The sequence below is a fragment of the Loxodonta africana genome, chromosome 6 (assembly GCF_030014295.1).
Source record: "Loxodonta africana isolate mLoxAfr1 chromosome 6, mLoxAfr1.hap2, whole genome shotgun sequence".
Taxonomy (NCBI): domain Eukaryota; kingdom Metazoa; phylum Chordata; class Mammalia; order Proboscidea; family Elephantidae; genus Loxodonta; species Loxodonta africana.
The window spans coordinates 9,771,530-9,915,122 of NC_087347.1; the positions used below are offsets into that span (position 1 = coordinate 9,771,530).

The window sequence follows — 143,593 nt, forward strand, 5'->3', positions numbered from 1 at the left end:
GTTGGTCCCTCCTGGGTCAAAGGTCCACTCTGCTCTGGTCAGCTGTGGCCAGCAGGCTGGCAGCTGTGACACTCAGGGTCCCCCGCCCTCCAGGAGTAAGTGTAGAGAGAACTTTCTAAGGAGGGGTTCAGGAACAGGAGGAGGATGGCTACCCCGTGGTCCAAATCCTAGTTCCCTAGCGCCATTTTTCAACATCTGGTTGGGACCAAGACTTCCCACCAGGGATGCAAGGACCCCCTTCGTTCCTTCACCAGTACGGGTCTTTTCATTTTCAGCAGTCTTTTCTACAGTCCCTTGAATAAGACAAACAAACGAAAAGCCGAACCAATTGCCATCAAGTCAGTTTCGACTCGCAGCAATCCCGCGTGTGCAGAGTGGAACTGCCCAATCGGGTTTTCAAGGCTGTGACCTTTCAGAGGCAGATCTCCAGGCCTTGCTTCTGAGGGGCTTCTGGGTGGGTTTGAACCGACAACCTTTTGTCTAGTAGCTAAGCGCTTACCCCAGGAACTCCTTCCTCTTGAATACAGGTTGATGCAATTCCTACACGCAAATGGCCCCACTGCTAAAACTCAACAAAGACCCAGTGTTGGGCATGCAGCTTCCTGCATATAAAAATCCGTTAGTTTATGGAAATGACACTCCCCAGTTCTGTGTAGTGTCTGTTTCACACTGGCTGGGAGTTCTGAAATCCTGGCCCGTCTCCCTCTGGCTGGGACCAGCAGACTTTGGCCCGTGGGTGGGCGGGGGGAGCTTGCCAAAGGCGGAGGCTGCTGAGGCCGGGGCCTCAGCTGCCACCCTATACCACAGCAGGGAGACCTGAAAGAGGGTCAGGCTCCCTGTAATTAGGTAAAAGTTCTCTTAGTAACGAGGGAGACGCGGCAGCAGCAAGCTTCCACTTCACTCTAAGAAAATAGGTTGAGCCCTCTCCGCCCCCATGAAGCTGTGACTGATGTGCCCAGAGGGGGCGTGACTCTCGGCACCCACCACCAGCCAGTCCCTGGAGACAAGGCATAGATTTCGCTCACTGGGACAGAGCTGAGGCAGAGGCTCTGACAGACCCTGGAAATCATTCTTTCAAACTCTATACCTGATTTTTCCATGGAGCATTATATAGTTTTATGGAAACCCTGGTGGTGTAGTGGTTAAGTGCTACAGCTGCTAGCCAAAAGGTCGGCAGTTCAAATCCACCAGGTGCTCTTTGGAAACTCTATGGGGCAGTTCTACTGTGTCCTACAGGGTCGCTATGAGTCGGAATCGTCTCGGCGGCATTGGGTTTGGTTTGGTACTATATACTTTTATAATCTTTGATTCTTTATGCCCAGAGCATTATATACTGTTACAATCTTTGATTCTTTATACGCCAAACGTAAGGACAATTTAAACAAGTGAATTAGTGGTAAAGAGTCAAAGAGCAGCCAGGGAGTAACATTAAACCATAATCTTGTTTAGCCCTTCAACCATTGCTGCACGGTTGAAAGAAGGTTCCAGAAAGGTAAGAGAGGCCAGAGGAGAGGTATGTTTGTATTTGGGATGAGAGGGATGCTTTCCCAAGGTCTGGAGCGAGGGGCCATGTCTGTCCCATGAGCCGTGGCCTAGCGCAGTGTTGGACACAGAGCTGGCTCCATGCCCCAGTAGATGGAGCCCACCGAGGTCACAACTGACCAGTTCAACCTCATGCCGACCTCATTCCATGAGTGAGGTGTGTATCATTATTCTTCAGATGGAAAGCTGAGATTCAAGGGGGATGTTACTTGGTGATGACCTGAGTGTCTGCGCCCCTGCTACAGAGAGTCAAAAGTTGGGCATTCTTTTGTTCTTGGCCAAAAGGTTTTATGAACACAATCTAAACGTGGCCTCAACAGACACAAAGTGTTGATTGAAGCCAATCAACTGCCTAATGAAAACCAGAGAGAAGAGCTGTTGATCAACAGGTCTAAAACTAAGGTTGCCATTTTTGACAACCCTGTTTCCGGGGTTATAGATGCCATTTCCAGAGAATGGCCTGCCCAATTCAACTACCTTGGTGGGCAGTTCACAAGAAGTTTATCTTGGAGGGGACACCGGGAAGTGAGTAATGTTTCCTAAAGCAAGACATTCTATGGATGTTTTACTGTGGAGCTGCGGGGTGGGTTGGAAGCCAAAAGAATCTAGTCTCACCTACAAGGAATTTTCCAGACTACAGAGTTCAGGGCCTTGTCACACAGAATGGAACTTTGTGGTTCCATCACCTGTAATCTACCCATGGGCTAGAGTGGACTCAACACAGTTGTCTTTTCTTTATGAGGGATCAACTTGGCCCTATGGAGGGATACTGTCGTGGGTTGAATTGTGTCCCAAAAAATATGTGTGAACTTGGGCAGGCCATGATTCCCAGTATTGTGTGATTGTCCTCCATTTTGTGATTGATGTCATTTTCCTGTGTGTTGTAAATCCTAATCTCTGTCTGTGGTTAACGAGGTAAGATTAGATTATGTTAGAGAGGATTAGGGTGGGATGCAACACCCTTACTCAGGTCACAGCCTTGATCCTACCTAAGGGGAGTGTCCCTGGGGTGTGGCCTGCATCACCATTTATCTTACAAGAGATGAAAGGAGAGTGAAGGGAGCAGAGAGATGGGGACCTCATACAGCCCAAAAAGAAGCGCCAGGAGAGGAGCGAGTCCTTTGGACCTGGGGTCCCTGAGCTGAGCAGCTCCTAGACCAGGGAAGATTGATGACAAGGACCTTCCCCCAGATGTGACAGAGAGAGAAAACCTTTTCCAGGAGCCAGCACCCTGAATTCAGAATTCTAGCCTCCTAGACTGTGAAGGAAGAACTCTCTGTTTGTCAAAGCCGTCCACTTGTGGTATTTCTGTTATCGCAGTACTAGATAATGAAGACAGGTACTATCCCCTCTCATTTTTCTTAAAAATGCCAGCCCTTCTCAACCCCGTTGTTACTCAGAGTCAGCAGTTAACCGGCAATCCAGATGTACCACCTCGAAAAACTCAGCCTCCAAATAACCCCCACCAAGCATTAATCTAACTCTCCACTGAGGGGAAGAGGGGCATCCACCCTTCCTTCCAAAAACCTCCCCTGGAGCAGGCAGAAGACATGGGCTGTGTCACTCTTTTGCTTGGTTGTGCTTTTGTAGAATGCCATCAGCCTTTGTTGAGGGAACCACAGAGAAAGGGTCTGAAGAAAACTGTTTCTAAGTGTGTGCAAATCTTGTAGTTCCCGGAGAAAGATCTCTCTACCAAAAGGAGAGAACTGGGGTCCCTGGGTACCTGCTTCACCATCCTGGGACACTCTCTGTTATGGATAGTATTGTGTCCCCCTCAAAAGTTATGCTGAAGTCTTAACCCCTCTACCTGTAAATATGACTCTGTTTAGAAATAGGGGGTTTGTTTTGTTATGTTAATGAGGCCATACCAGCGTGGGGTGAATCCTAAACCTAACCCCTTCTGAGTGATGTCTTATAAAAAGAGCAGGATACACACACACACACACACACACGCACTGGGAAGAGACCAAGTGAGAAGCTACCTACAAGCCAAGGAACTCCTGGGGCTACTGGCAAGGAAGGACCCTCCCCCCAGAGCCAATGCCCTGATTTGGACTTCTAGCCTCCAAAACTGTGAGACAGTAAATCCCTGTTCTTCAAAGCACCCACTTGTGGTATTTTTGTTACAGCAGCAGTAGGAGATGAAGACACTCTCTAAAATGTACTCTGCTGAGACCCACTTCAGCCTTACTGAGTCCACATATCTGGGCATGGGGCCCAGAAATTCATATATTCAACAAGCTCTTAGAACTTTGAGGATCACTGCACTGCAGCCCTTTCGTGGGAATCCATCCTGGCTTAGGACCAGCGTGGCAATTTATCCCAGGGGGTGAGCGCTCAGCCTTTCCCATTGAGTGTGATGTCAGCTGTGGATTTTTAGTAGATGCCCTTTATCAGGTTGAGGAAGTCCTCTTCTATTCCTAGCCTGCTGAGTGTTTTTATCATGAAAGGGTGTTGAATCTTCTCAGGTGCTTTTTCAGTGTCTGTTGAGATAGTTGTGTGGTTGGTGTCCTTTATCCTATTGATCTGGGGCATTCCATTCATTGATTTTGAGGTGTTAAATGAAGTGTGCAGCCCTGGGACATGGTGTGCCGTCGAGCTGATTCCGACTCACAGCAACCCTGTATGACAGAGTAGAACTGCCCCATAGGGCTTCCTAGGCTGTGATCTTCATGGGAGCAAATCACCAGGTCTTTCCTCCTGTGGGGCCACTGGTGGGTTTGAACCACTGACCTTTTGGTTAACAGCTGAACACTTAACCAATACACCACCAGGGCTCCTTTGGGTGAATGTAATGAGACATAAAACAAATACGGTATCAGGAGGAAAGATGAAACCATCACGATTTATAGGCGATATGCTTTGTATGCCTAGTAAGCCCAAAAGAACCGATTGAAACTATCGAGCTTACAGAATTCAGCTCAGGGCCAGAATAGGGTATGTTCACTACACATCAACCATGACATGTCGGAAAGTAGAGAGATTGCGGTCATAGCAGTAACAAAATCAGAACGTATAGGACAACCTTATCAATAAATAGATATGACACACAAAAAAGAAAAACTTGAGAGATGAAACAAGGCCCAAACCTCAACAAACAGGTTAGTAACCCTGAGAGGAGGACTCCCGGTGCTGAGGCGAAGGCCTCAGGTTTCCTGTCTGTTTGCGGCCTCGCTGTACTCTTGATCATGATGCGTTTTCCTTCCAGCCTTCCTGTTTGAAGTTTTTACTGGGGATTGGTATTTGATTTTGTCAACGACCTAGTAATGTGCTATATGGTATTAAGGCTTCCTAGTGATTGTGAAATTGCCTCAGTTTTATTTAAATCACTCAGAGAACATTTTAATGAGGTAATTAAAACACCTATTTGACAGCATGTTCTTGTTTCTGTCTACCGCTTATTGAAAAGTCTCCATTTGGGGAGGTATAAACATAAAACAGCTTTTTCTCCCCCCACAGATTCTCCTAGTTTTCCTCTGTCCAGATTCCCCTTCCACTGGCTAGCAGGGCCCCCAGGGGCTTCTTGGCCAGATTCCATTACCGCCCTGTCTCCTTTGGCTTTTAGAACCGTTGCACTTCGTCTTTTTGTCCTATTCGTTTTCTCTCAAAAGATTTATCTATTTAACTTTTGAATAGGAGCCCTGGTGGCGCAGTGGATAAGAGCTCAGCTGCTAACTAAAAGGTTGCTGGTTTGAATCCACCAGTTGCTCCTTGGAAACCCTATGGGACAGTTCTACTCTGTCCCATAGGGTTGCTATGAGTTGGCGGGGAGGGTCATATAACTCACAGCAACAACGCATGGTAGAACAAGGGCGGCTCCCAAGTCCGGAGCCTGGGTTCAAAGAAGAAGGATTTTCCCTCTGTCTTCTCCACGTTTTCCACCCACCCCACCTCGTGTCCTTGTAAAAGGCAGACATGTCCTCAAGGAGGGGCACACATACACCTGCCTGTACCTTTCCTGTCCTCCCTCCCTTCACCTGCCCTGCCCTTCCCCCATCATGGCTTCCATTGGCCTCAGACCCAGAGAAGACACTCCCCAGACCTGGCCAAAGCACGAGGCAGTGCTGGGCAGAGCTCGCACAGGTGACTCCCCATCACACACCTGCTAAGGATGCTGTGGTCCTGTTCCTCCAGTACTCCCTGGAGGCTGCTCTGCAGACAGCCGACATCCCATGGAAGCCTCTTAGAAATGCAGACTCTCGGGCCCCACTCCAGACCTCCTGAGCCAGAATCTGCATTTAACAAGAACCCAAGTGATTCTAGCACACTGAAGTCCGAGAAGCGCTGGCATGGGAGACAGCTCCCTCACCCTGTTCCCCCCACCCAGCAGCTGGCTTGGGTTGACACAGCTTGGGCCTGCAGCCAGCTCCCACCCTGCCCTCCTTGCCGTCTTCTCCCCACATGTCCTGACCTCCCCCTCAGCCAATGACTCATGCGGAGAAGCTCCCTGGTCCTCAGCCCAGTGCCCGGAGGTCTACCAGCCACTCCTGGCTCATGTACCGAAGCCACATAGCCATGCCGAAGGAGCAGGACTAGGCCCTTGCTCCTGACTCTGACTCAGCTAGCCTGCCGTCTGCAAATATTTACAACAGCAGCTTTTGGCCACGTCATGCAGGTCTCAGGCCCCCCTCCAAATGAGTGAATCGTCACCACACCAGTCACGGGCTGTGTGACTTCAGGCAAGTTACTGGAGCTTTCGTAGCCAAAGCTTCCTCGAGGATAAAACGGGGACGGTTATCGTGTCTAACCCACCAAGAGGTCGTGAGGCTAAGGGCATCCATCTATCCGCCCACTGCTGTGAACAACATGTGCTTACGGAGTACCTGTGGGCGCCTGGCACTTTCTTGGCAGCAGCTAACAAAACAGAGCAGGGCTGCCCTCAGGGACCTTACTAAGGAGGGAATGTGGACAGACATGGAAGTAGGAAGTACAGACAATGCCAGGAAGTGCTCGGTGAATATTTGCTGAGTGGATGAATGAATGAACACTGTACAAATATGCCTCCACCATAAGTCACATTGCCTCCTCTGTGCACTCCCAGGTAGAAATTCTGAAGCCACACCTAGAACAGAAAGACACGGGCTGGACGTTCCCAGGGATCTGAGGAACCAGTAGAAGACTGGGGCTGGAGAGGGAGCTGCTGGGCTTTCCAGCAGGTAATGAGTAGAGAAGAACTGAAGTTGTTATAAAAATATCTCTGACTTAGGCAATTATTGAGGCAGAATCAGAGTTGTTTTTCAGATAGTTCCACAAATCTTCGTGTGTGTGTGTGTGTGTGCGTGTGTGTGTGGTCTTGTTCTTGTTAAGTGACTTCAAGTTGATTCCAATTCACAGGGACCCCATGGGGCAGAGCAGAACTGCCCCATAGGGTTTTCTTGGCTGTAACCTTTATGGGAGCAGAGGGAAGGGGTCTTTCTCCCGCAGAGCTGCTGGGTGGGTTCAAACCACCGGCCTTAATCAAGTGCTTAACTGTGGCATCACCAGGGCTCCTTTTGTGCATGGTCTTAAAGATGGTAAGATTTTGAAACACATTTTCTCAGGGTCCCAGACCTTCCTCATTTAAAAAAAAACACTAGGAGTAGCTGGAGGGCAGTCCCATGGATCACGACCACGCACACCCCACTGAGGGCTCCCTGAGCCTCCCTTGGACCACAGATTTTGAGAGCTAGAAGGAATTGTAAGAACACCCCCTCGGGCTTCATGGGCAGGAAGCTGAGGTCCTGACCTGACCAATGTTAAGCTGGTGATGAAAGGCATCAGGACATGGAGATTCGGACCCAGGCCCCCTGACTCCCAGCCCAGCGCCCTTTGCGATACATCGTACAGGCCCCCACGGGTTACAGCATGCACAGTAAAAGCCGGTGGTCAGCGCTGATACATCCAACAACGCGGCTAAACCCCAGCTGCATCGTGCTAAGTGAAAGGGAAAGAGGGCAGGGATAGCCCAGTGGCAGAACTTCCACCTTCCGTGCGGGAGCACAGGGTTCAACGCCCGGCCAACGCACCTCATGTGCGGCCACCACCCATCCGTCAGAGGAGGCTTGTGTGGTGCTATGATGCCGAACAGGTTTCAGTGGTGCTTCTACACAAAGACAGACTAGGAAGAAAGGCCTGGCAATCTACTTCTGAAAATTCCACCAGTGAAAACTCTACGGATCAAAGGATCCAGTCCACAGCTGGTCATGGGGATGGCATGGGACCGGGCAGCATTTTGTTCTGTTGTGCATGGGCTCACCGTGAGTTGGCAGCTAGCACCAACAAAGTGAGAGGAACTAGACTGCAAAGGCTGTCCACTACACGGCTACATTCACAGGCCAGCCAGGGAAAGGCAAAGCAGAGGGAGTGAATACAGGGGCTGGGGCAAGGGAGGCGCTGACTCCGGCAGGGCACAAGGGAGCTTTTTGGGGCGATGAAACTGTTTTGTGTCTTGACCGTGGTGGTGATTACATGGGCTCTATTGTCAACACTCATAAAACAGTACACTTCAAAGGGTAAATCTTATTGTACATAAATTAAATCTCAATTTTTAATGTAGCTTTAAATAACGATGATAATGATAATAATAATAACCTTGAATGCAAAAAAAAAAAAAAAAAGTCCGTGTTCAGGACCATGGTGTGGAGGCCTTTGAGATCCACCATCGTCAGGGTAGCAAGCATGCCCTACCGGTAACGGTCAATCTGGCTGCAAGCAAGGATTTCCGAATGCAAACTTTCCTCCTGGTGGTTCAATGTCCCCAAAGCCAGTGTGTTGTCACCCCCAACCTGGCTTCGGTACGATGTCACTGACTGGCAGTGGCATTGATCTGCCCAGTCCTTCTGGCTTACAACCAGCCAGTGGGACAGCTGGCTCCCTCATCCCCTCCGCCCACCATGAGTCACTGGCTCCTCCTGCCTTCCTCTTGCATCTGCCGCTCTCCTTGCCCTAGCCACCACCCTGGTCTAGGTGCTGGCCCGTCACCCCTGTGAAACACCTGCACTCAGAATGGTCTCTGGCCTTCTGGCCCCGGCACCCCCTGGCCAACCTGCCCAGAGCACCACTCAGAACCTGCCACCTCCATGCTCACAGTCTTCAAGGGTGTCCTGCCACCAACAGGACACGGAGAAAGACTGGCTCCAACACACTGCTAATTCCTACATCATCCCTCCCCCTCCCAGGGACCCTTGCCCACTGGCTGTTCCCAAATCCCACTCCAAGCTGAGAACAGCCTCAGTACAAGAGAAAGAAGGGAGAAGATATCAGGGTAGGTGGGAGCCACCGAATACTAAACTCTCAGTGGCCTCTCCAGCCTCTGTCTAAATGCCTGAGTGACAGGGAATTCCCTACCCTGTCTTTGGATGCTCTTAAATCCTAAACCTCTGCCTTATACTGAGCTCAATCCATCTACCTGTGGTCTTCCACCCACTCCTACCCTTGTCTCAAGAGAACAGATGTCTTGCCCTGCTGACTCTCCTCTTCCAGCCTTCCTTTACTTCCCCAAGGAACTGGGTTCCCACCAGAGTCCCCAGGACGGGGGATGGTTTGCTCATTTGGCCAGGATAGGAACCTCGCTCGCTCTCTCTCCTTCGATTGCATGGTCTAAGAACAATTCTACTCATGCTGTAACCACATCTCCTTGATGGCTCAGGTTGAAGTTACTGTGAGTGAGAGCCACCCTGTCCTGCACTCAGGCCATGGGTCCCTTGCCACATTTATAGGAGCATCGCCCTCACAGGAACCCCTAGAGAGGTGTCACATTCATTATCCAGCACCTTCATGTGACCCTTGGGTACCATGCTTTCTGCTCTGGCCATCTGAAATGGTACCATTACTCACCAAGGAGTATTATCAAGCTGATGGGACCACACTGATCCCAGAGTGAACACTCCAGCTTTTATGGATCAGGAGACGGAAGTCAGGACGAGGCAGGGTGTGCCAGGATCACGCAGCTGACCGTGGCCATGAAGGAGCTCTCTAGGCCCCCACCAGCTGCCCCAAGGCAGCCCCTTTCCTGAGCACGCCTTGCCCCTAAATACCTAATGCTTCGTTTCTTCTTGGCTGATCATGTATGGACAAGATTGTTAATAGAATATACCCAAGCATGCAGGCGGGTAGAAAGGAAGTGATATTCCAAGGCAAACCTTCTGAATCCATGTCATAGAAAGCTGGGTCTAGGAATCAGACGGGTCTAGTCCCCAAATGCCCCCCTACCCAGAAAGCCTTAATTCTTCCTTTGGATGAGCAAGGACATTCTCTGCCTGTTATCCTCTTGACTGTTCTAATTGACCAACTGCCCTGAGGTCGATGGTGTGGGGCTGGACTGGGGTGGGGACAGAAGAAGGGGTTGGGGACCTCACCCATAGGGAACTCCAAAAATAGGGGCTTGGGGTATTGGGCAGCATGTCTGGCTGTAAGAAGAGGGGTGCAGTGGGAAGGGGCTGTCCTCCAGCTTAGCCGCCCATTCTCCCTATTTTATAAAAGGACGCAGACAAATGAGGTGGTTTGTAAGCTTTCCTGAGTCTCTGACCCCTTTAAGAACATGTCAGAAGCTTCAAGGCTGTCACCCGGAAAAGTATGTATGCACATATACACACTGCTTTTGTGTACAGTTTATGTACCCCTGCGGCCTCCCCAGAATCCAAAGACCTCCCATCTTGAACCCTCAGATAGGTGGGAACCACCAGGAGCTCCTAGTTTGTCTGCTCTGTCTAGCATGCCATCCTCCCAGCTGATGACACCCACCAAGGATCTGTGCAGTCCCTCACCCCCCTGAGAGCCCCCACCATGAAAGAGATCCATGTTGGGAGGGAATTGGGGTTTCCCTGAGCAATCCTAGCTTATTCCTATTGTACCTCCTTTCCCTATGGAAAGTTTTCTGGTTCAAATGATATGTTATCTCGTCACCCTAGAGAGAGGTAACCGTTCCATTCCCCCACCCACTGGGGTAGCTATGGGGCCAGGGGCTGTCTTAGTTTCCTGTGTTGCGGGCTACACATAGTGAGCGGCTTTAAAGGACAGAAGTTTTTCATCTCACGGTTCTGGAGAGCAGAAGTCCAGATCAGGGCATCGGCCATGTTGATTCCTTCTGGAAGCCCTAAGGGAGAGCCTATCCATGCAGCTTTCTCCTAGCTTTGATGGCTCCCAGCAGTCCTTGGCATTCCTTGCCTTGTCTCCATGTCTGTCCCTATTGGCCATTGACTGCCAGTTGTTCTTTCTTTGTCTATCTGTATCTGTTCTCCTCTTTTATAAGACACCCTTCAGATGGGATTAGGACCCACCTTACTCCAGTAGGAAACCCTGATGGTGTAGTGGTTAAGAGCTATGGCTGCTAACCAAAAGGTCGGCAGTTTGAATCCACTTGGAAACTCTCCTGGGGTACTTCTACTCTGTTCTGTAGGGTCGCTGTGAGTAGGAATTGTTGACGGCAGTGGGTTTCTTGTTTTTACTCCAGTATGACCTCATGTTACCCTAACTGGTAACATCTTGAAGACCGTATTTCCAAACAAGGTCACATTCACAGCTACTGGAGGTTAGGATTTCAAGATATCCTTTTTGAGGGGTGTGGGGGTACACAAAGGAGCCCGGGGAGCACAATTGTTAAGCACTTGGCTGCTAACCAAAAGGTCGGTGGTTCAAACCTACCAGTGAACCCATGGGAGAAAAGCCTAGCAATCTGCTCCTGTAAAGATTATAGCCCAGGAAACCCTATGCGGGCAGTTCTACTCTGTCATAGAGGGTCGCTATGACTCGAAATTGGCTCAACAGCACACAACAATAGGGGGACACAAGTCAACCCATAATGGGGGCGTCGTTACCTCTACTGCTGCCATACAACATCCCATTGGAGAGACCACTAATCCAGCAGCCAGGCTTGGCCATCAGTTGACGGCAAGAAGTTTGTCCTTGCCAAGTTCAAGTTTTCCCATTTCTAAATTTCTGTTGTGGGACCTTTCGTTTGCTGGCAGCCCCTTTCCACTCTTCCCACGGCTCTTCCTCCAAGTGTTCGTACATCTACACTTCCCTTGTACTGGTTTCCTGGAGTACCCCTCACTATTTTTGCTGCTCTTTTTCTCTTGAATTATTCACAAAATGTTTACTTGAAAGCTACTTCTCTGAGCCACATTAAGCATTCTCCCCCCAAAACGCCTCCTACAAATATAATAAACAAACCTCAATTATAAAAATGACACATGAATGTGTTCAAATTGCAGTGGTTAAACAGTAATTTTCATTGACAAAGACGTGATTGCCAGAACCTGTAGATTCTTCCAGATTTCATCAAGTCACAATGGGAGTTATCGTGAAGGGAGTACTTAGTCCAATGGCTCTAACCGAAAATTCTATTCCTTCTCTTCTAAGGCCCTCAAAGCCCAGCGAAGCTTGGGGAGGTTACCGACCTCCAGTCATTCTGTTGAGAAACAGTTGGACTGATTGCCATGGAGACCAAGGCATCTGAAGATCCAGAAAAGCCCTGGAAGAAATCAGTGCGCCATTCATGGGAAAATGATGAGCCAGTCAAGGAGAGACCTGAGCTACCCTGGAAAGAGGAGACACACCATGCTGACCAGGAGACCCCAGAACCCCACCGCCAAATCCCAATTCAGAGAAACTCCATCTTCAACCGCGCCATCAGACACAGAAGCAAAACCAAGACCCGAGATAACTCCGAAAAGAACACTGGCCACCACCAGGCAGGTCAGTACCAGGGACAGCAGTCACGGCTGTGCCTTTAGGTCCTTTGGAGCCATCAGGGCTGAATATATCACACCAGCTACAGTTGAGTGGACTCCAGCTCATGTGTGTCAGAGTAAAACTGTGCACCATAGGGTTTTCAATGGCTGCCTTTTTGGAAGTAGATTGCCAAGCCTTTCTTCCAAGGCACCTCTAAGTGGACTCGAACCACCAACCTTTGGGTTAGCAGCCAAGCGTGTTAACCTTTTACACCACTCAGGGACTCCGTCAGGGCTAAAGGGTCCTAATTAAATGAAAGGAGAATAATAGGTGTTGAAGATTACGAAAAACCAAAACCCGTTGCCATCGAGTTGATTCCGACTCATAGTGACCCTACAGGACTGAGTAGAACTGCCCCATAGGGTTTCCAAAGAGCAGCTGGTGGATTCAAACTGCTGACCTTTTGGTTGGCAGCTGAGCTCTTAACCACTGCGCCACCAGGGCTCCTGAAAATTACCAAGGGCAGATCTAAAAAGGTAGAAATTTTTGAAGCCTTTTTCTAAGGAATTCAAATTCCCCCAAAACGATGACGTGGATGCTTCAGGAGAAAGCTCCATGTGGTCTCTCCTCCTCCAGCAGGATAGCTCAGGCTTACTCACATGGCAGCAGCCTTCTAAGGCAGCACGAGCCGAAGCTGCCAGGCCTCTTGAGGGCTCCTCTCAGAACTTGCACAATGTCACTTCTACCACATTTTATTGGTCAAAGCAGCTCACAGGGCCAGTACAGATGAACGGGGATGGGGACATTGACTCCACTACTTGATGCAAGTGGCTGCAAAGAATTTGTGGTTGTTCATTGTCAATCACAAATGCTAATAATTTTTTTTTCAAGTATTTTTTTTTACGGTGCTAAGCAAGAGAAACACAATGAAATACTGTAGTCATGGAAGCTGGGTGATTGGTACATTCTATTACTCACTTAACCTTTGTGTATATTTGAAATTTTTCATAAATTAAAAGTTGAACACACACACTTACACACACAAAAAGTTGTAGTACTTGACCTTGAGGAATTCACAATATTGCAGTCATGTACTACTACTGCATTTAAAGAGCCCTAGTGACACAATGGTTGAGCGCTCAGCTGCTAACCAAAAGGTTGGTGGTTCAAATGCACCCAATTGCACCGTGAAAGAAAGACCTGGCGATATGCTCCTGTAAAGACTACAGCCTAGAAAATTCTATGGAGCAGTTCTACTCTGTCACATGGGGTCACTGTGAGTCAGAATCGACTCCACAGCACCTAACATCAACAACACTATTGCTGCAAGCCACGTGTCGAGGTTCACAACAGCAACAAAGACAAAGAGCTAGATCCTTCTGGTGGGGTTAGGGAAAACCTCCCCCAAAGGTGATGTTTTAGTTGAGTCTTAAAGGAAGGTAAAGACATGGCCAGAGAGAGAACAGGAGCTAACTTGGCCGATCATTTCTAGGTACTCAGTGACATTTCATGGGTGTCCTTTGTCGTCGTTGTTGTTGTTAGGTGCCGTCGAGTCTATTCGGACTCATAGCAACCCTAGGTACAACAGAACAAGATGTCGCCCAGTCCTGCATCATCCTCACAGTTGTCACTATGTTTGAGCCCATTGTTGTAGCCACTGTGTCAATCCATTTCACTGAGGGCCTTTCTCTTTATTACTGACCCTCTACCAAGCATGATGTCCTTCTCCAGGGACTGGTCCCTTCTAATAACACATCCAAAGTACATGAGACGAAGTCTCGCCATCCTCACTTCTAAGGAACACGCTGGCTGTACTTCCTCCAAGACAGATTTGCTCGTTCTTCTGGTACTCCATGATATATTCAATATGGGTGTCCATACCATACCCATTTTACAGATTTTTTTTTTAAAAGCTGAGGCCCACATATATTGCATCCCTTACCCCAGTTCACACAGCTGGGGAGTGATGCAACTTAGACTGGAGTTCAGAACCATTTAGTCCCAACGCCTGTGCAGATGGAGAAGAGATTAGGCCAGCACTGTCTGAAAGAAACACAACGCAGGCCACATACGTCACCTAAAATTTCCCAGGGGACACGTTAAAAACGTAAAAAGAGATGGGTAAAATGGATTTTCATAATGGATTTTATTTAGCCCAATACATCCAAAATATAATCATTTCATCACACAATTAATAACATAAAATTATTAATGAGATATTCTACATTCTCTTTTTTTTTGTACTGTCTTTGAGATCTGTTGACTATTTTGTACTTACAGCCCATCTCAGTCTGAACTCTAAGCTTCCATCGGCAACCCTCGGTCTATATTTAAAAAAAAAAAAAAAATTTTTTTTTTTTTTAGATTGCATAAAATATACGATCAGAAAAGTAGATTTACGTACCCAAATCGCTCCAAAGAGACTTAAAAGCTTTCCAATAACTGGATTGAGTGTCACTTTTTAAATTTAAATTAACCGAAGTTAAATAAAATGAAAAATTCCGTTCCCCGGCCCCACCAGCCACGTTTCAAGTGCTCAACAGCTGCAGGAGGCTTCCATAACGAACAGCACAATATTCCCCAAAAACCAAACTCACGGCCGTCCAGTTGGTTCCGACTCACAGCAATCCCGCAGGACAGCGTAGAACTGCCCCCATAGGGTCTCCTATGCTAATATCTTTCTGAAAGCAGACTACCACGTGCTTCTCCTGTGGAGCAGCTGGTAGGTTCGAACCGCCGACCTTTCAGCCAAGGCTTAACTACTGTGTCCCCAGGTCTCCTTAGCTCAGGGTTAGAGCGTTGTAAACTGAGGGAAAAGCAGGTGCAGCTGCCTGGGGTGGAGTGAGGGTTTGTGCTTTCTGGGCAATGAAAAGGTGGGCGTGGGGCTGTGTCAGGGATGAGGCTGTGGAGGGAATCAGCTGATAGGAAAGAGCTTATGGCCTCCCAGCGGAGCCGAGAATGCTGATATCAGGGTAGACTAGAAGGGGGGTCACCTCATTTCCTGCCGACCCCAACAATGCCATTTATGTCCAGACCATAAATATTTCATCAGACTTACAACTTTAATTTTTTAACAGACTTCATTTTCTAGAGCAGTTTCAGGTTTACAGAAAATTGTGCAGAAAGTAGAAGTTCCCATACTCGCCTGCACATGGCTCCTCCCATGGTTCACATCTTACATTCGGGTGGTAATTTGTTACAATGTTACAATCACTAACAAGGACTCCCTGGGTGGTGCAAACAGTTAACACACTCAGCTGCTAACCAAAATGTTGGAGGTACAAATGCACCCATACTCATTTTACAGATTAAAAAAAAAAAAAAAAGACAACTGAGGTGCCTCGGAAGAAAGGCCTGGCCATCTACATCTGAAAAATCAGCCATTGAAAATCCCATGGAGCACACAGCTCTACTCTGACTCACATGGGTTTGCCAGGAGTCAGAGGCGACTTGACGGCAACCTGTTTTTATTATCAATTAAAGTCCATAGTTTACATTAAAGATCATTCTTTGTGCCTTCCAGGACTATGGGCTTTGACAACACATAATGTCACGTGCCCACCATTACAGTATCACGCAGAACAGCTTCACAGCCCTAAAAATGCCCTGTGGTCCACCTGTTCATCCTTCCTCCCTTCCGCTTGCCCCTGTCAACCGCTTACAATGCTGTTTTAAAAGTGACTCCCTTGTTTTGCCTCCCTGGAGTGAACGCCCCAAGACTGCCCAACGGGTATTCATTCAAAGTCCAAGGAGAAAACGCTCGGCTCAGCTCTGCCTTGCTGTGTGCAAGAGAGGACGGGAGACGCAGACAACACGGGCCGCCTGGTCAGCAGGTTTCCTGGCTCAGCACCTAGGAACAAAGAAAGCTCATGCCCTGGCCTCTGGATTTGTGTTTGGGGTCTGGGAGAAGGTGGAAGGCATTCCCATGTCATCTAATAGGGATCTGGAAATAAGGCAAAAAATTATGGGGTGCCCTCTCAAAGTTACACTGGAGATTGACCACCATCCCCACCTACCGGACCTGAGGTTCTAGGGGAGGGGAACCTTGACTTATTCACTATTAATAGGACCTGGACATCGTAAAGTTAGATGTTAAAGGACAGATAAGTTGCAAACAATTTGTCCAGCAGAAAAGATAGCGTCGATGGGTAGGGTTTTCCTGCCCTCTAGGACATTACCCAGGTTTGTTTCTAAATTTGTCATCTTATTTCCAACATGCTCTGTTTCCCTCAGTGGTGCATGGATGGGAGCCCTGGTGGCACAGTGGTTAAGCGTTTGGCTGCTAACCAAAAGGTTGACAGTTCAAACCCACCAGCCGCACCTTGGAAGTCTTACGGGGCGGTTCTACTCCGTCCTGTAGGGTCACTATGAGTCCGAATTGACTTGATAGCAATGGGTTTGGTTTTTTGTTTTGTTTTGTTTTCATGTGTGTATGCATGTGTATGTACACCAACGTGTACAAGTATGTGAAATTTCTCCTATCACAATTATGATTTCCATAGAAAATACCACCCCAAGTCACCAAATACAGCACAACCCCCCCCCACAAAAAAAAAAAACTAGTTACTGTCTAGTTGACTCGGACTCATGGTGACCTCACGTGCGTCAGAGTAGAACTGTGCGCCATAGGGTTTTCAGTGGCTGCTTTTTCCGAAGTAGGTCATCAGGTTTTTCTTCTGAGGTGCCTCTGGGTGGACTTGACCCACCAACCTTTAAATTAGCAGCCAAGCTCGTTAACCATTGGCACCACCCACAGACTCCAAATATAGCACAAAAAAAACGTTGCCATCAAGTTAATTCAGACTCATCCGACAGAGTAGAGCTGCCCCATGGGGTTTCCAAGAAGTGCCTGGTGAATTTTAACTGCCGACCTTTTTGGTTAGCAGTCAGGCTCTTAACTAGTGCACCACCAGGGCTCCTAAATATAGCACAAAACAAAACAAAACAAAACAAAAACAAACCCATTGCCCTTGAGTCGTTTCCAACTCATAGCGACCCTATAGGACAGAGCTGAACTGCCCCATAGGATTTCCAAGGAGCGCCTGGTGGATTTGAGCTGCTGGCCTTTTTGGTTAGCAGCCGAGCTCTTAACCACTACGCCACCCAAAACCAAACCCAGTGCTGTCAAGTCGATTCCGACTCATAGTGACCCTATAGGATAGAGTACAACTGCCCCATAGAGCTTCCAAGCAGCACCTGGCAGATTCGAACTGCCAACCTTTTTGGTTAGCAGCCGTAGCACTTAACCACTATGCCACCAGGGTTTCCACTACGCCACCAGGGTTTCCAAATAGAGCACAAGGTGTGGCAAATTCTCCTTCGGGGACATGAGATAAGGGACATCCTCCTCAGTTCCCCCCTTTCCTTCCCAGGGCCACATCTATTACTGTCCCAGTTATAGACACTTGCCTGCAAAGGGGGAGATACAAATTTTCTAACTCACTGCATTTCTTCAATGTCACAGGTTCACTAGAAAATGGAAAATCTGCAAACGAGCCCCTGGCCTTGAAAGTCCCCCAGAGCAGAACGCCGCCCTGGAGGATACCAACGCAGACAGACCCGGCAGCCCAGAAAACGAGGTAAGAGACAGCAAATCAGGAGGGAGGGCCAGCTCCTGAAGAGACTAACAGGGGCCTGTGCTGCAAGTCCTGACGGGCCCACAAGGCTGTTTTGAGTTTTATAAAAAAAAAAAAACAAACTTAACTTTTAGTTGTTCGTATTAAAAAACAAGCAAAAAAACTCCACGATTTCTTTTTAAAAACGTAACATGTGTTCTAAAAAAATAAAGTCTGTTTAAACTTTAAATATAAGCAAATAACCGCTTCTTACTTTTCTGCTAGAAAAAAATGGAAATTTTAGACTTTACATGTAAGTGAGAAAAAGAAGAAATCCCTGTGACGCCACACCTGGAGATGAAATAATATATTGTCGTCATCAGCGGGTTTCAAATCTACTTTTTCTATATGTTTTATGCATGTTTTCTTTTCATAAAATGGGATCTTACTGTATGTCCTGTCTTGAACCTACTTAACGTTGTTGTTGTTGTTGTAAAGTGCCATCGAGTTGATTCCGACTCATGGTGACCCCATGTGTTCAGAGCAGAACTGCCCGAGAGGGTTTCCTAGGCTGTAATCTTTACGGGATCCGAGCACCAGATTTTTTCTCCCACGGTTGGAACTGCTGACCTTTCAGTTAGCAGCCAAGCCCTTAACCACTGCACCACCAGGGCTCCTTAGTTGCTTAGTAGTATTTCACGAGCACCTGTAGAGTAGAACTGCCACACAGGATTTTCAAGGAGTGGCTGGTGGATTCGAACTGCCAATCTTTTGGTTAGTAGCCATAGCTCTTAACCACTGTACCACCAGGGCTCCAAAATTTATCAATTTTTTTCTTTTATTTTTTGTGCTTTTTCATCCTATCTAAGAAATGTTTGCCTACTTCAAGGCCAGGAAAACACTCCCTATTTCCTTCCAAGAGCTTTATAGTCTCAGCTTTTGCGTTTAGGCCTACAACTTCTGTGGATGGCCAGTTGTTCAAATACCGTTACACTAAAAGGCTTCTGTTCCAGGGCTGCCAATCCTCCGTGGAACCCAGACTTCCTGGAGCCACTGAGGCTGCTGAAGCCCTGAAACTATTGCCCTCAGCTGATCTTAAAAGTTAAACCTTAAACCAACTATCCCCTGATCTTAATAATAAGGTACACCTGCTTTCGGCATCGTGCTCTTTTAAAGAATTATCTATGTGACATGAGATGGAACGGACAGCGGCAACTCACAAGGTTGAGTGGGAAGCTTAGAGGGCAGTGAGTTTAAGAGAAGGGTGGTGGAATAATGTGGAAAAAGATAGTGAGAATGGTAGTACAATGTGGAGAATGTAACCAATGTCGCTGAATTATACATGCAGAAATTGTTGAAATGGTGTATCTTTGGCTGGGTATACTTTCACCAAAATAAAAAATAAAATTTTTTTAAAGGGCCTCTGTTCCCCCACTGAATTACACGGGTGTTTTTGCTGAAAGCCACTGACTACAGCTATGTGGGTCTATTTCTGGACTTTCTCTTCTGTTTCATTGGTCTGTTTAATCTCTCCTGTGTCGATACCATATCATCTGAAACGTAGCTTTATGGTGAGTCTCAAAATCTGGTAGTGTAAGCCCTCCCACCTTGTTCTTTTTTCAGATTGTCTTGGCTATTTTAAGCGCTTTGCATTTCCACACGCATTTTAGAATCTGCTTGTCAATTTCTACAAGGAAGGGTCTGCTAGGATTTCAACTGAGTTTGCAGTGTCACTATAGGTAAGCTCGGGGGTCACTGACATCTTAAAATAAACATACTCAATCTATGAGTATGTTATAAAAAAAAAAAGCTCTCCATTTATTTGGGAAATCTTTAAATATGTTCAGCAAGGTTTTGTAGTTTTTAGCAGAGCGATCTCACACAGATGTTCATTAAGTGTATTCCCAAGTATTTCATAAGGGCGCTGCTATTTTGTATGGTGGAGCTTTATAATTTCAAGTTCCGATTGTTCCTGGCTCGTAGTACAGTATATAGAAACCATTCATTTCTGCATGTTGACCTGGTGTCCTGTGACCTTGGTAACTTCACTTATTAATTATCATAGATTGTTTATAGATCCCTTCAGAATTTCTAGGCACACTATCTGGGAACAAAAGCAGTTTTATTTCTTCCTTTCTAATCTTCACGCCTTCTGTTTTCTTTTCTGGTCTTATTGCATTGGCTAGGACTTCCATTACGATGTCGAGTAGAAGTGATAAGAGTGGGTTTCCTTGTCTTATTCCCTGGTCAAGGCTGCTTTGGTTGCAAAGATCAGAAGCCTATTCAAATTTGTCCAAGTAAAAGGCAGGTGGGGAGAGAGGTATTGTACAGCTGCTGGAATCCTAAAGGATCCAGGTATGAGAGACGAAGCCCAGCTTCACAGGAACGGAAAGCCCCCCTCTCCTTTCTCACAGTTGTGGGCCCACTTCTCTTTGTTTCTGTCTGCGGACTGCTCTGTTGTCCTGACTTTCTCCTCGGACAACTTCTCATGACCCAAAATGGTATCCACAGCCTCCATGACCTTCCACCTTGACTCTCCATAACTAATGGTGACTTCCTTTTGTGTAAATCGACAGGCCTTTCTTCCAAGGAGCCTCTGGGTGGACTCCAGCCTCCAGCTTTTCAGTTAGCACTCAAGTGCATTCACTGTTTGCATCACTCAGGGCCTCCTCTTTGAAGGTGTTGTTGTTAGGTGCTGTCCAGTCGGCTCCGTCTCATAGCGACCCGGTGGACAACAGAACAGAACACTGCCCGGTCCTGCGCCATCCTCGTGATTGCTGTTATGCTTGAGCCCATTGTTGCAGTCACTGGGTCAATCCATCTCATTGAGGGTCTTCCTCTTTTTTCCTGACCCTTTTCTCTACCAAGCATGACATCCTTCTTCAAAGATTGATCCCTCCTGATAACATGTCCAAAGTATGTGAGATATGGTCTCATCATCTTTGCTTCTAAGGAGCATTCTGGTTGTGCTTCCTCCAAGACAGATTTGTTCATTCCTTTGGCAGTCCGTGGTATATCCAGTATTCTTCTCCAACACCATAATTCAAAGGCATCAATTCTTCTTCTGTCTTCCTTATTCATTGTCCACCTTTCACATGAACGTGAGGCTGTTGAAAACACCATGCTTGGGTCAGGTGCACCTCAGTCTTTAAAGTGACACCTTTGCTTTTTAACTTTTTAATATCTTTGAAGATATTATCTGTTAAGTCATATCAATTAGGGTGGGTTCTAGTTCTAACCCCTTCTGAAGCCTCTCAAAGCCCTCAGAAGGAACCGATACTGCTGAGGCCTTGATTGGACTTTCAGCCTCCAAGACTGAGAAATAAATTCCTGTTCTTCAAAGCACCCAGTTTGTGGTGTTTGGTTATGGCTTCCCTAGGAGACTCAGACCCTGGATGAAGTCTCCCTGTAGCCAGGGCAGGAAGGAGGGTCTCTGAGGGGTTGCCTCCTGCTGCCTTGTGGAGAGAACCCATGTTCCACCTCCCCCAGTAAGACAGGAGACCAAGCACCCTCAGCAATAAAAATGCAAACGAAGCATCAGAAAGTAATGTCCTCTTTGGGGTCCCTCCACTTGGACCCTAGCTGAGGCCTGGCACTGCCCACCCAGTCCTGTGAGCCGTCACCGAAGGACAGTCGAAGGCTCTCGGGCCACTTGGACATGGAGACTGAAGAAAGGTTTGAATTTCTATTTCTGAAATTTTTCTATTTTTACACTGTCTCAGAACAAATATAACTGACTTCTGCTTCACACCTTCTGCAGCTAATTTCATAGACTTTTGACAGTGATACCATATTTTCAGCAGTTAGAAGCTTTTCTTCTCCTTTGGGAATTGAAAGGGCATATTCCCCTGCCTTCCCACAACACCTTGTTGGCACGGGCCGGGGGCAGGTGGCCATTTCAGGTGTGGTACCTGAAACGGCTGTAGCCTTCAGCTCTGCCTCTCCTGGCCCAAGTCAGACCCGCTGGTCAGACCTCAGAGGCCCAGGGCACCGCGAGGAATTCAGATCTTATGGACAGAGGGCCTCTTGTACCTTTTGACGCCTATGACCTTTAAGATAATAATAAAGATAAAAGGCTTTAGTGGGCTGACTGGGAAACATGGCTCTTACCTTTACCTACTCAACAATTATGTCTTTAGTGTTCTAAACTGTTGACATCTTGTCCCCTGCCAAATTGTTCATTTAAGTTTATTTTGCCTTGTTTTGGTTATTCTAGCCAATTTTATCTTTTTTCCTTTTCTATTTTAAGCTTTCATGCTTTGCCCTTTTATTTCCTATTTTCCTTGTATTTTAATCACCTTTTAAAGGTTTTCCTACTGTTTTAGCTTTGTAATTATTACCTCTGTTAAAAACCAGAGCTTCTGGCTTTGTTGAAATGTTAAATCTTTTATTTGTCTTTATTTTGCTTTTATCTTAAAAAGTTGTTGAGTCCGTTCCAACTCATAGCCACCCCATGTGTGTCAAGGTAGAACTGTGCTCCGTATGGTTTTCAATGGCTGATTTTTTTGGAAGTAGGTCACGAGGCCTTTCTTCTGAGACACCTCTGGGTGAACTTGAACCTCCAATCTTTCGGTTCATCTAGGGACTCCGGTTTTTATCTTACTATTTAAATTTCCAAGCTTCAAAACCTGCCCTGACCTCAGGAGGCCCAGGTCCACCAACAGGCAAGAGAGCAGAGAGGTTCAGAGATGCCAGAAGTCATGCAGTTTCGGGTGAATGAATCCCTTATTCTCCCCGGGACTCAGTTACATCAGACTCAAAGGAGGAAAGCTGTGAGTAGGCCAGCAGAGAACACACGCAAGCGCGGGCAGGTCCCACCACGCAAGCTCTGTAGGTGCAGCTGTGCTCAGGGGAGTGGCCGTGTCCTCAGTGCTGAGCCGGGGAACCAGTGAGTCAGCAACTTACTATCCAAGGGCGGGGGCGGAGGGGGGGAGTTATTTTTACTGTACTTATAACTTCTGAGATTTCTTTCAAAATGTGAAAAAAAAAAACTTTCTTTAAAAAGTGTCTTGCAGGGGAATAGACTGTGGGGGCTGGGTCCAGACTCCCTCGCTTGACCCTTCCTCCACTATCTACTAGCCGTGGCCTTAGGCAAGTCACTTAAAGTTCCTGCTCCTCAGTTTACTCATCTTCAATTGGGGACAATAACACTACCCAACTCGTAGAAGCATTAGGATGGAAAAAATAAGTTAATATCTGTGAGCACTGAGACTAAGGACCGGTACTGTGACTGTGGAGCCCCGGTGGTACAGTGGTTAAGAGCTCTGGCTGCTAACTAAAAGGTCGGCAATTCAAATCCACCAGCTGCTCCTTGGAAACCCTATGGGCCAGTTCTAGCCTGTCCTATAGGTCGCTGAGTCGGGATCGACCCAGCCAGACCCAACAACAGCAGCAACACTGTTACTATATCTTGATGTGCTGAAAGCATTCCCACCCCAGGGCCTCTGCACTGGCTTCTCCTGATCCCACTGCTGTTGCTTGGATAGCTTCTATCAGGGCTTCAAACCAGTCTGCCCCTGTTCGAACCCCTGCTGAGAGTTTGCATTTCTAACAAGTTCCCAGGAAGTTATACGTAAGAGTCACCTGGGGATCCTGTTAAAATGTAGATTCTGATTCAGTATATCCGGGGTGGAAATGCAAATTCTGAGCAGGGGACTTAGAAATGCAAATTCTCAGCAGAAGTTCGAACCTGAGAGAACTGGTTGGAAGTCCTGGTTTCTATTCATACTTCAGATCTCACTTAGCTTCTTCCAGGTAATCTTCCCTAACCCACCACCCCTCCCTTATGTCTCTCAGGAAGCCCCAGGATTCATTAGAAACCTCTCTTGAGCTCCCATGGCACCCCGTTATATCCCCATGATATAGACTGATTTATAATACCCAGGTGACTTACCTGTCTCTTCTATTAGACAATAACCGACTTGAGGATTAGACTAGTGTCGAGCCTAATAAAGCTGATGAATGAATGAATGCATGAATGAATGACCTGTATGCATGCCCCCTCTGCCATATAGGATAGAACAGCAAGTACCCATCTTTAAGAGTTTGATTCCAGGGCTCAACTCTAAGATGGCGCCATTCACACTGTAGTCTATGTAAAAGTCCCCTGGAGTTGGACAGTGCACAGCCTGAACTGCTGGACAGAGCAGCCCTGACCGCGAATGAACACTTGCCTCCATAGACATCCGTTCTGTTATCTACATAGCGACAGGAAGAATGCATAGTTTTTGTGGTTATCTGTTCTAAAACACAAATCATTACTTTTGGCAGATGCTTTCTTTTTTTTGTTGCCTGCAAACTTGAAAAATCGATTCATGTGTGCAATCATACATTTAGCAAATATTTATTGAATACCACCATGATTGCAAGTTCTGGCTTCTATCAGAAAACGTCTTATTTGGGGATTTAAGGGGACACTTAGCCACCACTTCCCCTGGCACCTCCCTGGGAAGCCCCAGTGCCCAGAACCAATGTTCCCCGAGCCCAGTGATGAGAATTAGTTGTGACCCCTGATGGATTCTTGCTTGGAAATGTTTTCAGGCCCCAATATCCTCAGCCAGGCTCCAAGGAGGGAATCCGGGGCCTTGCCGGCATGTCCTGGAGCAAACCCATACCTACTTTTCTAAGGAAGGTCCTGGATCTAGGTAGATGACTTCTGGAACCCACTAAACACCCACCACATGGGGCGAAAGGAGGGTGCTGAGAATTTTTCCTTGAAGGACACATATCGGATGTTCGCTGGCTTTATTTTTACCCCGTACCAACAGCCATCTCCAACTCCGACTCATGGCGGCCCTACGTGTGTCAGACCAAGAACTGTGTTCCACAGGGTTTGCAATGGCTGCTTTGTCAGAAGTAGATCCAAGGAGCCTCTGGGTGGACTTGAACCACCACCCTTTTGGTTAGCAGCCGAGTGGGTTACCCATTTGTACCACTCAGGGACTGCTTTATTATTTTCTTAAAAATTTTATGTATTTATTATTTGTTTATTTTATCACCAGGCAGAGCGCCTACCTCCCCTTCCTTGCCTGGGCTGTGAGCCCCACCCTGACTCTCACACAGGCCTGGGCGAGGGTGCTTTGAAGGCCTGGCAGTCCATCCATTTTCCATAATCCGCGGTTCATCCCTGGGTTGCACCCTCCCCAGACTGTGTGCTCGCACCATGTCGCCACCACATACCTTCCCTTCCCCACCCCACTCCAGCAGCAAAGCCCCTGACAAGCTGCCTTTGATGTCGGCCCCTGGCTTACATGAAGAGACGCTACAAAAAAAAAAAAAACTCAAAATTCCCTGTTACCTCGTCACCAACAATGCTATTGAGCATGTTATCCTTCACACAGACTGAGAATGCTTGGGAGAAAAGACTTGTTTCTCTCATGAGCAAGGAACTGCAATTCCATTGCATGTGAGGAGGGGGAGAAAGGAGGGAGCGACGTGGCTCTCAGCTCCCGGGGTCCCCAACTGCAGCTGGGCATGAGAGGAAGTGTCAAACTCCCAGCTTCCTCTTCCGCCCGACATGGGTAATCGCAGCTGTTGGCCTCCTGAATCCTGACATTGCCAGTCAGACAACTGTAAAACCTCCAAATTACGACCTTGACTCTGCAGTGTTGGATAATATCATGGTTTATATGGTTTATTTTGGCCAGGTTTAATTACTGGGCCGGGATCCAGGTCTTCCCAGGTTGCAACAACACGTGTCTGCAGAGAGAAAGCTGTCACGCCTCACACTGGGGAGAGATAAGAACCCGTGTGTGAGCAAGAGGAACGTGATGGCTGGAGTTGGGCTCAAAGTCAAATGACAGGTGACAGGTGGTTCATTCTACAAAGAAGTCCCTGGGTAGTACGAACGGTGAATGTGCTTGGCTGCTAACTGAACGTTTGGAGGTTCAGGTCCACTCAGAGGTATCTCAGAAGGAAGGCCTAGAGGTCTGCTTTCAAAAACTCAGCCATCGAAAACACTACTGGGCATAGCTCTACTGTGACAGGCATGGGGACACCATGAGTTGAAGCTGACTTGATGGCAATTGGTACTGTCATTCTACAGAAACAGTCTGTTTTATCTAAAATGGCCACAGGAAGTGCCTGGGACAATGCAAACATGGAAGGCCTTGTGCAGTTGGTCGGAGGACAGCTCGTGGCTCCACCAGGGAGGGCTAAAGGGACAGCAGCTTTGGTGAAAAGGTTCCAATGTCTTTGGTCACTTTGGAGTATGCTTGGGCAGGCACTACATTCAGCAAATGGAGCAGTGGCATTGATTGTCTTCATAAGTTTTCTGCCAAAAAGCGGAAGGAGTGTGTGGTAAGAATCCTCCCAGACGGCCCCCAATGACCCCACCACTTGGTATCACTCCCACGTATAACCCTCTCCTGTTGAGCATGGGCTGGGCCTAGTGACCACATAGTGGATGTAATGGTGGGTGAATCAAAGGCATAGTTCTCTCCCTCTCTTGGATTACTTTCTCTGGGGAGCCGGCCGCCTTGTTGTGAGGACACTCAAGCAACCCAAAGAGAGGCCCACGTGGCAAGGAACTGAGGCCTCCTGCCCACAACCATGTAAATGAGCTTAGAAGTAGAACTTCCATCCCTGGCCAGTAGCTTGAGCTTCTGGCTCATGAGATTCCCTGGGCCAGAACCATCAGCCGCCTGACCTCTGGAAGTATGTACAAGAATAAATGCTACTGTAAACTGCCAAGTCTTGGGGTCATTTGTTATACAGCAAGAGGTAACTAATACAGAATGGGAGGGAGACCCTTGGTGAGATGGAGTGACACTATAGCTGCAACGATGGGCTCGAAAAATGCCAGAGATTTTGAGGATGATACAGGACTAGGCAATGTTTATTTCTGTTGTACATAAGGTCACCATGAATCAGAGTTGATTCAACAAAAGTTATTTCTCTCTCTCTACATAATCAGGAGCTCTGGTGACAAGGTAGTGAAGAGCTCAGCTTCCAGCCAAAAGGTCAGCAGTTTGAATCCACCAGCCATTCCTTGGAAACCCTGTGAGGCAGCTCTCCTCTGTCCTTAGGGTCACAATGAGTCAGAATTGACTCAACAGCAACGGATTTGGGTTGTTTTTTTTTGGGGGGGGGGGGGTTGACATAATCACAACACCATTATCACACCTAAGAAGATTAACAATCATTCCATAATATATCTAATATTCAGGCTACATTCAAATTTCCCCAACTGTTCTCAAAATGCCTTGCATAGCTGGAGTTTGTGAATCAAGATCTAATCAATTTTCCAGTACTACATTTATTTGTTTGCTGTCTTTCATCCATTACCATCAAGTTCATTCTGACTCATAACAACCCTACAAGATGGAGTAGAATTGCCCGATAGGGTTTCCAAAGCTGTAATCTTTAGGGAAGCAGACTGCCACATCTTTTTCCCGTGGAGAGGCTGGTAGGTTAGAACCTCTGACCTCTTAGTTAGCAGCTGAGCACTTAACCACTGTGCCACCATGGAGATGCCTGTAATCTAAAACAGCCTACCCATTTTTTCTTTCATGGCTGACTGAAAATCCTGGCTTCTTATCTTATAGAATGTCCCCCATTGTAGACTGACTATCTGACGGCTTCTTCCTATAGAGTTTTAACTTATTCCTTCACTCCCTGTATTTTCTTTAAACTAGAAGTTAGATCTAGATGCTTGAGTAGGTTCCGGTGAAACATTTTTAGCAAGAGTGCATCCAGGTGATGTTGTGTGTGCTTCAAATTGCATCTCATCAGGAGACATCTCTTGCCAGCTTGGCTCACTATTCCCAATGCCAAACTTGATCACTTGGTTAATTTGAAGGTTGGCAGATGCCGCCGAAGTAAAAACAAATTTTTTCCTTTTGTTAACTAAGCTATCTGTAGAGTGATAGTTTGAGACCATTTTAATATCTTCTTTCCTATAAGCCTTTCACCCAACAGCTTTTGACATCCAGTAACGATCCTTGATTGAATCTAATATTAAGTGGGGAATTTTTAAAATGGGAGATATTCTACTATTCCTTCTATTTATATTAGTTGATTTTCTTTTGTGAAGACCTCCATCCTTTGTTTTTGATTGGACATATTTTGCTTTGAGTATCACTGGACTCATTAGGAGTCTCTGGATGGAGCAAACAGTTAAGCACTCAACTACTAACAGAAAGGCTGGCTGTTCAAACCCCCACAGTGGCACCTCAGAAGAAGGTCTGGGTATCCACTTCTGAAAAGTTACAACCTTGAAAATCCTATGGAGCACAGTTTGGCTCCGAAACACTTGAGTCACCAGGAGTTGGAACTGACTCGACAGCAGTTGGTTTATGGGCTCTTGCTTTGGTTTCTTTTCTTTTAGTTGTATGTGTTTTAATCCATTACTATCACTACTACTCTTTTTGATACTCAAATTGTTCCAAATTCAGCAAGTGGGAGCCCTTTCCCGCTGGCTATGTCCCTTTGATATATCCCCTTCAGTCTTTGATTACTTCCTTGCTTTCTGACACAGCAAGATGTTTCCAGGCTCGACTGATGCTTTCTATATACCAGGTCTGGAATCAGCTATTTCTCCAAGGAACCCTCGTTCGTTTTAGTGGAGAATGGTACTTAGAAACCAAGATGTAGGTGCTCTGTGTGCTCATTACTACTGGCAGGTCATTTCTTTTAGGACTTTTCAGTGAATGAGCTAGACAATATGTTGATGTTTGTGTACGTGTGTGTCTACATAAACCAAAAAAATCCGTTGCCATCGAGTCAATTTCGATTCGTAGTGACCATATAGGACCGAGTAGAACTGCCCCATAGGGTTTTTAAGAAGCATCTGGTGGATCCGAACTACCAACCTTTTGATTAGCAGTCAAGCTCTTAACCGCTGCACCACCAGGCACGTTCTTCCTCATTTTCCCCATTCCATATTTTGATCTCCCTTTTCCAACAGTGAGGACCCTGATTCTCAACATCAGTATATTGTAGGCTATTGCTCCATTCTACAAATACAAACAAAAGAATTTTAAAATCACTATACCTGTACCATAATCACAACAAATCTATCAAGTAGTTTAAGAGTTTTTTGCCTTTTTTTTTTTTTAGTTCTAGAATAAATCTCAGTAAGGGTATAAAGACAGGGTACTATGTTCAAAAGTTACTTGACTTAACCTACTTTTCTATGTGGCTATGCTATCAACTTGATAACCACTTAGGTTCTTTTGTTTCTGTTTATTTTCAATTCTAAAAAATATTTTCCATACTTTTAGATTTTCTTTTGTTATTTGGATATATATAACACACCTACACGGTTTATAAGTCAAAACTAGATAGAAAGGTACACTCAGAAAAATCTCACCCTTCACCTAACTCTGGAAGTAACCATCTTCATTAACTTCTCTTTTTTCCTCTCTGCATTTCTTTTTTGGGGAAAAAAAAGTGTTCGTATAACTGTATGACGTATCACGAAGGTAACATACTTTCATACCTTGCTTTGTTTTCACTGCACATTGGAAATCATATCAGTTCAGAGAAACCTCATTCTCATTTCTACAGCCGCACAATACTCCACTATGCATTGTCTGGCTATGTTAAAAAAGAAAACCAAACCCGTTGCCCTAGAGTCAAATTCCAACTCATCTCAACTCAATAGGACAGAGAAGAACTGCCCTCGTAGGGTTTCCAAGGTTGTAAATCCTTACAAAGCAGATTGCCCCATCTTTCTCCCGCAAAGTGGCCAGCGGGTTCGAACCACCACCATTTCCGTTAGCAGCTGAGCACTTTAACCACTGTGCCACCAGGGCTCCTGTATGGTTATACCATAGTTTTTTCAAGCAGTCTCCTTTGGATGGGCATTTAGGTCATTTCCAATAATTTTCTTTTAAAGATAGAGTAACCTGTGCATATCTCTTTCCATATTGGAGGGTTTGCCTTCAGGGTGAATTCCTAGAAGCAGATTGCCAGGTCAAACGATAAATGCATACGTAGCTCCATTATTTTATTGTCAACTCCCTTCCACATGAGGTCGGAGGATTCGGCTCTCCCATCAGCACTGTCTGAGAGTGTCTCTTCCCCCTGAAGGTTTTAAGTTCTGTGATAACAATGCATTTGGATCCAGAAACTTGTAGAGCACTCTGTCTTTAAGACAAAAGGGCAATCTGGAGCCACAGCAGGTGGGGCCCTAAAGCTGAAGGCCAGTGGCTTAAGGAGGGGACATAACATATTCCAAGGTGTGCTCAACGGGAAGGCGTTTTTCCATTCTGTCCTGTGATTTCTCTGACTCACGCCTGCTGAGAAGGCTTGCCTCTCTCCTGGTAAGAATCCATCACTTCTTAGTGAAAACACTCAGCTGATGACAGATTAGAGTCTCTTTCTTTTTTAAGAGCACAGTGCAAATTTCAAATGGAAGTGTGCATTTCTGGTGAGCTAAAGACCCCCCTCTAAGACCCCCGCAAAAGACCCCTGACTGTTAGGAAGGGAGGGGAGACCTAAAGAGGACCATCTTTCTACCCTGAGCCTAGACAGAGAAACAGGGCCCAGAGATCCCGCTGACTCTGTGACAGATAAAAAGCCACTCTGAGGGCTTAGCGACATGTTAGAAAGAGCAATAACTTAACGTGCAATCTTCACTGCATGGGGGAAAAAAAAAAAAAAAGAGCCGTGGGTTTAAAATTAGGAAATGAAGCATCAACCATCAACTGGTCGGCTCGGGGGAGGGGGAGAAACAGAAGGGAAATGTCCCCTCCTTTCCGGTAAACAGGTTTTTCCAGGAAATGATGGCACTTGAGCTTTACAGTGCACTCATTTTTCAGGGAGTTGCATTTAGTGGGTGAAAAGAAAAGAGCTTATAAGATGTTCCTATGGCTGTAATGTGAGGGTGGTTCAGTGGTAAAACTCTCGCCTTCCATGCAGGAGGCCGGGGTTCGATTCCTGGCCACCGTACCTCATGCACAGCCAACCACTCACCTGGCAGTGGAGACTTGGCGCAGTGGTTAAAGCAATCGACAGCTAACCAAAAGGTCAGCACTTCGAAACCACCAGCAGTTCTGTAGGAGAAAGATGTGGCAGTCTGCTTCAGTTGAGATTTACAGCCTTGGAAACCTTATGGGGTTGCTATGAGTCGGAATCCACTGGAGGACAGTGGGGGGTAGGATGCTGAACAGGTTTCAATAGAGCTTGCACACTAAGGTGGCCTGGGAAGAAAGCCCTGATGATCTGCTTCCAAAAATCAATCACTGGGGGGGGGGGGAGGGGGGGCGGCGGGGGAACAGCCTGTGCGTCAGAAGGAGCCCTGGTGGCACAGTGGTTAAAAAGCTCAGATGCTAATCAGAAGGAGTTCAAATCCATCAGCCACTCCTTGGAAACTCTATGAGGCAGTTCTATAGCTTGATTTGGTTTATGGTTATATGTCACAAAGGTGAGACCTGCAACCAATCATGAGGACGGTGCAGGACCAACTCCCGGCAGCTAACAGCAACAATTTTCAGAGAGACAGTAGTGTTGCTATGAGTCAGAATCAACTTGACAGCACACAATAATAACAAGCAAGACGAACGATACCAAAAGAATGTCAATTTTCCAACTCTGCCTCCATTCAGCAAATATGTCCTGAGCCTCAAAGATATACAGAGCATTCCACCAAGCACATGGAAGGGGATGAAATCAATCAGACTCAGTGATCTCTCCAGTCCAGCAAGAGAGATCTTTGAGTCTCAAAAAAGGGATTGGAGCCTTCAGAGAAGTCCAGGTGAGGCGCTACAGGAGAACCTTGTAGTGAGTGAAGGTAGCCAGCAGCAGCATGGGGGGCTGCGTGGAGGGGGCGGCATCTGAGTGAGTGCAGGTCAAGGAGACCTGCCTTTGACGACTCCTTGGGTGGTGCCATGGCTTCAGCAGAGCGGAGGAAGCATCTTGGTTGGAAGTCGTGCGTTGGATTTGTGGTAGAAGAAGAGGAATTTCTGGAAAGGAGGCTATTTTTATAACCAGGCAGATTAGACTATCAGGTAAGTGCTTTCATTTTAGTGAGGTCAGGAATTAATTTACTGTCAACTCTGAATGTGCGATACTTCAGAAACTGAAGAGCTTTTTCAAAGCTAGATTTAAATCATAAGTTGAGGTTCCCCCCCACCGCCAGTAAATCTGGAGACTGCAAAACAGCCCCCCCCCTTTTTCAAGTTGCATCAGCCTCCCCTACGGTTACATGAGCACTTTAAACTCTTGCTCTAAATCTATGCAGGAGAAAGGAATTGACGTTGTTTCTTAAAGTAACTTTTTTCTTTATTACGTAAGTGACACATTTAATGTAGAAAAAAATTTTAAACACATGAGTAAAAATGGGAAAATCCCCTTGGAATCCAACCAGCCAGATATAAGTACTGCAAGACGTTTTTAGTGATCACTCTTCCAGTCTTTTTCAAAGCATTAACGTGTGCTTAAAATTCCACAGAGCAATCTACTTATAAACAAAGTAAGATCATGCTGCCATCCAGCTTGGGTATCTGCCTTTTTACTTGATGTATTACAGACGTCTTTCCAGATTATTAAAGATTCTTATCAATCATGCTTAATAGTACTTAATATTCCATTTGGGGCCCTGGCGGTGCAGTAGTTAAGAGCTCTGCTGCTAACCAAAAGGCCAGCAGTTCCAATCCACCAGCCGCTCCTTGCAAATCCTATGGGGCAGTTCTACTCTGTCCTATAGGGTCGCTCTGAGTCAGAATCAACTCGACAGCAATGGGTTTGGTTTTCTTTGGTTTAGTGTTCCATTTATGTATAGATTCCATCCATGTGTTGTAATTTAAATAGTCAGTCTTCTACTATTGGGCAAATGTTTTACTATTGTAAATAGCACTATAATAAATATCCTTGTGGCTAATTTTTGCATACGGTTTTCATATCTAGTTAGGATATATTCCTAGAAGCAGAGCTCTTCACCAGAGAGTAAGAGCATTTGCAGACTCGTGACATGAGTTGCCAGGTTGCCCCCTGGAAAGGTTGTGTCAGTTCACACTCCCACCTCCAGTGTCAAACGATGGCTTCTGGAGCCTTGGCTGATGCCCACTGCTCATTTTGAAAACTCCTGTCTTGCTGTGTTTCCAATGTCTTTGAAATATCTTGCTTTCTCTTTATCATGTTGCTGATGTTATTGTTGGGTATGTGTCGAGTAGAATCCAACTCACAGTGACCCCACGTAACAGAATACAACTGCCCCATCGGGTTTTCTAGGCTGCGATCTTTACAGGAGCAGATTGCCAGGTCTTTCTCCCACGGAGCCACTGGGGGGGTTCAAACCACCAAGCACTTAACCGCTGTGCCACCAGGAATCCTGTCTGTTTATGATAGGATTCATTTTGTGTGTGTGTGAATTTATATGCTGCTGTCATCAGTTATAAGACTCTTGGAAATAGAAAGGTCGGTGGTAGTCAAGAGCTTTGAATTCCCGGGGAGAAAGGCATTTTGTCAACCTCACAAAAGGGCAGACGAAGTCCCAGGACGAAGCTCTTTGTTCTGTACACCTCGTTCGTGTCTCTAACAGCTCTCATAAAGTGGTCTGCCTCTACCAAAACACATATTGGCCTTTTTATGAGACTCTAAATCCTCCAATGATGAGTCCTGGTGACTGAACCAAAAACATTCTTCCTACTGGATGTTAAGGACGAGGTGGTGTGTTTGGATCAGAAATAAGAAGTTGTCATATTACCTAACTTCTTGTTATGGAAAAGCTTTCTCTAACATCTCGTTATTTGCAGTTTTCAAGGAACAATGCATGAGTTATTTCTAATAATCAGTTTTGTTAACTACATGCTATTCCTTCGAGTCCTGCTTTTTTTTATGAAAGGACACCTTTCTCTTCCTCATTTTACATCTTAAGCAGTTTTGCTACATTCAGTTAATGGTTAAGGTAATACAAGTGAATGTATTTTAGCGATAAGCGTAGACTTCCTGTCTTACTTATCTAGTGCTGCTATAACAGAAATACCACAAGTGGATGGCTTTAACAAAGAGAAATTTATTCTCTCACAGCTTGGGAGGCTAGAAGTACCAGCTCCAGGGGAAGGCTTTCTCTCTCTGTGAAGTCTGGGGGAAGATCTTTATCATCAATCTTCCCCTGGTATAACAGCTTCTCAGCATGGGGACCCCGGGTCCAAAGGACATGCTATTCTCCTGGCTCTTGTATCTTGGTGATATGAGGTCCCGCGTCTCTCTGCTCTCTTCTCTCAAAAGAGATTGACTTAAGATGAAACTCAATCTTGTAGATTGAGTCCTGCCTTATTAACATAACTGCTGTTAATCCCACCTCATTAATATCATAGAGGTAGGATTTACAACACAAAGGAAGATCACATCAGATCACAAAATGGTGGACAACCACATAACACTGGGAATCATGGTATAGCTAAGTTGACACACATTTTGGGGGGACAGCATTCAACCCATAACACTTCCTAAATAATAATAATAAACCAAAGGAAACCCACTACAGTCAAGTCAATTCTGACTCATACCGACCCCATTGAGTTTCCAAGGCTGTAAATCTCTGTGGAAGCAGAGTGCCACATCTTCCTCCCTCGGAGCTGCTGGTGGTTTCAAACTGCTGACTTTTAGGTTAGCAGTGGATTGCACTGCCAGGGCTCCTTAAATTATAATAATAATAATAATGTAATAACAGTATCCCTTTCTGTATGTACAATGTGCTATAGTTTACAAAGTGCTCTAATAGGACTTAATTAGATCTAACTATATAGTTTGTAAGGTGGGTTAAATGAATAAATCTAGAAAGGAAGTAGGCAGCTATTCCTTTACAGTTTGAGTTCAAAAAGTATATAAACCCCCATGACCACAACCTAAAACTGTCATTTATAATTATCTTCCACGCACCTAGGCAGCTCCTAATCTTATTTACTCCAATTTTCATCATCAACATATCTCGGAAATGACAGTATTTATTCCTTAACCAGTTGCCGTCGAGTCGATTCTGTCTGATGGCAACCCCATGTGTGTCAAAGCAGAACTGTGTTCCGTAGGGTTTTCAGTGGCTGACTTTTTTGGAAGTAGATCACCAGACTTGAACCTCTAAACTTTCAGTTAGCAGCCAAGCATGTTGACAGTTTGCGCCACCCAGGGACTCCTATTTATTTCTAGGTTCCCCTTGTTTCAGCATGCTCCTATTGGTCAAGGGCCTGTGACAACAACCACAGCCAAAATCCCCAGACCCTAGGTGTCCGCAGGCTCCTTGGTTAGGAACATTCCAGAGGAACCCACATCCCAGGCCCTCCCTCATTTTCACAGTTTCAGATAATCACACAAGTACCATGGTTTCTTAGCCATGAGTTATTTTGAGAGCCTGTTTTGGGAAATACATTCCCATCAAGGCCATACAATTGTCTGCTTCTCATAATTGAAATAATGGCCATGATTTGTCTCAGGCTTTCAAAGACGCTACCAAGGACACTTTACTTTTCAGAAGTAGCTCACCAGGAAGCAGCAGTCAAGAAACCAAATAAAGTACTGCATCGAGAAAGTCTGCTGCAAAAGACCTTTTTAAAATCTTAAAAAACAAAGACATCACTAAGCTGCACCCTGACCCAAGCCATGGTCCTTTCAGTGGTCTCATATGCATGCAAAAGCCAGACAATGAAAAAGGAAGACCAAAGAAAAATCAACGGGTTTGAGTGATGGTGTTGGCAAAGCATATTGAGTACGCCATGGACTGCCAGAAGAATGAACCAATCTGTCTTGAAGGAAGTACAACCAGAATGCTCCTTAGACGTGAGGACAGTGAGACTTCGCCTCACTTACTTTGGGCACATCATCAGGAGCAGCCTGGAGAAGGACATCATGCTTGATAAGATAGAGAGAGAAGGTCAGCAAAAAAGATGAAGCCCCTCAACAAGATGGCTTGACACAGCGGCTACAACAGTGAGCTCAGACATAGCAACAATTGTGAGGATGGTGCAGACCAGTCAATGTTTCGTTCTGTTGTACACAGGGTCACTATGAGCCAGAGCTGGCTTGATGGCACCTAACAACACCACCAAGGACACATGAGCCATCGGAATGCTTTGGAAACTCCAACCTCTCCCTAGCCAAGGAACGTCATCCAGGCTGCCTCTCACACCTGGAAATGGAACAAAATTCTTGGCCACTGATTTCTGATTCAGAAAATGTATCCACATAGCAATATCAAATCTTCGGCAATTAAGACCTCAACACCTGGTTTCCATAATCACTGAAACCTGTCCAACTCTAGGACATCTCCCGAAACCACACAAAGGCTGATATGCATCTCCTCGTCTCTCTGGCCTTCCTCCTACTTAACCCAAAGTACAAGAGCTGCCCACCATAGCAACCACGTCAAAAGAAAACAAAAACAAAATACTTCTCAGTCACCAAAACACTGAATGCAGTGTTAGTGGTTGCTTTGACTCACTAGAATAGGCATTGGCATCACTAGGGTTGGTGTCGCCCAGTGAGGTAACTCATGGTGTCACACCCTCCCCCTCCCCCTCCCCCTGTGGACAAGTGACCTGGCCTGTCCCCCAAAGCTCCTCCCCTCTCCCATTGGCCAAGGCCGAGAGCTTCATCTCTGCCCAATGGCAGGCACCACTGCCCAGCCACCCACACCCTGACTGGTAAGGGGGAGGGGGTGTCGAGTTACTCCACTGGGTGACCAAACCAACCAAAACCAAACCCACTGCCATAGAGTCGATTCTGACTCATAGCTACCCTATAGGACAGAGTAGAACTGTCCCGTAGAGGTTCCAAGGAGCACCTGGCGGATTTGAACTGCCAACCTCTTGGTTAGCAGCCATAGCACTTAACCACTACGCCACCAGGATTTCCACTGGCTGACCAATGACATCAAATCTGGTGATGCCACTGCCTTGGTGGCTGCCTCCCCCAGTGGCACTGGCCCACTCACCACCGCCACCGCAGACCCTCAGGTCATTTTGGTGTCACCCCCCTGACAGCATCAGGGGGTGCAGTCTGCACCTCCAGTGCCCCACTAGTGACACCGCTACAAGCAGGTGACTGCCACTTCCCTTCCCCCCCAATACCCCCAGCTTGAAACGACAACCTCAGAAGCCATGACCTGCCATGTTCCTAAGGAGCTTAGTGGAAGAGACAGCTTCACTGACCAAAGAAACGCAAGATGTAACATGGCGCATGCTAACGCTACACTCAAAGGCTGTAGGAGATACTAGCAGTTGCCATTGACTCCAGCTCCTGATGACCCCATGGACAGCATGTTAACCACAGTGGGCAATGACTTAGACCACCAGTTGCCATCAAGTCGACTCTGACTCATGGTGACCCCATGTGTGTCCGAGTAGAAGTCTGCTCCACTGGGTTTTTAAAGGCTGCTTTTTCAGAAGTGGATCACCAAGCCTTCCTTCCAAGGTACCTCTGGGTGGACTTGAACCTCCAACCTTTGGGTTAGCAGCCAAGCACATTAACCTTTTGTACCACCCAGGGTCTTGGGCAGTGAATTACCAACAAGATACTGAGGAGTCACTGAAGATAGCAATGTGTGGGCTCAGATATGTTTGGGGGAAATTAGCATGGCAGCTATTTTTAGGGAGGACTGGAGGAAAGCATAAAAGATCAGGGAAAGCCAGGCTGTTGGAGGCCAGGGATCACTGTACTCAGAATCAGGTTAGGGCTAAACTGATTTTTGCCTTCGATTTATTTCCATAACATGTCCCAATCCCACATTTACAAATGACCCTCCCGATCAAAAGTAAGGGCAAAACCCCACCTAGGGTCGCTATGAGTCGGAATCGACTCGACAGCGCTGGGTTTGGGTGGGTTTACCTCCCCAGTAAACTACTTCCAACCACGCAACAGAGCGATTTATTTTTGGAAAGTCTCCTCGAGGAGACATATTTTCATCCGAGAATGGGTTTATGGGTTCCTGGGAGCTGCAGTGAGAGAGAAAGGTAGTCTTCCTGAGTGGAGTCTTGTCCTCGTCCTGACTTGCTCCCTGGATTTTGGGGTCCACTTAATCTTTGAGGCTGTTGCCTTTCGTGGGTTGTCTGCCGGTGCTTCGTACGTGAATTAAATTAGCCGAGTTCCAAAGCAAGTGAAAAAGTCATTTGAGAGCAACAAAAATAAAATACTATTTATGAATTTAAAAAGATACAGTTAATTAAAAGCTGCCAAGCACCTTCCCTAGAAGTTCCCAAGTTCCCAATATATATTTGAGGAATGTCTTCTCGCTACAAAAAAAAAAAAAAAGATCCAAGTCGATTTTCCTACTAGATTTAAGAAAACAAATGTGTTTTCACATTGGGTAGTCTGGTGAAATATGATGCAGCTCCCCAAATGTTTAGAGGAATCGAATGGCAATTTGCAGTTCTTTTTACAGGGTTGCTCTGAGTCAGAATCGACTCTACGGCGATGAGTTTTGTTGTTGTTTGTTGTTTTGCCACATGGTGCAGCCTTGGTTTACTATTCTATATTCCCAAATCTGCCAGTAGCCAGCCGTGTGGAGGTGTCATTTATCCCTCTGGTCCTGCTTCTTCTGTAAAATAAGAGTGTTGGATGAGACCACTTTTAAGCTTCCTTCCGCATCCAACAGTTCTCCACTGCGGGTAGAGACAGGTTTTATAACCAGAAACAAGGACCGCTGAAGGCTGAGGTTGCTACAGAAATAAGAACCTACTTGGCTTCCAGTATTTACCTTTTATAACCCAAATGAAGAAAAAAAAAATCTCTAGATAAAATACCTAAAATAACACACATTTCCTTTTTCAAACATACCATGACTGCATCCACAGCTATTTAGAAAAGCATCTACTATGTGCCAGTCAGGTAAAACATTTGAAAGATTTATCAGTACTTTATTTTGTGAATGATCTTGAGCAAAATGCCAGCTAGGCTGAGATTTTAATAATAGCCTGTCTAATAAGCACTCAATATGATATAAAATAGAACCTGGAGAAGTCAGTTTAAGGTTATATGCCTTTAGAACTCAGTAACTTTCTGAATTGGCTTTATAATTAGGGGGCTATTTTTAGCCTGTTTTTCAATCGGAAGATTTTTTGCACTCCTCTTAATATATGTAATTTCACTTTGAATTTTTCTGGTTAAAAAAATGAATTTTTCTCGTCAAGATTGCAGCAAAGTATGAAAGTAGCAGCCGCAGTTCAGTGTGCCCTCAGGTTCAAGGGATGGCTTGTCATCCTTGATGGCTTGCGTGTTGCTGTGACGCTGGACGTTATGCCGCCAGTGTTTCAAACACCAGCAGGGTCACCCATGGTGGACAGGTTTCGGTGGAGCTTCCAGACTAGGACAGAAAGGCCTGGTGACCTACTTTGGCAAATTTGCTAATGAAAACCGTATGGATCACAGGAGAATATTGTCCAATATATGCTGGAAGATGAGCCTCCTAGACTGGAAGGCACGACACAGTGGTCTCAACAATGGGCTCGAACACCAACCATCATGAAGATGGCGCAGGACCAGCAACATTTTGTTCTGTTGTACATAGGCTCACCATGAGTCAGCAACTAACAACAACTAAACAATGCAAAACTGTAGCCCCTACCGACTGCCCGTTAAGGAGTCTTCCTGGATCCTGATGCTAATATGAGTGAGACACCCAGGGCCTCACCCTTGAGGAGCCCATGGCTTAGTGAAGCACACCCCTATTAGCAGAGAATTTCAGGGCTGGATGGTTATAAAGGGGAAAGAGCCTGCTGGGGATGGACCCAGGGAGGCTGGAAGGGGAGAGGATTTCACGAGGGGGAACAGAGCCTAAGCGGAAGGAACAGCACTTACAAAAGCTAGGAGCCAGAAAAAGCGTGTGGGAAGGGCAGCACTCTGAGGAAGGTGGCTCATGAAGAGTCTGTTATGAGAAGTCTGAGTTTTACCCTTGGAAGGTGCCCTTTCCTGATTTTAAACCATGCAGTATCCCCTTGTTCTGTTCCAAAGACTGCCTCATGATCTGTGTATAGGCTCCTCATGAGCACAATTAAGTGTTCCAGAATTCTCTTTCTTTGCAAAGTTATCCATAATTTGATATGATCCACACAGTCTAATGTCTTTGCATAGTCAATAAAACACAGGTAAACATCTATCTGGTATTCTCTGCTTTCAGCCAAGATCCATCTGACATCACAACGATAGCCCTCAACAAAATTTTACTTGTGTGTGATATTAATGACATTGTTCAGTAATTTCTGCATTCTGTTGGATCACCTTTCTTTGGAATGGGCACAAATATGTATCTCTTCCAGTCGGTTGGCCAAATTTCTTGACATAGGCAACTGAGCACCTCCAGTGCTGCATCCATTCGTTGAAACAGTTAGTTCTGTCAATTCCTGGAAGCTTGTTTTTCTGCATTCCCTTCAATGCAGCTTGGATGTCTTCCTTAAGCACCATAGGTTCTTGATCAAATGCTACCTCCTGAAATGGATGAATGTCCACCAATTCTTTTTGGTATAGTGACTCTGTGTATTCTTTCCATCTTCTTTTGATGCTTTCGGTGTCTTTCAATATTTTCCTCATAGAGTCCTTCAATATTGCAACTTGAGGCTTCAATTTTTTCTTCAGTTCTTTCAGCTTAAGAAATGGTGTGTTTTCCCCTTTTGGTTTTCTAACTCCAGGTCTTTGAACATTTCATTACAATACTTTACTTTGTGTTCTCCAGCCTCCCTTTGAAATCGTCTGTTCAGCCCTTTTACTTCATTTCTTCCTTTTGCTTTAGCAGCTTTACATTCAAGAGCAAGTTTCAGAGTCTCTTCTGGCATTCATTTTGGTCTTTTCTTTCTTTCCTGTGTTTTTTATGACCTTTTGCTTTCTTCCTGTATAATGTCCTTGATGTCATTCCACAACTAACCTGGTCTTCAGTTATTAGTGTTTAATGCATCAAATCTATTCTTGAGACGGTCTTTGAATTCAGGTGGGATATACTCAAGGTCGTATTTTGACTCTCATGGACTTGCTCTAATTTTCTTCAGCTTCAACTTGAACTTGCATATGAGCAATTGATGGTCTGTTCCACAGTCGGCTCCTGACTTTGTTCTGACTGATGATACTGAGCTTCCCCATCGTCTCTTTCCACAGATGTTATCAATTTGAATCCTGTGTTTTTCCATCTGGCAAGGTCCACGTGTATAGTCGCTGTTTATGTTGTTGAAGAAAGGTATTTGCAATGAAGAAGTCATTACTGGTCTTGCAAAATTGTATCTTGTTGTCTCCAGCATCATTTCTCCATAAAGAATACAGCCTTGGAAATCCTATGGGGCAGCTCTACTCTGTCCTATGGGTTACTAAGAGTCAGAATTGACTCAAGAGCCAGGGGTTTGATGGGACAGGTGATGAAACGTCGGCTGAGGTTGTTAAACAGAGGAGAGACATAATCAGACTCACAGGTTAGAAGGTTTTCTGAGCAGAGAGAAGGATAGGGTGCAGAGGGAAGCAACTTGTCACAGTTTAGATGCCAGACCACCAAGGAGGAAGGACTGCTATGAGGGGCTTGTGAAATCCAGGGGGCTTGGTGGGCCAGTGACTCAGGGGCTGACCAAGGTACAAGAAAAGTGGAGGATGGCCCTCAAGTTCTACCTGGCCTCTTTGTTGAATCTGGTACCAGGATGGTGGTGGTGGGAGGATGGCGAGTTCACTGTTGGGCACACCTTGTTTCAGGTGTTTAGGGAACATTCAGGTGGAGATGGGCAGCGAGCAGGTGAAAAGGTAGCACTCAAGAGAAGGCTATCCAGAGATACATAGTTCCAGGTGGAATAAATCATGGAAGAGGAAGTGTTTGGCTGGAGAAGACCAGATGGTTGTCACTCAAACATTCTGAAGCCTTAAAGGCAAGAGAAGTTAGACACGTCCATTCTGACCACAATGGGGGACCTAAGGCTAAGAGGCAGCTTTGAGAACTAGATTTCAGCTCACCCTTTCCAAGAGTCAGTGCTGGAGGAAGATGTAGTGGGTGTGGCCACGGGGGGCGGGGGGCGTGTAGCTCCTGATGGTAATCTATGACAAAAAGCCCTTTCTTCCTATGCTGCGGGGAGCCCTGGTGGCTCCGTGGTTAAAGTGCTTCATGGGAGAAAAGACCTGGCGATCTGCTCCTGTGAAGATTTCAGCCTAGGAAATCCTATGAGGCAGCTCTACTCTGTCCTATAGGGTCACTATGAGTTGGAATAGACCCCACGGCAACAGATTTTCCTATTGCTGCTTCCTTCTTTCCTCCTCTCCCCTTCCCTTATCACAACAGCCTTGCTCCGGATGACCGGCTATTGAATCGATTGTTGTTGTCATATGCCTGGAGTGGACTCCGGCTCATGGTGACCCCATGTGTGCACAGCAGAACTGTGCTCCATAGGGTTTTTTTTTTAAATAATTTTTATTGTGCTTTAAGTGAAAGTTTACAAATCAAGTCAGTCTGTCCCATGTAAGCTTATACACTCCTTACTACATACTCCCATTTACTCTCCCCCTAAAGAGTCGGCCCGCTCCCTTCTTCCAGTCTCTCCTTTCGTGACCCTTTTGCCAGTTTCTAACCCTCTCTACCCTCCCATCTTCCCTCCAGACAGGAGATGCCAATACAGTCTCAAGTGTCCACCCAATACAAGTAGCTCACTCTTCATCAGCATCTCTCCAGCCCATTGTCCAGTCCCTTCCATGTCTGATGAGTAGTCTTCGGGAATGGTTCCTGTCCTGGGCCAACAGAAGGTTTGGGGACCATGACCGCCAGGATTCTTCTTGTCTCAGTCAGACCATTAAGTCTGGTCTTTTTGTGAGAATTTGGGGTCTGCATCCCACTGTTCTCCTGCTCCCTCAGGAGTTCTCTGTTGTGTTCCCTGTCAGGGCAGTCTTCAGTTGTGGCCGGGCACCATCTAGTTCTTCTGGTCTCAGGATGATGTAAGTCTCTAGTTCATGTGGCCCTTTCTGTCTTGGGCTCATAGTTATCGTGTGACCTTGGTGTTCTTCATTCTCCTTTGATCCAGATGGGTTGAGACCAATTGATGCATCTTAGATGGCCGCTTGTTAGCATTTAAGACCTCCATAGGGTTTTTAAGGCTGTGACTGTGAAGCAGATCTCCAGGCCTGTCTTCAGGGGTGCCTCTGGGTGGGTTCCAACTCCCACCCATTGGTGCCCACCCAGGGACTCCTATTAGATCGATTAAAGACAAGCCACTAAGAGTAACTGAAGCGTTCCCGCCAGGAGCATTTGCACTAAAGCACAGGGCAAGTGTCCATTTAAACAAATGCCCCACAGGTGGAAGGTGCAGGGGAAGATGTTTCCACTTGGCTCTGTACTCCACCCCCACCCCCACCCCTGGTATCTTCAGGATGGTAAACCTAAGGAATTAGCCCTGGCTTGAGACACAGGTCCTTGTCACGGGACCTCAGTGGCCTCTGGGAAAGGACCCTGACCTGCTGGTTGTCTGTTGGAAATCCCTCAAGACCTGCAGGTCACGGCTAGACAGGGTTCACTGTCACTGAGGCAGGACCTCGCTGCGCAGCAGGTGCCCTCCTTGACCCCCTCACCACTGCACTGCAGTCCAGTCTCCATTTTTGCTTGCTTTCTGTATCTGGAAGGCGCCCTGGTGCTGCTGCGGTTTGAGTGCTGGGCTGCTAACCAAAAGGTCAGTGGTCCCAACCCACCAGCTGCTGGGCAGGAGAAAGAGGTGGCAGTTTGCTTCTGTGAAGATTTCAGCCTTGGAAACCCTGTGGGGCAGTCGGACTGAGTCCATGGCGGTGGGATTGGTTCTGTATCCGGAGGTGATTGAACTAGATAACACGAAGGTGCAGATTCTGGAAGTCGATATGACCGGGCAGGGAAACTGGGGGAGGTTTGGGGGCCACTTTCTCCTCCTCCACCCCCAAATCCATCCCGGGCCGGTCGGAGCCTCGGGCCTCTGACTCCCCTGCTTGTCCTGCAGCCAGACCTGCATGAGAGAGGCTTCCGCGCCGGCCCCCTCCCCACCGAGCGGGTCACGCGTGTGCGGGCAGAGGGCCTCTAAGGTCCCAGTCTCTGCCACGGACTTCCTCAGACAGGGGCAGCTCCGGCGGGGATGCGTTCCGCCGAGGCCGGACCCGGGGCGGCAAAGGCCAGGCGTGGGCAAGGCGGAGGTTTGAGGGCGCACCGAGGAGAAGGTCGCGCCGCCCGCACGGTCCAAGTTGCTCTTAGGGATCACGGCGTGACCTTGCGGAGCTGGGGCGGCCCGGCTGGACCGCGGCGAGGAGCTGGGAAGGCGAGGCTGGGCCAGCGGCCCCCACCTCCTTAGCCAGGCGGGCCAGGCCGGCGGGCGCGCGCTGCCGAGGTCCGGCCGAGTCTGCGCCCGCGGCCCCGGGTCGCGCCGGCCCTCTGCGCCCCCGCCCGCCGGCCTCGCCCCCGCGCGCGCCCGCCCGCCTCCCCGTTGCCTTGGCAACCCCGGAGCCTCCAGCGCGCGCCCGCCCGCCAGCCCGCCCGCGGGAGCGCTCAGCGGCGGCGGCGGCGGCAGCAGCTCCGGCTCCAGCCGCGCGCTGCGACCCCGCTCCGTGCCCGCTCGTCGCCCGGCGCCGCCGGCCCCGGCCGGCCCCATGGAGCTGCTGGCCGCCGCCTTCAGCGCCGCCTGCGCGGTGGACCACGACAGCTCCACCTCGGAGAGCGATGCGCGCGACTCGGCGGCGGGACACCTGCCCGGCAGGTGAGGACAAGGAGCCCCGGACCCCGCGCGCCACCCCGGCCCCGGGCGCCCATCGCGGGCCACCCCCCGGGCTGCCGTCCCCTCGGCTACCCCCGTCCGGTCGCCCCGCGCCCATCCGGGGGTCCCCCGACGGCCAGCCCCGGCCCCCGCGCACCCTCGGCCCGTCTCCCCGGGTGGCTCCGCTCTGGCCGCGTGGCCCCGGGACGCGGAACGGAGGCTCGGCGCGCAGCCCCCCGCGTGCTGCCGGCGAGGGGGCGGGGAGCGCGGGGTGGTCCTGGGTGCGGGCCGTCGGAGTCGGGGCGCGCCAACTTTCCGCCGCTGCCCGCGGGCTCGGAAAACATGAAGGTCCGGGCGGGCCGCCGCGGCATGAATCACCGGCGCGCCCTGGTGGGTGACAAGTAGGACCTGTGGGCCCGCCCGGCCCTGGGGCCCGCTGGCCGCGATGCCAGCACCGCCCGCAGCAGGCCGACGTGTGTCGTTGCTTCCAAATAACCGGGCCCTCCCTGCCCCCCGCCCCCCCAGCGAGTCGTCCTCCACCCCGGGCAATGGGACCACGCCCGAGGAGTGCCCGGCGCTGGCCGACAGCCCCACCACGCTCACCGAGGCCCTGCAGAGGATCCACCCCATCCCGGCCGACTCCTGGAGGAACCTCATCGAGCAAATAGGTGGGTGTCCCCGGCGGCGGGGCTGCGTTCGGGAACGCCAGCGGGGGCCTGGTGGACTCGGGGTCCCCTGCTCATGGGATGCTGCTGCACTGCGTGTGCGTGAATGTGTCTGACGCAGGTAGGAAGGTTTTTGACATATTTGGTTCGAAATGGTTCCAGAGGCAAAACTGCCACGTTAATTAATGTTGCTGAACAATTGGGCTTTAGCAAGTGGATATCCATCCTGCTCTCTCCAGAGGGGTCTGTTGCCCAGGTCTGCTCTGGGGGAGGACACCTTTTCCCCCTGCCCCTTCTGCCATCCTGGGCCATGCCCGAGGCGGGGAGGAGCCTGGTGGGCTAGCGGTTGCAGAGTTGGAGCTGAGAGTGGAGTGTGGAGGTGAGGGGTTCTCGGGTGATGGTGTGATTCTGGGGAGAGGTGGCCGCGGGGGACTTTGTACAGGAGAGGGAAGGTAAAACCGAGAGAAGCCGGAGCCCCAGACGTCCCTGGGTTTGGAAGTTTAGCCTGGTGTCACCTGCCCCTCCAGAAAAGTGGCCAGAGATGTGGGCACAAAGGACCCAGAAGGCACAACCAGTGTATCCAGCACCCACAAAGCCACAGCCTCAGCTGCCACTGCAGAGAGTGGCGTGAGGCAGCACCCAGAGAACCCCAGCACTAGTGACATCAAACTAGCTCTCATCTTCGTCACCAGCGGCACCGGGGCGTGAATAATGTGGATTCCATTTTCCTGAAAATGGTCCCAACTGCTTAGAAAACCTTTTCATTCTTCCATGCTCTCAGAGCCGCAGTCTCTTCATTAAGTAACAATTCTAGGTCTGGAAATTTCCCCCTTAAACCAAACAAAGCAAACAGATAACCAAATAATATAATTCTTGTCCTCCAGTCCCAGACCCTGGGAAGGATGTGAAGTGTCTCCAGGGGTGGACTGCAGCTTCCGTTGCCACAGGAGACCCCACGCCTTGGGAGTCTTCAGGGCCTGCCCACTCTTCCCTAGCAGCGGGGTTTTTTTTTTTTTTTCCTTAAAATGAACACAGAGAGGATCCCAGACTCCTGCAAAGCTGAGGGGGTGGAGTGAGCGCTGAGCCCTGCTAGGGGGCTGCCTCCAGGAATTGCGTTCCGGCTGGCAGACCACTGCGTCAGGCTGGAGGTGCTGGCGCTGGCGCTGGCGCTGGCGCTGGTGCTGGTGCTGGTGGGTCTTCGCTTTGATTGCTGGGGAGACAGAGAGGGGCTGATCTGAAACTGATGCCAACCATTAAGAAATTGCCATGTGCAACAAAGACTCCTGAAACTCCTTCCTCTCAACTCTCTACCTCATTGTCCTTTGTAGTGGGAAGGCAACCTCTCCCTTGGTAGACCTCACTGTCCTTCGTAGCGGGAAGGCAACCTCTGCCTTGGTAGACCTCAGTGTCCCTCGTAGCGGGAAGGCAACCTCTGCCTTGGTAGACCTCAGTGTCCCTCGTAGCGGGAAGGCAACCTCTGCCTTGGTAGACCTCAGTGTCCCTCGTAGCGGGAAGGCAACCTCTGCCTTGGTAGACCTCAGTGTCCCTCGTAGCGGGAAGGCAACCTCTCCCTTGGTAGACCTCACTGTCCCTCGTAGCGGGAAGGCAACCTCTGCCTTGGTAGACCTCACTGTCCTTCGTAGCGGGAAGGCAACCTCTGCCTTGGTAGACCTCAGTGTCCCTCATAGCGGGAAGGCAACCTCTCCCTTGGTAGACCTCAATGTCCCTCGTAGCGGGAAGGCAACCTCTGCCTTGGTAGACCTCACTGTCCTTCGTAGCGGGAAGGCAACCTCTGCCTTGGTAGACCTCAATGTCCCTCGTAGCGGGAAGGCAACCTCTGCCTTGGTAGACCTCACTGTCCTTCGTAGCGGGAAGGCAACCTCTGCCTTGGTAGACCTCACTGTCCTTCGTAGCGGGAAGGCAACCTCTGCCTTAGTAGACCTCACTGTCCTTCGTAGTGGGAAGGCAACCTCCACCTTGGCAGACTCCAGAAGCCCCAGTCGCCTCTCCTGAAACATCCTCGTTTGGCTGAGCTCAGTGTCATGACTTAGAAGGACATTTGGGGTGGGGGACAGAAGAGGCCCACACCCCCTTTCATGGAGCCTGCTTTCCTCTCGCTCTCTGTCAGGGGCATGTTGGGACTTTGTGCCTGGAAATCATTGGACCTGTTGAGCTAGGTGCTTTGATGGTGTGAGCTCGAAACTGGGAGTCGGGGCCCGAGGGCCTGCTCTTCTTGGGCTCCAGTTTCCTCATCTGTCAAACAGTAGGGGCTCTGGCATGCTGAGTCTTTCCCCTGCTCCCCCTGCCAGTGTCTCCGGGGATAATGGTGAATTTCTCAGGGGCAGGACTGAACGACAGCACCTGTTACCATGCCATGTCCATGACTTGATACTTAATGTGAGGTCTATGCTAAGCAGACACCTAGAACCTGGTAGCCGCTTTCAGCTCTGCAAGTGAGGCGAGCGCTTTGCCAGGTGTGAGGAAAGGACTGCAGGTTCCTACAGATACGGTGTTATTAAGGGCGGAGGAAAATGCAATGAGCAGGCAGGCATTTTGTAGACCACTTTTTTGGATTTTGCAGGTACGGTATGCAATTATCGTAACTGGATAGGGCCCTCGGGAGACCATGGCCACCACCAGTGCCGTCGAGTCAATTGCAACTCGTGGCGACCCCATGCGTGTCAGAGTAGGACTGTACTCCATGGGGTTTCCAATGGCTGACTTTTTGGAACAGATCACCAGATCTTTCTTCCATGGCTCCTTTAGGTGGATTTGCACCCCTCGCCCCATGACTCCTCAGGAGACCATACCTATTGCCCTGATAGTCGATCCTGACTCAGAGCAACCCTATAAGACAGAATAGAACTTCTCTGTAGGGTTTCCAAGGCTATAAATCTCTACAGAAGCAGACTGCCACACCTTTCTCCCACTGAGCAGCTGGTGGGCTCAAACCACCGACCTTTTGGTTAGCAGCCAAGCACTTCACTGTACCACCCTGAGAACAGAGATCTGTCTTACTGGTTTTGTCTGTGTGTTGTTGTTGTCATTGTCTCTAGCACCTAACACAATGCTTGGGACCTAGAAGGTGCTCACTAAATACCTAATGAATGAATTCTCTGTCCTTTAGGAAGTTTCTATTTGAAAGATCCAAGGAATTAGTCTCTTTGGAAAGTGAGATTTGGAATGACTCCAGAGGGTTTGGCAAGAAGAGCTAGGGGCTTATCCTTCTTCTGCAGGGCAGTTCGGCTAACCTGGTATAGATCATTTTAATTAGGAGAGACGGGAGTTAAGTCTTCCAATTCCACATGGATGCAATTCCACCGGGTGCAAGGCTCACGCTGGCCCCTGTACCAGGTAAACTTGATTTCCATATAAAGTCATGCTTACTGAGTGTACAAAATACGAGATAACGGTACACCGAGTACAGAAATTTAATCAGATAGCATACAGCTCCTCAGATAGAGCTACCCTGTTTTTTATTTCTGAATTTTAATACAAATAAAAATATACTGACTATGAAAAATGGTACTCGGTGTGTCATATAACTCTTTGTCATCACAGTAACTACAAGAAAAATAGATGCTTAAATTCATATTCTAAATACCTCAGAAGAAAGTATGAAGTTTTAAGAAAATTCTAAAATTACTTGTATTGGGAGTTTTTGGCTGCAAGTAACAGAACATTCAACAAAAAGTGACTCTAAATAGTAGAAACATTGTATTTCAGTTAATGAGTCCAGGGGTAGGGGGTTCCAAAGTTGGTTTATTCAGGGGAACAATGACCCAGCTGTTTTCCCTCCCCCGTTCTCAGCATTTGGGCTTCATGTCCCAAGATGGCTGCCACAACTCCAGGCACCACGTCTTCAAGCATCCATGAGTTAAAGCTGAAAGGGCCGTTTATCTTCATGTGTCTACTGGGGAGGGACTCTTGTTGAGAAGCCCTTGGAAGATGTCCCCTTACTCTCCTTGGCCAGGTTGTGTCACATGCCATGTCTACACACCTACTACCGGCAGGGGGACAGGACCTGTGGAAGGTTTTGATCAGTCAGCGTTTACTCACTTCCCTGAGCACAGGATGGGTCAACACCCAAACAAACCCCTCTCCTGCCAACTGGGAAGAAGGAGTTTGAGGAGACAGGAGGTAGGCAGCCAACGGTGTCTGCCGCGATATGATTTCAGAAATTTTTAACCCGGTGACTCTCACAGTGCTGATACCTGTATCTCTTTGCAGCACATGCACCACAGTGAGACGTTCCACACAGTGTCGACCTATGGTTTGCTGACTGTAGCATATGTCTTAAGACATCTTTTTCAATCTTCAAAAAATACACCAAACTAGACACTTTTGTGAACCTTGGAAATTGCTTTTCTAAGAGGTCTTCAATTCAGCAAATATTTGAGTACCTACTATGTGGGAGGCACTCTGCTAAGCATCGAAAGTAAATCCAAGTCAATTCGTGGAAATCTGGTTTCTTTAAACCTCCGTAAACACAGCATCAGCCACAGAGCAGAACAATTAGCGTTTATAGTTACATCGTTATGTGTAGGCAGTTAGCATCCAAAATTATAGCAGGTTATGTGGTAACATTAGACCTCTGCCTTCGTAGATCTTTTTCCTGGGATGCATTCAGCAGAGACTTCGATTTTCTTTTTAATTCCTTTGTCAAATTAACTCCTTGTATTCTGCTGGGTAGTAACATCGTAAAAATATAGCGCCTTAATTTCTGGAAGTAAATGATATATTTACCTTAGCATAAAGGCTTTATAATTTAGAGTTATGAAGTGCCGGAAGCCAAGTAATTTAATCCAGAGTTGATTTATTAGGCTTCTGCTTATGACTATAATTTATCCAGCCCCATGCAGAATTTCCAAGTCTTTTTCTTTCTTTCTACTTTTTAGATATTTTAACAATTAGGTAAAGAAGGAAAAATAGGTGACGGTTTTTACTGCATTCTAAGACCAAGAGCTGTACACGTAGTATGTTTAAGTGATTAGAAATGTCCTAGGGGAGTCAGCGTCTTCCTTTTATAAGTAAACATATCAAAGGACCCTGAGCCCCTCTCGGGCTCCAGGTCAGTGAGTCCCACTGCCCGCTGGACTTGCCTCTGGTGTCCCTCAGAACACCTCAATTTCAACATGTTCAAAACTGAGCCTGTCCCTCCGCTCCACCCCACCCCCTTGCCGGGCCCTCCTCTTGTGTTCCCGCGTCCTTGAGTGGCGCCACCAGACCCTGTTAACAGACCAGTCACTGGGCATTATTTATGACTTGTCGTTAGCTGCCTTCGAGGTGGCCCCCGGCTCATGGTGGCCCCGTGCACAATGGAACAAAGTGCTGCCTGATCCTGTGCTGTCCCCATGGTTGTTTGCGAATCAGACTGTTGTGATCCATAGGGTTTTCACTGGCTGATTTTCAGAAGTAGATCTCCAGACCTTTCTTCCTAGTCCGTCTTAGTCTGGAAGCTCTGCTGAAGCCTGTTCGGTATCATAGCAACACACAGGCTTCCACTGACGGACAGGTGGCAGCAACACATGAGGTGCATTGGCTGGGATTGAACTCGGGTCTCCCGCATGGAAGGCCAGGATTCTTACCCCTGAACCACCACTGCCCTCTATGTGTTATGGATTGAATTATATCCCCCCAAAATATGTGTTGTAAAACCTAACCTCTATGCTTGTGGTGATGATCCCATTTGGGAATGGTTCGTCTTTGTTGTGTTAATGTTATGTTATGTTAACCCTAAAGGACTAGTATAGTGTGTATCTTGAGTCAATCTCTTCTGAGACATAAAAGAAAAAACGAAAGCCAGCAAGAGAGATAGAGTAAGATAGGTGCCAAGACACATGGAGATCTTCAAGGAACCAGGAAGCAGAAGCTGAAGAGACAAGGCCCTTCCTCCAGAGCCAACAGAGAGAAAGCCTTCCCTTTGCCAATGCCCCGAATTCAGACTTCTAGTCTCCCAAGCTGTGAGAGAATAAATTTCTGTTTGTTAAAGCCAACCACTCGTGGTACTTCCGTTATAAAAAAATACTAAATGACTAAGACAGAATTTGGTACCAAAAGAGCAGGGTGCTGTTCAAACAGACACCTAAAATGTGAAATTGATTTTGGAATTGGGTAATGGGTGGAGGCTGGAAGAGTTTTAAGGTGCCTAATAGTAAAGGAAGGAAGAAGGAAGAAGTACAACCAGAATGCTCCCCAGAAGCAAGGATGGTGAGACTACGTCTCACATACTTTGGACATGTTATCAGGAGGGATTAGTCCCGGGAGGAGGACATCACGCTCAGTGTCTTAGTTATCTAGTGCTGCTGTAACAGAAATACCACAAGTGGATGGCTTTAACAAAGAGCAATTTATTTCCTCACAGTAAAGTAGGCTAAAAGTCCAAAATCAGGGCATCAGCTCCAGGGGAAGGCTTTCTCTCTCTGACAACCTGTTCATCAATCTTCCCCCAGACTAGGAGCTTCTCCGCACAGAGAACCTCGGTCCAAAGGGCACACTCTGCTCCCAGCACTGCTTTCTAGGTGATAGGAAGTCCCTGTCTCTCTGCTCACCTCTCTCTTCATATCTCAAAATATTGCCTCAAGACACAATCCAATCTTGTAGATTGAGTCCTGTCTCACTAACATAACTGCCACCCATCCTCCCTCATTAACATCATAGAGGCAGGATTTACAACATACAGGAAAATCATACAATACTGAGAATTATGGCCCAGCCAAATTGATCCAGACCAGCACACTATTTTGGGGGACATAATTCAATTCAAGACCCTTGGTAAAGTAGAGGGTCAGCAAAAAAGAAGACCCTGGGTGAGGTGGATTGACACAGTGGCTGCAACAACGGGCTCAAGCATAACAATGATTGTGAGGATGGCACAGGACCAGGCAGTGTGTCGTTCTGTTGTACACAGGATCACTATGAGTCGGAACTGACTTGACGGCACCTAACAACAACAGCAGCAATAGTAAAGGAGCCCTGGTGGCACAGTGGTTAAGTGCTACAGCTGCTAACCAAAAGGTCAGCAGTTCAAATCCACCAGCTGCTGCTTGGAAACCCTGTGAGGCAGTTCTACTCTGTCCTATAGGGTCGCTATGAGTCAGAATCAACTAGACGACAATGGGTTTGGTTTGGTTAATAGTAAAAGCTTAGATTGCCTTGAAGAGTCTGTTGGTAGAATTATGGATATCAAAGGCAATTCTGTTGAGGGCTTAGAAGGAAGTGAGGACAGCTACAGAGAAAGTCCGTATCATCTTAAAGAATACATATGGCCCCAGCAACACAATGTTCCTAGAATTGTGGATGTTAAGCGTGCTTCTGGTGAGAGTTTAAAAGGAAATGATGAACACATAATTGGACAGTGGAGGAAGGGTAGTGCTTTTTATGCAGGGGCAAAGAACTTGTCTGAATTATGTTAGAATGTTTGGCGGAAAGTAGAACTTGTAAGTGATGAACTTGGATATCAGGCTGATGAGATTTCTAAGCAAGATCTTAAAGGGGCCGTGTGGTTTCTCCTTGCTGCATATAGTAAAATGGGAGAGGAAAGAGATGGACTTAAAAATGAACTGTGAAAAATGAAAACAGAACTTAAAGATTTGGGAAATTCTGTTGTACAAACTAAGGACACATGCCCTAAAATGCTCACCAAGGATGTGGCTACACAATCTTGTTGAAGAGATTAAGCCTGTGACTCATGGATCTATCCAGCTACCACAGCAGAAAATCTATCAGCTTAGACTAAAGGGGGCAGAGAAAGAACGAAAGGAAAGACTGCTGTCTGCCTCTTGGAATTCTGTAGGCTGGAAACAGGCCAAAGGAGCTACATATCTTCTCTTCAAAGAAAAGAAAAGAACCATCCCTGGATCAGCTCAGAGATCAGCAGAACTGTTGAAAGGAGCATGGGAAGCTGGCTCTTCTTGGTTTCAAAGGGTGGGACCAGAGTCTTCTGGATCTCAAAGGGTGGGGCCACAGCCTCCTAGGTTTCAAACTCCATTTCAACACAGTTCCAGAGTGTGGGGCTATCTTTAAGGTATACCGGGGGAATGGGGCCACCACCCAAAGCTGAGGGTGGGCTGCCATGCCCAAGGGGCAGAAGAATGGGTCCTGCCAGGGCCAAGGGGATAGGGAAGTCACTGAGGTGGACTAGGAAAATGGTGCACCTAAAGCCAAAGGAGCAGAGTTGTCATCCCAGAGGGACTGGAAGGTGGAGCTGAAGCCCAGGACCGAGGAACCTCCACCCAGAATCCAGAAGGCATGGCCAACACCCAGTCTGGAGGGCAGGACATTGCTGGGATGGTCTCAGAGAAGAGAGGATTATTTTCAAGCCTTGAGAGCTAATGTAATTTGTTCTGCTGGGTTTGGGACTTCCTTGGTGCCCATTATCCCTTCTTTCCCTCCAATTTCTCCCATTCAGTAATGGAAATGTCTACCTTGTGCCTGTTCTACATTGTACTGTGGAAACAGATAACTTGTAGTCTAGATTTCAGAGATTCACAGACGAAGAGGAATTTTGCCCCTGGATGGAATACACCTAAAGTCTCACCCATATTTGATTTAGATGACTCAGAAGATGAGATTTTGAACTTGAAGTTGCTTTAAGACTTTTAGAGTGATATGATGGCGTGAATGTGTTTTGCGTGTGGCAAGGAAACAAATTGGTGTTGGGGGAAAGGGTGGAGTGTTATGGATTGAATTACATTCCCCAAAAATATGTGTTGTGAAACCTAACCTCTATGCCTGTGGTTATAATCCCATTTGGGAATGGGGCTTCTTTGTTATGTTAATGAGGCAGGATTAGTGTAGAGTGTATCTTGAGTCAATCTCTTTTGATATATAAAAGAGAAAAAATGCAATCTAGCAAGAGAGATCAAGTAAGATAGATGCCAAGACACATGGAGATCTCCAAGGAGCCAGTAAGCAGAATTTGAAGAGACAAGGACCTTCCTAATACAGGGACAATGCTTTCCCCTAGAGCCATTGCTCTGAATTCAGATTTCTAACCTCCTAAACTGTATGAGGGAGCCCTAGTGGTGCAGTGGTTAAGAGCTGGGCTGCTAATCAGAAGATCAGCTGTTCAAATCCACCAGCTGCTCCTCAGAAACCCTATGGAACAGTCCTACTCCGTGCTATAGGGTCATTATGTGTCAAAATTGACTTGACGGCAACAGGTTGGTTGGTTTGTTAAACTGTACAAAAACAAATTTCTGTTAAAGCCATCTAGCTGTGGTATTTCTGTTACAGCAGCACTAGCTAACTAAGACACCATGACTTAGCTCCTGCCTTTCTCCAGGATCCCTCTTCTGCCTCAGGACTGTCCCATGAACTGGGGGCACTTCACTCCATCTCATCCACTATCACTCTCCTGGGAACTGCTGTAGCCACTTTCCGGGGTGTGCGTCTGCCCCTCACCTCACCATACCTGTCCCCACTTTGCAGTCCGTGGTTCTCCTCAATGTAAACCCAAGCAGCTTACTTGAGGGGTCCTGGAGCCCCCCTCCTGCTGGGATCAACTCCCGCCTCCATGGCTCAGCAGAGGAGACTCTTTGGGGTCTTTCCTCTTCCCCCTAGGCTTGGCACCAACTGACCCCCATCCCCGCATCTTGCCCAGAGCGCTCCCCTCTCCCTGGGCCTGGAGCCCCTTGCTCTTTGCACTGAAGTGTCTCGGTGTGCTCCACATTAACAGCCCAGCCCTCGTGTGGGAAGACACCATCGCTTTCCCCACAGCCATGAGTCCAAAATGAGCTTTTCCTTGGGGAGGCGCTAGATGTGTGCTGGTTCGCCTGTACCCCAACCGCCTTAGAGACTTGGGGTCTGTTTATCCCAAGTAAAACTGGTAGGGCAAGGACGCTGGGAACTGTGAAAGTAAACTAAGGAATTTTTCCCCTTTGAATCATAAGGTTGATGAACTTGGTATGAAAAAATTGGCTTTTCCTTCAAAATGGGATTTTACAAGTATTCCCATTCTGTGACTGAATAGGCTTGAGTTTTAGTATGAAAGCATTTAAGGCCGTGCAAAACATCCTGTTGGGATTTTGAGACATAACTGGGACTTTTCTGTCAACTTGTACGCCTCAGTTATTAACACATCAAGTTCTAGATTGTGTTGCTTGCCAAGTAAGCATGTGGCGGGATTGTATACATTTGTGTGACTTGATTTTGAATGCTTTGGGGGATTTCTTTATTCTTTGTGGGCAAAAGCCTACCTGTGCTGCTCTTAGCCAAGAGGTGAAGACCGTGGTGGTCTGGCTTCTGGGCAGGAGAGCTTTGCTAGGACAGCTGTGGGCCCAGCTTTCTTTGTATATTCCGAGGTAGAGCATTTGCCCTTAATGAGAATACGAAAATCTTGACTTAGTGATTCAGAATGATCTTCATCTAAAATCATTTTCTTCTCTTTATTACAACTCCATGTGATTTCAGGGCTCCTGTATCAGGAATACCGAGATAAATCAACTTTGCAAGAAATCGAAACCAGGAGGCAGCAGGATGCAGAAATACATGACAGGTCCCCGGCCAGTGTGGAGGCTCCTGGGGAAGAAGAGGAAGAGGAGGAGGAAGAGGAGGAGGAGCCGGCCAGCCCACCTGAGAGGAAGGCTCTGCCTCAGATCTGCCTGCTCAGTAACCCGCACTCAAGGTTTAACCTCTGGCAGGACCTCCCAGAAATCCGGAGCAGCGGGGTGCTGGAGATCCTGCAGCCGGAGGAGGTCAAGCTGCAGGAGGTATGGTCTGTGAGGGGTGGGGCATCTGTCAGAGTGGTGGGCTGTTGCCTCACTGAACCTGAGGTGAGGCTTCCTCTGTAGGGTGAGGTTTGCTGAGTTATGGGGTGCTCACCAGCTCTAGCACAGGGGTGTCTTTTGCATGCAGAACATCCTGGAGATTTTACTTTATTCCATAAAAACCCCAAATGCACTGCTGTTGGGTCGATTCCAACTCATAGCGACCCTCTAGGACAGAGTAGAAATGTCCCATAGGGTTTCCAAGGATGTAATCTTTACAGAAGCAGACTGCCACATCTTCCTCTTGCAGACCAGCTGGTGGGCTCAAACTATGACCCTTCAGTTAGCAGTCAAGCACTTAACCACTCTGCCACCAGGGCTCCTTACATTATTCCATAGGTAACGAGGAGCACCCAGTTACCTGCTAGGGTAGCTGAACCCCAGTATTGAGTGTTGGCCACATTGCTGTTTCATTAGACTGGATTTTTAAACCCTTTGTAATTACTGTTGGATATTTCCGTTGCTGACATAAACTTTGATGGCCCAGGTGATGCTGAGCTCCCTGTCACTGTGAACTCATTCCCATCATCTGTGGTTTACAAAAGTCTGCCATACCTCTTTCGCTCCTGGTCTTATCCCACCCTTGAGCTTTGAATGCATGGAGTCTCTGAAAGAAATCCCCCTGCCTGCCTCTCCCCCTTCTGGAAATGGTGGGGAAATCTAGGGCTTGTCCTCTCTCTTGCCCCTTCATTTGACAGCCCAGGGAGACATTGACAGACCTTCAGCTAAGATGGTGCCAGGTCATGGAGTTGTCTGATGGGTTGTTATTTGCTGGCAGGGGATGATAATCAACTTAAAAAATAACAGTAACAGAAGAAAGTCAAGTAACAATGTGAGAAACAATGTAAGCGTTTCTTTTAGTTGAACGAAGATAATTTCGGTGTAGAGAGATTTTGTGGTACACAGAGAAACAGGAACGTCAGTGGTAAGGAGAGAGAACGTTCAAGAGAATACGTGATATGCAAGAGTGTGTTGATTGTGAAATTTTAAAAGCGGGTGCAGAGAAAAAAATGAAGAGATGTGTTTTTTTAAGCACTCATTCAGTCCAAATATCATCATCACTGTCCACTGTCACCTCACCGTCTCACCCTCACCCCTATTGGCAGCAGCAGTCCCCCCTCCCAACACACACACACTCTCCTTCAAATGCATGCCTCTCCTTGTTCCTACTTACAGTTGTGACTCCAAAAGTCCTGCCTGCCCTGACCCCCCCCTTACCCCTGCACTAAGGAGCCCTTGTGGCACAGTGGTTAAATGCTCGCTTGCTAACCGAAAGGTCACTAGTTCGAACCCACCAGCCGCTCTGCAGGAGAAATACGTGGCAATCTGTTTCCGTAAAGATTACAGCCTTGGAAACTCTGTGGGGCAATTCTACTCTGTTCTGTAGGGCCACTATGAGTTGGAATCAACTCGACAGCAGGGGGCTTGGTTTGGTTTTGGTTTTGGTACTTCTGTACTAGATTCTGTAGAAACATTTGCTCTTATTTATTTAAGTGGCAAAACAGTCAACGCTGCGCACAGTTAATGACCAAAACAGAGTGGTTCCTGATCAGGGTCATTTAATTCAGACACGAGTTTTATCATGAATTTGCTGCTGCTTTTGTTGTTGTTAGTTGTGGTCGAATTGGCTCCGACTCATAGTAACCCCATGTACAACAGAACGAAATGTTGCCCAGTCCTGCACGTCCCATGATGGTTGGCATATTTGAGTTCCATGTAACATCAAGAGTTTTTTAATGAAACTTCTGATGTAAATAATGTCTAGCCTTCAGTACCTTCTCCCAGCTTCACACTACGATACTCATGAGAAGATGTAAAAAAGCCACTCACATTCCCACCAGAAGTGAAGATGCACAGTCCAGGGTATCTCCACTGAGGCAGATGGAGCTGGACTGAGAAAAGCTCACCAGGCTTTGCCCACTGAAAGCAACTATGTGGAAGGTGTCAGAAGCCATGGGGAAATCCCTCTGCAATTGGCCACCCCACTTACCTAGGGGTGCCACCAGTCACAGACAGGACCATCATTTCCTACCTTTGACTTTCATATAAAGTCAGAATCACCAACATGGGACCTGTTTTTTTTAAGTCCTAGAAATAAGGAAAAGAAGCCAGTATCTTGGAAGACACAGAAGAAAAGTGTACCAGGGAGGACAGTATGCTGTAGGATCCAGAGAAAAGTTTCAGAAAGCTGTTTGTCATTTCATTTCTGAGAATAAACTATCAGCAAGGAGCCCTGGCAGCACAACAGTTGAGCACTTAGTTGCTAATTGGAAGGTTGGCAGTTTGAACCCACCCAGAGGCTCCATGGGAGAAAGACCTGACAATCTGCTCCCATAAAGATTACAGCCAAGAAAACCCTATGGGACATTTCTACTGTGTCACAGGGAGTCTCTGTGAGTCAGAAATCAACTCAAAGGCACATAATAACAACCAACTATGAACAGGAGCAAAAAAGCTGTAAGGACACAACAGCATGAGATGAAAAGAAAATCGAATAGAGGGTAAATGGGGGTATAGGAGACATGGTAGTGTTGCAGAGAAGAGAAAGAGTATAGAAGGAGGATGACGGAACAGATCCAACTTACAAATAATTGGTGCTGCTTTTAAGAATAGACTTGAAGTAAAGCAACAGAGACAGAAGAGGAAAACAACCCTGGGCTGAAGAAAAGCTTTTGTGTACATATTGAAAGGGCTGGCAAAACAGAAACCATCCAAAATACCAGATTAATTCAAGCAAAGACCAGTAAGTGAGGAAGGAAAGAAGGGGTAGATACTGGTTTTTGCATTGATAATTAGAGAAGTAAAGGCTTTAAATACTTTGGAAAACTTAGAGATAAACCCTGGTAGAACTTAAAACATGCTATAAACTCTCTAAAATATGAACAAAGCTAAAAACAGAGAAAGAAGGGCCCATGTCCTAAAAGGTAGAAAAGCAAGCAGTAAGAAAGCACAAAAAGCAAATAGCATAAAGTAAGATGGCAGAGTTAATAGCAAACATTTCTGTTATAACATTAAGTGTAAATTGCTTAAATTTCTCTATTAAAAGACAGAAACTCTCCAATTGATTAGAAAACCAAACCCACTATATATATCAGGCAGACTAGAATTCAGAGCAAGAAAAATTATCACAGGAAACAAAAAGTTATTTTGTACTGTTACAAGTATCCTTTATGTTGCTAAAGGTATCACTTTAGTTTTAAACGTTATGAAACAGGTAACTCACGAATACATTCTCATTGTGGAAAAAAGCAAATGCCGCAAATGTGTCCAGCCCTTTTCTCGGAGCCTGCATCCTCCAGTCTGTACACTCCTTGATCTCGCTTGGTCAAAGCACAGCAATTGATGCACCAACTGACTGAGAGTTCAGACACTTATGAAAACCGTAAGTGCGGAATCCTTATAGATTTTTAGGATCTTCCTCCCAGTATTTGACACTTCTTTCAGCTTCACTTTATCCAACAGCGTTTTGGTTTTGGTTTTTAGCAACTTGTCTTTACGAGACTCTTCAGAGCATTCAGGTTTGTTTTCATAAAAACAACGCCCTGTGCACTGAGAATTAGTTGGTTTTTATAATTAAATTATAGAATTACCTAACAAGTACAACTGCCATGAATACGTTTAGGGACAAACACGAACGCAGGCATACAGCTCAACAGGTAGGAACAGGAGTGTGCAGGGAAGCCATCTGCCCGGAGTGCCCAGTGCACCCGCACAGGTGTTACAGGGAAGCAGAAAGCTCTGTGGAATTCTGCAAGTCGGTTACGCGGAGGCTGGCTAGGAGAGCATCTGTGTGCATCATCTTTGTGCTCAGGTGAGAACCCAGCTATCGGATAGATGTCTACAGGTGGAGCTGCTGGTCACAAGTGAAAAACCAAAAACCACACACGCTGCCATCAAGTCAATTCCGACTCATGGTGACCCTATCGGACAGAGTGGAACTGCCCCATAGGATTTTCTAGGCTGTAATTTATAGGGGATCAGATCTTTGTGTCACCAGGGCTCCTTGTTTTCCACATAGCAAACCCATTGCGGTCGAGTCTATTCTGACTCATAGCGACACTACAGGGCAGAGTAGAACTGCCCCATAGGGTTTCCAAAGAGCAGCTGGTAGATTCGAACTGCCAACCTTTTGGTTAGTGGGTGAAGCTTTTAACCACTATGCCACCAGGGCTCATAAGTGAAGTGGGTGTTAAATGGTGAAGGGGATTGCCAATTGACCATTTGAAAAGGCAATGCAAGTTTTACGCTACTGCCAGCAGCGTAGAGAGGCTGCTCTTAGGCGCCCTTCTTAGCTCTACTGGAAGACTTAATTTTTGCTCCGATCTGTCCAATGAAAAATGGTACCTTGCTTTTAACTTGCCTGTCCTTGATGATTCATGAAGTTGAGCATCTTTTCGTGTGATTATTGACTCTTTCCATTTCTTTGTCAATGAATTGCTTTTTCTTATCCTTTGCCTTCGTTTCTACTGGGTTTTTGTAGCATCCCTTTATACATCTGAATATTAATACTTTTTTTAAAAAAACGTGTGTTTCAGATGTGTTTTCCCATAATACAGGAGCCCTGGTGCCACAATAGTTAAGAGCTCAGCTGCTAACCAAGAGGTCGCAGTTCGAATCCACCAGCTGCTCCTTGGCAGCCCCATGGGGCAGTTCTACTCTGTCTTGTGCAGTCGCTGTGAGTTGCATCAGCTCGACGGCAACGTGTTTGGGTTTGACTTGATTCCTGTAGAATAGAATTAAAAAAAAAAAAGTTGCCGTGGAATTGATTCCAATTCATGCGACCGAATGTGCGTCAGAATAGAGCTGTGCTCCACAGCATTTTCTTTGACTGATTTTTTTTGGAAGTAGATCACCAGGCCTTTCTTCTGAGTGCCACTAGATAGACTCAAATCTCCCATTTTCAGTTAGCAACCAAGCTTGTTAGCTGTTTGCACCACCAGGGACTCCCGTTTATTCCCTAGGAGTTACGCTGCAGCCGTAAGCCAAGGAACTCCTGGGGCCACCAGACTCTAGGCGAGACAAGACAGGATCTTCCGCTAGAGCCTGCAAAGAGAGCGTGGCCCTGCCGTTCCCTGAATTCAGACGTCTAGCTCCAGAACTGTGAGACAATAAATTGTTGGTTCTTGGAAGCCACCAGGGGTCCCTGTGAGGAGCAAACGGTTTGTGCTTGACTGCTAACCTCAAGGTCGACAGTTGGAACCCATCCAACAGTGCCACAGAACAAAAGACCTGGTGATCCACTTCCAGTAAGATTACAGAGGAGAAAACCCTATGGAGCAGTTCTACGCTGTAACACATGGGCTCACCATGAGTCAGAATTGACTCGACAACAACAACAGTAGCCTAAAGGTTGGTGGTTCAAACCACCCAGCACGGCTGTGGAAGAAAGGCTTGGCAATCTGCTTCCGTGAAGATTGTTGTTGTGAGGCGCCATCAAGTCAGTCCTGACGCACAGCAACCCCGTGTACAACAGAACGACACTGCCAGGTCCTGCACCATCCTCACAATCCTTGTTATGCTTGAGCCCATTTTTGCAGCCACTGTGTCAGTCCATCTCATTCAGGGTCTTCCTGTTTTTTGCTGGCCCTCTGCTTTACCAAGCATGATGTCCTTCTCCAGGGACTGGTCCCTCCTGATAACATGTCCAAAGTATGTGAGACCAAGTCCCGCCTTCCATGCTTCCAAGGAACACTCTGGCTGTACTTCCTCCAAGACAGACATGTATGTTCATGTTATATTCCGTATTCTTTGCCAGCACCATAATTGAAAGGCATCAGTTCTTCAGTCTTCCTTATTCCTTATCCAGCTTTTGCATGCACGTGAGGTGATTGAAAATACGTACCATGGCTTGGGTCAGGCACACTTTAGTCCTCAAGGTGAAATTTTTGCGTTTTAGCACTTTAAAGAGGTCTTTTGCAGCAGATTTGTCCAATGCAATGTGTTGTTTCATTACTTGAACGCTGCTTCCATGGGTGTTAATTGTGGATCCAAGTAAAATGAAATCCTTGACAACTTCAATCTTTCTCTGTTTATCATGGTGGTGTTTATCGGTCTGGTTGTGAGGATTTTTTGTTTTCTTTATGTTGAAGTGTAATCCATACTGAAGGCTGTGGTCTTTGATCTTCATCAGTAAGTGCTTCAAGTCCTCTTCACTTTCAGCAAGCAAGGTTGTGTCATCTGCGTAACGTAGGTTGTCAATGAATTTGATGCCTCATTTTTCATATAGTCCAGCTTCTCAGATTATTTGCTCAGCATACAGATTGAATAAGTATGGTGAAAGGATACAACCCTGACCCACACCTTTCTTGACTTTAAACCATGCAGTATCCCCTTGTTCTGTTGAAATGATTGCCTCTTGATCCATGTATAGGTTCCTCATGAGCACAATGAAGTGTTCTGGAATTGCCATTCTTTGCAATGTTATCCATAATTTGTTATGATTCACACAGTCGAATGCCTTTGCCTAGTCAATGAAACACAGGTAAACATCCTTCTGGTTTTCTCTGCTTTCAACCAAGATCCACCTGGTATCAGCAATGATATCTCTTCTCTCACATCCTCTCCGGAGGCCAGTTTGAATTTCTGGCAGTTTCCTGTTGATGTACTGCTGCAGCCACTTTTGAGTGATCTTCAGCAAAATTTTACCTGCATGTGATATTAATGATATTGTTTGATAATTTCCACATCCTGTTGGATCACCTGTCTTTGGAATGGGCACAAATATGGATCTCTTCCGGTCCGTCAGCCAGGTAGCTGTCTTCCAAATTTCTTGGCATAGACAAGTGAGCGCTTCCAGCGTTACCTCCATTTGTTTAAACATCTCGTTTGGTATTCTGCCAATTCCCGCAGCCTTGTTTTTCACCAAAGGCTTCAGCTTGAACCTCTTCCTTCACTACAGTCCATTCTTGATCATATGCCACCTCCTGAAATGGTTGAACATCAACCAGTTCTTTTTGGTACAGTGACTGTGTGGATTCCTTCCACCTTCTTTCACGCTTCCTGAATCGTTCAGTATTTTGCCCATAACCAAAAGAAAAAAAAAAAACCACCAAGCCCTATGCCATCGAGTCGATTCCAACTCTTTTTGCCCATAGAATATTCAAAATTGCAACTTAGGCTTGAGTTTTTTCTTCAGTTCTTTTAGTTTGAGAAATGCTGGGCGTGTTCTGCCCTTTTGGCTCTCTACTCCAGGTCTTTGCACTGTCATTATAACACTTTACTTTGTCTTCTCAAGCTGCCCTTTGAAATCTTCTGTTCAGTTCTTTTGCTTCATCGTTTCCTATGTTCACTTTAGCTACTCTGTTCAGGAGCAAGTTTCAGAGTCTCTTCTGACATCTGTTTTGGTCTTTTCTTTTTTTACTGTCTTTTTCATCACCTCTTGCTTTCTTCATGTACGATGTCCTTGATGTCTTCCCACAACTTGTCTGGTATTTGGTCATTAGTGTATTCTTGAGATGGTCTGTAAATCCAGGTGGGATATACTCAAGGCCTTACCTTGGCTCTCGTGGACTTGTTCTAATTTTCTTCAGCTTTGACTTGAACTTGCACATGAGCAATTGATGGTCTGTCCTGCAGTCGGCGCCTTCACTGAGCTCCTTCATAGTCTCTTTCCACAGACGTAATCGATCTGATTCCTGTGTACTCCATCTGGAGAGGTCCATGTATATAGTCACTGCTTATGGTTTTGAAAAAAGGTATTTCCAATGAATAGGTCATTGGTCTTGTAAAGTTCTATCATGTGATCTCTGGTGTCATTTTTATCATCAAGGCCATATTTTCCAACTACTGATCCTTCTTCTTTGTTTCCAACACTCATTCCAATCACCAATAATTATCAATGTATCTTGATTGCATGTTTGATCAATTTCAGATTGCAGAAGTTGGTAAAAAATCTTCAAATTCTTCATATTTGGCATTAGTGGTTGGTGTGTAAATTTGAATAATAGTCGTATTAACTGGTCTGCCTTGTAGGCATATGGGTATTCTATCACTGACAGTGCTGTACTTTAGGTTAGATCTTCAAATGTTCTTTTCAATAATGAATGTGACACCGTTCCTCTTCAATTTGTCATTTCCAGCGTGGTAGACCATATGATTGTTCGATTCATAACGGCCAATGCCAGTCCATTTCAGCCCACTAATGCTTAGGATATCTTTCTTCAAACATTTCACTTCATTTTGGATAATTTTCAGTTTTCCTAGATTCATATTTCTTACATGCCACATTCCTAATATTAATGGATATTTGCTGCTGTTTCTTCTCATTTTGAGTCATGCCACATCAGCAGATGAAGGTCCCAAAAGCTTGGTCCATCCACATCATTAAGGTCAACTCTACTTTGAGGAGGCAGCTCTTCCCCAGTCATCTTTTGAGTCCCTTCCAACCTGAGGGCTCATCTTCCGGCACTACATCAGACACTGTTCCACTGCTATTCATAAGGTTTTCACTGGCCAATTTTTTTTAGAAGTAGATCACCAGGTCCTTCTTTCTAGTCTGCCTTGTCTGGAAGTTCTGCTGAAACCTGTCCACCGTTGGTGACCCTGCTGGTGTTTGAAATACCAGTGACATAGCTTCCAGCATCACAGCAACACACAAGCCACCACAGTACAACGACTGACAGGCAAGTGGTGGTCTGTGAAGATTGCAGCCAAGAAAACCCTGGGGGAAGTTCTACTCTGCAGCACATGGGGTCACCATGAGTTGGAATCAACTAGATGGCAACAAGTGTTTTTTGATAAGCCACCCAGTTTGTGGTACTTTGTTATCTAGGAAACTAACGCTTTCAGTTGTTTTGCTTTTTAACAAAGTGGAACATTCCATTTATAGCAGAGTGGCCATAGAAAATAAAGGCTCTTGTTTTCTTTATACACTTTTTGGACTTTCTAATGGATCAGATAAAGATATTTAAAAAGCACTCATGGTAGCTTTACTAATACATGATACAATGACGTTCGTTAATGCAGCACGTGAACACACGGACTGCAGCATCTTTTTTTTAATAATTATTTTATTTCTGTTGTTGAGAACAGACAGAGTAGAACATACACCAAGTGAACAATTTCTACATATACAATTCAGCGACATTGCTCATGTCCTTCAAATTATGCGACCATTCTCACCCTCCTTTTCCGAATTGTTCCACCACTGTTAACACAAACTCACTGCCCCAGGCTTGTCATCCGAGCTTTTTAGTTGCATTGCAGCTTGTCTCACTCGGAGTCTTTATAGTCTGACTCTTCATACTTATTGTAAAGAGCTTAGTCTGAGCTTTCGTTTTGCCAGTATTTGGTAATGGACACAAAACTGCTATCTTCAGGTTTTTTGTTCCTCACCAGTAACTTCTGCATCAGACATTTTTTTCAGTATATTTGTGAAAGCCAGACAGGAGACTTGTACTCCCAGCCCAATCTGTTGTCTGAATGTCTCTTTTTTTTTAGCCACACCAGCAGCAGATTGCCGTGAGCCTAGTGTTCATATGAGGAAAACACCCCAAAGGGATGGTCTTTTGGTAGGCTCAAGTTTTAATCCATCATTGAAGACACAAGACTTAAGAACAAAATAATATCTTTACTGCCTCCCTTGGCTACCACATGGCTAAACCTTGAAGACCAGATTTTATACTGAGCGAAATAAGTCCAAAAGGACAAATATTGTGTAATCCCACTTATATAAAGTATCTAAACTAGGCAAAGGTAGAGAGACGAAAGTTTATTCGTGGTTACCAGGGGTGGGAGGAAGAGGAAAGAGGAAGTCGTTGCTTAGGGGCTCTGAGTTTCTGCTAATGGTGGTGGAATAATTTGGAAACAGAGAGTGGGGATGGCTGCCTGACATGATGAACGTCATCAATGTCACGGAATTGTACACGTAAAAAACGCTCAAATGGTAAAAGTTTTGTCGCAATAAAAAAAAAAATAGGTAGCTGAAACTGGAAAGCCATGTCTTAGATGTACAGGATTTCCTTGTTTTTTTTTTTTTACTCATTCTGAAACTCTTGGTTCCTCGCCCTCCTCTTGGGAGTGATTTTAGAGTTATTGTCTGAGAACACGGCAGTATGAGAAAATAATTAGACAAAGATTCAAATTAAAAATTAGGAAGGAAGCAAGTGTGTGAAGGATTGGGTGTTCAAATGAGGGGGAAGGGTTGAAAATGGTGGAACACAGGATTGTCCTGGAAGGAGAATAGAAAGCAAGGAGGAGGGTGTATGATGTGGAGGGGTAGTGGGCAGTCCCCACCGGCCAAAAAAACATCAGACAAATGTCTGACCAGAAGTCGTGAGAAGAAAAAGAGACTGTGGATGGGACATCGCCCAGCACAGTCCTTGAACTGGTCACTCCTTTGGCTAACGTGGGCGTGTTTCTCTCATATGCCAGGACCCTCTCTAGCCCGTATACACATACCAGTTGCCACTGAGCCAACTTCAACTCATGGTGACCCCCCCTCCCTGTGTCCCAGAGCAGAACTGGGCTCCATAGGACTTTCAATGGCTGCTTTTTTAGAAGTAGATTGCCAGGCCTTTCTTCCGAGGTGCCTCTGGGTAGCTTCAAACTGACAGCCTTCGAGTTAGCAGCCCAGCTTGTTAACTGTTTGCACCACGCAGGGACTCCTTAATATGTATACCCCTGTAAAAAGATTAAATTGTCATTGGTATTTTATTCACCAACTTCATTGTGTCTCTTTTAAGAGAAATCTTACCAATTCAGGAAATTAGTGCTAAAATAGGAGGGGGTGGAGATTTTGCCTGTTGATGTAAGGTGGAAAGTCACCATCACCTAAAACCTCAGCCAGCCCCTGTCCTACTTGATTTGGAAGACAAGCTCCTGCAACTATTTTAACAAAGTCAGCACTTTTCCTTGTAAAAATGAACCTTCAGAATAAAGAATTTATGCACCTGATATAATGTTCAAGAAGGACAAAAAGGTTTAAAGTGAAAGGAAGTCTCCCTCCCACCCTTGTCCCTCCTTCGGCCACCCAGTTCCCTCTTTTGATACATTTCTGGGGTCAGAAGGGAGACACAAATGATAAACTACTATGTACCTCATTCTGCACCTTGTTTGGTTTTTTTTTTCACTTATTTTGAAAACCTTTCCCTATCAGTACAAATAGAATACCCTTTGTCTTAGTTATCTAGTGCTGCTATAACAGAAATACCACAAGTAGATGCCTTTAACAAACAAATTGTTCTCTCACAACAGCTTGAGGGGAAGGCTTTTGCCCTCTGTCCGCTCTGGAGGAAGGTCCTTGTTTTCTTTCAACATCTGTGGGCCCAGCGTTCCTTGGAGATCTCCATGTGTCTTGGCATCAAACTTCCCCTGGGCCTAGGAGGTTCTCAGCGCAGGGACCCTGGGTCTAAAGAATGCACTTGGCTCCCAGCTCTTCTTTCTTGGTAGTAGTGAGGTCTCTCTCCTGTCTGCTTGCTTCTCTCTCCTTTCATCTCTTATAAGATAAAAGGTGTGACTCAAGCAAGGGTGTGACTTGAATCACATCCTCTTCTAAGGCTGTGACTCAAGATACACCCCACACTGATCCTGCCTCATTAACGTATAGAGGTTGGGATTTGCAACTCATCACAAAATGGAGGGTAATTACATCAGATCACAAAATGGAGAACAACTACACAGTACTGGGAATCATGGCCTAGCCAAGTTGACACATATTTTGGGGGGACGTGATTCAATCTGTGACACCCCTATTCTGTGGTTTGCAGCTTTATGGTGCTCCATTGAACAGATATCCTATAGTTCATTTGACCAGCCCTCTGTTGATGAACTTTTGAAGTTAGGAACGTTATGTATCAGGGATGCTCACTGCAGCATTGTTGATACTAATGAAAGATCGAAAATCTGGACAGTGGAACACTGCGGGAATTGCTAAATGGAGTTGTTGGGTCAAAGTTACTTTTTTTTTTGAGAAGATATAGCCAAATTGTCTTTACACTTCACCCAACCTTGAGGCTGCCTGTTCTCTCTCACCAGCATGGTGTGTTATCAAACGATTCTCTCCTTATGCACGCTCGGTGAGAAGCCTAGTTCTTGTGGATTTAGTCTGCATTTGTCTTACTGTGAATGAGGCCACACATCTTTTCAAGCATGTGTCTTGTTAAATTTATACCTAATTTTAGGATGCACATTTTTTTGTAAATTAGCGCATTAATCAGGTCATCTTGAGAAAAATTACTGATGTTCTGGACACACGCTGTAATGCTTGGGACACAGGGTGACAAGTACTGAAGAGGGCTAGGCGTGGGGGACCCAGGCCTGGGCAGCAGGGGTCCTCAAACTCAGACAGGGTCTTATGAGAAGACAGGGTGTCGGGGACCGGGGGGCCTGGGAATCTGCATTTTAACACTCCCACCCCTCTGGTGCAGGTGATGGGAGACCACTCAGAGAAATGCTGATCTTGTTTTTCCTTTTTGCCTGGCAAACTCAGACTCATTCTTTGTCTCAGCCCCTCCCAAAGTGCCCTCCCCCACCACCTGCCCCTTCCTCCTCTTCCCTCACTGTCACCTCTAAGCTGGAATCGGCTATGTTCTCAGCAGCTGCAAGTCTGTGTCCCTCTGTGTCCCCAGCAACAGGCTCTTGGTGTGTGGTGTGGAGCCAGGGAGTCAGGGAGGGCTGGGCCTGCAGCACGGAGCACCCAGGATCTGACCCCCTGGGCTCCAATCCCCCAGGCTCTGAGCTGGTGACCCCTTGGGCAAGGGTAGTCTTGGAATCCCCAGCACTCAGTAAACATCTGGAGACTGGAACATCCCAGGGCTGTTTGGGCAATTCCCCGGGAAAGGAGATGGGACATTGCAGAGCCCAGCCCAGTGGAGCCAGGAAGGAAAGGTGAGGCCAAACACGCTCGGCAGTACCCTTGGAGACGTCACCTGCCCCGAGTCGGAAGGGGCCTGGGTGGACGTTCCAAGTTGCTTGGCACCACTCACTGGCTCGACAGATCCCCTAGTGCCAAACCGCCACCCGTTTGATTGATGGGCTGGAGGCTTTTCCTGTGACAAGCTTACTAAGCCCCGCCGTGGAAGCACCAGGCGAAGCTACAAAGATAATGAAGAATCTGGAATGAGCAATAGTGGAGCCACTCGGCTTCTGCCTGAATAATAGGCTGGCCTGCCGCGGAGGCCACTGGGTAGGAGCCTCTGGTGTCCAGGGGAAGCTGTCTCTTAGCACAGTGGTCCCTGCGTGGAGCCCTGGAGTCTAGAGGGCAGGGGTTCAAGTCTTGGCCCCCTCGTCTGCAGCGGAAGGGGCGCCTGACCACTCCGTGGGGCTGTCATGAGGGTCAGTGTCCAGCGTGGGCCGCACATGTGGTCCGTGTCCAAGAGAGGCCAGCTGTTCTCACTCCTCCCCCCACCCCCGTGCCTCCACAGACAAGGTGGCAAGAGCATGGACATTTAGGATCGCCGTTTACCAGCGACCCGGTGCTGCGCCTGCCAGTGGTGTCTGGAGCAGGAACATGACGACGGAGAGAGAACTGTAGCTGAGTGTTTCCTGGATTCAGAGAGAGCTGCCCCGATGTGTCCAGGGGGCCAGCAGGGTGTGGTGAACAGTTCTTGCAAAAATGACGGGGCTCCCTTTCATCCTTTGGGACCCAGGCCCAATGTCACCTCCTGGGAAAGGCCCTCCTGAGCCTTTGTTAGGGAAGGCAGCCCAGGTGTCAGCTCCACAATGACAGCAGAACATTGCGTTCCACACCACACTTCCTGGTGGCTGATGAGACAGGGCTGGTCATGTGTTCCCAGGAGGAAACTAAGGTTCAGTGGGATTCATTCCCTGCAGAGGTCTGGCCAGCTCCCCAGGCTGGGAGTCCTGTCCATCGTGGACACCAGGGTGTCACAGACCTGGCCAATTGCGAAACCACCTGGACCAGCTGCTCCAGAGAAACGTCCGGCCTTGGCTGGGTTTTCCCTTCGCACGGAATCCTGAGCGGAAACAGGTTCATTAGTGGTGGAAAAAACCAGAAGGGTGACATGGTTACGGGCAGCTATCAAACGGAACAGTCAGGAGCTAAGAGTGCCGTTCGGAGACCGAGCTGTGATTCATAAAACCCGGGTCAGTGTAAACGAGTGTTCCCTGAGGACAGCAGTCCTGGGTGTGAGTGCCGGCTCCGCCCGCATGGGGAGGAGGGGGGTGTCCTGGCACCAGGTGGCCAGCTGGCAGCCACAGCCAACGGCTGTCCCTGCTGAGCATTAGAAAGGGGGAGCTCTGTAGTAAGTACCCCACACACATGCTCACACACACGCATGCTCACGCATGTCCTCACACATGGTCGTACTCACACATGCTCACACGTGCTAACACTCGAATGCTACACACACGTACTCATTCGTGCTCATGCTCACTTGTTCACACACACATGCTAACACACAAGTGCTCACACTCACACCTTTCTGCTTACACACTCATGTGCACACCCAGACATGCTTATTCACGACACACATTCGCAGACTCACACACACCCATGCACACACACATGCTCACACACGTGCTAACACTAAAACACATGCTCATATACCCATACACACTCACACACATGCTCACAGTCATTCACACTCACGTTTCTGCTCACAGACACTCATGTACACACACATGCTCAACATGCCCATGAATACTCATTCACATGACACACATGCTTACACGCATACATGCATCATGTGCTCATACACATGCTCACATACTTCCTTGCTCACAAACACCCATGCTTATTTACATGACACACATACACACATGCTCACACACCCATGTAACGCACTGACACGTACACTCACACATGCTTACATGCTCACACACATGGTCACACATATTCACACATGTGCTCACACTCACACACATGCTCACACACACACTCTCACACTCCTGCCCCCCCGTGTCTACCTTCTAGCATTTCTCACCCTCTGACTTGGGGATTTTGTTTGTCTCTGGTCTGTTTCTCACCCCCTGATTTAGGGGTTCACTTGTCTCTGGTCTGTTTCTCACCCCCTGATTTGGGGGTTCACTTGTCTCTGGTCTGTTTCTCACCCCCTGATTTGGGGATTTTACTTGTCTCTGGTCTGTTTCTCACCCCCTGATTTGGGGGTTCACTTGTCTCTGGTCTGTTTCTCACCCCCTGATTTGGGGATTTTACTTGTCTCTGGTCTGTTTCTCACCCCCTGATTTGGGGGTTCACTTGTCTCTGGTCTGTTTCTCACCCCCTGATTTAGGGGTTTTGCTTGTCTCTTGTCTGTTTCTCACCCCCTGATTTGGGGGTTCGCTTGTCTCTGGTCTGTTTCTCACCCCCTGATTTAGGGGTTTTGCTTGTCTCTTGTCTGTTTCTCACCCCCTGATTTGGGGGTTCACTTGTCTCTGGTCTACTTCTCACCCCCCGATTTAGGGGTTTTAGTTGTCTGTGGTCTGTTTCTCACCCTCTGACTTGGGAGTTTGCTTGTCTCTGGTCTGTCTCCCCTTCCGGAGAATGTGTGCTCTGTGACCGTGTTCACCCTGAACGCCCAGTGCCTGCCACTTAGCAGGTACTCAGGAAACCTTTGTGGAACGAAGGAACAAATGGGCCTGGACCTCTGCGTCAACCCTGCTGCCACGCAGAGGCCTGAATGACTTAGGGTGAAAATAATGTTGATCAGGAAAGGACAGCAGCCATGTTGGCGTGGCAAATCACTTGACAGACACCCAGCGGGAGAACTGAACCCAGAGATGACTAATCCCCTATAAATGGATCAGGAGGGGCGAGTGTGGTGGTAAATGGGCTCAGCTGTGTCCATTAGCTGTGATTCAGGTGGCGCCTGCACTTGCCAGCAGCCAGCAGGCTGCCCTGCCTCTGGCCCGCTGCCTCTGGCCCCTCGTCCTCTGGGAGAGCAGGACAGAGGTGCCGTCGGCTGACGGGTCTGGCGGTGCAGCAGAGCCGAGACACTTATGTATGTAGATAATCTGAGGTGTAGGTGACAGCTGGCACTCAGGGCTGTGCAGCTAACAGACAAACACGCTTTTTCTCTGTGAGGCGTATTTGATGGGATGGCTTTTCCCCCTCAGTATCTGAGACATTCATTCGTGTGACCTTTTCAGTTACATTAGCCTGAAGATGTAATGGTGCCACGTTTTCTTAAGAAATTTAAATGCAGCAGCAGTAAAGTGATTTTATAATAGTGTCTGAACGGAAGCTTCTGGAAGCTTCTTGCCTATCGTGTTCTCCATTTTGCCCCACAGGGCTGAGGGAAACGTTAGCCGGTCAGTGCTGAGGGCTGCCTCCTGAAGTAGTGAGGTCTGTTGGGATGTTGTCTCTGAGGCTTCTTACTTCTAAGTAGACCAAGCATTTCCCACTGAAGGGGCGGCTATAGAGAAGCCCCGACAGGCATTGCCGCCTCCTCTCTGACTCTCCCTGGTTTAAGTTGGGCGAGACGTTTGCGCGGGTGGGCTCTCACTCTGACTGTGTCTGAGGGCCTGTGATTGGCGGTTTGCCCCTAGAGTGATGTCCCTGTGAATTTCCTGGTTGTTGCTGAGCGAGTTGGTTCTATAGGGAGTCCCCAGGTTAGGAGTGTATTGCCTGTCTTAAAGTGTTTTGACGAGTTGGTGTTTACAAGTGAGTTTGGCCCTCAGGGCAGAGCTGTGCTTGGAAGCTCAGAGTGCGGCTGTCCCCCAGCAGGCCAAGCCAGGCCCAGTGAACCCCTGCCTTTCCCGGGGTCTAACCTGCGGGCCAGATGGGGAAGGGGCAGAGCCCAGACTTGGAGTGGGAGAAACCTAGGGTCTCGTCTTGCTCTTCTACGGTCCAGCTGTGTGATTGTGGGGGACATTACCTAACCTCTCTGAGCCTGTTTTCTTTTGATAAAATAAGAACTTCCAGAGCCCTGGTGGCGCAGTGGTTAAGAGCTGTAGCGGCTGCTAACCAAAAGGTCAGTAGTTCAAATCCACCAGCTGCTCCTTAGAAACCTTATAGGGCATTTCTACTCTGTCCTATAGGGCCTGTTGTGAACATTAAATGAGACAATGTTGGAATCCTAGGGTCCTATGAGTTATAGGAAAAAATGCCAGCTCCTCCCGCCCTTCCTGGCCCCAGAGCCCTTGTTCTCATTGCCAGGAACCTGGTGCCCTGGTCCAGGAGTTCTGACCTGTGGAGGGGGGTCCAGGGAGTGAGGCGTGGGGTTGGGCAGAGCAAGGAGAAGGCGCCAGAGGCCCTGTGCACATCCCCTGTCCCCTCTGGGCAGCCACCTCCTGGGGACCTGAACCAGCCCTAGATCATGGGACAACGCAGGGCAGGCAAGGGGGGCAAAGATGTGGGGGTGTCCCAGGGCACCGCAGGGAGGTGGTTGGGTCTTGTCAGCAAGGCAGGCAGGTGAGTCCACATCTGCCGTGGTGCTTTGCAGAATGATCCTTGAGAGCAGAACTCTGCGTCCTTCTGTTGGCTACACAGGTCCAGTGATCAAACCCAAGTTACGACTAAGAATAAAGCTGTCCCCAAAAGCTTATTAGAGTATGGATTTCTTTCTTTCTCAAAATGAAGATGCCTTTGTTCATTGTTGTTTGTTGTCGGCGGGTGCTGTCGAGTCGATTCCAACTCATAGGACCTCCAGTGACGGTGTAGAACTGCCCTATAGGGTTGCCTAGACTGTATTGATCATATTATAACATTCAGACAATAAAAGAAATAACATGCTCTTTTTTAAAGTTTTCAGACAATGCAAATGGGGTAAAAAGAACAGAGGAAAAGTCACGCCCTGGTCCCACCCCTTGGTGACTTCGGTGTTGAACTTGAAGACTGTTTTCCTCCAGACACTTTACAGGGCGTGAGAGAATGGGAGTCCTGCTCCCTGCTGGTTTGCACACCCATTTCCGCACCAGGAACTGGGCGACCTCACTCTGTAGGGCACTCTGGCTCTGTTGTTCAGTGACCATCATGCATTTAACCTCACCCCCTTTTTTTGGGCCCTTAGGACGCTTTCAGTTTTCATTGTAGTAAACACACTGCAATGGCTTTACTTTCCCTGTTCCTCAGAAATGAATGTGGCCTTTCACAAAGGGTGTCCACTGCTCCTTTTCATCTCTGGGGTCCTTTGCTCTCTGGGAGGCATCCACCAGTCCCGCTCCTAGCTGGTGTTGTTGTTGTTGTTGTTGTTGTGTGCCGTCAAGTACATTCTGACTCACAGTGACCCCATGTGACAGGGTAGAACTGCCCCATAGGGCTTTCTAGGCTGTAATCTTTATGGGAGCAGATCGCCAGGTCTTTTCTCCCCTTGAGCCACTGGGTGGATTCAAACCGCCAACTTTCTGGTTAGTAGCCAAGCACTTAACTGTTGTGGCACCAGGGTAGAGTTTCCGAATTCCACACAGCCTGGCCAGCACAGTCTTATTTTACCTTGAGCCTCCTTGCCAGGCGCCTCTCCGCGTGGCTCTGTCGAGTGAGGATATTCTGCGTGGTCCTGCTGGGTCTCACCTCCCCCCTTGTGCCGCTTCCCACACAGGCCATGTTCGAGCTGGTCACCTCTGAAGCCTCCTACTATAAGAGCCTGAACCTGCTGGTGTCGCACTTCGTGGAGAACGAGCGGCTGAAGAAGGTCCTGCACCCGGCGGAGGCCCACCTCCTCTTCTCCAATGTCCTGGACGTCACAGCTGTCAGCGAGCGGTAGGGGCGCCGGCGCCCACCCCCAGGTCTGCGCCCGGCCTGGTGGGGCCCCCTCTCCCTCCCCTGTCCTGCTGCAGCCAGCGAGGGGTGCACAGTGTCTTTACATTGTAGATTTGGAATTTTCCACGATACGATATAAAAAAATGACCATATACCAGTTGTCATTAAATCGACTCCAGCTCACGGTACCCCATGCATGTCAGAGCAGAACTGCCATCTGTAGGGTTTTCAAAGGCTGGTTTTTCAGAAGTAGATCTTCAGAGGCACCTGTGGGTGAACTTGAACCTCCAACCTTTCAGTTAGCAGCCGAGCGCTTTAACTGTGGCCTCCACCCAGGGACTCCACACAAAGGAATTCATAAATCAGAAGACTGTCCCCCTCCCCCAGGAGGGCGGTCCATCGTGTCCCCTGGACAAGGTGGAGGTTTCCTGTTAGTTGGCACCCATGTGCTCTGTCGTGTCCACGTGGAGCTGTGAGCTGGGTCACCCTTCCCAGCTGGGGCTGGAGCAGTGTTGAGTCAGGTATCGTGACCTAAGTTGAGTCAGATGGCAGTTCTGCTCTGATACCTGACTTAGGCCTCATAACAGGGTCTCAGGGGTGTCCCTTTAAGCTGCCACGATCCTGCCATAGTAAAGCCCAGGACCCCTGCAGGCAGAGTACAAGCCGTCTTGCACTTCCCTCCCCTCCCAGATTCCGTTTGCCATAGATTGGGGAGGGGGCTGTTGGAGCCATGCTTATAGTTCAGCCTATGTGAAGTCATGTGGAGGAAGAACCAAACTAAACCAAACCCACTGCCTTCAAGTCGATTCCAACTCATAGAGACCATATACAACAGAGTAGAACTGCCCCACAGAGTTTTCAAGGCTGAAATCTTTACAGAAGCAGACTTCGATATCTTTCCTCTGCAGAGCAGCTGGTGGGTTTGAACCGCCGAGCATTTGGTTTACAGCTGAACACTTAACCACTGTGCCACCAGGGCTCCTTGGAGAAAGAACAGACACCTTTTAATCTATGCTTATGTCTTGGTCATCTGTTGTTGTTGTTGTTAGGAGCCGTTGAGTCGGTTCCGACTCATAGCAACCCTATGCACAACAGAACGAAACACTGCCTGGTCCTGAGCCATCCCCACAATCGTTGTTATGCTTGAGCTCATTGTTGCAGCCACTGTGTCAATCCATCTCGTTGAGGGTCTCCCTGTTTTCCACCGACTGTGTACTCCACCAAGCATGATGTCCTTCTCCAGGGACTGATCCCTCCTGACAACATGTCCAAAGCATGTAAGACGCAGTCTCACCATCCTTGCCTCCAAGGAGCACTCCGGTTGTACCTCCTCTAAGATTTGTTCGTTCTTTTGGCAGTCCATGGTATATTCAATATTCTTCGCCAACACCACAATTCAAAGGTGTCAGTTCTTCTTCAGTCTTCCTTATTTACTGTCCAGCTTTCACATGCATACGATGCGACTGAAAATACCATGTCTTGGGTCAGGCACACCTTTAGTCTTCAAGGTGACATCTTTGCTCTTCAACATTTTAAAGAGGTTCTTTGCAGCAGATTTGCCCAATGCAATGCATCTTTTGATTTCTTGACTGCTGCTTCCATGGGTGTTGACTGTGGATCCAAGGAAAATGAAATCCCTGACAACTTCAATCTTTTCTCCATTTATCATGACATTGCTCATTGGCCCAGTTGTGAGGATTTTTGTTTTCTTTATGTTGAGGTGCAATCCATACTGAAGGCTCTGGTCTTTGATCTTCATTAGTAAGTGCTTCATGTCCTCTTCACTTTCAGCAAGAATTTAGACACCATCTGAAGAATAGATTTGATGCAATGAACACTAGTGACCGAAGACCAGATGAGTTGTGGAATGACATCAAGGACATCATACATGAAGAAAGCAAGAGGTCATTGAAAAGACAGGAAAAGAAGAAAAGACCGGAAAGAAAGAAAAGACCAAGATGGATGTCAGAGGAGACTCTGAAACTTGCTTTTGAACGTCAAGCAGCTAAAGCAAAAGGAAGAATTGATGAAGTAAAAGAACTGAACACAAGATTTCGAAGGGTGTCTCGAGAAGACAAAGTATTATAATGACATGTACAAAGAGCTGGAGATGGAAAACCAAAAGGGAAGAACACGCTGGGCATTTCTCAAGCTGAAAGAACTGAAGAAAAAATTCAAGCCTCGAGTTGCAATAGTGAAGGATTCTATGGGGAAAATATTAAGCGACGCAGGAAGCATCAAAAGAAGGTGGAAGGAATACACAGAGTCATTATACCAAAAAGAATTAGTCGATAGTCAACCATTTCAAGAGATGGCATATGATCAGGAACCGATGGTACTGAAGGAAGAAGTCCAAGCTGCTCTGAAGGCACTGGCGAAAAACAAGGCTCCAGGAATTGATGGAATATCAATTGAGATGTTTCAACAAACAGATGCAGCACTGGAGGTGCTCACTCATCTATGCCAAGAAATATGGAAGACAGCTTCCTGGCCAACTGACTGGAAGAGATCCATATTTTTGCCTATTCCCAAGAAAGGTGATCCAACCGAATGTGGAAATTATAGAACAATATCATTAATATCACACGCAAGCAAAATTCTGCTGAAGATCATTCAAAAACGGCTGCAGCAGTATATCAACAGGGAACTGCCAGAAATTCAGGCGGGTTTCAGAAGAGGATGTGGAACCAGGGATATCGTTGCTGATGTCAGATGGATCCTGGCTGAAAGCAGAGAATACCAGAAGGATGTTTACGTGTGTTTTCTTGACTATGCAAAGACATTCGACTGTGTGGATCATAACAAATTATGGATAACATTGCGAAGAATGGGAATTCCAGAACGCTTAATTGTGCTCATGAGGAATCTTTGTGTAGATCAAGAGGCAGTTGTTTGGACAGAACAAGGGGATACTCATTGGTTTAAAGTCAGGAAAAGTGTGCGTCAGGGTTGTATCCTTTTACCATACCTATTCAATCTGTATGCTGAGCAAATAATCCGAGAAGCTGGACTATATGAAGAACGGGGCATCAGGATTGGAGGAAGACTCATTAAAAACCTGCGTTATGCAGATGACACAACCTTGCTTGATCTTCTAGTGCTGCTGTAACAGAAATACCACAAGGGGATGGCTTTAACAAAGAGAAATTTATTCTGTCACAGTCCGGTAGGTTAGAAGTCCAAATTCAGGGTGCTGGCTCCAGGGGAAGACTTTTTCTCTCTATCGGCTCTGGAGGAAGGCCCTTGTCATCAGTCTTCCCTTAGTCTGGGTGCCTCTCAGCAGAGGAACCTCGGGTCCAAAGGGCACACTCTGCTCCTGGCGCTGCTTTCTTGGTGGTATGAGGTCCCCATGTCTCTATGCTCGCTTCTCTCTTTTATATCCAAAAGAGATTGGCTTAAGACACTACCTAATCTTGTAGAGCTCATTAATATAACTGCTGCTAATCCATTTTATTACATCAAAATGACAGGACTTACAACACATATGGAAATCACATCAGAAGATAAAATGGTAGACGATCATACAATCGTATAAGGGAGTCACGACCTAGCCAAGATGACAGATACTTTGGGGGGACAAAATTCAATCCGTGACAGCTTGCAAAGAAGAAACATACGCCAACAACACCAGGATAGAAGACCCAGCTACCACGTCTATTGGAGCTAAAACGTTGTTCCACCCCGAGTTTTCACATATGAGACCTGGCTATGGCATAGGGACAGCCCCTCCCTGTATGGCAGGGGAGCGCTCAACACCACACATATCGTGCCCTGGGAGCTGCTCACACCCCATAGCACCAGAGTGGGTCCTGAGGCCCCTCAGCCTCTTCTCCTTCACCCTCCATAGTGGCAACGCTAAAGACAGACCCCTGCAGGGGCTGGGCCTCCTTTTATCTATGCAGTTATTTATTTACATCTCATTATGGAAAACTGCAAACACACCAAAGAAGAGAAACCGATGTGACAGGCAAGCTCGGCATCGCCACAGGCTTCAGCAGGGACCAGCAGCAACCTGCTTCAGCTCATCCCCTCCCTTCATCCCCAGCTTCCAATCTGAGTCGTCGTTTCATTTCCTCTATGAACACGTCAGTATGTATCTAAAAGATAAGGCCTCTCTTTTTTAATGCTCCTAAATCGACTCAATGGCACTGGGGTTTAATGCTGGTGGCACAGTGGCTAAGTGCTATGGCTGTTAACCAAAAGGTCAGCGGTTCGAATCCACCAGCCAGTCCTTGGAAACTCAGTGGGGCAGTTCTACTCTGTCCTATAGGGTCGCTATGAGTTGGAATCAACTCGATGGCAATGGGTTTTTTTGGTTTAATGTTATCAAAAGAGCCTTGTGGCGCAGTGGTTAAGCTCTCAGCTGCTAACTGAAAGGTCAGCAGTTCAAACCTACCAGCTGCTCTGTGAGAGGAAGATATGGAAGTCTGCTTCCATAAAGATTACAGCCTTGGAACCCTACAGGGCAGCCCTACTCTGCCCTGTTGGGTCACTATGGGTGGGAATCGACTAGATGGCAGTGGGTCTTATTTTTGTCTTAATGCTATTATCCAGGGATTCTCTGGGTGGCACAAATGCTTAAGTGCTGGACAACTACCAGAAAGGTTGGCAGTTCAAATCCACCCAGAGAAACCTCAGAAGTGAGGCCTGGTGATCTGTCTGCTTCCAAAAGGTCGCAGCCTTGAAAGCCCTATGGAGCAGTTCTACTCCGCACACATGGGGTCTCCACGAGTCAGAATCAACTCGACGGCAGTTAACAGCAACGAGAAATGCTATTATCCACCGAAAACAATGAACAATAGTTCCTGCATGTGGCCAAACACCCCTTCGGTGCTCAGTCCCTGATGGTTTCACATCGCGTCAGAGCCAGGCCCCTGTGCTGCACTAGCTGATGTTCCTGGTCTCTCCACGTGTAGGTCCTGCCCCCCAGGGACCCTCAACTCAAACTGCCCCCCACCCCCACAGGTTCCTCTTGGAGCTGGAGCATCGGATGGAGGAGAACATCGTTATCTCGGACGTGTGTGACATCGTGTACCGCTACGCGGCCAACCACTTCTCAGTCTACATCACCTACGTCAGCAACCAGACCTACCAGGAGAGGACGTACAAGCAGCTGCTGTGAGTGCGTCCTGGGGGGCAGTGGGGCCACTGCCCAGGGTTTAGAAGCAGACAGTGTGGGCAGTAGTACCAGCCCAAGCGTCTCTTGTACTTTGCCACCGGTCCTGATAGGTACCGCTTGCAGGGAGGTCGGGGGTCATGGAGAAAGGTGAACCCAACTTGAGCCTGAGAAAGCCAGCCTGTCGCCCCAGCTCGACTGCAGTCAGAGCTGCTGTGCAGAGTTCTTCAAGGTTTAGAAAAGAGAGTTGGAGATCAAGGGGACAATCAAAGGCCCAGGAAACCAAAAGAGTGGGTTTGAACTAAAAGCAAGGGCAGGAATGGTGGGGAGGAGTCTTTGAGTGGTTATCCAGCAACTCCTTCGCCTTGATCCCTAATCTTCCCGCTTGCTGAATGTTCTCTGGGGTCCCAGCTGATGAGATGGTTTTTGGTCAAGTTGTCTTTTCTGAATTCTTCGCTTTTGTATGACGTGCTTAAACAACAGGATTTTAACTAGTAATATGTTCTTGGCTTCACTCAAAAGTGTCAAATGACTTCCTGAGTAGTAACAGCCTAAACATCGTACTTCACTGAGCTTTAACCAAGCTCTGTAGCTAATTGTGGAAGTTTTAAGCTTGCGTATTTGGGGGTTCTGGTGATCTACTTTTGTTTTATGGAAATAGGAGTTTGAGGGAATCAGAATGCTGTTTTTGAGACTGAGAGAATTCCATCCAGTCTAATTTGGTTCCCTACTCTGACCCCAACCACCCCAAGGGAAGTCAGAGCTCACAGGTTAAAGGGCACAGTCCTCCAGACTGCTGCGTCTGCCCAAGACCTCAGACACCAGCTGCAAGCTTGGGAGTTACCATGACAACCTCACCTCTGACCAGCTGGCTACAAATTTGGGGTTTCCTACTATCCTCTTGAGATACCAGCCATAGCATGGGCATCCTCGGGCCCCTCACTTCTAACCTATTGGGTTCCACTCACAGAGCTCAGGGAAGCACTATACTAAGTATAAGAAAAGGCTATAAATGAAGATATGCACAGAGCCAGGCATGGGAGGTTCCCCATGTGGAGTTTCCATGTCCCAGAGGATGCATTACCCTCACCCATACCTCAGTGTCTTTCACCAACCAGGAAGCTCCTGGAGACTCAGTGTCCAGAGCTTTATACCGGGGTCTCATTACATAGGCACAGTTGATTGACTCATGGCTCCCATGGTTGAACTCAACCTCCAGGCCCCCTCCCCTGAGGTCCAGCTAGCCTGGCCAGCCCCCATCCAAGAGTCACCTCATTAGCATAACCTATAAGATAGGTATGATCTGGAGCCTCTTCATAAATAACAAAGACTCCAATTCCTGGAAAAATTTCAAAGGTCTAGAGATTGCCTAAAGGAGTCTTGGTGGTGTAGTGGTTAAGCCTTTAGCTGATAACCAAAAGGTCAGCAGTTCAAACCCACCAGACGCTCCTTGAGAGAAAGATGTGGCAATCCGCTTCCTTAAAGATTCCAGTCTTGGAAACCCTGTGGGGCAGTTCTGCTCTGTCCTATAGGGTTGCTATGAGTCAGAATCAATTTGACAGCAACGAGTTCGGTTTGATTTTGGTTTTTGAGATTACCTAGGGAGCCCTGGCGGCACGAGCAGTTTGTGATCAGCTGCTGATCTAAAGGTTGGTGGTTCAAACTCACCCATCAGTACCATAGAATAAAGGCCTGGTGATCTGCTTCTGTAAAGAGTACAGCCACAAAAACCCTGTGGAGCACAGGTCTACTCTGTAACACAGGGGTCGCCATGAGTTGGAATCGATTCAGCAGCAACCCTTCGGGTTTTTCTGGTTTGGAGATTACTTCTCCTGGGCAAAGAGCAAATTCTTTGGGTCAAGGTGACTGTAAAGTCCACAAGAAGAGGCATTAAAAAGACAAGCGTACAGGAAAACAGGGACCATTGCAGCATTCAGCAATGCTCTCACGCGTTGGGTCTCCTGCCAGGTGTGTGCAGATTGTCTGGACTTCAGTAAAAGGCAGAGGGACATGTCCCCTGATCTCAGGGCCCGAGGCTCAGCTCCAGCCATAGTCCTTCTCGCATGTATGTCAGTGCTGTGGACCCATTGCGAGCCCCTCACTGGGTGAACTGTCCATGCCTCTCAAAGTCGCCTAGGTTTTCCTGGCAATTGTTCCTGCCACCCGAGGGTCTACCTTGCCACAGTTTCCTGCTGTGTAAAATCGTATCATTGTGCATCTGATTCATAGACTTGGACACAGACGAATTCTTGCCCTCCCATGCACAACCTATTTTGCTAAGTCTTCTTGTGCCAGGCATGCAAAGCCCCTATAGTGATTTGACTTCTATACCAACAGTTTATTTTCCATGAAAAAAAATAAAAGAAAGAAACCGACGCATTTTCCGGGCCTGTAGGTTGTCTGGTCCCTACAAGGATGGTTGGGAGGCTGTCCACGGTGGGGAGGTGCGTCGGGGAAGGAGGTGCCTGCAATTCATGCCTCCCGTGAGCTGGGAGACCTACTCTGGTATGTCTGTCCCCAGCCAGGAGAAGGCAGCTTTTCGGGAGCTGATAGCACAGCTGGAGCTTGACCCCAAGTGCAAGGGGCTGCCCTTCTCCTCCTTCCTCATCCTGCCCTTCCAGAGGATCACCCGCCTCAAGCTGCTGGTGCAGGTACTGCCTCTGCCGCCGTCATGCCAACCTGGCTGGAATGCACTTTTCTGCTCTAGATTCTTTCCTGTGGTCATTCCAGGTCTCTGTTAGCCTCTGGAGTCCTGGGTGGGGCAGACGATTAAGCACTTGGCTGCTAACCAAAAGGTTAGAGGTCCAAGTCCACTGAGAGACACCTCAGAAGAAACGCCTGGTGATGATCTACTTCCAAAAAATCAGCCACGGAAAACCCTGTGGAGTACAGTTCTACTCTGACACGCATGGGGTCACCATGAGTCAGAATTGACTTGATGGCATCCGGTTTGGTTTGGTTTTTTAATGAGCCTTCTAGGAAGTCTATTTATCCAACAAGTAATAAATTCTGACTGTGTGTCAAACATGTTCTGGGCAGTGGGGACTCAGAGCCACATTCTGGCCACACACAGCTGTGATGACAATGGAATAATAGGGGCTGGCGGGCTGACCACTGCCAGGTGGCTGAGGGTTGGCTGATAGGAAGGTGGACAAGAGGTGACCGGCCGTGTGGTGAGGAGGGGTGGGGAGGCGTCCAAGAGGACTCCCAGGACCTGGCTTGGCTGCTGGGCACAGGTGGGCACATACGTGACACAGGTGTCAACAGGGTTACAGTCTGGAAGCCCCTGGGGTTGTGCAGCCGAGGGACACACAACAGGCAGGAGGGTCTGGGCCTGAGAGTCATCCAGGCGTCCAGCCGGCTGGGAATGGCCCTTGGTGGTGCTCAGTGGGCGAAGCCTTCAGTGCGGCGGCTGCCCACATCAGCAGGGGTGGGGGGAGAGGGGTGTACCCAGACCTCACTATCTGACATAAAGTGTGGAAACCATACAAAGTTTGGAAAAGCCTTGCAAAAACTGCAATTTTTAGGTGACAGCAATTTTGAGCAATTTTTTTTTTTTTTTGAAGTGAATAAAAGACATTTTCGTCAATAAGACTGAAGTTACAAAGCCTCGGGCTCTTTGTGACTGGTCTTCACTTGGTGACACCCAGAGTAGAGGGCAGAGAAGGCCCTGCCCGCCAGAAACCTTCCACATTCCTTGGGAAAGGGCTGGCCCTGGTTGCGAGTGGCCGGTCCCTCTCTGCCGGATGTCGCCCTCCCCCCAGCAGGCGGTTGCCGCTTTTGCTTGCAACTTCATGATGCTGGGAGGCCACGGGCTCTGGCTCAAGATAGCAGAGAAAGTGATGGTCCTTGTGGTTAGTCCTCACGGACGACACCAGCTCTCGGTCATCATTTCACAGCCTGGCGAGGCTTTGGGTCCAGATGCTTGGCCCTCGGCTTGAGGGTTCTCTTGCCTCCGGTCACCAGCAAACAGGGCTGTGTGTGTCCATCACAGCGACTTGAAGCTGTTTGGACTGGTGCAGCAGTGGGGCCTCGTTGTGGAGGGGGAAGGGGAGCTACAGAAACCAATGCAGCCTTTCCCTGTGCTCAGAACATTCTGAAGAGGGTGGAGGAGGGGTCCGAGCGTGAGTGCACCGCCCAGGACGCCCACAAGGAGCTGGAAATGGTGAGTCGTGCTTCCTCTTTCTGTGTCCCCAGTAAACTGTCCTCCTCTAGACCCACCCGCCCCGTCCTCTTCCCCATGTGCTGATGTGTCCTTAGGAAATGCAAATTCATTTTAATAATTGCTTTTGCAATCCAGAAAAGTCACTGGGGCAAAAAGAAACATGCCAGACATGGCTTGAACAGAGCACTGGCTTCCGTCTCCAGCCTGTCTGTTAGTGCCCCCCGCTGGACGGCAGTGACCGTGTGGCACTCCTTCTTTGCTGCCATCCACAGTCCCCAGGACTGCTGATGCTCTTGGAGCCCAGGGAAGCCTCACATTTGTCCCTGCCTGTTTCCCTGCGTCAGAAGTGGTCACGCCTTCCTCGGGCAAGGCGCATGGAGTAAGGCTGGCTCTGGCTCCTTGAGAAGGACACTCTCTCTGCCCTGTGCCCCTCTCCTGCCACACCTCCCCTCCCCCAACCCCTCCACCCAGAGGTGTGAGGGGCTCATGGCACCGCCCCTTCCTGACCACCTACCGACCACGGCTTGGGACCAGAGTGGAGCCATCACCACCGACTCCTGGTCTTCCCAGAGCCTGCAGCGGAGTGGGGTTGTATGGGAGGAACGTGAACACACTCTGTCCCCCGGTGCTCGGTTAACTCAGGCCCTTCCTTCTTGTCTTTATGTGCTGTCTTGTGCGTTGGGCTCCTGTGTTTACTGGCCTCAGAGCCAGGCCTGGAAGCTGTGCCTGGGTGGCCCCATCTTGCTGGTGATACATAGCAAAGGGTATGGGTGTCGTGAGGTCCTTTCTGCTCCTTTATCCCCAGCAGCAGCTTAGTAAAAGGTCTGAGCCAAGTGGTGCCACGAGGGCTCTTTGACTTCACCTCAATGCAGTCGTCTCTCCACCTCAGGCCACCTCATGTCCCTGATCCAGACCCCTCGGGCCCCGATATCCTTCTCCTCCCCTTGATCATCAGGGAGAATGCCCCTATGTCCAGCCAGGTAAAGGCTGGACCTTGAGGGCCACCTGAGTGGCTGGTCAGGCTAGTCAGTGGCCTGTGGGCAGCCACAGCTTTCAGGGCCTCCGCCTGCCCCAGATGCAGGGCTTCCCTGTCATCTGGTGGGACGTGAGCTCACCCAGCCCTACCGGGCAGCCAGCCATACTGGGCCACAGAAGGCAAGACCAGAGACCACTGTGGCTGTGAGAGGCCCCGGGCCTCAAAGGTCCTTCTTTGTGGTCAGCCCAGGGCCAAGTGTGTGTTTTCTATTTTTAAGTTCTTTTCTGCTTTTATCCCCCCTTTTTTTCCCTTTTAGTGAAAAGTATACTCTGTTTCTCATAGCTTACTATTTAAAAAAAAAAAAAAAGTGTTATTTTTTTTTCTAATTTATAAATGTGCTCAAAAAATTCCAGAAAATGCTGATAAGTTAAAAGAAGATAATAAAGACACAAGCCCACTGCTGACATGGTATGCTCACTCTTCCAGAACTTTCTAAATAGACAGGACACATAGAACTGTGTTCTTGGAGGAAAGGGATTGTGGTTTAGAAGCCGGTTTCTCTCCATTTTAGTGCGTGTAACAGTTATTGCGTTTTTTCGTGGTTGCAGAGTGCTCAGTTATATGGGTACGTTATCATTACTTAACCAGTCCCAGCTGATGCACCTTTAGGTTGATGAAAGTTTTTCCCGTTTCTAAACAACACTGAAGTGAACATCCTCGTACATACATCTTTGGGCACTTTATTCCTCCCAAATACTTACTGAAGGAGGAATCCTGGTGGTCCAGTGGTCAATCACTTAACTGCTAAGCAAAAGGTCAGCAGTTCAAACCCACCAGCCACTCCATGGGAGAAAGATATGGTAGTCTGCTTGCATAAAGATTACAGCCTTGGAAACCCCATGGGGCAGTTCTACTCTGTCCTGTAGGCTCTCTGTGAGTTGGAATAGACTCCACGGCAACAGGTTTGGTTTTTGGTTTTGTTTTTTTTAAATATGTACTATGGGCCTGCTGTGTGCCAGGCTCTGTCCTCCCCCCATGACCCAGTGCGCAGTGCAGAGGAAGTGATCAGACCTCTTGGCACCTGGGTTGCCTCCAGGAAGGCTAGGAGAACCTGTACTCCCGCCCACAGTGTGAGAAGGGCCTGCTCCCCGCACCCCGGCCAGCCTGGAGCCTGGTCAGCCTGTCTGACCTAAGAGAACCTTGCTTTAACTTGCATTTCCTGGATTACTGGAAGAGTTGGGGATCTTTTCATGTGTTTCCCAGGGCTTCCAACCAAGCCTTCTTGGGGTTGAACCCCTGCTGAGAATTTGCGTTTCTAACGAGCTCCCTGCTGAGAATTTGCATTTCCACCCCCAGATTCAGAAATCAGAAGCTGGTACATTTTTAACAAGCTTCACAACTGATTCTTAGGTATACCTTCCTTCACGAGAGCCTGCTGGAAGCCCTGGTTTTCTGGCGTTTGCCTCCTATGAAGGGCCAGGCACTAACCTGAGAGCCGGAACTAACAGTCTGCAGGCTTTCCCACTTGCCTTTGCTCCAGAAGGTGCTGGAGGACAGAGGCCCAGGCCAGTAGAGCCAGTCGGCCACAGAGGACACGGGTCCAGGCCAGCAGAGCCAGTCGGCCACAGAGGACACGGGTCCAGGCCAGCAGAGCCAGTCGGCCACAGCTGCCTGGCTCAGCGCGCCTGGGATGCTGGCCTGACGTACCCTCCTTCTCAATCCCAGGTAGTGAAGGCCTGCAATGAGGGCGTCAGGGTCCAGGCCAGCAGAGCCGGTCGGCCACAGCTGCCTGGCTCAGCGCGCCTGGGATGCTGGCCTGACGTACCCTCCTTCTCGATCCCAGGTAGTGAAGGCCTGCAACGAGGGCGTCAGGAAGATGAGCCGCACGGAGCAGATGGTCAGCATCCAGAGGAAGATGGAGTTTAAGATCAAGGTGGGCCTGAGCCTGCGGTTGGCTGGGCCTGGGTCACCGGCCGAGCTCAAAGCAGGGCCCCCTCCTTCAGGCCTTCCCAGGCCTCCACAGCCAAGGTGGCCCAGCCCCGCACTCCATCACACTAGCCTTGATTTCTTTTCTGAGCCGGGTGCACAATGCCTGCCTGGGCCCTCATCCTGCCCTGCCGTTTATGGCTGTGTGGCCTGAGCTGTTGGCTGGCATGGAGCATAAAGTATGGAGCAGTGACTCATCCAGGGGCTCTTAAATTGGGGGATTACAGGCCCCTCTGAAATCCTGACGGAAGTTACTGCCCTTCTCCCCTAAACTTTACATGAATCTTGAGGCATCAGCGAGCCCCGAGGTCCCCTATGGCTGGCCTCCAGTGACTTGGGTACTTCAGTCACAGGGCCATGGCAGTTCCCCAAGGCCCTGGCTGGTTTGGGAGCTGAGCCCCACTCTGGGTGCAGACATGGCCTTCCAGCCACCCTCCCCCACCCCCCACGAGCTGACCACCTGGTGCCAGGAATCCAGAAAGCAGCAGCCCTGCCCCCCCATGGCCCCCTGGGTTCTGGGCCCTGCATCCGCCCAGGACTGCCCCACAGTACCCATGGGTTCTGGGCCCTGCATCTGCCCAGGACCGCCCCCCACCCCCATGACTGTCTGAGTTCTGGGCCCTGTGTTTGCACAGGACTGCCCCCCAGTACCTTTGGGTTCTGGGCCTGGCAGGCTCGCTGAGGGTGGCTCGGTGGGGCCTGCGGCTCTTGCTGACACCCAATCACCCCCCAGTCGGTGCCCATTATCTCGCACTCCCGCTGGCTGCTGAAGCAGGGCGAGCTGCAGCAGATGTCCGGCCCCAAGACCTCCCGTACCCTGCGGACCAAGAAGCTCTTCCGGGAGATTTACCTCTTCCTCTTCAACGACCTGCTGGTCATCTGCCGCCAAATTCCTGGGTGAGTCCGGCCAGGCGGCCTCACTAGTCTGTCCTGTGGCCAAGCGGAGCCTCAGGGGCCTGGGGGCCGGGATGCCGCTCAGATCAGCAGAAGCACAGCCGCTCATGGTGCCACCGCCTTCCCCCGCATGCCTCACTCCCGGGCAGCACTCGGCGACTAGCAGTTCCAAGGAAGGTCAGCTTAATGCGGCCCAGGAGGCAGAGAGCTCAGGCTCTGGGTCAGACTTCAAGTCTGCTGTATTGTTGCCTAGCTTTGGGCAAGTTCACTGAACTGTTCTGAGCCTCAGTCTCCCCTTCTGTAAACTGGGGGGCTTCACTTCTCAAATTGAGAGCCCCTCCCCAAGCCTGACCCACGGTGAGTGCTCGGCGGAGCACCGTGGCGCCATCAAGGCTGACCCTGCTAGTTGGCCGCTCCACGGGATGGGGCCTGTTCTGCAGGTGAAGGAGACAGGTGTTCAGGTCAGGGGCTTCTAGAAAGACATGAGCAGCAGGCTGGTCTTGTTGGCTGGCCGGGGGTCTCCTGAGACCTCCCGGACCTCCTTGGGACCGAGCACCTGCTCCACCACCTTGATTCCAGAGACAAGTACCAAGTGTTCGACTCGGCCTCGCGGGGCCTGCTCCGTGTGGAGGAGCTGGAGGACCAAGGCCAGACGCTGGCCAACGTGTTCATCCTGCGGCTGCTGGAGAATGCTGACGACCGGGAGGCAACCTACATGCTGAAGGCGTCCTCCCAGTGAGTGCCGGGGACGCCCAGGCCCCACGTCACCTCTCCGTGAGAGCTTGCCTGCCCACGGGCTCCGGGCAGAATGAGGCTTCACACACACCTGTCCTGCCCACCGCCCCAGACCCCATGGGGTTCCGTCAGGGCTGCTCTTGCGGCGGGACCTTGAGGGGTGGCTGCCCATCCCTGGGTGGGTGTGTGTGTATACGCGAGCATATGTGTGGGTACACGTGCATGCATTACAGATGTCTGGGTACACATGCGTGCATTACAGATGTGTGGGTACACATGCGTGCGTTACAGATGTGTGGGTACACATGCGTGCATTACAGATGCGCACCTGCGTGTGCTTCGTGATGCGTGTTTTGCATGTGCCTGTGAGCATGTGTGCAGTGCGTGTGTGCACACAGGTGTACATATGTGCAGTGCATGGGCCTCCTCCCACCCAGGGGCCTCTGCTGGGACCCTGGGCTCCAGTCCTTCTGGGAATGGGGTGATGTGAGCCTGTCTTGGCCCTGCCACGTCTGAGGAGCCATGGCCTCAGTGAGCTGGCCACGGCATCCTCTCTGTGGGTCAGCTGTGGGGACACATGGGGGAGTCGCCCTCCCTGCTGACTCTGAGGGAGCACTGCAGGGGGAGAATACGGGGGCCCTCAGCCTCTCTGATTGTTTCTGTGTCGTGTTAACCCTCGGGCACCCCGTTTCTGTGGCACCCTCTGAGCTTCCTCAGTGTTGCATGGAGCAGTGCTGGGATACACGGAAGGGGACTTGTGGCGGGTGCTGGGCAGCCCGTGCGTGTGGGGAGCCGTGGCCCTGCAGCTGGAGCATAGCCTCCTTCTGTTTGCAGGAGTGAGATGAAGCGCTGGATGACCTCCCTGGCCCCCAACAGGAGGACCAAGTTTGTCTCCTTCACCTCCCGGCTGCTGGGTAAGCCGCCCGCTGGGGAGGGGCCGCTGCACTCACCTGGCAGGTGGGGGCTTTCCCTGTTGGGGCTCTGCTAACAAGGAAGTGCTTCTGGGGCCAGTTGTCACCACACATGCCTCCAGGAAGCCCACTTTGGGTGACCTGCGTCTGTGTAGTCACCGGCAGCTCTGACCCTGGTGGGGAGCATGGTGGCCTGAGCCCTGGGAACACATGGATAGTTAATGAGATAAAGGGCACTGGTTCTTATGTGACAGGCCCCACGTGGAACTGAGAGACCTCCAGATAACCGGCCCAAGGGATTTGGGCCCAGAAAGCAAATCCTGGTGTCCTCCCAGGGTTGCCCCTTGTCTGAAAATCATGAATTATAAAAGGGCACAGACCCACCAGTGGGGACAGTGCTGACCCTAACCACCCTCACCTTTTCCTAATCATCCCACGCTGCCTCCCAGCCACATCCCAGGTACAGGAAGTCCAGAAAAGCGCCCCAGGAGGCGTCGCCACCCCTCAGCCAGTGTATTGTTTCCCCAGAGCCTCTATTTCCATAGCATTTTCCTTGGAACCAAATCCTCTTCTCCCTCAAATGAACACTTTTTGGGTTGCTGCGGGAGTTTGCGCTGCTATTTTGGACAGTCACAGCCACCCACCCCCTGGCAGCACTGCCCCTCTTAGCTGCGGGTGGGCGGTGTCCCGGGTGTGTGGGTAAGGGCAGGGCATGGGTAAGGGCAGCATGACGAGGCCGTGTTCCCGCATCCCCCCACCCCGCGCCCCATCAGACTGCCCCCAGGTACAGTGTGTGCACCCGTATGTGGCCCAGCAGCCGGATGAGCTGACGCTGGAGCTCGCTGACATCCTGAACATCCTGGACAAGACTGAGGACGGTGAGGCCTGGGCATGGTCCACGTACCCCCAGGGGATTCTGCATTGGGCCCCCCAGCCACAGGGACGAGGGGGAAGTAGGCTCAGCCCCACGTGGAAGCACAGACTGGTTCCAGGGATTGCCTGAATCTGGTTGGCTGGTGGGCAAAGAGAGCCAGCTCTCTCTCAGCTCTGTCCCTCGGGCCACACAGCCTGAACACCCTCATTCTGGTTTCCTCAGGACTTTTCTCAGAACCAGGGCTGGGCTGGACCTCATAGGAGCTGTGAGGTCCCTCGTTCCCCTCAGCACTGGGCTCATCTGAGCAGCAACTCCGTATCACTTTCTTTCTGCAGAACTGGGGGAAGACGACCAGGAACAGTGCCCTTGCACCCTGAGTGTGACCCTGACCTAAACCCTGTATTTGCAACAAGCTCCTCGTGAGCTTGTGGCCACCAAGCCCAGAGCCCTGAGCTGACCACCTGTCCCTAAAGAGGGGAGACTCAGGGAGGACCTGCCAATGGGAGGGTGACAGTGGGACTCCAGGCCACATAGCCCAGTGGTCATCTCCCACCCCCACTGGCCCCTTGGGTGCCTCTTGCTTTTTTGGGTGGCACTTGGGGCCTCCTGGCCCTATGTGTAGGCAGCCAAGGCTTTTTGGAAGGCTCCAGAGTGGGTTCCAAAGTCAATAACTTTGGGAAACACCATGTGGCTGACTCCTCGCTGGCTCTCCCGTGCACTCATCATGCCTCCTGGGACAGTATTGGGGGTGGCGCGTCCCCCACTTTCTGCAGGACAAACCCAACTCGAGGGTCTCAGCAGGGGTTCATGGAGCAGGTGCCTTTTGGGAAAGGCTGGCTGGGCTCTGTGGTCTGGGCCGCCTCTGTTCCCAGGACGGATGGGAACACTGGCCTGGTGCCACCTGCAGGAGGTCCTGACCCCCCCACCCCTCCCCGCAGGGTGGATCTTCGGCGAGCGGCTACATGACCAGGAGAGAGGCTGGTTCCCCAGCTCCATGACCGAGGAGATCTTGAACCCCAAGATCCGGTCACAGAACCTCAAAGAATGTTTCCGTGTCCACAAGATGGAAGACCCTCAGCGCAGCCAGAATAAGGACCGCAGGAAGCTGGGCAGCCGGAATCGGCAGTGACCCTGGCCTGGTGACCGGCCCAGCGGGGGGTGGGCAGGTGGGAGCAGAGCTGGTGGGCACACCCGAGATGGTGGAGAGGTTCCAGGGGAGGGTGGGCCGCACCCCAGAGGCAGCGGGCCGTGACTTCAGTGCCTGTGAGGGAGTACGGTGAGTGCTCACACCTTGGCCCCTCGCTCACTACTGGAGACAGGGCACTGTGTCTCTCCTCCATGCACTGTAAAGGAGAACGTAAATTTTAAACAGTATTACACCACCTCTCTCCTGTCCGTTAGAGGGCCTGGAAAGGGACTGGCATGCTCTGGGGGCCCTCCCAGGAAGGTGGCACTGGCCGAGGGCAGGCAGAAGGTGAAGAATGTTGTGGTCCCCTGCGTGTGTCACCCTCTGCCTTGGGAGCCTGGCATGCAGATGGACTGCCTTTTCCTGGTGGACCTTGGTGAGCAGCCCTTGGCCTACAGTGCACAGGACTGAGAGACCAGTCACCTCTGTCTGCCCCTCCCCAAGCCTCAGCCAGCCTTGGGCTACTCAGTCAGCCCCTCACATCAGGCAGACCAGAGCTTGGCTGAGGGCTCATGCCACCTCCAGCTCCCTGACCGGCCAGATGTACTGTGTGTCTTCTGGCCCCTTTGGGAGCCCAGGCATTTTAAGAAATGAATTGGTCACTGCATCCTGTATTGGTTACGGTTATGAGAGAAGCAAATCTCAGTTTTGGCTGCATTAAAAGAAGCATCCTGTATAAAATAAAGGAGGTGAAGGTCTGCTCTTTATTGTCCTGGCACACACAGGAATGAGGCGTTGGGTTCTGGGCAGGGAGAGGGGAGCACCTTTCAAGGCCAGTAAAAGAGGCGTGTCCTGAAGGATCAGCTTGAAGGGCTTCTAGTGGAAGGGGGACTGGCCAGGTCCGGGCCTCCAGATGGATGAATGGGTGGATGGACAGATGGATGGATGATGAGTGAATGGATGGATAGAGGATGAACAGATGACAGATGGATGGATGGATGGACGGATGGATGGATGGATGGGTCAATGGATGGACGGATGGATAATGTGTGGAAGGATGGATGGATGGATGGATGGATGGGTGGATGGACGGATGGATGGACAGATGGATGGATATTGTGTGGATGGATGGATGGATGATGGATGGATGAATGGACAATGGGTGGATGGATGGATGGGTCAATGGATGGACAGATGGATAATGTGTGGACGGATGGATGAAGGATGGATGGATGGATGGGTGGATGGACAGATGGATGGACAGATGGATGGATATTGTGTGGATGGATGGATGGATGATGGATGGATGAATGGACAATGGGTGGATGGATGGATGGGTCAATGGATGGACAGATGGATGGATAATGTGTGGACGGATGGATGAAGGATGGATGGATGGATGGGTGGATGGACAGATGGATGGACAGATGGATGGATATTGTGTGGATGGATGGATGGATGAATGGACAATGGGTGGATGGATGGATGAATAGGTGATGGGTGGGGTGGGAGTAGATTTGGGCCTTGAGATGTGAAAGGACTCCAGAAACCAAAGAGGCTTGTGGAGGAGTCGGCAGCATCCTTCTGTAGTGGAAGTGAGAACATGGAGGCTGGAAGACCACTGAGGGACTAGGTGTCAGGTACGTGGTAGTACCACAAGCGGTGGGGCGGGAGCCATTGTCCTCAGGCCATTCTTCCCCCTGTTGGTGGCGGCCAAGTTACCCAGATGCTGGAAGCTCCCCCCAGCACAGAAGGCCCTCAGTGCCCTGGGTTTCTGTCCCCAAGGTTGAGGGACGGGTCTGGCTGCATCCTTCCCCACCTGGACCCAGGCTCTTTCTACCTGGCTATGCCTTCCTCCATGTAGGACAGGCCTGGGATTAAAAGCTGCAATTTCGACCATGGGACTTTGTACATCTCCCCACAAGCCATAGCAGTGGCCCTTAGATCCTCAGACCCTTTGACAATGGGATGAACCCCTGGAAGAACACATGCATAGCAACACTGGCTCAAAATGGGGGTGAGAGCCCCAGTCCCAAAAAACAGGCTGATGCTTTTGGGGCCTTTGTGCTGGACCCCCACTGAGAGTACCTGCACCTCTGAGTCCCCCAAAAGTGGGGAGAACACTTCTGAGCCTGAGCTACTCAGGGGCTGTTGGGATGGGGGTGGTCGTTGATGGTGGCCCTTGTCCCCAGCCTTTCATTCTGAAGCTGAGAAATGGCATATTGAGTTAGGCCGTGTGCTCTAATGAGGGCTTTGGCTACTGGAGGTTACGTAAAAGGAAATAACACCAACATTCTCATGAATGCCCTTGGGTTTATAACAGTCCCCTCTAAGCAGAAAACTTCAACCCATGATGTATTTTGGGGAGCTGGGAACGCCGACTTGATGGGGCCTGTGCCCCATGTGTGTGAGACTGTGTCAGGGGCTACATGTGCTCATTGAAGGGGTATGGGTGGAGAAAATGGGTGTAGGAGAAGGTGCAGTCAGGAGTTCATGGAAACCAAAGAGGCCAAATGAGTCACTAGAGATGACGGGAAAGAAAGAAGGACTAGGCAGGGGGGAGGCAGGAAGGCAGGACACCCCCTCCTCCACCCACGCCCCCACTGACAGGGTCTTCCAGTGGCCCCAGATATGAAATCATCATCTATCTGGTTCAGGGTTTACACAGTCCCCTTCCGGCCTCAGGATTCTGACTCCTTCCCTGCTGTGCCCAGTGGCAGCCTACTGTTTTCAAACTCTTTTTTCCTAATTATAAATGTAGTGCTTCCTGGGAAGCACAGAAGATAGCATGACAACTGATCAAAAGGCCAGGGCCTATTCAGGGCCAAGGCGCCAGCTAGGGAGCGGCAGCCCAACAGCCAGAGCAGGTGGTTCCTCGTTTCTCCCTCAACTCAGGATGCTTAAAGTGAGGTTAGGAGAGTCGATCTTGAAAAGGCATTTTGGTTTTTGTCCCCCTCCATGAGCCTTTCTGTGTGGAGCTGCCCCCTCCTCCCTGTTCAGGCAAAGCTCCTGTCCAATGTGGCTCCAGCCCAGGTTGGCCAGGGGTGGGGGCCCGAGGGCCGGACCCTGGGCCTCCCTGGGGTAAATGGTTCCCCGCAGATGGGACTCTTGGCCCGCAAAATAATCGGCTTCTGGTTCGCAGCCCCCGCGGCTCCACCCTCCATCTCTCAGCCCGGCCTAGGGCTCCATCCCACCTCCCCTGCGAGGGAGGTCCTGCTTCTCTCTGTTGGTCACTCTCTGTGGCCCTGGACTGCCAGGGATGGGGTGGTTGCGGCAGGGCCCACTCTAGGGCCATAGCAGAGGCCGCGGAGACCCTCGTGTCCGAGAGCGCGGCCTGGACGCGCTCCTGCACACCCGCGGCGTCCGGCGCTCAGGCCTGCACACAGGACACATACGTGCACTCTCCTGCCCGCCTCTAGCCCCAGCACTTGCGGCATCCCCGCGCACCGTTAGGCTCTCAGATCGCAGCTGCACTCACACCCCGTTGCACACACGTTCGCACACGCGGGCGCACACGCGCAGACACAGGCGCAGGGAGGATGCAGCGCGAGGCAGGGCGCGGCCCCTTTATTGGCTTCAGGAGGCGGTAAACTTCCTCAGCGCGACGACCACTAGCGCCAGCACCACGCAGGTGGCCAGCAGGGCAGCGACGACGATGGCGGCGATGGCGCCGGGCCCCAGCGCACCTGGAGGACGAGGAACTGGTCACAGCTGCCCCGCCCAAGCAGCTCCGCCCCACCGCGTGCTGCCCCTCCCCGGCCCCTCCGCGCCCCCTCCCGGGCCCCGCGCCCCCTCCCGGGCTCCCCCGCCCCCTCCCGGGCCCTGAATACCGCTGCCCTGGTCCAGCCTCTCCCGCGCTGTGCTGTCCTCTGGCCCTGATGAGGCAGTGGCAGCCGGGGCTCCAGTGGCCTCGGGCTCCCTGGCGGGGCTCGTGCTCTCTGCGGGGTCTTCTCCCGAGGGCAGCTCGGCGGGCTCGTTCCACAGCGTTGGCGCTGGCTCCTGCGGGCCCTCGGCTGCAAGCGCAAGGACAGGCGGTGCAACGAGGACACCGCCCCCGCAGGTCACCAGCGGGGCGGGGGCGGCTCGGCTGGTGGGCCCTGGGGCTCCCCAGAAGGGCCCCATTTCACAGATGAGACAGCTGAGGCCAAGAGGCTGCCCCCAGCCTGTGCGATGACAGACGGGGGGGGGGCGGTGGGGAGACACCGAAGGGACCAGCAGGCCCTGTCCCATAAAAGCCAGAGAACGAGGCTGGAAGCCGAGATGCAGGGCAGCAGAGGCAGAGGGGCGTGGCCTCATCCACATCCCGGGCCCCACACCAGGACTTGGGGCACTTCACCTCTCGCAGCAGAGCTCCATACCTGCGTCTGAACTGTGGGTAGTTGGGGTAGTTCACCTGCATGAGGTGACACCTGTGAGAACCCACCCACCCAGAGCCTCTCAGAGGCCAGGAAGTTGCGGCCCCTCCAGCAAACAGTCCCTGGTCACCAGCCCCACAAGGCAGCTACACTGCAGGGTTGGAAGGAGATGTCCACTGGGGCCCAGGGACCATCCTCCCCAGCCATGGTCAGCCACAGGACAAGGGAACCAGGGACCACACACACCCTCACGTGTCACAGGCATCAAAGCCCCAGGGGCTCCTACCCTAAGAAACTGGGGAGCTCACAATACGGCCTTTGCCCCCAGACAAGCCGGGGTGGGCAGGGTGTCTGTGCTCGGTGAAGGGTGGCCCCAGGTGAGGGCTGGGAAGGCCCACTGGGGTGGGTCGGTTAGCACTTCAGTCCCTGGGCTCGCCTCCGCCCCCCAGCCATTCTTTGCCCATGGGATTGGGGGGTACCTGGGACCCCAGAGAGTAGGAAGGAGACATTGTCAGGTCCTGCAAGAACCACAGGCTGAGAGGCCTATATAACAACCCCAGCTCCCACCTCGACCCAAGGACCATCCCATTCAATCCCCTGCCCCTCACCCCTACACCCCATCACAGAGCCTAGCCTGAGGAGCCCCACAGCTCCACCCCAAACCCTGGGCCCATCCTCCTTCCCAGAGAATCAGATGGAGCCTGTAGAAACCAGTGAAGTTCAAGTGGGATGGAAAGTGGACTCCAGGCCTCTCCATCTCAGCCCTAACCATGGGCACCACAGCTTCAGCAGGGTCAGAGCCCCTGTTTGTGACCAAGGGACCCTCAGCCCCAAGCAGGCCCCTAGCATGGACACACCATCTCGCTGACTCCAGCTACTCTGTGCTATAGGAAATGCCATTATCCCTGTTTTGGAGAGAAAACCATGGTTCTGGTCAAGAGAAGGAAGGCTGTGAAGGTGAGTGCTGGTGGTGGGGTCTGGAGCCCCTGACAACACTGTCACGGGCCATGCTTCCCTGGGAACTTGCAGGGTCAGTGTGGATCTGGCAGGCCTGTGGGTGCCTGGGCCACTTTCCTCCCTGCAGTCTCCCTCCCTGAGAGCAGGGGCCCAGAGACAAGCCAGACCCCTGCCCTCCTCTGAGGTCACCCCTCCTGAAGAGGGCATCCAGAGGAGACAGGGGCTTCTGGGTCTTTCCTGCCAACAGGGCCCACCCCGGGCAAATCTTGCAGGAACACCAACCAAACCCAAATTCAGGGACAGTCATAAAAGCACAGGACTCTTCAAAAATGTCAAGGTCATGAACGACAAAGCAAGGTCTAGGAATGATCTAGATTAGAGACTAAGGAGATACAACAACTAAGTGCAACCTGTGTTCCCCGGCGGGGAGAAACTGCTATGAAAGGCACTGTCGGATGGATGGGCCAACTTCGAATAAGGTTATGGATAGTGCTGCATCAGAACTAACTTCCTGAGTTTGTTAACTGTTATGGAAGAGAATGTCTTTCTGAGAGTACTTAGGGGCAAAGGGGCGTGATGTCTGCCTCTTACTCTCAAATAGCTCAGCATTTAGACAGATAATAGATACAGAGAGAAGGCAGATACATAGATGGTTGTTGTCCACCACGCATCCATCAGTTTGTCCTATTGTGGTGGCTTGCATGTTGCTGTGATGCTGGAAGCTATGCCACTGGTATTTCAAATAACAGTAGGGTCACCCATGGTGGACAGGTTCCAGCAACAGATGGTTGTTTTTGTTGTTGTTAGGTGCCATTGAGTCGGTTCTGACTCATAGCAACCCTACGTACAACAGAACAAAACACTGCCCGGTCCTGCACCATCCTCATGATGCTTGTTATGCTTGAGCCCATTTTTGCAGCCACTGTGTCAATCCATCTCATTGAGGGTCTTCCTCTGCTTCGCTGACCCTTTACCAAGAATGATGTCCTTCTCCAGGGACTGATCCCTACTGATAATATGTCCAAAGTACGTGAGATGAAGTCTCACCATCCTTGCTTCTAAGAAGCATTCTGGCTGTACTTCTCCCAAGACAGATTTCCTCTTCGGTCTTCCTTCTTCATTGTCCAGCTTTCACATGCATATGAGGTGATTGAAAATATTGTGGCAGGGGTCAGGCACACCTTAGTCTTTAAAGTGACGTCTTTGCTTTTTAACACTTTAAAGAGGTCTTTTGCACCAGAATTGCCCAATGCAATAGGTTGTTTGATTTCTTAACCACTGCTTCCATGGGCATTGATTGTGGATCCAAGTAAAATGAAATCCTTGACAACTTCAATCTTTTCTCCGTTTATCATGATGTTGCTCATTGGTCCAGCTGTGAAATTTTTTTTCTTTATGTTGAGGTGTAATCCATACTGAAGGCTGTGGTCTTTGATTTTCAGTAAGATCTTCAAATGTTCTTCACTTTCAGCAAGCAAGGTTGTGTCATCTGCATAATGCAGGTTGTTTCATACATAGATAGTAGATGGTAGGTAATAGATGACAGGTGATGGATAGATAGATGGTAGATACATTGATACACAGATACATGGATCATCGATAGAGGATAGATACATAGATGATTAAAATAAATAAACCAAGCCCATCAAGTCCATTTTGACTCACAGCTACCCTATAGGACAGAGTAGAACTGCCCCATAGGGTTTCCTAGGCTCTAATCCTCACAGGAGCAGACTGTCACATCTTTGTGGCTCTTGAGTTCAAACTGGCAACCTTTCAGTAAGCAGCCATGCACTTAAGCACTGTGCCACCAGGGCTCCTTACATAGATGATAGATGGTAAATAATAGATGATAGATAGTAAATAGCTACGTAAATACACAAATTATTGACAGATGATAGAGAGATAAGATACACAGATGTTAGATGATAGAAGATAAATGATACATGGATAGGTAGGTAGATAGGTAGTTAGACAGATCAACCCCCATTGCCTTCGCGACTCAACCACCCTTTAGGACAGAATAGATAGTGTCATGGGTTGAACTGTGTCCCCTAAAATATCTGTCAACTTGGCTAGGTCATGATTCCCTTGCATGACTGTCTACCATTTTATCTTCCAGTGTGATTTCCCTGTGTTATAAATCCTATCACTATGATGTATTAGTGGCAGTTATACTGATGAGGTCTACGAGATTAGTGTCTTAAATCAATCTCTTTTGAGATACTAAAGAGAGAAGCAAACAGGGAGACAGGGGGACCTCATACCACCAAAAAAGCACTCCGCCCTTGGGCCCCCCTGGTCTGGGTGACATGTCTGCTCTGTGTGTCTGCTGCAGTGGCCATTACAGGAGACCCTCCAAGGCTGGTCCAGGACTCACCTGCGCCCAGGCAGCCAGGGCCCAGGCCCCACTCCCTGCAAACCTGGGGTGGGCCAGCACAGACACCAGCCAGATGGAGAGTTTTGAGCCTCGTCTACAGTTCTCTGTACTCAGAAGGGAAATAAAACTTAGAGGCAGTAACCAGCCCCTCCCTAAAGTTATCCTTCTGGAAACCCGTGGACAGAAGCAATCACCGGTGTATTTGCCAGCAGGAGGTCCGTCTGAGGAAGGTGATGGCGGGACAGGAACACTGGGCAGAGGGACCTGAGCAAACAAAGACGTGGGGGACGAGGACGTGGGTGAGGAGGAGCAGCGGGTGTGCCACAGTGACGTGGACAGAAGTGAGGACGGAGACACTACGACCAGAGCACACGAGGCAGTCCCACCCCCCGGCTGTGCTGAGACCAGGCCCTGTGGCCCGAGGCAGCAGTGTCACCTCCGTGCGCTGACCACCAGGGACACCACCACACCAGCCCCGCCACCCTGCCTTTCGTAAATAAGTGTGTTTAACGCTCGACCTGACCACAGGCCTCAAGGCCAGGAGCCCGGCTCACAGATGGCCTTTGTGCAGCGTGAAGGGCCCTTTCATCCCTGCCCTGGACTCCTGCCCGTCAACCTGGTTGGCCCCCAGCGCAGGAGCTGTGGCCACAGGCAACTGGCAGGGAGGACCCCGCAGGCCGGGCCTGGACCTTAGTCCTCAGGCAGCCCCGTCCCTCCTGTCTGTCACAGGCCCCAGCCCACTGAGCTGAGGACAGGGGTCTGTGGGGCTTTGAATACACCAAGCCTGAGGTGGCCAAGACCAAGCACCAAGCACCCTCCCTGCCAGGACAGTAGGACAAACAGCCACCGCCAAGCAGCTTGTCCCGGAGCCTTGGGGTGGTGAGGCATGACTGGCGTCCTGCCCACCCAGGGTGTGCCTGCTCTCGGTAGGATACTTGGAGGGAGTCGTGAGGTGAGGCCAGGTGAGGTGCTGGTGAGGCCAAATATGAGGCGTCCCCAAAGCATTCCTGTGGCAGCACAGCCCACCCACCCATGCTGGGCCTCCAGTCTGATCCGGGGGCCTCTGGCGGCCTGGGCGGGGCAGAGCTGAGCGCCAGGGAGTGGAGGGAGCGGGGGGAGCGGGGAGAGCGGGGGCCCCCACACAGGGGCAACCCAGACTTAGCCGGGCAGGCAGCCGCAGTGCCTCTGCTTCCACCAGCTCAGCACCAGGTGGGTGAAGTGGTTCACCAACTGGGGGGCCACAGCCCCAAGGCCCAGCCATGAAGATGCCACCCTGCCCCCATACCTGGGGGGGGGCACCCAGCTGGCCCTTCTCCCAGCCTGCGTGAGGAGGGAGCTCTGCTCTGAGACCACCGAGCTCGGCGAAGGAGCGGAGATGTTGTATACCATTCCCGAACATTTACTGAGCACCCACTGTATGCCTGGCCCATCCTGAAACCGACACCTGTTGGCACCTGTTTGGCCTCAGTCCCGTGAGGGAGGCAGAAGCGTCGTGGTATCGCCACGGCACAGAGAAGGCACCGAGAGGCCAGGAGGGCAGAGCAGGAGCCAGCCCAGGCCGCTGGCTGCTTTCTTTTCGAGGTGCTTCCTGGGGCTTGTAAGAGAAGCCGGCCAGCCCAAAGCTGCACCATGGCCTGTTCCTTCTAAGCCCTATGTGCCCGAGAGGCCAGGCCAAGGTCCCCAGACTCACACCCCAGCCACTATCCCCAGAGCTGCGCTCCTGGCCCCATCATTTTCCATCCTCGCAGACACCCAGACACCCCCCATAACCGGTGCTGCTGGGTCTGCAGGTGGCAGGGCCTGAAGTGCCCTTCCTCAGTCAGGCTGCCCTCCACTGCCTCCCAGCAGAAGGTGCTGCTGTTTCCAGGAGCAGGGACCCTGGGGCTGTCCGCGCCTGATTCTCTGCAGCTCCAGCACAGCCACTGGTTGCCATGCCGGGTGGCCTCAGGGCCTGGGAGCCCACCACCTGAGCCTGTGGGTGTCCTCCCTCTCGCCGAACCCCAGAGCCGGCCATTTTAGCCTTAGCCTATAGTCCTCACAGTTTTGCTGAGAGGTCTCGGGCCCTGTGCTTTCTCTGGATTTTTCCATGAGGCGGGGACAGTACCTGGTCTTCGCTTGCTAAAAACATTTCAGAGAATCAGCAGGGAAGGACTGAAGGGTTTGGGGAAAGTCATCAACAAAGGCTCTGTAGTCTTCCATCCAGGGTGTAGTCTCCACCTCTTGCCCTGTGCCTGGTGCCCACTCCTGACCCCCAGACCTGGAAGCTTTCCATTTTTATGGTGCTGGAATAACCCCCATGTCACCCAGATGCTAAATGTCCTGGGCTCTGCTCCCCTACTTCAGAGGCTATCATCCCTGTCACTAACAATTCCCTGAGACCCCCGATGCAACCGCTGCCGACCTGTCTTCACAGGACCCTTTGCAGAATCGCCCCGATGGCCACCCATGTCCTGTGAGGGAGTAAAGCCCACGGTCCGGCCCCAAGGTGGCCGCTGGCCTTGGGTGGCTGGTGGCAGCAGAGCCGGGCCTACGCCCCTTACCTGTGAGCACCGCGGGGGCCAAGACCCCCGAGAGCAGCAGCAGCACCACGCGCAGGGGTAGAGAGGACGTCATCATGGCCAGAGCCAGCGCACTGGTGAGCGGGATGCACAGAGGACAGAGCTGGTTTAAACTCCGCGGCAGCGGGAAGGAGGCATCAAAGGGCTGGGACGGGCTTCCATCAATACCAACTCTGTCCTCCTGGGACACCGAGCCCGCCCCACATGGGCAAACGCACACACATACACACACAGAGCAAACCGTTACACAGCAGCCCCACCCTCAAGAGGGAGAGGAAATTGCTCCTCCTCTCTCTCACTCGCACACACACACACACTCACACACACACAGAGAACGCAACTAGACCGAGCACACACACCTCTCACACCCACTCCTGGGCTGCAGGAAGTGAAGGGGTCTCCAACTTTCCTGTGTGAAAGGGAACTTGGAAACGCAGCTCCTTTCCACTATCGTCTCGGTGGGCCTTGGGTGGGCCCAGGAACCCGCGTTCATTGCCTGTGGCCCAGGCTCTGCTCGCCCGGCGGGTCTCCATGCCACACCCAGAGTAAGTGCTCAGTGGAGCCTGTTAGAGATGCACTTTCAAGGCAATTTTAATCCAGATTTCCCAGCAGTTCCAGTCTCTCCCCTGAAGCCCGTGTCACTAAGAGTCCTGTGTCCCTCTGGTTGCTCTCTGCTCCCCCAGGTGTTCTCCTGTGACCTGAGGCTTCAGATACCTGTGCGCTCCCAACACCTATTCCCAGCCGGGCCTGGCCCCGAGCTGCAGCACCGCCGCCCACTGCCCCCCACCTGACAGTTCCATGGGTGGCTAACGGGCACCTCCAACTCAGCATGTCCAAACAGAACGGATCCACTGCCCCCAGCCCCCACCTCCCAGATGTCCTAGCCACACAATTTCCCTCACTCCCTACATCTGTCGACACCCCCCCCCCTTCAAACCTTCATGATTTCCCCGTTCTTAGGAAAAACGGCAAACTAAGGCAGGCCTCCATGACTTGGATCCTGCTCCCCAGCCCGGCCTGCAACATTCCGGCACACTGGCCTTGACTCGGTTCTGACAACACACCAACCTTGACCCTGCCTCAGGGCCTTTGCACTTGTTCCCTGCCCTGCCCAGAAAGTGGTCTCCCAGCTCATCACGTGGCTACCTGCTCATCATCATCCCGGCCACAGCTCTGATCTGATCAGCCAGCGCCCCACGCACCCACCACGTGACTTTCAGTTTCTTAACAGCACTTACGTTTACAAGAAATTATACTGTTTCTTTTTTGTTGTTAATTTCTGAGAAATAACGTATGTACTGTAAAGTGCACAAATCTTAAGTTTACAGATGGATGGACTTTTTTGGATGTATACACTTGGGGTAAGCATCACCTCAAATCAATACAGAACATTTCCAGCCCACAGGCAGGCCCCCTCGTGCCTCCTCCCAGTCAGTACCCCCAAAGCACAACTCTAACTTCTGTCACATAGTTTGCCTATTGTTGAACTTCAAATAAATGGACTCAATCGTATAATATGGAATCATATGACTTTTTTGTTCAAAATTATGAAGGCGAGATTGATTGATGTTGCATGAAGCAGTTCATTCTTTTCATTGCTGAATAAAGAGTTGTATGACTCTTTACCCATTCGCCTGTTGACAAATGCTTGGGTGGTTTCCAGATTTGGACCCTTTCAAGCACAGCTCCTGTGAATATTCTTGCAGGTCTTCTGGCAGACGTACGCACTCATTTTCCTTGCTGATACACCTGCAGACAGAGCTGCTGGGGCAGAAGGTTGTTGCTGTCACGGTGTGCCCTCGAGTCGATTCCCACTCATAGTGAACCTACAGGACAGAGCAGAACTGCCCCATAGGGTCTTCTAGGGTATAGTCTTTACAGGAGCAGATCGACAGATCTTTCTTCCCAGAGCCACTGGGGGCTTCGAACCTCCGACCTTCCAGCTAGCTTAACCACTGGGTCACCAGGGCTCCTGCAGGTTAGAGGGCAGCTATTACGTTCAGCTTCAGCAGATACTGCCGAGCAGCTTCCCAATTTATACTCTCATCAGCAGTATGAAGGTGGGAGGAGAGAAGTGACTGCTTCGGATTTTTTGACAGCAGCAGCTGGCTACAATAGCATCAGTGACAAAGGGTCAGGTGCCTGACTGCAGGGGCAGCCACAGAAGCCTGAAGTGCAGGCTCCTGAGGCCTCGGGCAGCCGAGCTCGACACCAGGAGCCTCAGAGGGCGGTGCTGTGGCTTCTGAGTAGTCTCTCTGCTCCTCCAGCCCAGGGCTGGAGTCAGCTTCCTAGTTAGTTACTGGTTTTTGAGTTATCTCATCATCCTTCTGCTGCTGCTGTAGTCCTTTCAACCTCCTCCTAACAAATTCCTCTACTAAATCTCTTGTTTGAAATACTTAGAGTGGTCACTATTTCCTCATCAGATCCTGACCAATACAATACTTGGTGCTGGAATGGTCCGAGGAAACAGTTCCTCAAAGATGTGTATCTGGGTTTGGTTTTTCACTGTTTGAACGTGAATGTGGGGAAGCCTTCATTGTTAGTGAAGAATGAGACACTGGTAATATAGGCCCTATATTAAAGCTTGCAGTTGTTTACATAAACGCCTATTAAAGACAAGGCTTAAAGAACCTTTATGGTAGTAATGGAGCCCTGGTGGTGCAGTGGTTAAGAGCACAGCTGCTAACCAAAAGATCAGCAGTTCGAACCCACCGGCTGTGCTGCAGGAGAAAGATGTGGCCGTCTGCCTGTAAAGACTGTGGCCTTAGAAACACTATAGGGCAGTTCTACCCTGTCCTTTAGGTTTGCTATGAGCCGGAGTCGACTCAATGGCAATGGGCTGAAGTTACTAAAGGAGTCCTTGGGTGGCATAAACGGTTTGCACTTGACCTAGAGGTTGGCAGTTGGAACCCATCCAGAGGCACTGCGGTATAAAGGTCTGGCAACCGGCTTCCATAAAGATTTCGGCCATGAAAACCCTTAGGGAGCAGCTCTACTAACACGTGGGGTCAACAAGAGTCAGAATCAACTTGATGGCAACGAGTTTGGTCTTATCTGTTACCAACGCACATTGACTATTTATGGGTGACATGGTATCTGAGATGTTTTAAAATATTCTAGGGGGAAAAGGTAGGTAAATAAAGGTGGCAAATGTCAGTAATTGTTGAAGTTGGGTGGTAACAGGTGGTTTGTTACACTGTTTGACTTGTATGTTTGAAAATTTTCATTAAAAAACTGAACTTGGAAAAAAGCTAATTCAAGGCCATTGTTGTTATTAGTTGCCACCCAGTTGATTCCAACTCATGAAGAACCCATGTGTGCAGAGTAGAATTGTGCTTAATAGGGTTTTCAAAGTTGTGACCTTTCAGAAGCAGGTCACCAGGCCTATCTTCCAAGGTGCCTCTGAGTGAGTCAATCCACCAACCTTTCGCTAATAGTTGAGCACTTAACCTTTTGCACCACCCTGGAATCCTACTCATAAATTCATGACTGTTAAGGATCAGACCTCTGAGGAATGAAGGTGACATGTTGCCAGAGGGCCAAAGGGACATGGACTGAGCGTTGTTGTTAGGTGCTGTCCAGCCGATTCCAACACACAGCGGCCCTACGTACAACATAATGAAACACTGCCCAGTCCTGCACCATCCTAACAATCCTTGTTATGCTCGAGCCTATTGTTACAGCCACTGTGTCAATTCATCTCATCGATGGTCTTCCTCATTGTCACTGACCCTCTACTTTACCCAGCATGATGTCTTTCTCCATCGACTGAGCCCTCCTGATAACATGTCCAAAGTATGCAAGGCGAAGTCTCATGATCCTAGCTTCTAAGGAGCATTCTGGTTGTACTGCTTCCAAGACAGATTTGTTCATTCTTTTGGCAGTCCCTGGTATATACGATGTTCTTCAGCGACACCATAATTCAAAGCCTTCAAGTCTTCTTTGGTCTTCCTTATTCATTATCCAGCTTTCGCATTCATTTGAGGAGACTGAAAACATCGTGGTTTGGGTCAGGCGCACCTTAGTCCTTAAAGAGACATCTTTGCTTTTTAAAACTTTAAAGTGGTCTTTTGCAGCAGATTTTCCCAATGCAATGCGTCTTTTGATTTCTTGACTGCTGCTTCCATGGCTGTTGATTGTGGATCCAAGTGAAATGAAATCCTTAACAAGTTCAATCTTTTCTCCATTTATCTTGATGCTGCTTATTGGTCTAGTTATGAGGATTCTTGTTTTATGTTGAGGTGGGATCCACAATGAAGGCTGTAGTCTTGGATCTTTAATAAGTGCTTCAAGTCCTGTCCACTTTGAGCAAGCGAGGTTGTGTTATCTGCATAACACAGGCTGTTAATGAGTCTTCCTCCAATCCTGATGCCACTTTCTTCTTCATACAGTCCAACTTCTTGGATTATTTGCTCAGCATACAGAATGAATAAGCATGATGAAAGAATACAACCCAGATGCACACCTTTCCCTACTTTAAACCATGGAATTTCCTCTTGTTTTGTTTGAACAACTGCCTCTTGATCCATGTACAGATGCCTCATGAGCACAATTAACTGTTCTGGAATTCCCATTCTTCACAATATTATCCATAATTTGTTATGATCTTCACAGTCAAATACCTTTGCCTACTCAATAAAACACAGGTAAACACCTTTCTGGTATTCTCTGCTTTCAGCCAGGATCCAGGCGACTTCGGCATGACATCCCTCATCCCACATCCTCTTCTGAATCTGGCTTGAATTTGGTGGCAGTTCCCTCTCGTTGTACTGCTGCAACCATTTTTGAATTACCTTCAGCAAAATTTTACTTACGTGCGATATTAATGTCTGTTCAATAATTTCCACATTCTGTTGGATCACTTTTCTTTGGAATGGGCACAAATATGGATCTCTTCCAGTCGGATGGCCAGTTAGCTCTCTTCCAAATTTCTTGCCATAGACAAATGAGCACCTCCAATGCCGCATCCTTTTATTGAAACATCTCAGTTGGTTCTGTCAATTCCTGGAAGCTTGTTTTTCTACATTCCCTTCAGTGCAGCTTGGATGTCTTCCTTCAGTACCATCAGTTCTTGATCATATGCTACCTCCTGAAATGGTTGAAAGTCAGCCAAGTCTTTTCGGTACAGTGACTCTGTGTATTCCTTCCATCTGCTTTTAATGCTTCCTGTGACTTTCAGGGTTTTGCCTATAGAATCTTCCACTATTGAAACTCAAGGCTTGAACTTGTTCTTCAGTTCTTTCAGCTTGAGAAATGCTGAGCATGTTCTTCTCGGTTGGTTTCCTATCTCCAGCTCTTTGCACATGTTATTATAATACTTTACTTTGTCTTCTCCAGCCACCCTTTGAAATCTTCTGTTCAGCTCTTTTACTTCATCATTTCTTCTGTTACCTTTAGCTACTCAATGTTCAAAAGCAAGTTTCAGAGTCTCATCTGACATCCATTTTCATCTTTTCTTTCTTTCCTGTCTTTTTAATCACCTCTTGCTTTCTTCTTGTATGATATCCTTGATGTCATTCCACAACTCGTCTGGTCTTTGGTCATTAGTGTTCAATGCATCAAATCTATTCTTGAGATGGTCTCTAAATTCAGGTGGGATATACTTGACTATATACTTGAGTCCTCCACTGTCTGTCAATTTGTCGTACTGTGGAGGTTTGCGTGTTGCTGTGATGCTGGAAGCTATGCTACCAGTATTCAGATACCAGCAGGGTCACCCATGGAGGACAGGTTTCAGCTGAGCTTCCAGACTAAGACAGACTAGGAAGAAGGGCCTGGGAGTCTCCTTCTGAAAAGAATTAGACAGTGAAAACCTTATGAATAGCAACAAAACATTGTCTGATAAAGTGCTAGAAGATGAGCCCCTAGGTTGGAAGGCACTCAAAAGATGACGGGGGAAGAGCTGCCTCCTCAGAGTAAAGTTGACCTTAATGAGGTGGATGGAGTAAAGCTTTCAGGACCTTCATTTGCTGATGTGGCAGGGCTCAAAATGAGAGGAAACAGCTGCAAACATCCATTAATAATTGGAACCTGGAATGTATGAAATATAAATTTAGGAAAATTGGAAATCATCAAAAAATGAAGCGGAACGCATAAGCATCGATATCCCAGGCATTAGTGAGCTGAAATGGACAATCATATAATCTACTATGCCAGCAATGACAACTTGAAGAGGAATGGTGTTAAATTCATCGTCCAAAGGAACATTTCAAGATCTACCCTGAAGTACAATGCTCTCTGTGATAGGATAACATCCATATGCCTACAAAGAAGACCAGTTAATACGACTATTATTCAAATTTACGTACCAACCACTAAGGCCAAAGATGAAGAAATTGAAGATTTTTAACAGCTGCTGCAGTCTGAAATCGATCAAACATGCAATCAGGATGCATTGATAATTACTGGTGATTAGAATGTGAAAGTTGGAAACAAAGAAGGATCAGTAGTTGGAAAATATGGCCTTGGTGATAGAAACAATGCCAGAGATCGAATGATTAGAATTTTGCAACAATGATGACTTCTTCACTGCAAATATCTTCTTTCACCAACATAAATGACGACTATACACATGGACCTTGCTAGATGCAACACACAGGAATCAAACTGACTACATCTGTGGAAAGAGAATGGAAAAGCTCAATATTATCAGTCAGAACAAGGCCAGGGGCCGACTGTGGAAAAGGACCATCAAGTGCTCATATGCAAGTTCAAGCTGAAACTGAAGAAAATCAGAGCAAGTCCAGGAGAGACAAAATATGACCTTGAGTATATCAGAGACCATCTCAAGAATACATCTGACACGTTGAACACAAGTGGCTGAAGAACAGACGAGTTGTGGAAGGACATCATACATGAAGAAAGCAAGAGGTCATTAAAAAGACAGGAAAGAAAGAAAAGACCAAGATCGATGTCAGAGGAGACTCTGAAACTTGCTCTCAAGCGTCAAGCAGCTAAAGCAAAAGGAAGAAATGATGAAGTAAAAGAACTGAACAGAAGATTTCAAAGGGCAGCTTGAGAAGACAAAGTATAATAATGACATGTGCAAAGAGCTGGAGATAGAAAACCAAAAGGGAAGAACACGCTCAGCCTTTCTCAAGCTGAAAGAACTGAAGAAAAAATTCAAGCCTCGAGTTGCAATCGTTAAGGATTCTATGGGGAAAATATTAAATGACGTAGGAAGCATCAAAAGAAGGAATACACAGAGTCATTATACCAAAAAGAATTAGTCAATAGTCAACCATTTCAAGAAGTGGCATATGATCAGGAACCGATGGTACTGAAGGAAGAAGTCCAAGCTGCTCTGAAGGCATTGGCGAAAAACAAGGCTCCAGGAACTGATGGAATATCAATTGAGATATTTCAACAAACAGACGCAGCACTGGAGGTGCTCACTCGTCTGTGCCAAGAAATATGGAAGACAGCTTCCTGGCCAACTGACTGGAAGAGATCCATATTTATGCCTATTCCCAAGAAAGGTGATCCAACCGAATACAGAAATTACAGAACAATATTAATATCACACACAAGCAAAATTTTGCTGAAGATCATTCAAAAACTGCTTCAGCAGTATATCTACAGGGAACTACCAGAAATTCAGGCTGGTTTCAGAAGAGGACGTGGAACCAGGGATATCATCGGTGATGTCAGATGGATCCTGGCTGAAAGTGGAGAATACCAGAAGGATGTTTACCTGTGTTTTATTGACTATGCAAAGGCATTCGACTGTGTGGATCATAACAAATTATGGATAACATTGCGAAGAATGGGAATTCCAGAACACTTAATTGTGCTCATGAGGAACCTTCACATAGATCGAGAGGCAGTTGTTTGGACAGAACATGGGGATACTGAGTGGTTTAAAGTCAGGGAAGGTGTGCATCAGGGTTGTATCCTTTCATTGTAACTATTCAATCTGTATGCTGAGCAAATAAGTCGAAAAGCTGGACCATATAAAGAACGGGGCATCAGGACTGGAGGAAGACTCATTAACAACCTGCGTTATGCAGATGACACAGCCTTGCTTACTCAAAGTGAAAAGGACTTGAAACACTTACTAATGAAGATCAAAGACCAGAGCCTTCAGTATGGATTGCACCTCAACATAAAGAAAACAAAAATCCTCACAACAGGACCAATGAGCAACATCATCACCCATAAAGAAAAGACTGAAGTTGTCAAGGATTTCATTTTACTTGGATCCACAGTCAACAGCCATGGAAGCAGCAGTCAAGAAATTAAGACACATTGCATTAGGCAAATATGCTGCTAAGGACCTCTTTAAAATGTTGAAAGCCCTATGAATCAGTACAGAATACTGCCCAATATACTGCTGGAAGATGAGTCCCTAGGCTGGACCAAAACCCATTGCCGTAGAGTCAATTCTGACTCATAGCGACCCTATAGGACAGATTAGAGCTGCCCCCACAGAGTTTCCAAAGGAGCACCTGCTGGATTCGAACCGCCGACCTTTTGGTTAGCAGCTATAGCACTTAAGCATTACACCACCAGGGTTTCCTCTGGAAGGCACTAAAAATATACAGGGCCACAACAATGGATTCAAACATAACAAAGATTGTTGTTGATGTTCGGTGTTGTCAAGTTGGTTGTGACTCATTGCGACCCTATGTACAACAGAACAAAATAGTGTCCAGTCCTGCACCATCCTCACAATCATTGCTATGTTTGAACCCATCATTGCAGCCACTGTGTCAATCCATCTCATTGAGGGTCTTCCTTTCTTTCGCTGACCCTCTCCTTTACCAAGCATGATGTCTGTCATGGATTGAATCCTGTCCTCCCAAAATATGTGTCCACTTGGGTAGGCCATGATTCCCAGTATTGTGTGATTGTCCACCATTTCGTTATCTGATGAGACTTCCCTATGTGTTGTAAATCCTACCGCTATGATGTTAGGATGGATTGGCGGCAGTTATACTGATGAGATCTACAACATTAGATAGTGTCTTCAACCAATCTTTCTGAGATATAAAAGAAACAAGCGGAGAGACGTGGGGACCTCATACCACCAAGAAAGCAGCACCTGGAGCAGAGCACATCCTTTGGACCTGAGATTCCTGTGCAGAGAAGCTCCTAGACCATGGGATGATTGATGACAAGGACCTTCCTCCAGAGTCGAAAGAGAGATAAAGCCTTCCCCTGGAACTGGTGCCCTGAATTTGGACTTCTAGCCTACTGGACTGTGAGAGAATAAATATCTGTTAGAGCCATCCATGTGGGTATTTCTGTTACAGCAGCACTAAATGACTAACACAATGCCCTTCTCCAGGGACTCATCCCTCCTGATAACATGTCCACAGTACCTGAGATGAAATCTTGCCATCCTCGCTTCTAAGGAGCACTCTGGCTGTACCTCTCTCAAGACAGACTTGTTCTTTCTTCTGACAAGCCAAGGTACATTCAATATTCTTTGCCAACGTCATAATTCAAAGGCATCAATTCTTCTTTTAACAAAGATTATGGCCTAGGAGACCCTATGGGGCAGTTCTATCCTGTCATATAGGATCCCTATGAGTCAGAATCAACTCGACAGCATATAACAAGAGGGAGGCTGGAGTTCTCAGTGGTGCAAATGGTTAATGCGTTCAGTTGCTAACAAAAAAGTTGGAGGTTTGAGTCCACCCAGAGGATCCTCAGAAGAGGGAGGTTACTCCTATTTGATATGCTCTACTGTGTCTATACATGAACCCACCAACTCCCTTCTCACTTGTTAAATGGCCTACAAATAGTATTTATCGAGTACTTATGTGCTGGGCATGTGCTATTTGCTTTAATTATATTAAAGTACAACTATTTTATCTGATTATTCCCATTTCAAAGATGGGAAAACAGAAATACAAAGAGAAACTTGCCCAAAGTAAGTGATGGGACCAACAGTCAAATCTGATAGGTTGACTCCAGGGCCCCCATTCACAGAACCACTCAAGAGTTCATGCTATAAAAACAACCCATCCTATATACAGTGTAGAAGTGGGAGATGCTAGACACATCAAGGGTGAGCCACTGGAAACTGATCCTGGTCCCTGCTCTGCACAGTAATGGAAACCAGAGACTGTTCTGAGTCCCTTCATTGGAAAAGACAAGTTCTCAAGCTCAGGCTAAACTGGGGTGGGCCCCTAGAATCCCCTTCCCATGGTCAATGAGAACAACCTCAACTACTCCAAATGTTTCCCATTTCAAAACAGAAGACTGAAGAGAACGACATGGTAGAGACTGCTGACCACGAACACAATGCCCATTCTCTACATTTCCTACTAGCAGAATCTCGGTGGTGTTCGGGGCGGCAAAAGTGCTCAACTAAAACCTCGTGTTTTCCAAACTTTCTCCCAACTAACTGCAGTTATGTATCTACCTTGTGGCTGATAAGACCTAAGATGCCACCCTGCCTCGTCCTTCTGCCTGAAATGAGGGCACGATGGCTGGTGCTCTGGCAATCACATTGGACCATGAGGTAACCTGGATGATGGAAGCCGCAATCAGGATGTGAAATAGCAAGAGCCAGCCTTGGACTGGTAACTCCTGGATTTCACTGAGAAAGAAACTACCTTAATTTAAGCCATTGTCTCTCTGTGTCTTGTTCTTTGCAACTATACCTAATGCTGACTGACCAACCATTTGCAGGACCATTTCTCATGCTATATGAAGAATTCAAAGGAAAAAGAAATTTGCTGCCAAGGCAAACTGACCTAACATTCCAGCTACATTTGGGGGGACAAGTAAACTATCCTTGAAATGTGATATCTCTCGTCCTCAAACCACCTGGGCTGAACCCAGTGCTGAGGTGGCCCTGAGGCTCACCCTCATCATAGCATCACTTTGCCAGCAGTGAAAAGGGAAGCAATGGCAGCCTTCAGCTTAGGTCACAGGGCAGTAGCCAGGAGAGCTCGCATCTCTTCCTCCCTAGAGTCTGCATACTATTCCTCCCACATGGTAAACCACAGCTGTGGTGGTTTCTTTAGCTGCAAAACATTCCCAACTGAATGGCTCCTGGAGGTTGCAGCACAGTGAGCTGCTTTTATATGGCCTTTCTAGCCATGATCTCTTAATGCCCACAAAATGATTATCTGGAAGTAGGCAAATAAGGTGTGAAAAACTCTTGCAGAGAATTGACAGTGGCTATGCAAACAAAAAAAAAAAATTTTTTTTCTTTTATGCAAACAAGGTGCCTGTGGCCCACCACAAGGATTGGTCAGTTTTGCCATCCTGCTAGGCTTAAAAGAACCAATCTCACAGAAGTTGAGGGGGACCTCACAACCATCAAGAGCTAGGAGCATAGGGTGTCCCTGAACTGAGAACCTTCTAGACCCAGGAGATAGAGAGAGCTATAACACTGGAGGCAGCATGAGATGGCAGCAGCACGGGACTAGCAAATGACCGCAGTGGGCTTGTGGACCCACGGAGTGAGAGAGCTGAGCGTCTTTGAGCAGCAGGCTTCCTGGTGGAGTGAGGTGCCACCAAGCACTTACCGGAGGAGCTAAACGGTAGTAACACTTGCCCAGGTAGGGCAGAGGCCCAGTGGCAGAAGCCAAGAGCTAGGCCTACGTGTGGGAACTGCCGAAAAGAAGCTGTCCAGATTGAAGAACTTATCCTGAGCTGTTCCTGTTACTTCCAAGTTGATTCCGAGCCCAAGCGGCAGCCTGTTACTTTCCTAATAAACCATATAATTGTGAACATGGTCTGCAAGTTCAGTATGTGGGCACTGCAGCGGATTATCCAACTCAGCCGAGACATAGAGAGGGACAGCTGGCGTCAGAATTGGCAAAAAGGTTGGAAAGTGGAATTATGTTTGACTCGCACCTCATGGAAATCAGCTTGGGGCTGATGGTGATTATCCTTCCCCCTCGTGAAGTTAGAGGACTTCGGATGCTACCGTTTTATAGAGGGAGATGCTCCTCTTTAAGGCTGCAGGTTCCCAGTCCAGAAGTGGCACTCCCAAATGCTTTACAGGTCCATCATTCCCAGGGCATCTCCCAAGGTCAATAAAACAAACAGCTCCCCGTGGTCCCCACAAGCGCTGCAGCCTTGCCGTCAGGAACTCAAGGAACCCATGCAGGACCACAGCCAGCATTCAGAGCTAGGCTTTTTCCATTCCAAGAAACCCATCAAGTATGAGGCCAACTTCCAGTTGGAATACAGTAGCTTACTCTACTCAGAACGTGCATGCCTCCTGCTCTAAGTTCTACTTTCCACACTGAAAGCACAGTATAGAACTACGTTCACTTCAAAGGTCACTTCTAGTTAAAGAGTCCACACACAGTGACTTTTTATTTTTATTAGTAATACCAAGAAGGGTATTTTGTATGAAATAAGTTGGTTTCTTCACCAGGTCAAATACATTTTAAGATACTGTGTATAAAACAACACAGGTTGTCCTAAGCGGAAAACAATTGGTTAAAACGAAGCCAGAAGTAGTACCATTATCTATCCTGAAATTAAGAAAAAATTCCCTCAACTTAGAGCCACTGAAAGAGTTAAAGTTCCCTGACGCATATGCATAAACTCATTTTACGCAAATTATATTTTCCAAAAATGGCCACAATAGTATCTCCCACGCCCATGCTCTTCTAAAGGTGACCTGCCGGTCCACCCACTGAGAAGCCACAGTGGGTGAGTGGATTTGTGACTACTCTGACAGAGTACAGTGTCAGAGAAGTGGCACTGTGACTTATGAGCTTAGGTCAGATAAGGGGATGCAGCTTCTGCCCAGCTTTCCGGGGGAAGCCAACCACCACATAACAAGTCCAACCACCGAGACTGCAGTACTGGAGAGGCCATGTCTGGTTCCTCCAGTCAGCACCTCAGCTCAGTTCCCAGCCAACAGCCAGCATCAATGGCCAGGTACGTGAGAGAGCCATCTTGAACATCCAACCCAATGGAGCCTTCCTAAGACTGCAGCCCCAGGTGGTATGTGATCACAGCCACATGAAACCCCATGAAAGAACTGCCCAGCTGAGGAGCCCTTCCCAAATTCCTGACCCAGAAGATTACATGAAGTGGTTGTTTTGGGCCTGTTTGGGGTCAATTTGTTATACAGCAGCAGTAACAAACACGAACTCTCCTGGGGAGGTCTCCAACTATCTTGTCTGGTAATCAAACTATCTTGTCTCTTCATTATAGTAACTGGCAACAAATAGTGCACAAAACAAATATTCCAAAACTCAGGAAGAGTTAAGAGAATCTGGAAATGAGTTTCTCAAAACAGATAGAGAGAGCAGTGGCCACAAATGGAAGACTGAGCAAATGAGAATGTGAGAAAGTAGAATCAAGAGAGACAGGAACAAACACCCCCAGGGCAGTAAGTGGGAAATTCCTCAGGTAGACGTCTCCTGGTTAAGCAAATGGAACATTCCATTACTAAAATGACCTAGATCCCCCTAAACCGCCCATTCCACTCTCCAGTTTTTTTTTTTTTTTCCCTGAGCAAACAGTCTAGTTTGGGAGTTGCATGTGGGCTCAGAAGGGGCATGCTCAGAGGGGACATGTCTGTGGGCACAAGGAGGGGAGCCGACTCACGAGTCACAGAAAGGGAGAAAGTGAGCTTCTGTCACAGTCAAAGGAGGAAAGACGTTTGGCAAACTTACCAGTATTTACCTTGACCTCTGCGTTCTCAAGTACACAGCCAGCCAGTGTTCCAGGGCCTGGCGGAAAAAGCCCGGCCGTCTCCATGTCTCAGGCACTCACTCGGAGCTTTTCCATGGTGCCAAGAGGGACGGTTTAGCACCAAGCTCAGCCTTTAGCGCCAAGCTCAGCCTTCATGAAGGCAAGTACAAGAGATATGCTCCAACAGAATACAGCCCTGTTTTATTTAAGTTCTTTATTTTCCTCCACGCTGGCAAAGTTCCGAGGAAGCTTAAAGTTTTGTAAACATTTTAACTATCCCTCTTCCCCACCCCCCACCTTCTGAATTTACAAAGCAAAGGAGAGCCAGAGTTCCGATTTTTAATGGTTCCCCGTCTCCTCATGCTATTTGATCCAAAAACTATATACACGTTTGTAGCAGTCTCTGTATAGTTATTGTACACATTTAGGAGGGAGGGAGGCAAGAAGGGGTAGGGAGAATGGTGATCCAAAATAAGAAAAATAGAAACCAAATAAAATCATCCAAAACCAAACTGCTCTCAGAGCAACTCCAGCCTCTTTCAGGCATTGAGGACAGAAAGAAAAGGTGCTGCACAGGGGAGCCACCCAGACCACGGTGCTTCTCCCACAGGACAGCTGTCCAATGGCTCCAGCCCCAAGTGGGATTGGCAATCCCGGTAGTGTTCTGTGGGGGTTGGTGGAGGCAGGACGAGTATCTGGTTATAAATAGGGCTTGAATACATTTCTATCTGAAGCGAAGGGCTGTGAGGAGGCCGCGAGCAGAAGCTAGAGTGGGCTTCCCCGCCCGCGTCTCCCTTCCCTCCGTCCCACCGCATTCTCCTGCGACGTGGTTTCCACAGATGAAGGTCTTAAAGATGGTCAGGTTTTGTATGTTCTCTTTTCAGAAAAGGCAAACAACTTGCCATTCCAGAAACTTTCAACGAAACCTTTTTGGGGCCACAGCAAGACACACATACAATACTCTGAGGAACCAGATGAAATTCCGAGCTTTTATCAGAAGCAAAAGTTTATCCCTATCCAAAATGAAATTATACAAATTCATACATATGGTAAAGATCCTAGCTGCCTCTTAAACGAGACAAATTTTCAGCAGAAGGGCCCAAAACAAACTGGTCCTAGTCCTCTGAAGTAAAAATATTTATGGAAAAAATCAGTTTTTTAAGAAAGGAAAATTAAGAATAAGTCTCTCCCCCAGGCTATAGGGTTTCCTTTGTCCAATCGGGTAGGAGTCTGCCCCGGGGAGAAGTCAGCGTGCTTGGAAGTCACTATCTAATGAAGAAAGCATCTCAGAAAGAACAGGCAAGGGGGGTGCGACAGCAAACCAATCCAATCTAAACCCCACCCCACTGGGGTCCCCCGGGACACAACCCCACAGTCAGCTGTGGTAACATAACCGCAGGACTGAGAGGGTTCTGCCCACCTCAGGGACACTCCCACCACAGTCCTTGGGCGCTGTGGACTGACCAAGGTCTACCGACCATTAACGCTCTTCATGATTGCACCAGTCAGGCCCCCTTGCCCTTAAGGAGGGAGAGAGGAGGAGAAGAAAAGTGACAAGAGAAGGCAAGCTGCTACCGGCAGATCCCCACACTCTCTCAGAGACAGTCGAGGAAATCACGGCACAGGAAACACGTGCTGCCCAAAACCAGCCTTGTTGGGGAGGCCTCCCAACTGCCACCCCCGAGACACATAGTCTGGTCCACTTAGCTACAGTCTGAGATGCTCACCAACAAAAACTGTTTAAAGAATCTTGGACAAAAAGGGCCAGAAGAAAAAGCCTGAGATGATGGGTTCTGTGATCTGCTGCAGAGTGGTATAGAGCGAATGGAGAGTGAGTGTTGTGTCCAGAGGTGGAGGAACCACGGTCGGCAGACAGGAGAGGAAGGCCAGTCCACTGGAGGTGCTCAGTAGTCATCCAAAGTCTCGATCTCGCCCATGTTGAGCCGCTCCGATGATGCATTTACTGAAAAACCTGCAGGGAAAATCTGACTATTAGTGACCACAGCCAGATAACCAAGTGGCTCAAATTCCAGGTACGTAAGTCTCTTACTTTACAACATACCACAGGGACACTAAACAGAGAGAGAAGAAAGAAAAAGGTCAGAGCAGTGTTTGTTTTTGTTTTGTTGCCCTTCCAATGAGAGGTTCTGCTTTTATTCATCTTTTGGGGTTCTGGCATAATTGGGAAGGAAAAAAAAACAACAACAAAAACCCAGCATGGCTGCTTAAGAAGAATTGCAGACCACTGCCCAGGAGAGTCTAGAGAAGAGCCTGTGTGTGTGTCAAGGCCAGGCTGGACTGGCCCTGGGGATCCTGGGGGACAGTCTGTTCAGGAGGTGCACTGTGGGGAGGGGGCACCCACTAAGTACTCTGTAACTGTCTCACCACATGGCTTGAGCGGCTGCGGCATCTGAGTGGAGTAAATGCCACCTCAGCCCCAGGCGGACTTTAACAGGAACACTTTCCACCCGGGGGATTTCAGGACAGACACACTACAAGGTCCTCCGTGCCCTCACTATTCTTTCTATCCCACAGGAGAGAGAACAGTAAGACTAAAGTGCTTTACTCATCTCAAACTACTGTAAATAGATCTGCAAAGGAAAGAATTTCAGCTGGTAATATTTGATGAAGCAAAATGGAACCCAGGGTTTGGCAGAGCAGTACTAGCATGCCCATTGAGGGCAACACGCAGCGCCCACAAACACGACTGACCTTGGAACACTACCACCATCAGCCACGGGCATGCGATTCTTTAATAAACTCCCTAATCAGAGACTGATACAAATCATTGCTAAAAAGGTCCCTTTGAATGAGCGGCTCCCCAAAAAGCAACTCGTTTCATCTACACTAAATAAAATCTCAAACTGTTTTAGCTGCTATTTAAATACCAGAAAGTAAACAGGCGATGCTGTGCAGGCTAAATGCAGTTCTGCTCATTTTATTTGGGTTTTATCTCCCCTCCTTTTTGTTCTTTCATGTTTGAGTTTTCAAACACACACTCATTTGAAATGTACCAATAATGAAAAATGCCTTACATAATAAACAGAGCTTAAATTGCACCCTTGACTCAAGAATATCATAATTTGAAAAAATAACCACGCCTATTTATTTATTTATGACCCAGGGAAGCTGTGGTACAAGCTGCCTGCAAGGCCTAATACAGGGAGAGGCTAGGATCCCAAGCCCCATCCTGAATTCTACCCCTTCAACGGTGTTCCCATAATCCTCAAGACTTGTTTCCTTTGAAAATACTGAAAGGCTTAGTGTTCATATTTCTTAAATAAGTCTTAGTTAGGTAAGTGTAAGACACTAAAGAGCAAAGAGGCTATGAAGTGAGCTATTACTCCATTCTGAGACAGGCTTTTCTCTGACTTCACATGTTACCTCAAAGAATAAGAGATGAATGTGACAGAAACAATAATGAGCTACATTGTTGTTATATAACTTTTTAAAAACTAAATTAATTTTGATCATGAAAAGACAGGAAGGGAGGAAAAGTCTGGGGTGAAAAACAAAAAGCTAACAATTATTCAACATTATAATATGTTGATTACTGGGCTAGGCTATTAGTGGCCCTTCTCTTTTAACCATAATTAGAAAAACAATAAGGTGGGCACCTACCCTCCCCACTTGACAGAAGGGAATGCTCTGGGAGATTGGAAACCGAAAGCAATACAAACAAGAAGTCAAGCGCGGTCACCCAGCTCTAAAGACCGAGCAACAGGACTCGCTCATCCACACGATTTAAGGTCTGAAAGACTGTTCTCACAAGCTGGTTCACAGCAGCTCACAACAGCCACCTGGTTGCTCTATAAAACTAGAGGAAGACACTAGAACCGAGTACAATGATAATTAAGATGAGGCTGGTGCTCCCTCTGCTGGTTTGTTTTAGAAGCAAAGCTCTAAAGTGACTTTTTCAATAGATACTTTTAGATCAAATTAGAAACTATTTTCCCATTCTTGCCACGGGCAACTTGTGACTGGGGGATATTCACTCATCTGTAGATAGATAAGGCATATATTAACAAAAAATAATAAATGGAAATGAGGAGCTAAGGGACAGAAATTGGCATTATCAGAGGAATTTCCAGAGAGGGGTTTAACTGAACAGAAATTTTCGTTAAGATGGTCCATGTAAGAGCCCATCCAAGTGACTTTCCTCAGTGGTTTGTTGAACACTTTTACTTGTGTTTGTTATTTAGCCTGTTTAATTTTATTTCACTTGGAAATACACAGATTCCTTAAACTCTGTCCATACAACAACGCTTGAAGGGGTTTTCATATCCCTGTCCTAGGTCTACGGTAGGCGGTGGCATCAGATACAGACTTTTAAGTCCAAGCGGCTTCACCTTACTGTCAGAGGAACCTTCCCCTGACAGCCCACCCTCAAGCTCCACAGCTAAGTAACCAGCAGGGGCTTCTCTGCTAGGACCCACGGGGAGAATTTAAGGAATGCTTCTCCATCCATGCACACACATTTTTGTCAAACTTTCATAAAGTTCTAAACAGTTCCATCCACCCTCAATCAACACTAACTCTTTAGGCAGGGAGAAGAAGAAAACAGAATTTCACCAGGTCTCTATGTATCCAAACCCAGCTTCTGGGCACCGACCCCAAAGGGCAGTCCTCCAAGTTAGGTCTCTGTTCCTATCATTTTGTTTTTTCCGGAACAGGGAACAGCTCAATGAACTTACAGATCCTGCCAACCACCGAGCAGAATACAATCCACTCGCTGTGCGGGCTCTCAAACTCTGTCACACGGTATCTCCATTTGAGGTCTCACGGGCATTTCAAACTCAGCCAGCTCAGCACTTAAACACAGCGTCCTTTCTCCATATGCCTGCCCCACTGTCCGGTGCTCGCCATTTCAGCAACGGTAACACCCTCCATCCTGCTGCTCACGCCAGAGACCTTTCCGTTCTCCTTGACCAGCTGACTCTATCCCCTGAATTTCTGAAATTCATCTAATTCCTCTCCACCCCCAGCACCAAAACCCTACCCCAGGCCACCAGAATCTGTCACCTAGTCTACTCCCGCTTGACAATAAGCTGACTGGCCAACAAGCCCATTGTATTCCAGACACTATGGTTTTATTACAGCCTGTGGATTTCCACGTTCATAAATGGAGAACAATTTTAATTTCACCTTTCTCTGAGAGGCCGTTTTGGCCAATTTAAGAGCCACAGGCAGCCCATCAGCTTTGCCTGTGCTGTTTATTATTTCTAAAACACCATTTCCCATCCTCTCTGCCAGTCTTTCAAAGCCCTGATTCAGGTGTCAATCTTTCCGTGAAGATGTTTTATATGAAGACAGTGGTCCTCAGTGTGGGACAAGAACAGCTATAGGTAACACAGAACAGTGGAAAGAAAACAGGCCTGCTGTGAAATCCCAGCTTCACCGCTCAGCAGCCGTGGGCCCCTGGGAAATGGGCTAAAACCTCTGAGCCCTGGTTTGTTCGTCCGTAAAACTGGGGCATCGCCTCTCGGGCAGAGTCATTCTGAGAATCCTGTGACACCCAGAGTGGATATCCACAAATACTGGTTCTCTTCTTGGAACATCTGGTAAGATTTACAGTCTGCTACCACGCAAATGAGCATTTGTGTTTTTAAACTACTTTTACTGCTCTCCATTAGTATTATTTTCCAATGCAACTGAAAGATCCTCCAGGGAAATTCATATTAAAGAAGAAACAATGCTTCAGAGTTGAAAGCTCCATGCAATGTGTTGGGCTAACTTTCCTCACTCCCTACAGCACAAGAGGCGCAGCCTTGCCCTGAGATGCCCAGTAAACACCAGCTGCTTACTAGGAGTTGGCTGAGAAGCACATTCTGCATGACGACTCACGTGTAACTGTTATCACCTGCAACACCCAGCACCCAGTGAGACTTCGGCCTGTGCTCACCTAATAAACTGGGATCTGCTCGCACCATCTTCTGCTTTTTCTTCTTCTTGCCACTTTGTACAGCCTCAAAGTTGGATTGTTGGTTGTTGCTTTGATTGGTTTGAAATACTGAATGGAGTGTACTGTGGTTCACCCCCCACACAGGGTCCTGTGGGATAAGACAGCACAACGGAGGTTACAGCGGGTACAGCTCTGCCCCCCCTTAGAGGGGGCTGTTTTACCCTCCCATTACCAAAGGGGAGTTTAAAAAGAAAAAGCTCAGCATGGTTCTGGAAATAATGAAATCAAGAGCAGGCTGCCGAGCCACTACTTTCCTTCATGTGTGACATCTCCCTCAAGCCCTGTCCTGGTATCTGTCAAGACTTCTCTAGGGTATGTGGAGTCTGCGCCATTCACTAGGAGACTGAACATAAGGCAAGAAGTTGTAAACAGACGTCTGCACTCTGGCAATTTGCGTGCCTCGCCAACCCCAAAGCCGAGGGTTCCTTTGCTCTCTGGGCCCCAGGACACAGAGGACAGGCTGCAGACCACCTGGCAGCAGACCACCTGGCAGCATGTTACCAAACAAGACTGATGTTGTGTACTTTATTCCTGCTGGCAATAACTGAAGGGACCTGGCCCCAAAACATCGTCCTTACACTTTCTACCAATCGGAGAGAGAAAGTTCAACTATGAAATAGTCCACCAGCCACTCACACTTACTTGGTCTTATTAGGGCGCTTCACTCTACATTGGAATTGGCTTCGACGAGCCCGCTGAGGGCTGGGGTGGTGGTAGTGGGGAGGGGGCGAAGTAGTAGAGAAAGCACCAGGGAAGAACAAGCCTGTCTGTGTGTGTACTGAGCCTCCACCTCCTAGTCCAGCACACGGGGTGGCCACTTCTCACACACACAGGCCCTCTGGATTACTACATGACGTCTTCTCCTTTGATGCTTAAGATGTTTTTCCTAGTGCTCTGCCCGTGTTTACATCTTTCACTTTCCGTTAATTTATCCCAGTTAGCCCATCCGCTCAAGTGGATTTTAAACCTCATTGTATCTTCCACATCCTCAGAGAGTATGTACCAAATATTGATTATTTGTAAGGGAGAAAGTACAGGATTACAGGATATAAATATTTTTAAACCTCTCCAAGAGCCCTGCCAACTTGTCTTTCAGCAAGTGTGTACCTTTTCACATCCCCACCAACACCACACCAAGTGTAGGACACCAAGGGTAGGACACGGTCCCGGGGACAGCAGCTCGGAGCACCAGAGGGTGAACACGCATATGTGTTCACGACTCACAGCCAATGTATAGGCTGGGGCGTAGAGGAATTTGTGGTTTGATTAAGGCAGATATAGGATCAAGAAAAACGAGGCTGGCATGCCTAGTACACGATGAATGGTTATATTTGTTATTTGGGGAATTCACAAAGGCCTCTAGACATATAATTTGAAAATGTTAAGTCTACCAACTTTTGCAAGTTTTGATTATTTTATATTCAGAAGTGGCCTCTGCTTTAGTATGCATTTCCTGGTCGCTCAGCACTTACAGGTATTGAGACTCACTCACTCACTGAGCCTCCGGCCTCATTTCACCCTCCTACCTGCGGCGGCGGCTGCGGCTGCACCTGCGGCGGCTGCGGCTGCTGCTGCTGACGCTGCTGGCTGGCCTTCTGTTTGGCACGGCGCTCGAGGAACTGCTTGGCAAACTCCTTGGCCTCAGAAGTATCTCCTAAATAGGCCCTGATATAATCATGGACTTCATAAGGAGATTCTACTTCTTTCAGGAAAGAAACAAACGTGGGAACTGCAATATGGGAGGGGAGAAGACATAAACGGCAACAATAATGAAATACCACGAACAAAATAGTGTCTGTTTTTAACAGACTGTCACGCCTAACACAGAAGTTAATGACTGAAACTTGAAAGGTTTGCAGCTACTATCAGTGCTCCTTAATCTAGAGACGGAAAAATGCTACCATTGCAATGCCAAAGTTATCTGCAACCCCACAGGGTGGAAACGAGGGTGTGCCACACGTCTGACTTCACTAACGGTTAGCTGACTGAAACAGCTGCTTGCCTAAGACTGAAGTGATCTGGGATTCAAGCTTTCTTTCCTTAAATTCAATTAATATTTATTCAGTGCCCTGATGTGTGCCAGGCACCACAGCAGAGACTAAAGATAACAGCCAACTCTTCCTGGAACTTTTAATCCACTGATAGCATATTTCTAGAGAGAAATCGAATGGAACACGTGAGCAGCATGGTAAAGCAGAAAAGCACAAGTATAAGAGTTAGACAGACCTGGGTTTAAATCCTGACTCTGAACTCTGCTGGCTGTGGGACCCTGATGAGTTGCTTAATCATTCTGAGCCTCTGTTTCCTAATTTATAAAATGGAGATATCACCTATACTGTAAAGGTACCTTATAAAATGACTGTAAAAATAAAATAAATGGGGTAATAGACGTTAACCCCTAGAAAGAGTGCCTTGCACTTGGTAGGTGCTTAACAGACAGCAGTCACTGCTATTATTTACTGCTGTTTTCTCTGTAAACTTCCAGACCATTAGATGTTCTGTTACAATGCTACAACGGAACCCTTCAATTCCTTTAGTGCTGTTTGTAATAGATTCTTGATTTTAGACAGAGGTCCCTAGGTGGTGCAAACAGTCGACATGATCAGCAGCTAACCGAAAGGCTAGTTCAAGTCCACCTTAGAAGAAAGGTACCTTAGAAGAAAGGCCTGGCAATCTACTTCTGAAAAATCAGTCTGTGAAAGCCCTATGGACACAGTTCTACTCTGACACACAGGGGGTCTCCATGAGTTGGAGCCAACTCGATGGCAACTGGTTAGGTTTCAGATAAGATAACGTGAGGTAGGCTGGTTCCACCTGATTTATCAGTTGTGGGAATTCTTTCCACAATATGCCGACCGATCTCTGTCCAGACACTTGGAGGGGGGCAGAGGACTCTCTTTGTGAACAACTACCTACCAGCAAGCTTTTCTTCAAGTTGTGCTGATGCCCTTTCACTTCCACACATTGGTCCTGGCTATATCCTACACAAAGTCATGTGACATGCTCTGTCACATGACCCACCCACCCCCAACAAAGGCCGGAAGGACACAATGTCACATCACCTCATTCTTCTCTTCAGGTTGACCTTTTCCTCCACCATAAAGGTTGACTTACTGAGGACTTAATCCAGCTGGCACTGACACTGTCCCTCATAAAGTGGGGAGTATGAAACGAGGACCTCCTCTGTCCCGTGCATCACTAAGGCAGCTTGAGATGGCCACTTCCTTTTGACAACCACTGATCAAGCTATCTGAGCTTAGCATTACACGGCTTTTCTCACAAGTAAACAAGAGTCAGGTTCTTACAGCAGGTGTAGGACGTGACCTCCGCTAGATTTCACCTTCTGAGTTTTGGCTCATTGTTCCCATCTGCCAGCCTCCCTGTGGGTTCTATCTCTGCTGTTCCACATGCCGGGTTCCCTCCCGATTCTTACCATCCAGGTTATTTGCCGTGTTGAGGGCATGAAGCATCTGTTCACACCACTGGGTGAATCCATCCTGGACTTTATTTACTCCCTGAAAGAGCTTCAGCAACTTTTCTTCTTCTTCCACTTTCTTATGCTGCCGGTTAGACACACCTACAGATTTACTGAAGCAAAACAACAGGGCGATATTATATTCCCAGAAACTGTTACTCCTATAATTATACTACAACACCATAAATAGATAATGTTTTGGCAACACTGGATGACTGTCCAGTAAACCAATGACTGTTCAACTCCAAAAAAGAAAAAAAAAATTCAAATATTTGGATTTTGGGAGAAGGGGAGGAATACTCAGTATCGCCTTAAAAATCTAGCCTTAGAGGAGGCGGGGCCAAGATGGCTGACTAGGTAGAAGCTACCTCGGATCCCTCTTGCAACAAAGACTCGGAAAAACAAGTCAATCGATCACATACATGACAATCTACAAACTCTGACCATCAAACACAGATCTAAAGAGTTGACCTGAGTGACAGAGACTCAGCCAGCGCAAGCAGGCTGCACACTGACACAGCTAAAGAGAACGAGCAACCACGGGGAAGCAGTGACTGTTTTCAGAGCCTGGAGCCAGCATCCCAGTCAGAAAACCTTTTAAAACCTTGGCGCCAGGCTTTGGACTGGACACAGGGGAGCTGAGCACAGCATCCAGAAACAGCACAAACACGGACATAGCCCTAGCCCCCAGAAGTGACCTCGGGGGAAGCCCAGCCAGTGCACACAGGCAGCGCAGCGATGCAGCTGACAGGAGGAGAAGTCACTGGGAGGCAGCGACTCGTTCTGGAGCCAGGAGTGCAGCATCCCAGCCGGGGAAACTCGGCGCTGGGCTTTGGACTGGGAGTGGAGGAACTGACCACGGCGTCTGAGACAGCACAAGCACAGGACGCGGGCCTGACCCTCGGGGGCAATCTCGACCCAGCCAACAGGCTACACACCCCTTGGGAATCTCAGATAAAACAGTCATTGCCAAGCAAGATAAGTAACTTTGTCTATATTCCGGGGTGCTACTCTCTCCTATCTATCTGATCCCTCCCGTCCCCTTCCCAGGTGGGCTTCATTAACTTTGGAATCTCCTGGGCCAGAGAGTGAAGTGCTGTGCGTTTTTTTTTTCCCTAACCCATTCTCCTGGCCTGAGAGAAGCAGCTACAAAAAACCCAGGGACCAAAAATCCTTCCCTGACTTCCCGAAATTGGAATAAAAATACAGAACCAGCTCCACCCAAGCATACACGATCCACAGTCTTGGGCTTTCATCCCTACAGGGAACAAGGTGGCTATTATAATGCAAAGGCAATTCTGATAGTGATCTGACTGTAATTGTTTTAGCAGATTACTGGAAAGACAAGTTTCCCACGTCTGATATCTCTGCATATTCAACAGAGCCCTCACTGACCCACAACAGGGAACTGAGGGCTGAAGCTCCCCCCAGACCACCTAGCCTCCTGCTTTAGGAGTCTGAGGATGGTGACACCTACTGATCCGTAGAGGTACATGCATTGGGTGTCTAAGGTACAGCTGCAGAGCCCACCCACCAAAGTGCTTTAGGTGTGCTTTGAGACACACCTACCTCACTGGCACTTGGGGGAAGCCTGTCAGCATCCTGCCCCGCCCCGGGAGTGTGACCCCTGCTGCTACTAGATGCTGGTGCACACAACTATCACCACTACTCCTCTAAGTGAATAGGTGACAGTCTACACCACACACTTGGTGACCCAAAATCAGATTCTACTCAAGAATAGTGAATGGACTCTTAGACTTATATATCTGGTAAAAGCCCAAACCACCTGGAAGTAGGACATAAGTGATTCAAAGGCTACAACAATCAAGACAGTGCAATCTAGTAGCCCGTCTATGTATATTGAAAGAATACAAAACAAGATAAGACTCAGTGAGCAAATATAAAATAAATCATTACAATATCTTATAGATGACTCGGAGACAGCAGTTGATATCAAACCACATAAACAAGCAGACCATGATTGCTTCTACAACTCCCCAAATTAAAGAATCAAAATCTTTCCCAAATGAAGATACAATCCTGGAATTGCCAGATGCAGAATATAAAAAACTAATTTACAGAGTGCTTCAAGACATCAGGGATGACCTCATAAATTAAATAAGGTAATCTACAGAAAAAGCCAAGGAACACACTGATAAAGCAGCTGAAGAAATCAAAAAGATTATTCAAGAACACAGTGGAAAAATTAATAAGTTGCAAGAATCCATAGAGACAGCATTCAGAAATCCAAAAGTTTAACAGTAAAATTACAGAATTAGACAACTCGATAGGAAGTCAGAGGAGCAGAATCGAGCAAACGGAATGCAGAGTGGGGGAGTTGGAGGATAAGGCAATTGACACCAATATAGCTGAAGAAAAATCAGATAAAAGAATTTAAAAAAATGAAGAAACCCTAAGAATCATGTGGGACTCTATCAAGGAGAATAACTTGCATGTGATTGGAGTTCCAGAACAGGGAGGGATAACAGAAAATACAGAGAGAATAGTTGAAGATCTGTTGGCAGAAAACTTCCCTGACATCATGGAAGACGAAAGGATAGCTATCCAAGATGCTCATCGAACCCCATATAAGATAGATCCAAAAAGAAAATCACCAAGACATATTATCATCAAAATTGCCAAAACCAAAGATAAAGAGAAAATTTGAAAAGCAGCCAGGTATAAAAGAAAGGTCTCCTACAAATGAGAATCAATAAGAATAAGTTCAGACTACTCAGCAGAAACCATGCAGTCAAGAAGGCAATGGGATGACATATATAGAACACTGAAGGAGAAAAACTGCCAGCCAAGGATCATATATCCAGCAAAACTCTCTCTCAAATATGAAAGTGAAATTAAAACATTTACAGGTAAACACAAGCTTAGAGAATTTGCAAAAACCAAACCAAAGCTACACGAAATACTAAACGAAATTGTTTGGTCAGAAAATCAATAATATCAGATACCAACACAACACAAGGTCATAGAACAGAACATCCTGATATCAACTCAAATAGGGAAATCACAAAAACAAATAAAGATTAATTTTAAAAACAAAACAAAAAAATGCTCAAAACAGGGAATCACTGAAGTCATCACGTAAAAGATCACAATAATCAAAAAGAGGGATTAAATACAGGTGGCATGGAACTGCCATATGGAGAGGGATACAAGGCGATATAGGACGATACAAGTTAGGTTTTTACTTAGAAAAATAGGGGTAAATACTAAGGTAACCACAAAGAGGTCTAACAATTCCATAACTCAAAATAAAAACCGGGAAAAACATAATGACTCAGCAAACATAAATTCGACTACTATGAAAATGAGGAACACACGATTTACTAAGAAAAACGTCTCAGCACAAAAAAGTAAGTGGAAAAATGAAATTGTCAACAACACACACACAAAGGCATCAAAATGACAGCGCTAAACAAAACAAAAAAAAAAAAAAAACACATACTTATCTATAATTACGCTGAATGTAAATGGACTAAATGCACCAATAAAGAGACAGAGAGTCTCAGACTGGATAAAGAAACACGACCCGTCCATATGCTGCCTACAAGAGACACACCTTGGACTCAGAGGCACAAACAAACTAAAACTCAAAGGATGGAAAAAAATATATCAAGCAAACAACAATCAAAAAAGAGCAGGAGTAGCAATATTAATTTCTGACAAAATAGACTTTAAAGTTAAATCCATCACAAAAGATAAAGAAGGACACTACATAATGATTAAAGGGACAATTGACCAGGAAGATATAACCATATTAAATATTTATGCACCCAATGACAGGGCTGCAAGATACATAAAACAAACTTTAACAGAACTGAAAAGTGAGATAGACACCTCCACAATTATAGTAGGAGACTTCAACACACCACTTTTGGAGAAGGATAGGACTTCCAGTAAGAAGCTCAATAGAGACACGGAAGACCTAATTGCTACAATCAACCAACTTGACCTCATAGACTTATACAGAACACTCCACCCGACAGCTGCAAAGTATACTTTTTTTTCTAGTGCACATGGAACATTATCTAGAATAGATCGCATATTAGGTCATAAAACAAACCTCTGCAGAGTCCAAAACATCGAAATATTACAAAGCATCTTCTCAGACCACAAGGCCATAAAAGTGGAAATCAATAACAGAAAAATAAGGGAAAAGAAATCAAATACTTGGAAACTGAACAACACCCTGCTCAAAAAAGACTGGGTTATAGAAGACATTAAGGAGGGAATAAAGAAATTCATAGAATGCAATGAGAATGAAAATACTTCCTATCAAAACCTCTGGGACACAGCAAAAGCAGTGCTCAGAAGTCAATTTATATCGATAAATGTACACATACATGAAGAAGAAAGAGCCAAAATCAGAGAACTGTCCCTACAACTTGAACAAATAGAAAGTGAGCAACAAAAGAATCCATCAGGCACCAGAACAAAACAAATAATAAAAATTAGAGCTGAACTATATGAATTAAAAAAAAATTAGAGAACAGAAAAACAATTGAAAGAATTAACAAAGCCAAAAGCTGGTTCTTTGAAAAAATTAACAAAATTGATAAACCATTGGCCAGACTGACTAAAGAAATACAGGAAACAAATAACCTGAACAAGAAACAAGATGGGCCGTATCACAACAGACCCAACTGAAATTAAAAGAATCATATCAGATTATTACAAAAAAGTGTACTCTAACAAATTTGCAAACATAGAAGAAATGGATGAATTTCTAGAAAAACACTACCTACCTAAACTACAACAATCAGAAGTAGAACAACTAAACAGACCCATAACAAAAAAAGTGATTGAAAATGTAATCAAAAAACTCCGAACAAAAAAAAGCCCTGGCCCAGACAGCTTCAATGCAGAGTTCTACCAAACTTTCAGAGAAGAGTTAACACCACTACTACTAAAGGTATTTCAAAGCACAGATAATGATGGAATACTACCTAACTCATTCTATGAAGCCACCATATCCCTGATACCAAAACCAGGTAAAGACACAACAAAAAAAGAAAATTACAGACCTATATCCCTCATGAACATAGATGTAAAAATCCTCAACAAAATTCTAGCCAATAGAATCCAACAACACATCAAAAAGATAATTCACCACGACCAAGTGGGATTTATACCAGGTACGCAAGGTTGGTTTAATATTAGAAAAAGCATTAATGTAATCCACCATATAAATAAAAACAAAAGACAAAAACCACGTGATCTTATCAACTGATACAGAAAAGGCATTTGACAAAGTCCAACACCCATTCATGATAAAAACTCTCAGCAAAATAGGAATAGAAGGAAAACTCCTCAACATAATAAAGGACATCCATACAAAGCCAACAGCCAACATCATTCTAAATGGAAAGAGCCTGAAAGCATTTCCCTTGAGATCGGGAACCAGACAAGGATGCCCTTTATCACTGCTCTTATCCAACATTGTGCTAGAGGTCCTAGCTAGAGCAAATAGGCTAGACAAAGAAATAAAGGGTATTCAGACTTGCAAGGAAGAAGTAAAATTATCTCTATTTGCAGATGACATGATCTTATACACAGAAAACCCTAAGGAATCCTCCAGAAAACTACTGAAACTAATAGAAGAGTTCGGCAGAGTCTCAGGTTAAAAGATAAACATACAAAAATCACTTGGATTCCTCTACATCAGCAAAAAGAACATCGAAGAGGAAATCACCAAATCAATACCATTCACAGTAGCCCCCAAGAAGATAAAATACTTAGGAAAAAATCTTATCAAAGATGTGAAAGACCGATATAAAGAAAACTACAAAGTACTACTACAAGAAACTAAAAAGGACCTACTGAAGTGGAAAAACATACCTTGCTCATGGATAGGAAGACTTAACATAGTAAAAACGTCTATCCTACCAAAAGCCATCTATACATACAATGCACTTCCGATCCAAATTCCAATGACATTTTTTAATGTGATGGAGAAACAAATCACCAACTTCATATGGAAGGGAAAGAAGCCCTGGATAAGTAAAGCATTACTGAAAAAGAAGAAGAAAGTGGGAGGCCTCACTCTACCTGATTTTAGAACCTATTATACAGCCACAGTAGTCAAAACAGCCTGGTACTGGTATAACAACAGGCATATAGACCAATGGAACAGAATTGAGAACCCAGATATAAATCCATCCACATATGAGCAGCTGATATTTGACAAAGGCCCAGTGTCAGTTCATTGGGGAAAACACAGTCTTTTTAACAAATGGTGCTGGCATAACTGAATATCCATTTACAAAAAAAATGAAACAGGACCCATACCTCACACCATGCACAAAAACTAACTCCAATTGGATCAAAGACCTAAACATAAAGACTAAAACAATAAAGATCATGGAATAAAAAATAGGGACAACGTTAGGGGCCCTAATACAAGGCATAAACAGAATATAAAACATTACTAAAAATGACGAAGAGAAACCAGGTAACTCGGAGCTCCTAAAAATCAAACACCTATGTTTATCTAAAGACTTCACCAAAAGAGTAAAAAGACCACCTACAGATTGGGGAAAAATTTTCAGCTATGACATCTCCGACCAGCGCCTGATCTCTAAAACCTTATGATTCTGTTAAAACTCAACCACAAAAAGACAAACAACCCAATCAAAAAGTGGGCAAACGATATGAACACGCACTTCACTAAAGAAGATATTCAGGCAGCTAACAGATACATGAGAAAATGCTCTCCATCATTAGCCATTAGAGAAATGCAACTTAAAACTTCGATGAGACTCCATCTCACTCCCACAAGGCTGGCATTAATCCAAAAAACACAAAATAATAAATGTTGGAGAGGCTGTGGAGAGACTGGAACTCTTATACACTGCTGGTGGGAGTGTCAAATAGTACAACCACTTTGGAAATCTATCTGGTGCTTTCTTAAAAAGTTAGAAATACAACTACCATACAATCCAGAAATCCCACTCCTCTGACTATACCCTAGAGAAATAAAAGCCTTTACACGAACAGATATATGCACACCCATGTTTATTGCAGCACTGTTTACAATAGCAAAAAGCTGGAAGCAATCAAGGTGTCCATCAACGGATGAATGGTTAAATAAATTATGGTTTTTTTTTTTTTAATTCACACAATGGAATACTACGCATCGATAAAGAACAGTGACGAATCTGTGAAACATTTCGTAACATGGAGGAACCTGGAAGACATTATGCTGAGCGAAATCAGACAGATGCAAAAGGATAAATATTGTATAAGACCACTATTATAAGATCTTGAGAAATAATAAAAACTGAGAAGAACACATTCTTTTGTGGGTAAGAGAGAGGGGATGGGGGGAGGGTGGGAGAGGGTTATTTACTGATTAGTTAGTAGATAAGAACTAGTTTAGGTGAAGGGAAAGGACAATACTCAATACAGTGAAGGTCAGCTCAGCTGGACTGGACCAAAAGCAAAGAAGTTTCCAGGATAAACTGAATGCTTCGAAGGTCAGGGGAGCAAGGGTGGGGGTTTGGGGACTATGGCTTAAGGGGACTTCTAAGTCAATTGGCAAAATAAATGCTATTACGAAAACATTCTGCATCCCACTTTGAAGTATGGCGTCTGGGGTCTTAAATGTTAACAGGCGGCCATCTGAGATGCATCAATTGGTCTCAACCCACCTGGATCAAGGGAGAATGAAGAACACCAAGGTCACATGATAACTATGAGCCCAAGAGACAGAAAGGGCCAAATGAACTGGAGACTTGCATCATCCTGATACCAGAAGAACTAGATGGTGCCCAGCCACAACCGATGACTGCCCTGACAGGGAGCACAACGGAGAACTCCTGAGGGAGCAGGAGAACAGTGGGACGCAGACCCCAAATTCTCATAAAAAGACCAGACATAATGGTCTGATTGAGACAAGAAGAATCCCGGCGGTCATGGTCCCCAAACCTTCTGTTGGCCCAGGACAGGAACCATTCCCGAAGACTACTCATCAGACATGGACGGGACTGGACAATGGGCTAGAGAGAGATGCTGATGAAGAGTGAGCTACTGGTATCAGGTGGACACTTGAGACTGTGTTGGCATCTCCTGTTTGGAGGGGAGATGGGAGGGTAGAGAGGGTGAGAAACTGGCCAAACGGTCATGAAAGGAGAGACTGGAAGGAGGGAGTGGGCTGACTCACTAGGGGGAGAGTAAATGGGAGTATGTACTAAGGTGTATATAAGCCTGTATGTGACAGACTGACTTGATTTGTAAACTTTCACTTAAAACACAATAAAAATTATTTGTTAAAAAAATGGGCCAAAAAAAAAAAAAAATCTAGCCTTAGCTGCTCCATTCCAGCTTGTGATTACAGAGCTTCTATTCAGAGGAAATTATTCACTCTTCCTATGTGCCCTTAGGTAAGTTGCTTAACTTTGGCTAAGTCTGTTTCCTCGTCAGTAAAATGGCACTAACATTCCTTAAGCAGATCAAAGGCTAAGAGCAAGAGTGCCTGGAAAAACACTCAATAAGCTGGCAGATGCTTGCTGTCTAATTCCTAACGTACCAGGCCCTCATATGAGAAGAAGCAATCTGACAACACTAGCATTTATTAAGTAGTAACTATGTACCAGGCACTTCACTAACTACTTCACGAGTATTCGTGTAATCTTCACAATTACACCCGTTATCATTATTATCTTCATTGTACACAGGAGGGAACTGAGGCTCAAAGAGGTTCCATCTTGCCCAAGGTAACAAAGCTAATAAGTGGTAGGGCTGGGATCTGAACTCATGTATTTAATACCAAAATCCATGCTCTTTCAACATTTTAGGATAAGGAAAGAAAGATGAAGATGAAATCACTACTTTATTGTACAGAGGTATTTATAATACTCACTATATAGCATAAAACCAACACCAAACCCATTGCCGAGTTGAATCTGACTCACAGCGACCCTTATAGTATAAGTAACATAAAATTTAAATTTAGAAACAATGCTAAGATCTACAGAACACCTTAGGGAAATGCTCAGCAACAGAAATATTACACTACTCCTAAGATCTGGAGAACACCTGAGAGAAATGCTCAACAACAGAAGTATGAGACTACTCCTAAGACCTGGAGAACACCTGAGAGAAATGCTCAACAACAGAAGTATGACACTACTCCTAAGACCTGGAGAACACCTGAAAGAAATGCTTAACAACAGAAGTATGACACTAATCCTAAGATCTAGAGAACACCTGAGAGAAATGCTCAGCAACAGAAGTATTACACTACTCCTAAGATCTAGAGAACACCTGAGAGAAATGTTCAACAACAGAAGTATGACACTGCTTCTAAGATCTGGAAAACACCTGAGAGAAATGCTTGACAACAGAAGTATGACACTGCTCCTAAGATCTAGAGAACCTTAGAGAAATGCTCAACAACAGAAGTATGACACTACTCCTAAGACCTGGAAAACACCTGAGAGAAATGCTCAACAACAGAAGTATGACACTACTCCTAAGATCTAGAGAACCTTAGAGAAATGCTCAACAACAGAAGTATGACACTACTCCTAAGACCTGGAAAACACCTGAGAGAAATGCTCGACAACAGAAGTATGACACTACTCCTAAGACCTGGAGAACACCTGACAGAAATGTTCAACAACAGAAGTATGACACTGCTCCTAAGATCTGGAAAACACCTGAGAGAAATGCTTGACAACAGAAGTATGACACTGCTCCTAAGATCTAGAGAACCTTAGAGAAATGCTCAACAACAAAAGTATGGCACTGTTGCTAAGATCCAGGAAGTGGTTACCACGTGGGAGGCAATGGGCTAATCGCTCAGCAGCAGAAACAGTCTCAGAAGGGGTCCCTGGAAATGATACAGATGTGTTTCTACGCGGAAGAAGGCAACCATCGTGATCGTGACTTCGTATGCTTAGACACAGATGAAAACAACACGTACGGACTAACCAACTCCCTTCCCTGCACCCCTCCCCAAACAAACAAACACCACCCACCAAGGAGCAAGAACTCGATCGTTTTGAGCCCTACCTGAGACTGGCGTTTTTATTTTTATTTGTTGAATTCCTAGGTCCCACTTCTTTCACTGCATCATCCCAGAATCCCATGTTGGAGTTTTTCGTGTCCGCATTACTCCAGATACTACTGACCAGGTCTGATGCCCACTGGTTCGGGGGACCTGTATTTATCGAGCCCCAAACAGAATTCCCAATGCTGGTGTGCAGGTTGGAATGCTGTTAAAGAAACAGATGTCAATATTTAATATCAGGTAACAATACTGAAAGATTTAAAAACAAGCAGCCCACAACAGTCAGAAAAGGTAACTGGCAGGACCAGCCCAGGGGCTGACGGCGAGGGAAACGGACCCACCGCGCTATTCCGGGCCCTACTGGGCTGCTGCTGCTGGTGCTGCTGCTGCTGCTGCTGCTGCTGCTTCTGCATCTGCCGGACCTCCTCCTGCTGTATCTCCAGAAGGGATTTTGTGGTGCCCGCGGGCTTGCTGACATTGCCCCAACCTGACAGTTTCTGCTGCTGCTGCTGCTGCTGCTGCTGGAGCGCTTTCATCAGCTCCCTCTGCTGGCGCCTTTGCTGCTGAGCAAAACCAGAAGCTAGCTCAGGATTCCCGTTCTCAGGCGACCCTTACAGATGTCCAGTGCGCTACACACAATTAAATAAAATACTCGGCTGGGTTACTCCCTCTGCTGCGAATACAGATGTGAACTGTCAGAGGTACTGAGAGGAGAGGAAGAGATCTACTTCTTAAAAATTAAGTAAAGCCCCGCCAAAATGACAAAAAAATATACGTTTTTAAAAAACATAAGCCCACAGTTATGGACAGAGGGAACAAGACAGACTTAAAAACTGCTAAAATGAAACTAAACCAAACCTGTTGTTGTCAAGTCAATTCCAACTCATAAAAACCCTGTAGCGCAGAACTGAACTGCCTCACAGAGTTTCCAAGGAGCGGCTGGTGGATTTGAACTGCTGGCCTGTTGGTTAGCAGCAAAGCTCTTAACCACTGGTGGTCAGATAAATAATGATAACCAGTGTAACAGACCCAATAAATTGACAGCTAAGTAAAGGAAGCTCAGAAACAGGCTGACTCGTAGAGAAAGCTCAGGAATTGGAGGTGCTGGGTATCTCAGATGAGGAGTCCCGGTAAGGCTAACAGCAGACAGGCTGGAAGTCTTTTGAAAAAAAAAAAAAAAAACTGCTTCCCCAACTCTACATACTGGGGCGAATGTCTCTCCCTTACCACAGCAGGGAACTGGTTCCTCTTTGGAGAGGCTGAACCAGAGAGGCAGCAGCCTTTCTCCTCCAAGGGCTTACTTCTCAGGCAAGAGACTGGAGGATTACTCTACGGGGAAGCTGATCAGCTAGAGAAGAAGCAAAATACTAAGAGGCGAGGGGAAGAGAAGCCCACCAAAGTGCTGTACATACCGGAACTTCTAAAGAGCTTTGTAATGCCTTACTCTCCAACATGAACAACCAGCCCGGGATCACCAAGCATTTAATGTGAGCTTCTCAGAGGAAAGACAAAGACCAAAACAAACAAAGTTCAGTGCAATCAGAAACAAGACAAAGGAAAGGAGGAACTAGCTTTTTAAAAAGCTGTCAGTAATACCCTTAGAAGATGGTGGCAGTCAATAAAAAGAAACACTTAGAGAAAATAAGACCTCAGGGGAGTCTAAAATGAGAAAGCATGCATTAAAAGTTCAACAGAAGGCTAGAAACAGAAAGCTAAGGCAAAGTCCCATCAAGAAACATAATAAGGCGGGAAATCAGGATCAGTCCAGAGGACAACCTGCGAATGACAGGCACGCCAAGCAGACAGAACACTGGGGGGGCAGCAAACTGAGGACATTCAGATGGGAACAGGGTAGAGGTTTCTGGGAAGGATGTCTCTAGGGAACAAATGCAATGAAATTATCTTAGGTTCCTCGTCGTGGGAAATAGGTACTGAGAGACGCTTCACAGAGATTTTGAAGAGTATGGGAAGACCGAAAGTTCAAAGGAAAATAAAAGGAATTATTAACTTCTCACCAGAGATGCTAATAAAAAGATGAACAAGACCTACAATTCCCACTCTGGTCCCCACTATTTTTTTTTTTTTTTTTTTAGCAGAGACCAAAATTATTGGAACAATTTCTAGCCTTGCAAGGAGAAGAGATGTGCTGCACTGCGTCTGTCTGCTGATGATGACCTTTCGGAGAGTAAAAATTTTAGAAAAGTTCAGTCTTTTTTTTTTTTTTTCCCCAGAAGGTGGGGAGTAAGGTGATTTTCAAGGTGATGAAACTTTTGAGGTCACTAGTGAGGCACATCACATGGTGATGCACATTCTTTCTGTGGTCAAGCACATCTGTATCTCATAGCCCTTCTGTTTCAGTGAACCACGACACCTGGTCCAAAAATGACAACATGCTTTCTCTGACAAACTGACTGCTCTGCCTCCAATCACATCCCATAAGCACTTTCTTCAGGTTTTTGCTACATGAGGTCACCTTTTCAGAGAAGCCCTCCCAGATCACAATGCTTAAAAATGGACAGTTACTTCCATCACCAACAGCATCTCAAATCCCAACACTCTCTCTTCTATGCCCACTCGCTGTCTCGTTGAGGCTCACTACCTCCTACTGTGCTATACGTTTTACTTATTTCTCATTGACCATCTCCTCTCAATTAGAAGGTAAGCTTCACGAAGGCAGAGATTTTTGTCTGCTTTCTTGTTGTTAGGTGCGACTCAGTTGGTGCCGACTCATAGCGACCCTATGTACGACAGAACAAAACACTGCCCAGTTCTGCACCATCCTCACAATCGTTATGCTTGAGCCCACTGTTGCAGCCACTGTGTCAATCTATCTCATTGAGGGTCTTCCTCTTTTTTGCTGACCCTCTACTTTGCCAAGCATGATGTCCTTCTCCCGGGGCTGATTCCTCTTGACAATGTGTCCAAGGTATTTGAGATGTAGTCTCGTCATCCTTGCCTCTAAGGAGCATTCTGGTTGTGCCTCTTTCAAGGCAGATTTGTTCATTCTTTTGACAGACTATGGTACATTCCATATTCTTCACCAATACCAAAATTGAAAGGTGCCAATTCTTCTTCAGTCATCCTTATTCATCATTCAGCTTTTGCATGCATATGAAATAACCAAAAACACCATGGCTTGGGTCAGGCACACCTTAGTCTTCCAGAGATGAGATCTTTGCTTTTCAACACTTGAAAGAGGTCCTTTGCAGCAGATTTGCCCAATGCAATGCATCTTTTGATTTCTTGACTGCTGCTTCCATGGGTATTGACTGTGGATCAGAGTAAAACGAAATCCTTGACAACTTCATTCTTTTCTCTGTTTATCATGATGTTGCCTACTGGTCCAGTTGTGAGAATTTTTGTTTTCTTTATGCTGACATGTAATCCATACTGAAGGCTGGGGTCTTTGATCTTCATCAGTAAGTGCTTAAAGTCTTCTTCACTTTCAGCAAGCAAGGTTGTGTCATCTGCATAACACAGGTGGTTAATGAGTCTTCCTCCAATCCCGATGCCGCTCTTCTTCATATAGTCCAGCTTCTCAGATTAACTGTTCAGCACAGATTGAGGAAGTGTGGTTGGTGGAAGGATAAAACCCTCACGCGCATCTCTCCTAACTAAACCACACGGTATCCCATCATTCTGTTCGAAAGACTGCCTCTTGATCTACGTACAGGTTCCTCATGAGCACAATTAAGTGTTCTGGAATTCCCATTCTTCACAATGTTATCTAGAATTTGTTATGATTCACAAAGTTGAATGCCTTTGCATTGTCGAAACACAGTTAAACATCTTCCCGGTATTCTCTGCTTTCAACCAAGATCCATCTGACATCAGCAATAATATCCCTGGTTCCACATCCTCTTCTGAAACCAGCCTGAATTTCTGGCAGTTCCTTATTGATATACTGCTGCAGCTGCTTCTGAATGACCTTCAGCAAAATTTTCCTTGTGTGTGACATTAATGATATTGTTCTATGATTTCCACATTCAGTTGGATCACCTTTCTTGGGAATAGGCATAAATACAGCTCTCTTCCAGTTGGTTGGCCAGGAGGCTCTCTTCCAAATTTCTTGGCATAGACAAGTAAGCACTTCCACTGCTGCATCTGTTTGCTGAAACATCTCAATTGATATTCTGTCAATTCCTGGAGGCTTATTTTTTGCCAACGCTTTCAGTGCAGCGACCTCTCCCTTCAGCACCAATCGGTTCCTGGTCTTATGCCACCTCCTGAAATGGAGCTTGAGCTTGAAACGGATGAACGTTGACAGATTCTTTTTGGTACAGTGACTCTGTGTATTCCTTCCATCTTCTTTTAATGCTACCTGCATCATTTAATACTTCCCCATAGAATCCTTCAGTATTGCAACTTGAGGCTTGAAATTTTTCTTCAGTTCTTTCAGCCTGAGAAACGCCAGGCGTGTTCTTCTCTTTTGATTTTTTAACTCCAGGTCCTTGCGCATGTCATTATACTACTTTACTTTGTCTTCTGGAGCTGCCCTTTGAAATCTTCTGTTCAGTTCTTTCACTTCATTATTTCTTCCTTTCGCTTTAGCTACTCGACATTCAAGAGCAAGTTTCAGAGTCTCTTCTGACATCCATTTTGGTCTTTTCCATCTTTACTGTTCTTTTTAATGACCTCTTGCTTTCTTCAAGTATGATGTCCTTGATGTCATTCCACAACTGATCTGGTCTTTGATCATTACTGTTCAACACATCAAATCTATTGAGATGGTCTCTAAGTTTTTACTAAGTTCAGGTGAGATTATGTTCAAGGTCGTACTTTGGCTCTCGTGGGTTTAATTTTCTTCAGTTTCAACTTGAATTTGCATATGAGCAACTGATGGTCTGTTCCACAGCTGATCCCTGGCCTTGTTCTGACTAATGATATTGAGCTTTTCCATCATTTCTTTCCACAGGTGTACTCAATCTGATTCCTGTGTATTCTATCTGGCGAGATCCACATGTATAGTCACCATTTATGTTGGCGATAAAAGGTATCTGCAATTAAGACGTCGTCGGTCTTGTAAAATTCTATCATGTGATTACCGGCATGGTTTCTATCACCAAGGCTGTATTTTCCAACTACCAATCCTTCTTCGTCTCCCACTTTCACATCCCAATCACCAGTAATTATCAATGCATCCTGATTGCATGTTTGATCAATTTCAGACTGCAGAAGTTGGTAAAAATCTTCAATTTCTTCATCTTTGGTCTTAGTAGTAGGTACATAAATTTGAATAATAGTCATATTAACTCGTCTTCCTTGTAGATATTATTCTATCACTGACAACGTTGTACTTCAGGACAGATCTTGAAATGTTCTTTTTGATGATGAATGCAGTGCCATTCCTCTTCAATTTGTCATTCCTGGCATAGTAGATCATATGACTGTCTAATTCAAAATGGCCTATACCAGTCCATCTCAGCTCACTAATGCCTCGGATATTGATGTTTATGTGGTCCATTTCATTTCTGATGATTTCCAATCTTCCTAGAGTTATACTTCGTACATCACATGTTCTGACTATTAATGGATGTTTGCAGCTGTTTCTTCTAATTTTGAGTCATGCCACATCAGCAAATGAAGGTCCTGAAAGCTCGACTCCATCCACATCATTATGGTCGACTCTGCTTTGAGGAGGCAGCTCTTCCCCAGTCGTCTTTTGAGTGCCTTCCAACCTGGGGGGCTCATCTTCTGGCGCTGTATCAGACAATGTTCCACTGCTGTTCATAAGGTTTTCACTGGCTAATTCTTTTCAGAAGCAGACCGCTGGGCCCTTCTTCCTAGTCTGTCTTAGTCTGGAAGCTCGGCTGAAACCTGTCCGTCACAGGTGACCCTGCTGGTATCTGAAAACTGACGGCGCTGCTTCCAGCATCACATAAATCCAGAAGACCCCAGAGTAAGACAGACTGACAGATGTGGGAGGGTTTGGTCTGCTTGAGTCTCAGCTATATCTGCAGACTATAACTGAGCAGGTACTCAGGCAAATATGTACTGAATGAATGAATGAATGAATGCAGCACCTAATGGCATGCTCATCCAAACTGTTTCACTTATTCACATTCTCCTCTATTAAGAACTGCGCTCTTGCTTTTTATTTCCATCTTTCACTCTTTTGTATCCTTCCTATCCTAACATGAACTACAGAACACAGACTAAAGCAGAGACACTTTATTTCTATCATGTTATGTTTTTCTAGGTTAGTCAGGAAACCCAGTTATCTTCTAGAGAAAAATGTATTCTGCATTCTAAGCATCAAATTTACAAAGGATTCCTTATATAAAACTCATCCCCCATTCTGAACAATCCATGTAAATTTATGAGCGATTCTCAAGAGCTACAGTAATATATTTTAGGTAACTAAACATTTATGCTACACAATCAATGTTATTCCTATCAGATCCTCTGTATCTGTCAAAGGGGGACAGTAGTGACTCAGTGGTAGAATTCTCGCCTTCCATGTGGGAGAACCCAAACCAAACCCAGCCACTGAGTTGATTCCGACTCAAAGCAACCCTATAGGACAGAGTAGAACTGCTCCATAGGGTTTCCAAGGCTATAATCTTTACAGAAGCAGACTGTTACATCTTTCTCCCGCGGAGTGGCTGATGGATTTGAACCGCCAATCTTTCAGTTGGCAGCCGAGCGCTGTAACCACTACGCCACCAGGTCTCTTTCTATGTGGGAGGCCCACGTTCAGTTTCCAACCAACGTACCTCGTACACACAACCACATCTGTTAGTGGTGATGTGCGTATCGCTACGACGCTGAACAAGTTTCAGCAGAGCTTCTAGACTAAGACAGACTAGGAAGAAAGGCCTGATGTTCTACTTGCAAAAATCAGCCAATGACAACCCTGTGGGTCACAATGCTCCGATTCACAGCTGATAGTGAGGATGGCACAGGATTGGGCAGCGTTTTATTCCACTGTGCGCAGGGTCGTCACACGTCCGACGCCTCTTTGACAGCAGCTAACATTTGTTAGGGTGACCAAATTGTAGACTTCAAAGAGTTTAATAACGAGCATCCAACTCTGACAATTCTGACAATAATAGCTTTCTTCAGTAACCACTAACCAGTAATGCACACTAGCTAGTCTGGAGAACTGTTTCACTTTTTAAAACTCTTTAAATTTACCTCTTCTCGAAGCTGCCGTTCTCTTTCTTCTTCTAGTTTTTGGATTTCAGCCAATGACAGGGTTGCCTGGGACTGACATGCTGCTGTATTGGACTGCTGGCCCCACGTTGAAGAGGAGGGAAGCTAACAACAAAGGAAGGGAAAGAGTTCATGAGGGATGGCGGACAGGAAACAAAGACGCACTAACGCATTATGTACAGCCGGAACATTCCCATTTCCCTCAACGCTATTTACAACAATTCAAATTTCCTTCTGCATGTGACTCTCTCAGTAAATTTACTTCTTTTGCTTCCTGAATTTTTTGCCACTGCCCCAAACCTAAGACAATTTTAAACAATTTAGGATAAAACACACACACATATATTTGATCTAACATTTTGGGATTGCAAATATGTCACCTTGGCACTGACATATAGAGCAATATACATCCAATAAAGTGAAAGGCATAAGCGAAAGAATCAATAAAGCAGCCTGAAGATTTGTAATCCAACAAGGCACAAGGACCATGACCTGCTACACCCAGTGATGGGGTTAAGGACGAGCTATCTGAAGGGAGAGCTGAGGCTGTGGCTTCAGGAGATGCAGGCATGTTTCTCAATCACGCTTCTACGAATAACCAGGCTGTAGCTTCTAGTCATCAGCACTAAGCTGTTTTTAATCAAGAATGCTGTTTTTCCTGTCCCTTCACATTACTAACTAGAGTTTAACTATTTGGGTCCTGAATACATTAATGTTTTCAAAAGCCTGATTATTATAAAGCAACCCTTGGGCACACAGCGGTTAAGCAGTCAGCTGCTAACTCAAAGGTCAGCGGTTTGAACCCACCAGCCGCTCTGTGGGAGAAAGATGTGGCAGTCCGCTTCTATAAAAGATTTATAGCCTTGGAAACCCTGTGGAGCAGTTCTACTCTGTCCTACAGGGTCACTATGAGTCAGAATCAACTTCATAGCAGTGGGTTTGGTCTGGCTTTTGTAGTTATTCTAAGGGAACCCTTACTCTTCTTGGTCAGAACAAGCTATGCTCCAATTTTGAAACGTCTTATGGCTCTTAAACAACAACAACAAAAGACAAACCTAAAGCCTTTTAAAGCCTGCTTAATAAAAGTAATATACATGCATGGATTAAAACCAACAAAATACTAAACAATGCCAAAAAAAACAGGACTACAGCAGAAATCTCTAAGAGTGGAACTGATGGGATAAAGGACATAAACCATACAAATTTTCAGTGAAATTGTCACAGAGCTCTGAAACCATGAAACTCTCGGAAGAAAACGTAAATCTTCATGACTTCAGACTTGGCAGTGGATTCTTAGATATGACACCTGAAGCAGAAGCAACAACAGAAAAACTGGTAAGTTGGACTTCCCAGACTTCAGAACTTCCTCCATCAAAGGACGCCATCAGAAAAGAAAAACACAAACCACAGAATGGGAGAAAATATTTGAAAATCATATCTGATAAGGGGTTTGCATCTAAAACACACACAGAACTCTTACAACTCAAAAACACAAATAATCCAATTAAAAAGAACGGGCCACAGATCTGGGTCTTGCTCCACAGAAGACCTACAAACGGCCAATAAGCCCATAAAAAGATGCGCAACATCACCATTCACCAGGGAGATGCAATTCAAAACCAAGAGCTGCAACTTCACACCGCTAGTACGGCCATAATCGGTAAGTGTTGATTACGGTAAGTGTTGGTGAGAATGTAGAAAACCCGTAACCCTTGTACAGTTAGCGGGAAAGTCAAACGATTCAGCCACGTTGGACTGACACCAGTTCCTCAAACGGTTGAACACAGTTACCACGTGACCTAGCCGTCTGATTTCTAGTCACACACCTAAAGAGATGAAAGCGCGCATACGCCCAAAAATCCTTCCATGAATGTTCCATAGCGGCATTATTTATAATAGTCAAAACAGACAAACAACCTATGTGTCCATCAACCGATGAATGGATAAA

The 143,593-nt window shown here is 47.6% G+C and overlaps 3 protein-coding genes across 4 annotated transcripts in view; 1 reads left to right on the top strand and 2 right to left on the bottom strand.

The window, feature by feature from the left end:
* The first annotated feature begins 11,833 nt into the window (after window positions 1-11,833).
* Window positions 11,834-91,838, top strand: NGEF (neuronal guanine nucleotide exchange factor). Its single transcript, XM_064286541.1, has 15 exons — window positions 11,834-12,220; window positions 14,884-14,891; window positions 17,666-17,771; window positions 44,864-45,006; window positions 55,417-55,715; window positions 74,210-74,370; window positions 79,336-79,488; window positions 82,008-82,137; window positions 83,577-83,651; window positions 86,471-86,560; window positions 87,347-87,510; window positions 88,087-88,242; window positions 89,077-89,156; window positions 89,927-90,031; window positions 90,966-91,838. The coding sequence occupies exons 1-15, from the start codon at window positions 11,958-11,960 to the stop codon at window positions 91,154-91,156; spliced, it is 2,124 nt and encodes a 707-aa protein (XP_064142611.1). The 5' UTR covers window positions 11,834-11,957; the 3' UTR covers window positions 91,157-91,838.
* Window positions 91,839-94,729: 2,891 nt separating this feature from the next.
* SNORC (secondary ossification center associated regulator of chondrocyte maturation) lies at window positions 94,730-115,233 on the bottom strand. Its single transcript, XM_064286545.1, has 3 exons — window positions 101,386-115,233; window positions 94,984-95,166; window positions 94,730-94,839 (listed from the first exon to the last, which is right to left on the bottom strand). The coding sequence occupies exons 1-3, from the start codon at window positions 101,459-101,461 to the stop codon at window positions 94,730-94,732; spliced, it is 369 nt and encodes a 122-aa protein (XP_064142615.1). The 5' UTR covers window positions 101,462-115,233.
* A 115-nt stretch (window positions 115,234-115,348) lies between these two features.
* The window catches only part of GIGYF2 (GRB10 interacting GYF protein 2), a 144,641-nt gene continuing 116,396 nt past the window's right edge, over window positions 115,349-143,593 (bottom strand). The window contains exons 23-29 of one of the 2 annotated variants that reach the window (XM_064286544.1): window positions 141,628-141,750; window positions 134,832-135,050; window positions 134,493-134,695; window positions 124,419-124,573; window positions 122,512-122,714; window positions 120,926-121,073; window positions 115,349-116,995 (exon numbers count right to left, since the gene is read on the bottom strand). In XM_064286544.1, coding sequence (XP_064142614.1) covers window positions 116,928-116,995; window positions 120,926-121,073; window positions 122,512-122,714; window positions 124,419-124,573; window positions 134,493-134,695; window positions 134,832-135,050; window positions 141,628-141,750 — 1,119 coding nt within the window. In that variant the 3' untranslated portion in view covers window positions 115,349-116,927. Of the gene's footprint in view, window positions 116,996-120,925; window positions 121,074-122,511; window positions 122,715-124,418; window positions 124,574-134,492; window positions 134,696-134,831; window positions 135,054-141,627; window positions 141,751-143,593 lie in introns of both variants that reach the window. The other variant, XM_064286543.1, reaches the window with a different exon arrangement.

What these genes read in the sequence shown, in the direction of transcription:
- NGEF (XM_064286541.1), top strand. Translation starts at nt 11,958, where the DNA reads ATGGAGACCAAGGCATCTGAAGATCCAGAAAAGCCCTGGAAGAAATCA. An exon ending in GTCACAGCTGTCAGCGAGCG is followed by an intron (nt 74,371 to 79,335) that starts GTAGGGGCGCCG and finishes CCACCCCCACAG; the next exon opens with GTTCCTCTTGGAGCTGGAGC. An exon ending in GCCTCAAGCTGCTGGTGCAG is followed by an intron (nt 82,138 to 83,576) that starts GTACTGCCTCTG and finishes CCCTGTGCTCAG; the next exon opens with AACATTCTGAAGAGGGTGGA.
- SNORC (XM_064286545.1), bottom strand. Translation starts at nt 101,461, where the DNA reads ATGATGACGTCCTCTCTACCCCTGCGCGTGGTGCTGCTGCTGCTCTCG. An exon ending in GGCCCCCGCGGTGCTCACAG is followed by an intron (nt 95,167 to 101,385) that starts GTAAGGGGCGTA and finishes TTGCGCTTGCAG; the next exon opens with CCGAGGGCCCGCAGGAGCCA. An exon ending in GAGGCTGGACCAGGGCAGCG is followed by an intron (nt 94,840 to 94,983) that starts GTATTCAGGGCC and finishes CTCGTCCTCCAG; the next exon opens with GTGCGCTGGGGCCCGGCGCC.